The 144,179-nt window shown below is 40.8% G+C and overlaps 1 protein-coding gene and 1 long non-coding RNA gene across 6 annotated transcripts; both read right to left on the bottom strand.

Moving 5' to 3' along the window:
* Window positions 1-64,283: 64,283 nt before the first annotated feature.
* LOC133389469 (uncharacterized) lies at window positions 64,284-82,759 on the bottom strand. Of its 3 annotated transcripts, none has more exons than XR_009764118.1 (3): window positions 82,653-82,759; window positions 81,631-81,791; window positions 64,284-64,568 (listed from the first exon to the last, which is right to left on the bottom strand). It is a non-coding gene; the product is annotated as an uncharacterized LOC133389469 (long non-coding RNA). The 3 variants fall into 3 exon arrangements; XR_009764117.1 differs by lacking the exon at window positions 64,284-64,568 and adding an exon at window positions 71,047-73,257; XR_009764116.1 differs by lacking the exon at window positions 64,284-64,568 and adding an exon at window positions 74,774-74,987.
* A 156-nt stretch (window positions 82,760-82,915) lies between these two features.
* Window positions 82,916-118,242, bottom strand: MFSD1 (major facilitator superfamily domain containing 1). Of its 3 annotated transcripts, XM_061637176.1 has the most exons (17): window positions 118,031-118,242; window positions 116,925-116,977; window positions 115,183-115,295; window positions 114,668-114,710; window positions 113,675-113,742; window positions 113,277-113,385; window positions 108,447-108,549; window positions 106,770-106,868; window positions 105,731-105,842; window positions 96,549-96,605; window positions 92,562-92,718; window positions 91,960-92,057; window positions 91,077-91,189; window positions 89,624-89,671; window positions 88,149-88,209; window positions 87,304-87,342; window positions 82,916-83,716 (listed from the first exon to the last, which is right to left on the bottom strand). In XM_061637176.1, the coding sequence occupies exons 1-16, from the start codon at window positions 118,188-118,190 to the stop codon at window positions 87,327-87,329; spliced, it is 1,410 nt and encodes a 469-aa protein (XP_061493160.1). In that variant the 5' UTR covers window positions 118,191-118,242; the 3' UTR covers window positions 82,916-83,716; window positions 87,304-87,326. The 3 variants fall into 3 exon arrangements, with proteins under 3 accessions (XP_061493160.1, XP_061493161.1, XP_061493162.1); XM_061637177.1 differs by lacking the exon at window positions 87,304-87,342 and having other exon boundaries at window positions 118,031-118,241; XM_061637178.1 differs by lacking the exons at window positions 82,916-83,716; window positions 87,304-87,342 and having other exon boundaries at window positions 88,145-88,209.
* Window positions 118,243-144,179: the final 25,937 nt, after the last annotated feature.

The raw sequence follows: 144,179 nt of genomic DNA, 5'->3' as shown, positions 1-144,179 counted from the left end.
ACTAAGGGGGAAGAAAATAAAAATAGCCTATCTTTTTTTTATTGCAGAAAGCTGTCATGGAAAATAGCATTATAAAGATTACAACGGATGAGGGTTTTCTTTTTGATTTATAAGACTTTTGGGTAACATATGTCCGGGACTATTTTTTCTGATCTATTTTTTTTTTTTTACGAATCTGCTCATTCTTTCTGTTATTAGCTATTTGGACGCTGAGAACTAAGGTTGTTTTTGTACTTCTGGGCATATAAGAGATAAGAGCTGTCTAGAGTGTGACGCTAGCTGGTTTGAAAGATTAACTCCTTTGTAACTGGATAAAGAAATAAACTGTTCTTTGCTTGGGACATTGAAGGAGTTTTGTTCCTTTGGCTTTGGGAATGACAATTAAGAACATCATGGATGTACAAGAAGGGACTTTATCTATAGACATGTTTCAGAAAATAATGAATGGGATTAATTCAATAAAACAAGAACTGAGAAATAATAGTCAAGCGTTGAGAATTGAACTTGACGAAATGAGACAGGAGCTGAAAGAAATTCAGGATTCTATGAGAAAGGAGAATAAAGATAGATCTGGAAAACCACAAAAGGATGAAAGAGAAATTAAAGGCAAGGTTCAAACTATGGAGATTGGATTAAATATGGACATGGAAAAAGATTTGGATTTTCTGGCGGTGATGGATCCTGGAGACAAATATTACGGTTTGGAACTCAGCGCTGTCCCTGAAGGAATTGAAGAGATTGGAGATAAAGATATTATCGGTTCAAAAAAATTCCTGGACTGGAAGGTCTTGATGGAACTTGAAATGGAGAAAGCTAACAGAATTAATCCCTGTTTTGTGTCAATGGAAAAATCTTTAAGAGATGTGCTAGTGTATCATGTAAAAAAGAGGAACAGAGATGCGGCTTTGCAACAATATTTCAGTGATACGTTTGGAACTGATGGCAAGAAAATATCTGTGAAAAAGGAAATTCCTATCAGACTCTTATTATATGACTATGACAGCAAGACTATTGAGCGCGTAAAGATGGAAGATGGAACCAATACGGATAATGGAAGAAGAGCGATTTGAAATTACTGGATCTAGTAGACTTGATGAGTTGGACTAATTGACATGTTTATCTAGAAAAAAAAATTGATGGACATATGTCTCAAGGATTGGAAACTTCTCTTTGACTTTTTGTGGAAGAATAAAATGATATGATGTTAATGAGATTTGTAACCAATTAAGATAATTGCTGGAGGAAGGTGATTTTATAAGCTATTAAGATACAGGCTTGTTATATATTATAGACTTATAGTTGAACTATGACAAATTAGTAGTTAATTTTATATATATATATATATATATATATATATATATATTTCTTTTTATTGTATTAGTTATGGATTTGTGTTTTTTCTTTTTGTATTGTTTTGGTTTTGAAAATTTGAATATGGATAAATTGACATGTTTACTAAGAGAAAAATTGATAGACACATTTCTTAAGGAATGGAAGCTTCTTTTAGATTTTTTGTTGAAAGATCAAAATAAAATGATGATATTGGGATTTGACGATTAATTAAGATAGCCTATGGAGAAAAGTGATCCTGTATGTATATATTAAGGGACAGGTTTGATATATATTATATACTTATAGCTGATCTGCGAAAAATCGGAAGTCAACTATTTTACTTTATTTTTTTCTTTATTTGTTTGTTGTTGTATTTTGTTTTGTTTGTTTTTTTGAAAAATTTGAATAAAAATTATTAAAAAAAGAAAAAGAAAGTTTGGGCTAAAACCCAGAATGGATACCACTGCCCCGCTGACATGGAACTACCAGCCAGCATTGACACCATGCACAGCTAACTAATGGAATTTGCTACCACAAAAATGTGGTGACAGCCACTCACTTAAATGGCTTTAAAAGGAGGGTTAGGCAAATTCAGTTATTATTAGCCATGGTGGTTATATACTAGAGCCTGGGGAATAAAAGCAGAAGGGGCTATTACTCTTGTGGGCTTGTGGGCTTTCCATTTCTGCTTGTGGGCTTCCCAGAGGCATCTGTGAATCAGATAGTGGGAAACAGGAAGATGTATTAGGTGGGCCTTTGGCCTGGTCCATCAGAACTCTTGTTATAGTTTTATTTGGCCCATAGCTTTCTGACAGAAGGAGTTAGACAGAAATAAAGTGCTAATTTTAGGTTATTTATTTATTACATTTATATATTGCCCCATAGCCAAAGCTCTCTGGGCGGTTTACAGCAATTAAAACATTAAAAACATATATATATAAATTTAATTTTTTAAAAAACAATTAAAAATTTTTTAAAACAATTTAAAAACAATTTAAAAACACGTGCCAAAATGCCTGGGAGAAGAGGAAAGTCTTGACCTGGTGCCGAAAATATAACAGTGTTATTTTAGGTTATGAGCTACTGCAACAGAGCAAACACCGGTAAAGGATCAATATCAAGATATAACTATATCAAGGGGCACCACAGTTTTGCAGTGCTTCCCCAGCGTTACTGCATTATTGCCATCTGGAGGGCATTCTTACGCTATTACATGACAGAAGTGGGACAACAAAACCTAGAACATTTGTGGCATGAAAAGTGACAGGATTTTAGCTGGAAGCTATGGGGCATGCACTGATTGGAAACAAAGCAGCATGTCTGCTTCCAAACTGTTGCAGGTGCAAACAGTATTGAAAGAGGGATCACATATAACTACCTTGATACCATCATGAGCACAATCACGAATGCACAATGAAAAAAGGCATCTGGAGGGGCATGCAGATAAAGAATACTATCACAGAATACTGTGGAAGTCCTCTTTGGGGTTTGCTTTTAGCTTTCTACCACTACCTTTTGTACATTATATGAACCTGATTATGATTACCATCATGCAGACTCTGTGTTAGTTTAAGACAACCACACTGTGTATCTTATTTTAAAAATTAGGATTGTACCCTAAGTTAGGTATAGACAAAGCCATTAAAGATTTAACTATTATAGGTTAAAGCCGGCATTGTGAAATATGCCCAGACTGGTATAATGCCATGACCTGAATGATTGTTGCAATGTCAGAGCAACTAAAAAATAATGATAGTGGAGATATAGGTATTTCTTAAGATAAGAGGAATTCTGTAACCTTAGAGCAGAGATGTGGCCCTCAAGATGTTGTCAAACTACAACTCCCATGATTTATTTTATTTTAACCATTAACTTTTTTATTGTGTCTTCAGATATTTTTGTTACACAGTGCATAGTTGCAGACATAGCTGCAAGGTTCTATGTAGAACTGCAATAAAAAATAACAAAACAACAACCACCTCATTGTGCTGCATATCCAAACAGAGCTCAGCTCTAAGAAAGAGGGTATACATGACATGTTACCACAATGTCCAACGTCAATTTGAAATAGGGTTAAGACCGCAAATAGTTTGGAAACAAGTCATGCCAGAATTATTTATGTGTCTCTGGAATCTTCACTAGTCCACTCTGTCTAGAAACAAAAGTGATGAGAAAATACCATACAATTGCAAATTTGTCTTTATTTATTTATTTATTAAATTTCTTAGTCGCCCATCTGGCTGGCTGTCCAGCCACTCTGGGCAACATACAAAGTCGCATTAAAACATTAAAAATTAAAACATTAAAAACATTAAAAATCTCATCAATAATAATAAAACCTAACCATCCCAAAAGCCTGCCTGAAGATCCAGGTCTTCAAGGCCCGGTAGAAGCTCATCATAGAGGGGGCATGGCAGAGATCATTTGGGAGGGAATTCCACAAAGTGGGGGCCACAATTGAAAAAGCCCTCTCCCTAGTTCTCACCAGTCTAGCTGTTTTAACTGGTGGGATAGAGAGAAGGCCTTTTGAGGCTGTTCTTGTTGAGCGGCATCCCTGATGATATTGGAGGCGCTCCTTCAGATAGACTGGGCTGAAACCGTATAAGGTTTTAAAGGTCAGAACCAACACCTTGAATTGGGCCCGGAAAACAACCGGTAACCAGTGCAACTCCTTCAGCACTGGAGTGATGTGATCTCGCCGGCGGCTGCCTTTAATCAGGTGAGCTGCCGCATTCTGTACCAGTTGCAGCTTCCGGACTGTTTTCAAGGGTAACCCCACGTAGAGTGCATTACAGTAGTCTAGGCGAGAGGAGAACAGGGCATGTACCACAGATGGGAGCAGATGGTTGGGAAGGTAGGGGTGCAGCCTCCGTATCAGATGGAGTTGAGTTTAGATTTTGTTCCCCTACACATGATTACCAGTGGTGGCTAGCACGGATGGGAGTTGGAGTCCAACAACATCTGGAGGGCTGCAGGTTATCCATCCCTTCCTTAGCGCATTCCCAGAAGACTTGACTTGTTTTTGGTCTCTAGGACCCTCAAAGCCTAGCGATACACGAGACATGCAGTCAATTGCGTCTGATGTTGCTGCTTTGAGCAGATCTGCTGGGAGCAAGTAATAGATCCTTTGTCACTCCAGATGGCTGTAAGATTCATCTTGGTGAAACAGGACGTTTCTGCCAACAGTGCCCTGACATTCAACTTGCTCTTGCAAATTATGTTTATTATCTGCAATCACATATGCAGATTGGCTACAATCCCCAGGCTTATGACACATTTCCAGAGTGCCCACTCATATATAGAATATTTTAGCTGGCCTTGACTTAGGCATAGAAAATATATATATTCTATCAATGTCCTCTTCTCAAGCTTATTAATGGGTAATAACTAAGATTGCTAGCCAGTCTGTCAAGAGATTCATGTGTTCCCCACAAAAATGATGTGGATTGGCATGCGCTTCAGAACAATCAATCATGACCAAGAAGCATCTTGCCAGGTAATCAGCCTGGCATGGATCGTGACATGGAACTGCGACGATTCTTGTCACCCTTGCCAGACCACCAACCCAACTGCGCGCCCCTGACTGCAGCTGCCTCTTTCTGAGCTTGGAACTGAATTTATTAGGGCTGAAAAGAAAAATGCCACAAGACAGGAAAATGAACAGAGGAAGATGGGTGGCACAGAAGAAGAATATTGTAACACCTTCTTGATAGATAGCATTATTATCTTCCCTGTCTCTTTGGCAGAATTTGATAATGAATACCATTTGGGGATGCTTTTTTTTACAAAAAAAATTACCACGGGAAGTATGCCTTTTCTTCTTTCTAATCATCATGTAACACTGTTATATTTCCAGAAGAAACATCTCTGACAAGGGAAACATACCTATTATACTGACAACATTTGGGCAGAATTCCAGGAGCTATTTGAAATCAAAGTTATTGTATCCATGTGTTCACCTCCCTTCCCATTCCCTTCTTTTTCTTTTTTTCGTGCTCTGCATGCCAATTGGTAGTTTGGTTGAACTTTTATTGGATGTGGAGGAGGGATGGTGGGGGGTGGGGAAGGGCATAGTTGAGAACCTTGTTAAAATGTTATCTCTAAGATGTCTTATTAAAATTAAAATTTAATCATCATATGAGCTAAGTTTGACTTTCATACATCCAAGGGCTAAACTGAGAGTCTTTCAAAAGAACCTTCCCCCCCCCCAAAAAAAAGGGCAAAACCCTGCTGGCACTAAATCAGTATTCTCAATATGGGCTAGTAGCACTATGTTAGGATCTCTAAATTGGATATCAGTGGGAGCAGTCTCACTACACACATGGTCATTGTACTCTTTCCTGGAAGCATTCAAGAGGCAGCTGGACAGCCATCTGTTGGGAATGCTTTGATTTGGATTCCTGCATTGGGCAGGGGGTTGGACTTGATGGCCTTATAGGCCCCTTCCAACTCTACTATTCTATGATTCCTTCCTCCCACACCATTTAAAAAACTAACACTTGTCTGTGCAGACACAGACACTCCAGTGAAGAAGGGGAGGAGAGTGCAGACTAGAGATGCCATGGGCATTAAGTGATAGGTGCCCATGATGCTCTTGCAACCCTGATACCTATAGCCAATACAGAAGCAATGGAAGTGTTTGTTGGTGGGAATAATCACCCTTGACCCAGTAACTTCAATCTGTCATGTGAGCAAAATAAAAATGTGCTTTCCTGCAATCAATATACTACCGGAGGGGAAATAGGGACCTGCAGGACTATCAGACTGTCACTTTGAATGGGAACTTTCAGGACCATCATAGCTAAAATACCGGGGACATTCTTTGACCAAAGACTGGGAAAAGTTCCTAGGCAAATGTGAACTTTCCAGTATTTAGCAGGAATGTGCAACAACAGACACTTTATTTAAAAATGTCATTCTTCGTGTTTAGCTATGCTGGGTGGACTCAGAATATTTATAGGGTATGAAGTGTTTCATTAGGAAGTTAAAACATCTCGCTATATATCACCTAGACATTTATGGAAGGAGGTTCATAGCTGAGCAGAAATGGAATTTCAGCCCAGGTCAGCCTAAGTGCAGCCACACTGCACACATTTCGCCTTATGGCTTGATATTTAAACTCCATTTTGCCACTAACTCGTATCAGTCTGTTTCAACAATATTACCTACTCAGATGGCGTTAATGTTCAGTTGTTCAAGCAATCTTAAGGGGTGGAGGAAAAAGTGCCTAGGAAAAAATTACCATTGAACGATGAATAGATAAACCTCTCCCGAACAAATTCCTTTTTAAAGGAGCAAGGATATGTTGAGGGGAGGGGAGGATGCAATTTCTGAGCACCAAACCAAAACAGATAAATACAATAGTTTATCTTGGCAAAGAATATAGAGCCTAAATGTGTGCAGCAGTAAACAAAAATCCATTTCATTTTAGCTGTAATATGCAAAGGCACTGATATTTGAATCTGAAAATCAATTTATAATGATGCCTGCTGGATTGTTCTAATTGATGGTTTTCCTTAAAATTGAACACAAAGAGACAGTGGTGGGTCAATACCAAATTAAAAGCAGCAACACAGCCGGCTGACCTTGAACTTAACAACATCAGTATTCAGATGGTAAGCATGGCTAGCCGTATTTTCAAGGGGGTTGCTCTTGCTGACTAAAGAAGGGCAGCAATGGTGCCTAAGTACAGTGAGAAACATAAGGAGAGCTCTCCTAGATCAGACCAGAGGCCCATCAAGTCCAGCATTCTGTTTCCCAACATGACCACTGGAAGCCTGCAAGCAGGATATGAGGATAACAGCATTCTCCCGCTCATGTTTTCGAGCATACATACTACCTCTGACCCTGGAGGCAGTATGTAGGCATTGTAAGCCTTATCCCACATGGGTGTTTCTAATCTCCTTTTAAAGCAGAGGTGGGAAATGCCAGGCCCAGGGGCCAAATGCGGCCCTCCAGGCCTCTCTTCCTTGCCCTCAGAACTCTCCCCACCCCTCACTGGCCCTGCTTAATACCCTGAATGTTTTTGCCTGGCTGGAATGTGTCCTTGAACTCCACCTCCTTCCCTACAGACCCTCTCAGGTGTTGAGATCACCAGAGGGGGCCTTTTGGTACTTACCACCACCCTCAGAAGCTCTGGGGATGGCCTGGGAGAGGGCACTCTCTGTGGCAGCCGCTAAGCTGTGGAACTCCCTCCACACTGAGGCGTGTCTGGCAACTTCATTGTACAACCTTTGGCGAATGCTGAAGATGCACCTCTTTATTCTGCCCATCAACATCTGAGATGTATATCCTTTTTTCCTGTGATGTTGATTAGGTTGTTTTTAACTGTTTTTAATTATGTTTTTAAATTGTTGTAACCCACCCTGGGACCTTTGGGTGAAGGGCAGGTACTAAATTATGATGATGATGATGATGATGATGATGCCTCTTCCTTGCCTGGATGGAGGACAGAGAGGAGTGTGTGTAGAAACTAGCCTACTGTACACAGTAAAATGTACATTTGTTTTTCTGCCCATTTTTACCTCTGGCTCCACCCATCACCGGCATGTGGCTTCTGGGATATTGGTCAGAAGGGAAAGCAGTCCTTTGGCTGAAAAAGGTACCCCATCCCTATTTTAAAGCCATCCAAACCATCACTACGTATTGTGGTAATAGTTTAACTATGTGCTGTATGAAGAAGTGCTTTCTTTTTTTGGTCTTGCATCTCATATCATTCAGCTTCAATGGATGACTCCTAGTATTATGAGACAGCCTCTCCCATGGGGATCCTGACTGGCGTAATGAAATAGATCTCTTGTTGGCCCAGAGACCTTTAAAAACTTTGTGGGCAACAGTGTCAAAAGCAATTACATAGCTGCCTAATTTAGTGGGAGTCTTGTCCAAGGCCTGTTATTCAGTTTGTGGATCTTTCAGTCCTGGTTATGACACGATGAACCTTTCATGAAGACGTGGGGGTTATATGTCCACTTGTACAAAGATACCATATTCCTTAAAAAAGCAACATCAGAGGGCAAGGGAGTTAACTCATCTTTTACTTTTTTAATATTTATTTTCTTACGTTTATGTCCCACTTTCTTCAAGAAACTGAAGGTGGCATACATGTGGTTCCCAGGCATTGATCAGAACCAGACCTACTTAGCTTCAGCAAGGTGGTGGCCTCATGTGCCTTCAGACCATACCCTGGGGCCTTAACAGTTTCATCTACAACAGCGGCGTCACTAGCCGGGTGCGGGGAGTGCAGACCGCACCAGGGTGACACCATGAGAGGGGGGTGTCACCCAGAGTAGGGTTGCCATATTGCCCGGTTAGCCGGGTTTTACCCGGATTCTTTCCATGCCACCCAGTGCCCATTTAGCCCCTTAGGTGGCCCGGATTCTCAGCTTTAATTTAAAAAAAAATAAGTTTCTAGGTGGTCCGGTTCTCGAGATATACATAAAAACGTCAGCCCCCCCGTTAAATCTTTTTTAAACTACTCTATAGCACTTTGTAGCTTTAACCCCGCCCATTCAGGACTGCAGCCAATCAGGGAAGTGTTTGGTTGACCTGTGGCAGTGTCTACTAAACCTCATTGCAAGGCCAGAAAATGGTGGTTTCCCCCCCTGTTTATCTGAAAATCTCATAAATTGGGTAAGTATATACATTTCAGTTTTTTCCCCTTTTGTGTGTAGGAGTCAGATCCTGGGCAGTGTTTTGAAAACCTTCCCAATACTTGCTTTTGTGGGGGTAAAAGCATTGCTAATCCCATATGTCCAGGTAAATCCCATTGAATTCAATAGGATTTACTTTTGAGTAGACATGGTTATGAATGTGCTGAAAATCAATGGGACTTTGGAGTGAATGTAACAAAGAATTGTGTTTGTGTTCTCTTTCTGTCCCCCCCCCCTCCAGTCCTATTTTAAAGCAAGTAGGCAAGGCTTAGTTAGGTATTACAGTTTTTATTCTGTAGGAAACTAATACTGATTTTTCTACAATGACCAACTTGTTTGACAATAAACTATTATATGGGCTGTATGTATTTATACATCTGCAGTGTGTGTGTGTGTGTATAGTCTTTCCAACAACCCTGTAAGGCAGCTCACAACAAGAAATAAAGCCATTTAAAATCCAATAACCATAAAAACAAGTATAAACAGTTGCAAAACAGCATAAAGTGGCATGATTCAGAATTTTGGGTTGTGTGAATGAAGTTGCTCATCACTTGAGGTTGCAGTTCTGTCCCTGTTTGAGTAAGTTCCACTGAATACACTGGGACTTGCTTCTGAATAAATAAACCTAGGATTGCACTATAAATATCTTTACAGTTTGTGTAAATAATAAATATATTTGATAGTCATGTTTATATAAATATTTCTTCATTTATCATATTTTTGGTTTTTGGTTAGGAATCCTAACTGGTTGTGAGATGCTTAGTTTTCTGCCTTACTCATAGGAATCTTGTTGTGGTTGGTATGGTATTACATTTAGGAAAGTGTTACTGCCTTCTGTGTTTTTTTTTCCTATTTGCATTTCACTTATCTTTAACCTCACTCTGTTACAGCCATAGAAGCAACAGCAGCATATGCAAGATAATTAACTCCCATTAGTGATAAGAGCAAGAACTTATAATTACTATTTTAATTAAAACAAGAGGCTTATCAGTACTTTGAAGAGGACCAGATATTTATTTTCTTTCTGAGCCCAGGACTGGGTCTTTCATGATGCCCGGGGGGGGGGAGGAGAGTAGTCGATAAGACAGACATCCTGGCATTGGTAATCTAATTAGCAAGGTATGTGTGGGGTTGTTGCACATTTCCAGGCCCAGTTTCATTTTGAGTATGGAGGTGGAACCTGTGTAGATGTGGTTGATCAAAGGGAGAAGAAATTTTGAGTTAAGCAAAGCTCTGCTTTTATAAAACCTAAGAAACATACAGATACTTTGAATGTCTGAGTGCCTGCACCAGTGGAATACTGGAGGAACTTGTAAAACTTGCTGCAACAGTATTTAGAACTGAGCATGTGGCGGGAAAGACTCCTTTTCCTAACATTTTGGCTTGTTTTTCTCCACCCACCACATCTCTGAAATATATCGTATATGTAATGGTTAACCGTACTGCTGCCCTGACTTACTTTATGTTTGTTGCTATTTTGTGTTTTTATTATGTTTTTATATTGATTGTGCATTTTTATTGTTTGTATTATATTTGTAAGCTGTCCTGAGCTCTGTTTTTAACAGCAGAAGGGCAGGATATAAATCCTCTTAATCAATCAATCAACATTCCATAGTGTTGAAAACTAGAGTCTCAGCATTTAAGGCTGAAAATGTTAAGTTTTTAAAAAAAAAGATTTCTCACATCTTTCCCCAGTTTTTGGTGGTAATTCCTAGGCACAAAAACAAAACAAATGGGCAATCCAACTATAAATATGCAAATAATATGCAAATAATTTGCATAATATGCAAATTAGCCTGCCCAGATTTGTGGAACTGGAATATGGCAACCCTAACCCAGAGCCGCCCCACCCCTAGCCACCCTAGGTCTGGTATGGGAGGAGGTCCATGGGGGTGACACCATGAGTTACCGCACCAGGTGACACCAACCCTAGTGACACCACTGATCTACAATTTGTATCAATGAGTGACAACCAAGCTTAGAAGCTAAAATAAATACCAAAAACAGGACCAATTTTAATATTTATGTGAGGTGGATAGGTACATTTAATGCTGGCTCTCCTATTTAGTCTTTAAAACAGATCCATGTTCAGGGTAGATTCTGGGCTGTAAAGCATATACCCTATAAACTGGAGAACCCAAAACAAGTTAATTTGTTCCAGATGATTTACTGTTATTCGTTTATACTTAACAGTACCGTAGAATACTGTGTAACATTTTATCACTTATGGCAAGACATGAGACATGCTGATATCAGCTGAAGATTATGATATAATGGTCTGCAGGTTTATCAGAAAGAGAATGGGATCTAGAAATCTTGATTAGCAATTCCTGCTACCTTGTAATGAGTTTCCAGATCAGCAGGGGTGAAATTACATGCCAAAATAACATATAAATTATTCCCTGCTTAAGCAGAGGGCTCGTCTGTGCTGTTACCTATCTGCAGGATCATGAAATTTCAACTTCCAAAATATATTACTGGCAAAAGCTTGCATTTACTTTGTATAAATGAACATGGCTATGAAGTCTTAGCTGAGGAACTGCTGATCAGCCACATAGACGAATGGAGAAAATTCATCATTGCCAGCTATCATATTCACTTGTTGTTTTGTCAGTTCAGTTCAATGTACTGTCCAAACAAAAAGACCTTTAATTATTTACAATAGCAAGGCACAAGAACAGCATGCCAATATGAGATGACCATAAAATATAATACAGATCATCAAACTGATCATCGGCACTTGATCAATCTCCTGTTTTTAAATATGTTTTTAAATATATTTTTAAAAAGATGTTTCCAAAATGTTTTGTTTTTAAGATGTTTTTAATGTTTATCATTTGTTTGCTGCCCTCTGTTCCCCCAGGCTCTATGGTATTTGAGAAATCCTGGAGAATGGGTGAGGTGTCAGAGGACAAATGTCTTAATCTTCAAAAAGGACAAAAAAGCATCTGGGAAACTACAGACTATTAAGTCTGACTTTGATATCAGCAAAGACATGGTGTCAGATTATAAAGGAGTGAATTTGTAAGCATCTTGATACAGTGATTAATAGAACTCGGCATGGATTTGGTGATGGCTACCAACTTGTATGGCTTTAAAAGAAGATTAGACAAATTGATGAGGGACGCAGCTGTCAGTGGCTACTAGCAATGGTCAGGGTCTCATCTGTTAACTATTCCTTCTCATGTAAGCTCTTCTGCCTTAGGTTGCAATCATATGCATACTTTCTTATCTATAAGCCCCATTGAACAGAATGGGACTTACTTCCAAGTAAACATACAAAGAATTTACACTGTTTGTATGAATTACACTGTAAGTATGAATGGTTTTTAATATTGGAATTAGTTTAATTTTATTTTAATCTAGACTCTGTATGTTTTAATTATATGTGTTTTTTATCTGGAAGCCGCCACAAGTTCCAGTTTTGGAAATATGGCGGGGTATAAATAAAGACAATAATAATAACAATTTGTTATTGCTATAGCCAGCAGGCAGAAAATTTTATACTGCTTGAAGAACCCCAAAACCTTTCCATCTGAGCTGGTTTCTAGAGAGTTAGAAGGAAGCTTTTATTGTTCCTCCACCATCTGTTCGGTGACTTTTGCAAATTTATGGGGATGTAAATACTGCACTGTGTATTATTTCAAGCCATTATGGAAAAAACTAGATTCATTGTTCTCTCAAGTATGTGTTTTTACTGCTTAGCTGATGCCTTACGTGACATGCGGCAAAAGAGGAAGGTGAACTTTTCGCTGCTGTTTACGCAGCCTCATCAATCGTATGAAGAGCGCTCAAAAATTGATAGAATTGCCTCATTCTTAAACTGATCTACGTTCACTTTCTAAATCTATTACCAATAACTGTCACAGTGAAAAAAGCAAGAATTTTTCTTTAATCTAGTTTGTTATGATCCATACATATAGATCCATACATATAGTTTCTATAGGGAAAATTCTGAAACCCACATGAAATGCATCCTATGTGACAACACTCACACAATTATGTCCCCAGTCTGTAGAATGCCTTCCTCTCTGAGGTACATTTGGCCTCATCATGGTATATGCTTCGAATTCAGGGTAAGACAGCCTTTCCAAACTAGTGGGCCACCAGATGTTGTTGGACCACAACTCCCATCAGCCTCAGCCAGCATTGCCAATGGTCAGGAAAGATGGGAATTGTGGTCCAACAACATCTGGTGTCCCACTAGTTGGGAAAGGCTGGGGTAAGACAACCTTTTTGCACAGGCATTTGGGGGTGGAAGATGTTACAGGGTTTAATTGAGCTGTATATGCCCTGGCACTGCATGGTGAAGGGTAGGGTATGTCTATAAATAAATAAATCTATTGTACTGCATCAACATGCAGTGTGTTATCATGCAGGTATCATGCTTCTTTCCTACACAGAATTACTTTCTGTGCAAGCAAAGCAACATATGAAGTTGTGAGCTCTTTGAAGAGCTATCATTAATTGTTTGATTGCAGTCCAGTGTCACTCTGATATAAAACTGTTAAGAGTGCCTACACTGGGTTGGCATTGGGCAGAGACATCCAGCAGGTAAATATGTAAGGAAGCAAAAAAAATGCACTCACTTATTCATAATTATTCAGCACCTGCTAACATGCAATTTTTTCTTATTGTATTTTTGTATGTGTCATGCACATGAAAGCTTCTGCACAGGTGCTAAAGTGTTCATAGGTAGCATAATGCTTACAGGTGAGGAGGACAAGGAGAGGCAAACCTTGGCTGTGATGGCACTGTGAGGAGGAGGAGGTGATGATGATGACGACAGAGGTGGGGGGGGCTAGCCCACCACAGCGGACCTAGCCGGGACCTAGTGGGCAGTTAGCGAATGAGTGAGCACCAACAGAAAGGCTATAAAGTAAGTAGGGAGTGGGGGTTAGGGGGAAGGTCAGGGAACCCGTAGAAAGGGAGGGGGATGGGAAGGCTTGGAGACCTTTGGAGGGGGAGGGGGAGGTTTGGAGACACTTGGAGGAGGAGGTTGGAGACCCATGGGGGGTAGTTTTGGAGACCCTTGGAGGGGGAGGTTTGGAGATCTGTGGAGGGGCAGGGGAAAGCTTTGGCAACCAGTGTGGATGTGGATGGGGCTCTGGTGACCTGTGTGTGGTGGGACAGCTAGAGGCACGTGGCAGAGGTGGTGAGGGAGTGGTAGCGGGCAGCATGGCAGAGGGGATAGAAAGATGGCAAGGAGGCGCCTAGCAGAGGGGGTGGGGAGAAGACTTGGGGGTGCTGTAGGGTGGGGTGTAGGCAGGGTTGGTGAGCAAAGCAAACATAGGTGGGAGCTTCTAGTATTACATATATTTCTTTTAAAACTGCTGATTTTATTTATATTTTGATAATTTTATATCTACTTGTTTTTAACATTTGAATTTCTTGTTATTTTAGTACAAATATTTTATATTGCTTTATGTAAACTGCTTAGAGGTTTTGTGGATTACGGGGTACATATAAGTCTTGTTAAATTAGAAAAAAGTACTTCAGCCAAGCCAAAAAGTCACTCACCTGTTTGTTCCAAGGGATATCATTTTCATCTATCAGAGTGAAACAACAAATGTTTGCAAAAGTTATATGGTCTGAACACATACAACCTTTTGAGCATCCTTAAAAAGGCAAGCTTGGAGTGCTTTCATATGGTTTACTAAAACTATCTGGTTCCAGCCTCTAACAGAAAACCTTGGAGGTATGTGTACACATGTGTGCAAGGTAGAGATCGGGGAGAAATTCAATTCCATTCAAATTTAAAGCCAAACATATCAAATTCGCACTTTCCAAAAAAATATGCAAACAGAAACACAGCCATCCTTCGAAATCCACTTTCCCAAATTTTGCAGTGTAGTTCTCCAGCCAAGCAATGTGTACAAAAAGGCATTACTGTTTGTTTGTTTCCTGCCCTTCACCAGGAAACAAGGTCCCAGGACAGCTTACAACCATTTAAAATTCAATATTAAAAACAGTTGAAACCAATTACTGTCTTTGGAATACAATGAAGTGTGCATATAAGTCCATATATTCGTGAAAACCATGTACAAAAATGCATTATAAGAGAAAATTGCTGGCAAAATGTGTGCATTTGTAAAAACTATACAAAAATGTGCTGATTGGAAGAAATTCAAACTAAAATGCTGAAAGAATTTTCATGAGGATTTTTTTAAAAATCCACAAAGTGCTGCACAAAGGTAGAGAACTGAATTTAAGACTGGAAAAATGAGAAACTGAAATTGACAGATTCATCCATCCCTAGTGTGTGTGTGGAGGGATTCAGTGGGGGGAGATCCAGCACAATGTTCAAACATGTCATGTTTATGAAGAATCCATTCTATGATCTTTGTAGGTGTCAGTGACATGCTGGCAGGCCTCTTCCTCAGAGCTACAGTAGAGCCTAAAGCAAAATCTATATAAACAGTGTCCATAAACCTATCTGACAGACTCTGCAGACAAATAAGTCTGTTCGACAAACTCCAGCTCTTCAGGAAAAGCAAATCAGTCAGACAGAAAGGTCAGCAAAGAGGTGGAGAGCCCAAAGAGGGAACAGCCTATATCAATAGCCTCCATATCTCAAACGAGGTAGATATCTGATGCAAGGCTACCTGAAGATGCTTGCTAAGGAGTCCCAATTGCAAGATGTGGCTGAGGCACTACAATAAATAGGTCCATGTAGGCCCAGCTTCAGAATTTCATCCTGACTGCAAATGTCCAAGAATGCCTGGGGTGGGGGGACTGTCTCAGGCTAGTTTATTACAGGTTTTGATGCACTGAATGAAAATCCAGAAGCTGCATTAGGGAGAAGAATGAGTAGGTGGTTTGGATGCTTTTTTAAATGAATATGCAATAAATAAACATTAAAAGTTTGGCAACTGTGGTTCACTGAGCACACAATTCACTGTCTCATATCTGTTTTATTTATTATAGGGATTTATATCTCATCCTTTTCATCAAATTTCCGGGGCAGTTATTTCCAAGGTTTTTAGCATCAAGATGCAAAAGACCCAGCAGCCTATCCACTGCAATTGTCCCAGCTGACCTGGATGTGAAGGTGAACCTGAGGGATCTGTGTATGATAGATGCTCAACCTGCATCTCAAATGAGGCAATATTGCAGAGGAAAAGTAGTACATGGAAACAAAATTTATTTATTGCATATTAATTCAGCTTGCCTTTCAAGGAAATGACATGTCTGAATTCATAGTTCAATTGCTTAATCATGGCACTACACCAGCTCTAAATCTGCAGTAACTGAGTTAATTAAATAATCAAACTGCAGGGGTTACAAAAAAAGCATTTTAAAAACATTTTTAATCAGAATTCACATAGCTGAAGTCAAAAACTGGAACTCTTGCAGTAACTATACTTGCCTCTTGAAAAGTCACTAGCCTGTTATATAAAGTCTTCATTGCCTCTGGTTACAACTAAAATGAATGTCAGTGCCACTCCATTTACTTATGCCAAAATAAAAAATGTATCATAAATACCGCATTTAATCATATGCAAATTGTCCACATATTGCATGTCTCAGATCCATGGAGCCCAGGAAGCTGTAAAGCAATACTCAACACTCTAAATATAAACTTTTGCCCTTTTTTATTTGAAATGTGATGGATTCAGCTCAGGAGAATAATGTTTGTTTTAAAAAATGTACTGTCTGATCATAAACATTTCACCACTTCACATTTTACAGTAAATCATCTCTCCAAGCAGAACTCATTTGTTAAGGCGAGAACTGCAATTGCTATCTCTCATTAGGGTTCCCAGTTTCAGGTTCAAGGCTAGACTCAGTCCATCGGAAGCGTGAAGCACTTGCTCCATGTCTGGGGCTTGTAGACAGCAGCTGGGAAATGGGAGGGGGGGAGGAAGAAATTACGACAGATGGATTAATCACTATGCTAAGTAAGCTACAGAGAAACTACAGTTGAGGCAGTTACACAGATATGCAGTTGAGAGTTCCCTCAGTACGAAGAGCATGGCTATCTTTCTTCTGCCAAAGGACTCTTGTAATTTCCACTGCAGCTCTGAAAACGGCCTGCATAAAGAACAGGATGCAGTATGCATTTCCAAAGATCTGCTCTCAGGGGCATACTACACAGTTATATGACAACATATAACAAAGTCTTGGTACCTTTTGCTTTTTAATGCAAAATAGCTTTGGGAGGTTCAGTACTAAGCAGAGAAGCAGTCTGGCAGAGAAGAACCTAATCCTTTTACCTTCTTTTTTCTCTCTCCAAAATCACCCTTTTTTCCCCTTTGTGGAGTCCCAGACACATACACACATTTACTCTCACAAACACAGGGAGGGGAAGAAGCAGCTTGATGGTTATTTGGAACAGAAAAGGGGCTATTAGAGTAAGGGTCATAGAATCATAGAATAGTAGAGTTGGAAGGGACTTATGAGGCCATTGAGTCCAACCCCCTATGATTAAGCACCCCGCCTCCCCAGCGTTTCTCTACTAAATATCACAACTGCCTATAGCTATTTTATTTTAATTTATTTTTAATAAAATTACATTCATTTGCCTGCAATGTGCTATTATTTAGTTAGTTAGTTACAATACTAATACCCCACCCATTTTTCAGAAGTAATTCAAAAGCAGATAACAATCAAAAGCAGTAGTTATAGAATATTTGAAAATCCACAATTCATTCAAATAATAACTACCGAGTTTTAGGCATATGTCCCTCATGACACTAGAAATCTGGGATTTGCAAAGAAAATGACCTCCAGTAGGTTCAGTGCAGACAAAACAAAGGACTTCTTCATACAGCACATGATCAACTTACCCATATGTGTCACAAGTGTCACAATGACCATTAACTTTGTTGGGTTTTCAGGAGAAGACCAGGAATGGACAGAATGTCAACCACAGCCTGATTTCAAGTTAACTATTCTGCCTGTCCCAGGGTGCTCAGAATGATGCTCCACCATGGTTCATTTATGAGCACCATTTTAGTGCTTGCTGTGATAGCACCTCTCCTCTACCTTATTTTTTTTGTAAGTTGCTTGTTTTGCAGGTTCATGCATTAACCTGGAGGCTTGAGCATGTGGCCCTGGCCCTCCTATGCAAGATTTGGCATTAGACAAGTGATGGCAGAGTGGAGGGAGATGCCCTATGCTGGCAACAGGATCCATGAATAGCAACAGGGGTGGCAGCAGCATCTCTCCATAGCAAGGGTTAACTCGCTAGCAGTCTCATTCCAGCTGCCTTACCTGTAATCAGTGAGGCACTGGCAGTGATGGCAGTAGTGCTGGCTTCCCACCACCTGTCACTTCCAGCTTCCCTGGGTTGGTTTGTTCCATCTCACCTACAGTTAGGATATCAGAGGTGGCAGAATTGTGAGCCTGGTAAGAGCATCTCCAAAAGCAGGAGACCAGCCTCAGTCAGTAGCGCTTCTTCTAAGTTCTCTGCATTGGACTGCATGTGTGTGTTATGACTTCTATCTTTCCCTATTGTGGTCTTTGCTTCCTCTGTGTGCGTCTGGCTCTAGATAGCTTTTTGAGTTGGTTTTTCATGGGTTATGGATTCACTGGGTCACTTGGATAAGTATTCGACATCAAGAAAGTTGAAAATATATCATTCTGTTCCAAATGCTGCTCTATGTGTGGATTGAAGTCACTGGCCTGCGTGCACTTTTGGTTCGTGATTTGAGCTTATGGCACATGGACTGTTTGGTAGGCAGAACTTGTGAATTAGCTGTACGCTGAAACGTGTGTGTGTTTCTGCACTCTTTCCCTTGATTCACCTAAAAGCTACAACCATTCTTTGATAGCCCTTGGACTGAACTGCTTTTCAAACAAAGAGAATTGTCCTCTGACAGCCCTTCAGACTGAGAACTGTCTCTATACAGCAGGACATATGGCTAGTGTACACACTGGCATTTAGACTGTGAATTTATTTATATGGCACAAGAAAGCTAAACCTTCTAGAGCCTTTGAAATGAAACAAAGCAACACGAAGCAAACTTTTCAATGGAAGTCTTTTCTTTCTAAAGTGAAGATTGTGTCTAAAGGGGGATGCTAGTGTCACAGTCAATGCAGTCTACACACAGTAGGCCTAACAAAGAGCACAGCAAATTTCTCTTCTATGGCACTGGAATGAGATTTTATTCTTACAGCTGTGAATTGAACATTATTCATTCCAAGGACAAGCTCTGAAAGTTCAAGTAAGTAGAAAAGTGGAAGCCCTCTCTGATATATCAATATAGACAGGTGAATGGCCAGGGAGATTTATAGTCCTCGTGCACATTGGCAGGCTGGGATTGCAGCAAACTACTATGGATTTACAGTTGCTTATTTGGGGGGGGGACTACAAGAGGACTAGAGAAGAAAATGTATATGTATCTTAGCATGGTCATAGCACTCCCAAAATGCACAGTGTGGCATTTTTGACAAAGCAATTGATTCATCCAGTGCTTTAAAAGATGTTTTTAAGTGGTTTTTTGAAAGATGTTTGAAGATGTTTTGTTTTCATCTGTTTCTAAAGAAGTTTTGTTTTAATATGTTTTAAAGTCTTTTGTTATTAAAATGTTTTAAAGTGCTTTTAGTGTTTTGTTTGCCACCCTGGGCTCCTTCTGGGAGGAAGGGTGGGATATAAATTTAATAAATAAATAAAATAATAAATAAATAAGTTTAGATTGGGGAAAAAAGAGAAACTGATGTTGACAGATTCACCCATCCTTACCCTCATTGTTGCAGAAATTTTAAGGGGGGTGTTGTAAAACATACACTCAGGCCACATAAGGCTATGCCATTTGTATGCCAATTATTTGACCTTGCTGTTGCCTTAGAAATGTTTTCCTTTTCTGCACATTGCAAGGGAAGACAGGTTGTGGTGGTCACGCTATCCTCCAGGAACATTTGTCTAGGACATGGGTTCCCAGACTGTCGTTCATGGGCCACCAGTGGTCCCCAAGCTGAATTAAGCTGGTTTGTGGTGTGTCTGTAAAAATACAAATAAAAATCATACAGCATCTACCATTGCACATTACAATTGCAAAACAATAGGCAGAAAAATCATTAAGTGGTCCGTCAAGACCCTCAGCAATTTTCAAGTGGTCTTTGGTAAAAAGGTTTGGGAACCACTGGTCTGCCATTATTGATCTTCTTAATGATGAACCCATGATAAGATTTTAAGGAACCTTGGAAATTTGATTTGACAAGCACTTCGTGTGAAATTGGAACATACATAAGGTTTTTTATGCATGGTTTGTTATTCATGTGTTTGTTTCCATTTTCCCCCATTGACATAGGAGTATATTCCATTCCCCATTGGCATAGTTTTGCAAATTTAACTGGAGAGGAAAACATCTGCTGGTAGAATGTCTGCTATGTCAGAATCAGTGGACTGCCATGCAAAACCACCCTGCTCACTGCCCTCATCAACCTAGCAGGCTCTGACAAAAATATAGGTTAGAGCAGGGCTTTCAGACTAGTGTAAGGTTTGGCTCAGGGATTCCCAAACTGTAGTCTGTGGACCACTAGTGGTCCACAAGCTTGATTCGGGTGGTCCATTGCATGTCCATAGTAAATATTCATACTGATTTTTTTATCATATTTTTATTGTTTCTTTTATTTCTTGTCTTGTATTCTATAGATCTTCCATCCAGGCAAGCAAGAAGCATGATCAGAGTTCTAGGATACATGCCAGGCTAGAACACTCAAGGAGGGTGTGAAGCAGGTCTGATGATTGAGGGGTGAGGGATGCGCACTGGAAACAAGGGATGTGGCGGGGGAAGGACAGAGACGAAATACACATTTGGCTCACCACCTCTGCTCTAGTTCTTCAGGCTCTGGATCATTATCATACAGTCTCCACTATACTACTTCTTTGGACATGGTGATCACAAAGATGGTGGCAACACACTTCCTAAAACTTCTGGGTAAGAAGACCTATAATCTTAAGAGGAATAAACAGCATCAAACTCAGTGGGAATTCATCCTGAGTAAATGTGTAGGATTGCATAAAAACTCCCTGAGTGGTTCCCATTCAAAAATGGTTACTGCATTGTCTACTCGTTGAATACATTCTAGGGGTCTGTTAGGGAGAAGGGCAGCCAGGTGAGTGAGAGGCCGGTGCATCAGGGTCAAGCTCAGGTGCCCACTGCCATTAGGCTTGCTTAACATGTCTGAAGAATTCAACACAAAGTCTGAGACTACCTCCAACACTTTGGCCAGGGAGTGTGCTTGGTAGAGAGTAGTCACACTAGCAGCATCCCAGGACAGTACTCAGAGGTGCCATACTATATCCACAAAAGTTGTGCATGAACCTGCTGTTATGAAAAAAGCATGAGAACGGCTTGTGTGGGTGGGGATAAGCCTCCGTCAGTGCCTTTTTAAATTCTCTAGGCAGAACCAACTGCAGCTGCTTAAATTCTTATTCATAATCCACCATATTTTTTTCTGGTATTTGGATGGCCTCTTGTAGATGTTTAGTTCAAACTATATGACTGTATTTCATTGCTTTTTCCCTGGGAGAGATAAGTCAGTGATTCAGCAGGCTGAATCCCACTGAGAACAACTCAATCACAGCCATTTGATTCAAGTACTCACTTGGCACTTTCACAGGCAGTAAATCCTCAGATTCCTCCATACTAGAGAAAGTGGTAAGACTGCTGTTATGCTGTGCAGGAAAAGCTGTGATTTCAGACCATGTGCCTTTAACTCAGGGTTAAGGCCACTGTGTTGCATTATTTTAATACTTAGGATCACAGTATGCAGCAGAGAGCTGGCTTCTATTGATTTTCTTTTATATCAGACAGAAACACACTGTTATTAATGTCAACTCTCCAGAGAGGGAGAGCATCCAGAAAATGAGAAAGGAAATGAATTTGCAACTGACAATTCCCATGACCATCTGGGGATGAGACAGCCACTTGAAATCCCTGCATGTCTTCACTCCCTGCCTGTGGTGAATTGGTTGTGTGCAACTAGCACCAAATGCAGCATTCCACATGGCAAAGTCACATTATGAGCAATCACTAACTACAGTTGCACATGACTGGCTCACAATGGACAAAGTGACAGCATGCATTCATTTTTCCACTGGTTTTCAGAAAGACTCAATGGGCCTGTGAATCAACCCTGAGTTCAGAAAAGGCCTAAGCTTAACTCTTTTAATTTCTACACTTTAACTCTTTTTAATCTGATTTATAAGATTCATTAAATGTTCTAAAGGCTTTTTACACAAGTTGGAAATGGTGAATAATTCTTCCGGCTTTAAAGGAAGAAGATAACTATTTCCCTTTCATTGAAGCTCCTTTTAAAAACCATATATCTATCAGTCTCTGCTGACCTTCTTTCTGAGAAAACCAAACCCTGGATAAGCACTAGAACCCCTGGAAGTCTCGCACTGCTCAGAGACTAGGGTGTCTTATAGAATATATAGTTTTTATTTACACATATTTACAACCTGAGCGTAAGATGGAGAGGTACTCTGCATTAACAGTCCATCATATCTTGCTCCCCATTGCGCATTTGTGCGTTCAGACACAGAAGACAGGCTTCTCTCTGTGTCTTTCCAGATTTAACCCAAGATGAGACTAAAAAACACAAGCCTCTCCTTAGCTCCAGGACTGGGAGGAGGAGGACCTCCCTCCTCAGAAGAGTTCCAATAACAACAGGATCTTTCTTGGCCATATCCCTTGGATAGGAAGAGTGACCACTCAATAAGCCCATTAACTCACAGGCTGATTTAGTTAAACTATTAGATTAACAAAGGAAACTAGTCTGATCAGTGAAGCAGGTTTCTTCCTTTGCAGATTGTATTTCTTACAGGCACACAATTATAAGCTAGAAGGGGTCTCACAGATATCCAAACCCACCCCCAATTTTCAAAATGTCACAGAAACTCCATCATCAGCATATATGATAAAAAAAAATCTTCAGTTAAAAACCAGGGAAAGCAAATGATTTTTTAAAAATTTCTTAACCTTCACAAAAGCCCCTCAAAGTGGCTTGCAACATATAATAATAATAATAATAATAATAATAATAATAATAATAATAATAATAATTAATAATAATTTTGTTTACAATGTAAATTTTTAAAAGCTAATTTTTAAGTAAGCAACCACTGAACAAGAATAAACTCTTCTCCTTCCCCCAAAATGAACTGGCATTTTATCTGCCTCCCATAGACCCCTACAGAAATACTAGCCTTACCACAAATGCCACACACAGCAATAGGTCATATTTGCTAATGTTTTTCTAGCTCATTAAAATTCAACATGCAAGGTGGTTTTTATGGTCAGTAAGAATTCAATTTAGAGTGAATCATTAGCTTACATGGCCATGAAACCATGGAAGTCTGTGGACAGAAGGCTAAAAGCTCAGTAATCCATCTGGTTGTTTGCTCCCCTTGTAAAGCTTAAGGAGAATGAAAAGCATCCAAAGCCATCTAAGGTATACTTTAGTTGCTCCAGGTGAGCTCTGATATCCAATGAACAGATGCATAAATACTTCAAAACATAAGCTATGCAAAAAAATGTGGATGTCTTTTGTACCAATAAAGTGTTTTTGTAAGTTGCTCATGTACTCTCTCAATGAACGGTTTTGAACCGTCAGATACTATCAATACATGGCATTCAGACTATGTCATATGGATCCATCCCCTCTCTTTTGGTTCTCATTCAAGGATTGTTCTTTGAAACCTAGGAAGACAGCCAGAGTTTGCTTCTTGTGTATTCTCTCTCCTTCGTGCTTTTCTCACCCAGGGTTGCCAATATTTTGGTACTTTGGGTGGTCAAGGGGCAGGGCATCTTCTTAACTTGCTTTTTCTTCCTTCTTTCTTTTTACCACCCCCAGTAGTCTCCACTCCCCCCCCCACTTCCAGAAAACTCCTTGGAATGAAGCTATAGGTATAGCTACATGTTCACATGTTACATTTGACAAATGTACAATCTGTGTACCTGTGTACACAAATAGTTGAGGTGTACACTCATCCAGTTATTCACATGTAACATTCAACCAGTGTACAAACTGTGTACCTGGATACACAATAGCTGAGCTGTTCAAATCAAAAGGTGTACATTCTTTCACACAAACATTAATACATGAGTAAAGGCAGCTTTTACCCATCTTCAGTGTGATGTGTGGACAGGCCTCATGGCATGGCATAATTCCAGGGACATTTTGAGGGGTAAAATGGTGGCTGCTATGAAGTACCCAGGGAGAGGAGTTCCACCAAGTAAAAGCAAGCTCAGAAGGTACTGCCAGAGTCACTAATACTAAGCACTCCCTGAAACTTTCAAGAACTTCCCCTCCCTGCCTACGCAAAATCACTCAGGGGACTGGAAACAAAGTCCTATGAGGAGAGACTGAAAGAACTGGGCTTGTTTAGCCTTGAGAAGAGAAGACTGAGGGGAGATATGATAGCACTCTTCAAGTACATGAAAGGTTGTCACACAGAGGAGGGCTGGGATCTCTTCTCGATCGTCCCAGAGTGCAGGACACGGAATAATGGGCTCAAGTTAAAGGAAGCCAGATTTCGACTTGACATCAGGAAAAACTTCCTGACTGCTAGAGCCATACAACAATGGAACCAATTACCTAGAGAGGTAGTGGGCTCTCCGACACTGGAGGCATTCAAGAGGCAGCTGGACAGCCATCTGCCGGGAATGCTTTGATTTGGATTCCTGCATTAAGCAAGGGGTTGGACTTGATGGCCTTATAGGCCCCTTCCAACTCTACTATTCTATGATTCTATGATTTTGTGACTCCAATTCTCTCTCCCCAAATCTGATACCTGCAAATAAAATGGTAAATGGGAAAGAGATTTTCGCTTAGCACTGAACACATACACCCTGCAGTATCTCAGCCAGCAACATGTGAACTGATATGCTGGTGCTGAGCTTGACAACAGGGCTTCTTAGTTCACAAGTGTGTGTTGCAGTTCATGCACCAGCAAATGAAAATGACATGGCAGGCTTTTATTCAAAAATTCCAGCAACAAGCCCAGCATTCTGTTTTTATTTTCTAGTTGGTGGACAAACCTGCTCTCACTCAACCAAGTATTTTCATGGCAACTAACCGTACAAGTTTGCTTTGCAATCTGTATCTATTATGTTGCTTTCTGATGTCATGCGAACTCAAGGAATTTCTCCTTGTACTAGCAACATGCTCTCCAAATAGGGATGGGGGAGAAATTTGATTCAGTTCTCATTTAAAGCCAAATTTATCAAATCCACAGTTTCCAAAACAATATAACAAAAACCCAGCTATCCTTTGACAGCACTGAAGTTTGTAGTTATCCAGATTTTGTGATGCAGATCTCCCGCCAAGCAATGTTTACAAAAATGCATTCTATTAGGAGACATTGCTTGCAAAAATGTGTATATCAGTCAAAACTGCATATAAAAATGTTTATTAGGAGAAATTCATAATAAAATGCTGAAAAAATCATGAGGATTTTTTTTTAAAAAAAACCCTCAAATTCCTGCAGAAATCTGGAGAATCAAATTCAAGATTGGAAAAATGAGAAACTGAAAGAACCAAAATATCTCCAAATGATGGGGATTGTGGGAATCTGTAGCAGGGCTTAATTTGCTTTGAATTTTCAAACATTTTAAAAAAGAGGAGAAGCTGAGGGACAGGACTGGTTAACTGGTACCTATCTATTTTCTACTGTATGTACACTGTGTGTTGGGAAACTGTATGTGTTGAGTGGGGAAATGACCTGATGGAAAAGAGTTAGCTAACTCACCAGCCATCCAACTCTTGCTGATCTTTTGCTTGAGGTTACATCCTTTTCTGTACTCTTCTTGGTTTTAAAAAATGTGGGAGAAAGATGTAACTGCAGATCACATGTAAGTTCTGTTCACACGGTGACTTACTGTGAGACTGATGCTACTTGCATCCCCATTTAAGTCACATGGTACACATGACATTGCATGCAAAGAGAAGCTAGGATGCAGTTTTTCCCTTTAAGTCCGCATTAAACCAATATCCGCTTCACAGCGTTACTCCATCTAGGTGCTTTGCTTCAATGCTTTTTGCTGGGTAGGTGGATCCTCACTTTCAGATACTCCCCTTTCTCCACCCACTAAACTCTCCATGAATTTCATTTTGTTCCCAGTGGCTTAACCAGCCACTTCTGCCTCCCTCTCCTACATCGGAATTTGCTATAGCCTTCCTCCCCCCCCCAATCAGTTTCATGTCAATTGCACCATGAGGCTCTGGGCTTCAGCCAGACAAGAAGCAACTGACAAGAAGAAACAATGAAACTAATGAAGACAACTATCTCCTCCCTCCAATCAGTATCTTAGCAATTGCACTCCCATGCTCTGGGCTTTAGCTGGGAGAGGTGTGCAATTTGAAAGAAGAAACAATGAAACTGACAAAGAAAACCATATCTCCCCCTAATCAATATTGTGTCAATTGCACCCCGAAGCTGTGAGACTTCAGCAGGGAGAGGTGTGCAATTGACAAGAAACATTGATCAAAAAACCCTTCCCCGTCTCTGTTAGCAATAACAATACACCAGAGGGAGTAAACATGTAAATTTGGGGGTGGGGGCACAAAACAGCAACACCAATCCTTCCCAGAGGAACGCCAACTAGTGTGAATGGAAAACAGCAGATTTGAAGGTAGGAAATGTGAGCCTTGCAAATCTATCGCGATGGCAAAAGCTGTATCTTTACTACGTCTTTCAGCTCCTGTGTGAACCAGCCCATCATTTCATGCCCCATGCAGATTTTGAAGTGCTGGTAACTAAAGATTGCTTTATACAGTTTGTTTATTTATTTATTGCATGCATATAGCACATTTCTGCCAAAGCCCCCAAGACTTTTTTTACAATTTTTTTAAAAATTAAACCAAATAAATGAAACAAAATGTTAAGTTGGCCCCAACTGCCTGTGTCCCTTGCTTCCTTTTTTGTTCCCACAGGGCAGTTGGTGTCCATTGGCTGTGTGGTGGAAAGGAGACAGTCTGACTGGAGCAGGCCCTAATGTTGTCCTTTCCAGTTAATTGCTGTGGAGTTTAAATTGTTCCCCAAAATGGAAGGCAAGATGACAACACTGAAGCTTGGAGTTATCAACACTCTCCAAGTTCCCCTTGGAGCACAGACGGAATTGTGGATAGTCTGCTGCCAAACCAACCTGCTGGGCGCCAAAATATCTTTCACACAATAATCAGATGCTTTACTTACTGCGCTGAAGCAGTTTATTTGTTCTTTCTGACATGTTCACCACATCAATATAAATATAATTCCACAAGTCTGCAAGTAGGCTGGCCTCAGGAAGATGAGGAATTACTTCCCTTCTAGTCCTCTCTGCCCTTCATTTCAATTCTTCCTCCTCTGCCAGACTCATTTTTCTAGTTCTTAGACAGATGTCTTTTGCCAGTGTCATTCATTCCATTTTCTGAGGTAACATCTGTGTGCTGGGATTCAGCATGAGAAAAGGATCCCCCCCTTCTTTTCCATATATAGCAAAGTACAATGAGACATTTCTGCTTGTAAAAGATCTTGAAGAAATCTCCCTCGGGTTAAATAAACTGATAGCTTTCAAACTCCCCCGACTACAGTATCAGCAAATCTCAACCACACAAAATTGCTTCCAGGTTAAAGAGCGACCAAAATTTTAAAGAAAGCCAAAGGCCTTCAGTAGCCTATTTCGAAATGCCAATTGAAACAAAAAGTATGTGGGAGGGATTTTTCCTGTATGACCCCTCCTAAGAATTAAAAGCAGTGATGAAGCCTTAATCCAGGGGGTGAGAACACTTTTTTTTTAAGTGCTGGTGGCCTTCAAAGCTTTTGTGATGCTGATTTATTTTTATTTTTATTTCACGTACTTAACACCTTATCCTAATAGTTTTTATTGTTTCATTGCTGATATTGGGTGGTAGTCAGTGTTAGTCATAATCAGAGTAAACCCACTGGAGTTAATAAACATGACTAACTTAGGTTCATTAATTTCAATGGATCTACTCTGAGTAGGACTGAACTAAATACAACCCATATTTTTAATTTTTATTGTATGCTGCTTTAGAAACAGCAACATTGGTCACTTTCAGATAACCTGTTTACTGAGCATTCGTTCTGATTTGTTTGTGAGGATATTAGATGGCAGCAACTATTTTTTTGAGCATTCATTCTCATTTGTTTACAAGATTAGACAACATTGTGCTGAGCAAATACTGTCCCACAGTTTCCAGTATATTTTCCCATCAATTTCCTTATCACAATATATCCGATTTTGAGGAATGGAGGGCAGAAAAGGATTTGTTGCACAAGACCTCCAAATCAGCTTTAACTGTGCAATCTGAATTTGCCGACTTGAATCCCACCCAAAAGTAGCAACAGTCTGGAAGTGTCCCTTGAAAAGTGACCTACAGGTTGAAAGGATTAATAAACAAAATGGTCTCCACTGAGCCACGCTCACTCGCGGTAACTAAAATAACTAAAATATGTAACTTGTCCCTCAGGTCCTCCTCCATGCCTGAGGACTGGAAAATGGCAAATGTAACGCCAATCTTCAAAAAGGGATCCAGGGGGGATCCCGGAAATTACAGTCCAGTTAGCTTAACTTCTGTCCCTGGAAAACTGGTAGAAAGTATGATTAAAGCTAGATTAACTAAGCACATAGAAGAACAAGCCTTGCTGAAGCAGAGCCAGCATGGCTTCTGCAAGGGAAAGTCCTGTCTCAGTAACCTATTAGAATTCTTTGAGAGTGTCAACAAGCATATAGACAGAGGTGATCCAGTGGACATAGTGTACTTAGACTTTCAAAAAGCGTTTGACAAGGTACCTCACCAAAGGAGGAAGCTTAGCAGTCATGGAATAAGAGGAGAGGTCCTCTTGTGGATAAGTAATTGGTTAAGAAGCAGAAAGCAGAGAGTAGGAATAAACGGACAGTTCTCCCAATGGAGGGCTGTAGAAAGTGGAGTCCCTCAAGGATCGGTATTGGGACCTGTACTTTTCAACTTGTTCATTAATGACCTAGAATTAGGAGTGAGCAGTGAAGTGGCAAAGTTTGCTGACGATACTAAATTGTTCAGGGTTGTTAAAACAAAAAGGGATTGCGAAGAGCTCCAAAAAGACCTCCCCAAACTGAGTGAATGGGCGGGATAATGGCAAATGCAATTCAATATAAACAAGTGTAAAATTATGCATATTGGAGCAAAAAATCTGAATTTCACATATACGCTCATGAGGTCTGAAATGGCGGTGACCGACCAGGAGAGAGACCTCGGGGTTGTAGTGGACAGCACAATGAAAATGTCGACCCAGTGTGCGGCAGCTATGAAAAAGGCAAATTCCATGCTAGCGATAATTAGGAAAGGTATTGAAAATAAAACAGCCAATATCATAATGCCATTGTATAAATCTATGGTGCGGCCGCATTTGGAATACTGTGTACAGTTCTGGTCACCTCATCTCAAAAAGGATATTATAGAGTTGGAAAAGGTTCAGAAGAGGGCAACCAGAATGATCAAGGGGATGGCGACTCCCTTATGAGGAAAGGTTGCAGCATTTGGGGCTTTTTAGTTTAGAGAAAAGGCGGGTCAGAGGAGACATGATAGAAGTGTATAAAATTATGCATGGCATTGAGAAAGTGGAGAGAGAAAAGTTTTTCTCCCTCTCTCATAATACTAGAACTCGTGGACGTTCAAAGAAGCTGAATGCTGGAAGATTCAGGACAGATTCAGGACAGATGAAAGGAAGTATTTCTTTACTCAGCGCATAGTTAAACTATGGAATTTGCTCCCACAAGATGCAGTAATGGCCACCAGCTTGGATGGCTTTAAAAGAAGATTAGACAAATTCATGGAGGACAGGGCTATCAATGGCTACTAGCCATGATGGCTGTGCTGTGCCACCCTAGTCAGAGGCAGCATGCTTCTGAAAACCAGTTGCCGGAAGCCTCAGGAGGGGAGAGTGTTCTTGCACTCGGGTCCTGCTTGCGGGCTTCCCCCAGGCACCTGGTTGGCCACTGTGAGAACAGGATGCTGGACTAGATGGGCCACTGGCCTGATCCAGCAGGCTCTTCTTATGTTCTTAATATTTTGCCACTCAGAATGAAGTATAATCTTTTTTATCCAGTGAGAGTACTAATGTATGTAAAGTACTATAAACCAATGCAGACTCTAGTTTTACAGATGCTCACTTCGTTCACTGTATACAACAGTTGATATAGTATGTAAATTGCCAATATGGCACAAGTCTGCAGACTTTCCCAGCCAGATCTCATTACACTCTAACACATATACACTAGATCTAACAAGGATTGGAAGCCAGCAATTCCTTGATCCTTATAGCAAAGAACTGCTCCTACTGAGGGTGAGTATACAGTGGTAGGAAGAGCTTTCTCTCCACTAGAACTACAGAGGAAAAGGGAGAGACAAGTGAATACTTCGGCCCCATCTTCACTAAACCAGAGTGGTTTAACAATAAATCCTTCTTCCCAGGGAACTCTGGGAATTGTAGCTCTGTAAGGGCAATAGGGGTCTCCTAACAACACTTAGCACTCTTAACAAATTAGAGTTCCCAGGATTCTTTGGGGGAAGCCATGACTACTTGAAGTGGCATGATACTGCTTTAAATGTATAGTACCAATGGGGCCTAAGTCAGGAATGGAGAACCTGTAGCCCTCCAGATGTTGTTTGGGCTCCTACTTCCATCATCACCAGCCAGTGTAGCCAATGATCAGGATTGAAGGGAGCTGGTGGCCAACAGCATCTAGAGGTCCAAAGGTTCCCCAGCCTTGCTTTAAGTGCTTTAAGAGATAGCTAATGGGAGGGTGCTTGTTTCCTTTTCAAATTTCCAGACAGACAAAGGGAGGCTGGCCTAACTCAGGACCCCTAATTCAGAATGTAATGTGTGAACTAGAGTCTGACAACTGGCTGTAATGTATGTAGGGCCACAAACATCTCAGGTTTGTTTACTATTAGTAATTCATGCAATGTATTCATTTGTGTATCTAGGCACAGAAATTATTTGTGTGTCTATGAAAATATTTTGTTCCCGACTTTTGCATTCCAATCCCCCATGGTTATCAGCACATCTTGTTTTGGTGTGTGATCAATTTCTTCCTGTACTTCTGCATAAAATCTCTCCAATTCCTCTTCTTCTGCGTTTGCCTTTGGAGCATAGACTTGGATGATGGTTATGTTGATAGGTTTCCCGTTTAATCTCATTGGTATAACTCGTTCAGACCTTGCGTTGTAGCTCCTAATTGCTTTTGCTACATCACTTCTCACTATTAAAGCAACCCCTTTTCTTCTTAATTTCTCATTTCCTGCAGAAAATATTTTGTAGTTGCCTGGTTGAAAATGTTCCATTCCCATCCACTTTAGTTCGCTCACACCAAGTATTGTCATGTTGATGCATTCCATTTCTTGCTTGACAACTTCTAACTTTCCCTGGTTCATGCTTCTCACATTCCATGCTCCTATTGTGTGCATCGTACAACTCCGGACTCTCCTTTTGCATCTGTGCTTATCAGCCTCTGGGCTTCCTTTCGGCTTTGACCCAGCTGTGTCATTAGAAAAGATAATAATGCTGGGGAAAACAGAAGGGAGTAGAAAAAGAGGAAGGCCAAATAAGTGATGGATTGATTCCATAAAGGAAGCCACAGACCTGAACTTACAAGATCTGAACACGGTGGTTCATGACAGATGCTCTTGGAGGTCGCTGATTCATAGGGTCACCATAAGTCGCAGTCGACTTGGAGGCACATAACAACAACAACTATGAAAATATAACCATTGCACCCATAGTCTAGTTCAGCCTTCGCCAATCTGATACCCTTCAGAGGTTTTGGACTACAACTCCCATCAGCCCCAGCCAAAGTTGGTGAAGGCTGGTCAAGTTTGTTTCTCCCAGTATATAGTCTTCTATTACCTGCCAGCCTTGCCAACTCTATTCTTCTATTTGAAGCTAGATAATAAGTGCCCATTAGGTACCAGAAATAGATGCAATGGTTGGAATCAGGGATCTGTCCAGCAAGAGACACAGAAGTGTCCACTCCCAGGTTCTGGAGACAGGTAGTGCTGGGGAACAAGCCTGTACAGATCTGGATAATACGGATGTTCATTCAGCAACTTGATCAATTCTTTATGCTTGACTTCGAGAGGCCTACCTGACTATACCTCTTCCTGAAGATCTCTGTGGACTCTTCTAGAAATATTTAGCCTTCCTCCTTTCTAGAATTGTGCTTTTTGGGGATTTTCCAAGTGGCCATTGTGTGCACTAGAAGCCAAACCCTCCACCTTAGTTTTATCTAGTACTGAGGGGGAGAGTCTGGGGGTCCAGCTCCCAGGATCCAATTTCTAGTGTCAGCAGTACCTTGGTAATGCAGTGTGATCATGGAAAGAAGAGGCTACCTCATTGGTGGCTAGCAACATCTCATCTATTATACCTATTCATCCTACTGGACAAGGGCTCTGGGACAAATTAGCATCAAGATACACGTGATGTGAGAGGTTCTCTCAGATTAAAATCAGGCCCACAAGGCTGTTGGAGAACCAGATTTCTACTTACCAAGGAGATAAGCCTGTTGAAAAGGAGATTGCATAGCCCAGAAGGGGAAAACATCCCCTAACCCACATTCTAAAGCAGGGGTAACCCTCAAACAACCTCAGTTGCATTGACTTCTTATAGACATTTCAAGCATAAATTATTATGAAGACAAAAATTTAAACATTGTTATATCCCACCTTTCCCCCAAGGAACTTTAATGAATATCATTATACATCCCATCCAAGATAACACAATATTAATATCTCAAGTACATTTTATACTTCAGCACAGCAGCTTGTAACATTCTGAATGATGAAAAAAAGTATAGAGGATCATTTGGATGAACATGAATACAAATGCAAACTGATTGTGAACTAGGGAGGGTGAGAAATTCAATTCAGTTTGAATTCAAATCTATCAAATTTGCAGTTTCCAAAATAATATGCAAAGCAAAACACAGCCAACCTTTGAATTTGCACTTATTCAAATTTTGCAATGCAGTTCACCAACCGGTATTTACAAAAATGCATTTGTTAGGGGGAAGTGTGCATAAAAAAGAATATATGAGTGAAAATAACATGCAAAAATGCATTATATGATGTGAAGGTGCTTGCAAAAATGTGTTTATTGGGAGAAAATTGCACTGAAATGCTGGAGAATTTTCATGAGGATTTTTTTTAAAAAAATTGCAAATTGCTGCAGAAATGTGGAGAACTGAATTTAAGATTGAAAAAAAATGAGAAACTAAGAGACCCATCCCTAATGTGAACTGAACTGGTTCATTTTGTAAAAGGACGACCATGATCTGGAATTAGCTCCTTTTTGGACATGTTGAACTTGAACTAGTCCTTCTAAAAATGAATTTTGCAAGCTCTGTTCACTACTGATTGAAACATTGTCATAGGTCTGAATGACTACTTTCTTCTCTGCACTCTTTCATGGTGAAGTTCCCATCATGCCTCTGTCAAATTGTTCTTGATTTTTTGCTCCTGGTGTAGCCAAACCACCATATCCCATTGGAAAACTTAGAATGGCATCTATCCCTGGAACTTGTACTAGCTCACTTCTTTTTATATTCTACTTCATATATGATTTGTAGAGGAGCTTGTTTCTGTAAATTTGCAAAAAGCTGTTAATATATGTGCAAAATTTAAACAAATACAAGTCCCAAAGCATGACAGTGTTTATGACTTATTCATATTTAAAGGATATTAAATTAATTCCCTTTAAGTTGCTGCATGTCGCCAGGCACAATTATTATAATTCATTATAATAATTGCGGTAGTTTGTTTCCTTCTGATGTAATCTTGTACAAGGTACATTTTCCTTTTCATATCAGAGCAACTAAAAGGATTTGCAGTTTAGTTTCTGACAGAAAGAGCATAACAAAAAGTGTATAAGCCCAGTAGAGACAAAGTTGAAATACTGTGCCCTCCCCTTCTCTTCATGAAAACACCCTATACAAGGAGAAATCTGGAATTTTGAATTGTGGGCTGATGGGACTGAGGTGTCCCTCGGCAAGGTGCCATCTGAACTGCTATTGCAATTTAACCAAAAATATCTGTATCAATGCCTACAGGCTGTACTGGGCTGCTTAATTTGGGCCCAGGACAATTTTACTGTGCTTCCCCTGCATGGAGAACATATGGGTCAGATTACAGGTCTTGTCCTACCTTTTTAAAGAAATACCCATGTCTGTCCCCAAAAACTCCCACCTCCATTGTAGAGAAGCTGAAAGGACACACATACTCTACCTTATTTATTTTATTTATTATTTGATTTCTATCCCTCCCTTCCTCCCAGCAGGAGCCCAAGGAGGCAAACAAAAGCACTAAAAACACTTTAAAACATCATAAAAACTTTAAAATACATTAAAACAAAACATCTTTAAAAACATTTTTAAAAGCTTTCAAGACATCTTTTAAAAAAGTTTAAAAACATATTTTTTTAAAAAAAAAAGTTTAAAAACATATTAAAAAGCAATTCCAACACGGACACAGACTGGGATAAGGTCTCAACTTAAAGACTTGTTGAAATAGGTGCCGAAAATATAACAGAAATGGTTCCTGTCTAATATTTAAGCATACAGAATTTCACAGGGTAGCTGCCACCACAATAAACATCCATTTCCTATATTGTGCAGAATGAACTTCCTGATAAGATGGTATCTGCAGGAGGCCCTCACCTGCAGAGTGCAGTGATCAACTGGGTATATAAAGGATAAGACGGTATTTCAGGTATCCTGGTCCCAAGCTGTATAGGGCTCTGTAAACCAAGACTAGAACCTGGAACTTGGCCCAGTAGCAAATGGGCAGCCAGTGCAATTCTTTCAGCAGCAGAGTGACATGTTGGTGATACCCTGCCCCAGTGAGCAGTCTTGCCACCACATTTTGCATCAGCTGCAGCTTCCGGACCAACCTCAAGGGCAGCCCCACATAGAGTGCATTACACTAATAGAGCCTAGAGGTTACCAATGTGTGGACAACAGTGGTCAGGCTATTCTGGTCCAGAAATGGTTGCAGCTGTCTTACCAGCAGAAGTTGGTAAAAGGCACTCCTAGTCACAGAGGTCACCTGGGCCTCTAGCGACAAAGATGGATCCAGGAGCACCCCCAGACTACAGACCTGCTCTTTCAGAGGGAGTATGACGCCATCCAAAGCAGGCAACCACCAACCCACAGCGCCTCCACCTTGCTAGGATTCAGACTCAGTTTATTGGCCCTCATCCAACCCACCACAGAGTCCAGGCAGCTGTCCAGGGCTTGCACAGCCTCTCCCGATTCAGATATTACGGAGAAATACAGCTGGGTATCATCAGCATACTGCTGACACCTCACCCCAAATCTCCTGATGACCATTCCCAAGGGCTTCATATAGATGTTAAACAGCATGGGGGACAAGATGGCACCCTGCAGCACCCCACAGCATAACTGCCAGGGGCCCAAAAGTCAATCACCCAATGCTATTACTGTATCTGAAAATGACCTTGGAGATAGAATCAGAACCAGTCTAAAACAGTGCCTCCATCTCACCAAATCGGCCCAGAAGGATACATTGAGTAATAGGTTCGCACTCCCCCTGTCCTTCTCCCAAATAAGGTCATCCATCAGGGCGACCAAGGCCGATTCAGTCTCATAACCAGGCCTGAACCCAGACTGGGATGGGTCAAGATAATCTGTTTCATCCAAGAGTACTTGCAATTGCTGCACCACAACCCTCTCAATCACCTTCCCTAAGCAGGGGGTATTTGTGACCGGTTGGTAATTGTCACAGACTAATGGGTCCAGGGTGGGCTTTTTCAGGAGCGATCACCGCCTCTTTCAGCGTGGCTGGAACCACTCCCTCCCACAATGATGCTTTGACCACACCCTGGATCCACTCGGTCAAACCCCCTCGGCAAGCTTTAATAACCCAAGAAGGGCAAGGGTAGAGAGGACACGTTGCTGGCTGCATCAACTGAAACCGTTCCCAAGAATTTGTAGCAGATGTTGCACTGAACACCTCATTGGGGTCTACAGTAGATGTGGATGGGGCATCAAGACTGCTGTGGAGGCGAGCAACTTTACCCTCAAAGTGCCTTGCAAACAATTCACGGTGGGTCTCCGGTCTAAAACTCCATTTCCTGGACTTGATGTCACAGATCCATGATAATACGGAAAAGCTCCATCAGATGGCTACTTGAGGATGCAATGGAGGCAGAGAAGTGGGCCTTCTTCACCGCCCTCACTGCCATACAGTAGGCATGGTTATGATGTTTTACTTCTGCCCGATCAGCCACACATCACGGCTTTCACCACTTGCTCTCTGGCTGTCGTCCAGCCTGTTTCATTGCCTTTAACTCACTGGTGTACCAAGGTACAAACTGGGCTCCACAATGCCAGAGAGGGCGCTCCGGGGCAACCGTGTCAAGAGCCCAACGTGCCTTGCTGTTCCATAGCTTGACAAGAGCTTCAACAGGGTCACCTGCTCTATCTACTGGGAACTCCCCCAGGGCATTCAGGAATCCAGTGGATTCCATTAGTCTCCGGGGGCAGACCATCTTAATCTGTCCACCACCTTGCCTGAACATCCACAGGAAGAGCATTTAGCTTGGTCTAGTGACAGCAGAAAGAATAAATCTCTCCAAATTCATAATTCTCTTTTCCCAAGCTTCCTCCCTTTGCACATGTTAAGCACCCATTATCTGCCTACATAAGTTTGACACTGCCACAGCCCTCCTGAATCCTGAATGGTGAAATTCTCACAACCTGCCAGTCTTTTCCTCTCCTAGTCACACTGGATAAAAGGCATTTACAGTGTGACAGCAGGTTTAAATAGGCTTGGCCACATCGGTGCTTTAGCATGCTGTGCCAACATCCAAAATGGCAGCAGGGGTACACTGATGTGGCAACATAGTAACATGGAAAGTGGTGCAGCCAGCCTGCGCCAGGTTGGAGGGTAGCTGGGAGGTGGCTCCCACTCTGTAATCCACTCCAGCATCGGCTTGCACAGAGCATGCTAGTGCAGATCGCAGAGCAGGAATTACACCCACCCAGCTGCAGGGGCCCCTGTCAGCTGCAGGAGCCCTCAGCCAATGCCCAACCTGACCACCTGTTGGTGCATGGTCTGATTGCTACTGTATAGGCCTGTTTTGGCTAGGAATTCTTTCAAACTGTTTGTTTGTTTGTTATTTGATTTATATCCCGCCCTTTCTCCCAGCAGGAGCCCAGGGCAGGATATAAATTGCTTTCTTTTGGCCACTTCTTATGTCTCCCAGTCTCTGAATTGCTTTTAAAAAAAGGTTTTTAATTTGTTTCGACAGAACCTTTTGTCTCATCCATATGCTGGCTGGTTCACACTCCAGTCTTAAAAGAAAAGGTAAGAAATAACAGATTGAGTTCTTGCTGGCAAAGCTGAAAGGCTTGCTAAGAGTGTTGCCCTGTCAGGTAAACAAAATCCACATGCCATGGATTTCTTCCTCCCCTAGACCTAGATGTCTTCAAAGGAAGTGGTAGCAGCTATTTATGAGTAAATTAACAGAGTGCACTTAGCCTGGTCTGCATCACAAGACAGGATAGGTGGAACAGCCTTTGTGACACCTCAGTTCCAGTGACTGGAGAAAGGAACAACTTAATATAAGCTTATCATGATACATCAGAGAAGTGTCCTTGGGTGATTATTGCTGCTCTTTTATTCACTGATTAAAATATGCATATAAACGTGTAAGACTGAAAAGCTTATCTAGCAAAACACCCTACATTGAGCCAAGATTCACTGCACCCAAACCATCCCCAATTTCTTATACCTGGTCAGTCATGATGATTACAAATGAAGCTAACCATGTACTCTAGACCACTGGCTATAATCAACACTGCAAACATCATTCTGGAATGAAAGAACTGTGAGCAAAATAAAGAAATACTACATACCATACATCATGGGTCCAGGGAATGGTCAATGCCTCACTATGGGAGGGAGTTATGCCCATTACCTTGAAATAGGTGGTGGTGTGACTCCTCTTGAAAGAGGTCCTCCCTGGATCCAGAGGTGTTAGAACACAACTATCCTGTTTCTTCCTTGGCAAGGTGACTGAGAGGGTGATGTCCAGCCAGCTGCAGGCATGTCTGGAGGAAGCAGATTATCTATTCCAGTCTGACTTCCAGTCCAGTTTTGGCACAGAAACAGCATTGGTGGTGCTGGTTGATTACCTTTATCGGGAGAGAGACAGCAGCAATGCAATCCTGTTGGTTCTCCTTGATCTCAGTGGCTTTTGCCGCCACCACCCATGGTGCCCTTGGTGACTGAAGGGGGTGGGAACTGGAGGTACTGTATTGCAGTGGTTCTGCTCCTACCTGCAGGACAGCTACCAGAAAGAAATTGTTGCTCAGCTCCATAGCTTTTGGGCTGTAGGGTCCCACAAGGGTCCATTCTGCCTCCTGTGCTATTTAATATTAATATGAAACCATTGGGAGCTGTCATCCGGGGATTGCTGAGTTATCAGGCAAATCTTTCTTGGAAATCACAATTTGATGCTGTTAAACTGAAGGCCTCCCTCTCCGCGCATTCCCTTTTACGCTTCTATAATACCAAAGGGGGAGGTCTGGTCTTTCCAACTGTCGAGGTCTTTAGGAGAAAAATAGTCCCTCAGCTTCTTTATGGAGCTGAGATTTGGGGACATGCTAACTTTTCTTCCTTAGAGTCAGTCCAGAATTCCTTTTTAAGATCCATGCTGGCTGTCCCTCAAGGCACTCCAGCAGCTCAACTGCGGATAGAAACTGGACTCCACACATTGGAATCTGCGGTTCACGTGGCCCTTGCCCTTTATTGGCTCAAGTTGGCCCGCATTCCCGACTCACAACTCCCTAAGAAATGTTTAGTCGAACAGATACAAAACCCATCCACATTTACGTGGTTTAAACGGACCAAGACAATACTTTCTGTCTATGGAATAAGTATTGATTCTTTCCCCTCAAATACATCAAAGAGAGCGAAGCATCTCTTAAGGGAAAGAATCTACCTTTATTCCAGAAGATGGGATTTGTATTCTATAAATCATTCGAACTTCTCCCCGTGGTATTCATTGTTTAAAACAAGTTCCAGTATGGAACAATATTTCACCTTTTTAACTTTCGTCTCGAGAAAATCGTTTACATCATTGCGCTTTCAAACTATGCACACAGTCCTTCTCGAAGGGAGATATGCAAAAGTTCCTATTGACCAATGAGTCTGTTCCTGTCTCTCTGGGGCCATAGAAGATGTTGCACATTACCTCCTTAATTGCACCCTGTATAATGCTCCAAGACTCAATTTTCTCTCCTCTATTCTTATATCACTGTCAAATGGATCTATCCTGGAGCAAATCTGTATACTTCTTGCCGGGGTTGATATTTATCTAACCACTCAAGTAGCAAAATTTGCCCGGGCAGCAGGCAAAACCAGAGCTAGATTGCATAAAAATCCATCTTAAATTTTACCTACGTAGTTTTTAAATGATTTAATATTTATGGTTCTAATTTCTAGTTTGTTTTAACTCCATTTGTCCAGTCTAATGTTATATATTAAGTACATCACTATTTTTGATATTGAATTTTGTTTATACGTAATTTTTCTATGTATATTGTGACGGCCAATGGCTATGAAGAATAAAAGTACTACTACTATATTCGGGGATTTGGAGCACAGTGTCATCAGTATGCTAATGACACACAGCTCTATTTCTCCATTCCATCTGAATCAGGAGAGGCTGTGAAGGCATTGGACAGGTGTCTGGAGGCAGTGATGGGCTGGATCCTGATAATAATAATAATAATTATCTTTATTTATACCCCGCCATTTTTCCAAAACTGGAACTCATGGCGGCTTCCAGATAAGACAGAATGGGTAGGTAGTTCCCATATCCAGATATTAGGTGAACAATCTGTTCTGGAGGAGTTGTAATCCTCTGAAGGAACAGGTTCATAGTCTAGGAGTTCTTTTAGATTCAAACTTGTCATAGAGTCCCAACAGGCTTCTATGGCTAGGAATGCTTATGCCCAGCTGAGGCTGATTCATCAGCTATGGCCATTCCTGGATCAGGATAGCCTGGCCTCAGTTGTCCGTGCTGTATTGACTTCCTGTCTGGACTACTGCAATGTGCTGGTCTGGAGGCTACAGCTAATGAAGACTGTGGCTGCTCGACTGATAAGTGGGGCAACCCAACGGGACCGTGCGTCACTGGTCCTGAAAGTGCTGCACTGGCTCCCAGTGAGCTACCTGGCTCAATTGGTCTCAGGCTATGATCTGAAGGCACGTAAGGCCAGCTCCCTGCTGAAGCTAAGCAGGACCAGGTCTGGTCAGTGCCTCAATGGGAGACAGCCTGGGAACCATATGTAAGCTGCCTTGGGTTTCTATCATGAAAAGAAAGGCAGGGTATATATGTAATAAATAATTTCATGGTGTTAGTATTAACATATAAAGCGTGAAATGGTTTGGGACCCAAATATCTAAAAGGGTGTCTTCAACCATCTTGGACCCTACAACTGGCAAGCAAAGCCATGTTGGTGGTGCCATCACCAAGCACTGCCCAGTTGGCACTGACATATGACAGGGCCTTTTCATTGGTGGGTTCCTGTTTGCGGAATGCCCTCCCCAGTAAGGTGCATCTGTTTCCATCACTATTGACTGTCAGGAGGAATTTGAAAACATTCCTGTTTTCCCCAGGCATTTGATGGCTGTTTCTGGCAACCTTAAGATCAATGTTTTTGAGCTGTTTTAGAATATTTTTAACTGTTTTAGAATGTTTTTAATTGTAATTGTTTTGGAATGTTTTTAACTCTTTTTGGCATAGTTTTCTGCTTAAATTATTTTATGTTTGCTGCCCTGTGCTCCTTTGGGAGGAAAGGCGGGATATAAATGCAATAAATAAATAATACAACCACTATCAAAACTACTCCCAGCCTCCCTGTCATACTTTATGAAAGCTGAAACCTTTTTACCATCTCTTCCCATTTGTGTGCGTCTTTGAAAGTGTTGTGTAGCAATGCAGAATCAGCAACTGTAGGCTGTATATTGCATAAGAATCAGTGAAGGCTGCTGAGAAAGAAACTCACTGGGCTTCCATACTAGAATGGTGCAGTTTGTTTATGCACTGTGTATATATTATAAAATATTGATAGCAAAGCCAGACATGGAAAAATTATATATATATATATATATATATATATATATATATATATATATATATACAGAGAGAGAGAGAGAGCTCAAAGTCCGGTTTTACCATGTTGTATATGGAGCCCCTACTTTGACTTTTCAGCTATATGTATTGTATCTACACAGAAACCACAGTTCTCTTAACACTCAAGTTTTATATTTTTGTTGTTTTGTTTTTGAATGTTTGGCCAAGGAAATCAAGAATGTATCTGAATTTTATAAAAGCTGACGCAGTGTTACTTTAAAACGCTGTTTCGATAAGCTTCAAAAAGTTGATATATCATAGAGACTTGAAAATATATGATCTCATTAAAAACAACAACTCTGGCACTTGGAAAGATCTCCAGTCGCCAATCGCAACTTCGGGGGAGGGGCTGTAATTTATAACTTTTTTCCCCAGAGCTAAGCCATTTAATCTGATAATCTGCATCAATCAAGGAATTTTATTGCCATGTTTTGCAGTCAGAGCAGAAAACCTCTCTCTTGGGGACAAATTAGGCACCCCAATGTGACACTTGAAAATAAATATTGTTCACCATAACATTCGGTGCTATGATTCAGTTGGATCGATTTACTATAGAAATGCTTTTGAAGCAAGAAAGAAGTATATAATTACATAAAAAATACTCAAGAAAGACACATGTGGTGCAATGGCATTTTGGTAGAATAGAAGGCCAGATTCCCTAGCAGCTTAACAACAACATGCACTTTTGTTTATGCTTCTTTACTTGTCAGTTGAAAGTTATTGTGCCCAAATATGCTTCATGGTTGTCCATAACTCACCACTGACGCAAAATCCTATTATGCTGGCATACAGACCCTTTCATTGGCTCAAAGTACTAAAGTTTAGTGTTCAATATTAGAGGTGGGGAGAGCCTCATTATGTGTCAAAACACATTGTGACAAGCTCCTTATTAACGAAAACAAAACCAATACATCAGATGGATTAAGGTAATACGCAATGCTGCCCAATTTTCTGTTAATTTAGAAGCTCTTTCTAAACCGAAGCAACTACTGGAAAGTAACTAATGTAATCATTTTCCCATTCACAAATCAAGGATTTTGTTAAGCCTAAAGAGGATCTCTTTATGGGATGTACAAAGCAACGTTATAGAAATTGCAAAACTCAGTTCTTATAGATATCCTTCTTTTATTCTGGAAATTATGTGTGCCTTCATAGACTGAAAGATTAGATAACTAATCCAATTTCTATGCAAAATTAATGTTTGTGAGCCGCCCAGACAACATGTATTAGGCACCCATACAAATACAGTGAGTAAATGATAAATAATGCAAAATATTTTTATCTGCTCTGTCTCAAGCTGTGAGGCCCATTGCTCATGGATTACTAAAGATGGCATTCCAATGGTTTCTTCTGACCTTGAAGGCAGAACAGCAGCATTTATTTTAGGGTCTCACATGACCTCCTCATTATTCTTGGTGTTTTTCTAGAAGAGAAAAACACACACACACAAAGGGCAATAACTTGTTCCATCAGCACAAGGACTTCTGCTTACGCAGCAGAACTTCTCCCCCTTCACCCTCTCATGTACTCCCTAAATCTGTTCTGGGGGTTCCTCCAATCCTCCAGAGCAGATTGGGGTGTGTGTGGCATGTTTGGGGACAGGAGAAAGGGAGAATATCCTTGTGCTAACAGAATAAGTTAGTTGGATACCACTCAAAGCAAACCATGGAGCAGGAAAGTTTTCCACACATTACTTTTTTCTAGTTCATTGCTCTATGGTGCCTGCTGAGTCTCTCAAGGTACCCAAGGATGAGTCTGCTATCAGTCTCATCCTCCATTTTGTTTGAATTAGCCCTCTTTTAACCTACACTCTGGCCTCAGTCTATATGCCTTTATAATTGCCTCAACTGATACACATCTTCATAACCTAATACCCTATTCCTTCTCCCCACTGCCGATATTTACTGCTGCAGTTTCGCCATCAGGCACACACCCATCAGCAGCTGCCACCATTTTATATGTCTGAGACCATTTTCCAGTGTTCCATAGACTCATTCTTTGGGCAGTTCTTTCCACATTGACTTACTGTCAACATCAAACTATATAGATACATTTTCTTTTTATACTGAAAAGAGGGGTAGCCAATCATGCTTTGGGATGGGAGCAGGCAGGAAGGGGAGGGGAGGAGAAGGGCAGATTTGATCATTTGCATGTTTATTGAGTTCAGTGGGATTTACTCCCGTGCAATCATGCTTAGGATAGGTAAAACTGACCCGGGGGGGAGGGAGGGAGGGCTGGAGTGGGCAGGGGAGGAGGAAGGAGGGAGAGGGGAGGGAGGAGGGAGGGAAAGGGGAGGGGAAGGAGGGAAAAGGCAGGTCTGATCATTTGCATGCTTATTGAGTTCAATGGGATTTACTCATATGCAATCATGGTTAGGATAGGCAAAACTGACCATGGAGGAAAGGAGGGGGAGGGGGAAGGGGAAGGAGAGGATTGGAAGGGGATGGGGAGGGAGGGGTAAAGGAAGGGGAGGGGAGGGGAAAGAGAGAGGGGATAGGAGGAAGGAGAAGGGAGGATGGGTTTGATCATTTGCATACTTTTTGAGTTCAATGGGATTCATTTCTGTGCAATCATGTTTGAAAATGGAAATGGACTGCCTTCAAGTCAATCCCGACTTATGGCAACCCTATGAATAGGGTTTTCATGGTAAACGGTATTCAGAAGTGGTTTTACCATTGCCTTCCTCTGAGGCTGAGAGGCAGTGACTGGCCCAAGGTCACCCAATGAGCTTCATGGCTGTGTGGGGATTCGAACCCTGGTCTCCCAGGTTGTAGTCCAACACTGATGCAGGGGAGGGGCAGGGAGGGTAGGAGGGGGGAGGATAGGAGATTGGATATGTGGACACTGGGCAGAGGGGAAGCCCTTTTCCTTTCCAAAAGGAAAACATTGTGAACAGTATCATTCCTTTTCAGCGTATCCCCCACCTTTTTATTCTATGGCAGGCACATGTAGTCTCCTACCCAAATTTAAACCAAAGCTGTCCCTGGCCACATCCACACCATGCCTTTATTTCACTTTGGACAGTCATGGCTTCTCTCAAAGAATCCTGGGAAGTGTAGTTAGTGAAGGGTGCTGAGAGTAGCTAGGAGAGGCCCTGTTCCCCTCACAGACCTTCAGTCAGAGTGTCTGACTGTTAAACCACTCTGGCCAGTGGAGCTCTATCAGGGGTATAAGAGTCTCCTCTCAGCACCCTTCACAAACTACACTTCCCAGGATTCTTTGGGGGAAGCCATGACTGTCTAAAATGCAATAAAGGTCTGGTGTGGGTGTAGCCCCCTGATTAGCTGTGAGTCTGGCTTTTAGAACACTGACGGTTGGTTCTTACTGAGCATGCCTGACACTATCATTCAGTTCAATGCAAAATTTATTAAATTAATTAAAAATCAGCCAGGCATTTTTTTTAACTTTTAAACTGTAGTAGATGAAGGTCAGAGTATGGCGCAAGGTCAGTAATAGGATTACAGGTACTCTAATGAGATCTAAGATCTCATCCCATAGCCATTCAACCCCTTCCCCTTTAGCATCTGACATAGATATATATTTTTAGTTGTATAGACACAGGGGTGTGTGGGGGAAATGCTACTGCTACCAGTGCCTATGCTGGAATACTGGTACAATTTTCATCAGGCAAGAAAAAGAGCGCACCTAAAGGGTGGGAACGCACTGGATGCTGGGATGTCTGTCACATGAGCAACTGCAGCTAATGAAAAACTCCTGTGATTTTCTGGGTTCCCAAGCTTGCAAATGGATTATTTCTAGTATTATTTATCTCAAAAATTAGTGCTAAACTTGTACTATATTCCACTAGAATTCCAAACTAGCTTGTACGTTGTGTGAAATATCAAATATAATGCACAAATTACCAGGTAAGAAATTGTCAGACTAACGGAATAAAGTGCAGTGTGAAAGCAGCCACAGTCTATATACATAAGGGGCAAAAGTATGAATTTGTCCCAAGTGTTTTTTGCCTTTCACATGCTATCAATGAGAAAAATACATTCATTCTTTTAAGCCAATTGCATTCTTACAAGCCATAGTAACTTGTACAGGGTATATCTTTTGAAATCTATCACCTGAGTATTGCCTAATAAAGTTTGTAAATGGCTTCCAAATGAGCAAAAATTACTTTTTCTAGCTCAGTAACAAATGTGCTCTCTTTCCAAGAGGAGATTGGTTTTAGATCCTCCATTCATTCCTTTAATGATCAGTTAATTTGAATCTTAGTCCCAAGAGTGCCATTGTTTCGGTTCAGAGTAATGCAACATTTACCGTGTTTTATTGACATGAGAGCCATAAAAGTGCTGCTTCACATGTACATTATATAAGAGTCAGCATATTTTGGTGGATTAATAAAGTTATCTGTTAACTATTGGTCATGCAGACTTTTTTTTAATTCCAGACATCAACTTTCTGTACACAGGAAGCCACTCATACATATATACAGTCTTTCCTACAGTAGTGCAGCTTTATGAAGATCCTGAACTCTGCTTTAAAGGTAAGTGTGCTGGACTTAGGCCAAGGAAAGCCAAGTTCAAATCCCCACTCAGCTATGGGCCAGTCACCTGACCTGTGAAAATCTTACTTTATTTTGCTACATTTATATTTCACCTTTCTTTCATCAAGTAACTCAAGGTGGCATACATTGGGTTCCCAGGTGGTCTCCCATCTAAGCACTGACAAGACCCAGACCTGCTTAGCTTCAGCAAGGTGGAGGCCTCATTTGCCTTCAGACCATACCTTCAAACCATACAATATTATATTCAATTGTATATGTTTTGTTTTATTAATTTATATCCTTCCCTTCCTCCCAAAGGAGCCCAGGGCAGTGAACAAGTGAAATAAAAATAAATATATCAGATCGTTAAAACAATTCCAATACAGAGGGAGATTGGGAAAGATCTCTACTTAACAAGACTTGTTGGAAGAGGAAGGTCTTCAGTAGGCACCAAAAAGACAACAAAGACAGCCCGTCTAATATTTAAGAGGAGGTAATTCCAAAGGGCAGGTGCCGCAACACTTACGGTCCAACTCCTATATTGTATGGAACAAATTTCCTGATAAGATGGTATCTGTACAAGTCCCTTACCTATACAGCACAGTGATTGATAAGGTGTGAGATGATATTTCAGGTATTCTGGTCCCAATCTGTGTAGGACTTATGTCATGTGTACAAGTGGCTGTAAGAATTAAGCCCTATTCAGATGTTATGCCTGAATTGGAAATGTAAGCACAAGTAGGGAGCAGAGGAAATCACATGCACGATGGCCCCTACCATCATTCCTAGATGCACCGTTCTTCAGGCACTCCACTTCCAGTCTTCCCATGTTGAAGACCAGAAGGGAGCATCTAAGTGTGTTTAGGTGAATATGCTTAGAAGCCTTCCTTTGCTGAGGAACTCTGATAAGGAACCTCCTGTTTATGTGGAGGCTTCTAACATACTTAGAAGCCCCTTCAGACCTTTCAACTCAATGCAGAAAGATCCAGGGTGGAGCAGCACAAGTTCCCCAGGCCCCTCTGCTGTGTCTTCTTCCGCCTTGGCCAGTGGAAGCGACAAAATTTACCTAAGGCAATTAACTCTGTAAATAAAATGTAAGTTTGTTATTGTTTTGTTTCCTTGATTTGTGAGCCTCTCAGAGCCTTTTTGGCTGAAGAGCAGAGTAAAAATACTCATTAAGATCACAGGGACCAGTGTGTGCAGGAGCATTGGGGGGGGCAAAGTACAATGCCCATGTGCCCTACTTATGTTTACATTTTCTGTTCAAGTATAAGGCTTGACATTGTGCACTTTCATACCTTTAAATATATACAGTACATATGGAGGAGCCTTAATCAAACAAGGGTGGAAATTGTGTGCTTTCTTGAATGCAAGTACAGTCATATGATTAACTATTTGGAGAAAATCCATTTGTCTCCCCAGCATAGATTACTGATCATTAGCATTTTGTAGCATTTCCTACATGCCTGCATTTCTTACAGCACCCCGACTGTGATACCGACTGGGAGCTTGCTTGCATCAGCAAGGTGACTGAACATGCCAATAAAGTGTGTGTGTGAATGCATGCACTCTCTCACACACACACCAGTCACATCACAGAACATATGCATAAACAAACATACAAACATGAACTCTGAATATACATTTTAAGATAATATCTGAATGAGGTTATCTCTCTTTGGCTGAACTGCAGGTTACAGCAGAGGGTGTTGCAACGAGGAAATTTAAAGTGCAAGAGACAAAGCAAATGAGAAACAATTATAATCTAATAAATAGTTCCTGACTGCATTTAAATATATTCATAAGTGGAAATTGTTCCAAATTAGACACAAAATTGCATCTCCTAGCATTCACTGGTAGAAGAATTTTGACTGGTGCTGAAGAGGGGTTTGTTTAACTATTCTCTTTAACTATTCTCTCTGTGCCATTTGCCTTGATCAAAATCATGCACCACATGCACATATCCTGAAGCAACTTATTAGCCCCCCTAGGGAATAAAGATAGGCACAATATATTGGGTACCAGTATTTTTTCCACAATACGTTGTGTACCAACAGAACTAAGAGCTGTTTTGGGGGAAGTAATTTCATAGGGAATAGCGCAGGGAAAAGATTACACACTGGCCCCATAGTGATTGTAGTAATTTAGAGACATTTCCTTACAAGAAACATTGGGATGCGAGTTTAGAGATGATCCCTGAAGAATGGGGTGAGGGGATGGAGCCTGTCTGACTGGAGGAGCTTGAGGAGAAAACACGGTGTTGTTGTAACTACTACTTAATAAAACTACCTTGTTAACTGTTGGCTCTATATATCGAACCCAAATATATTACACGGTGTCACAAGTGGAGGCTACAGGGCTTCTGAAGCAGTGTGTACCTTTCTTCTGTCTTGGGGCAGCTGAGTGCTGTAGGAAAGAAGGACCCCACCCTGAGGCCTGGTCTAAATTTGACAGCAGAAGAACTATTAGATCTTTTACAACCTCCATTAGGCCCAAAAATGTCTGGAAATATTGCAGAAAACTGGAGAAAATTTAAGCAAAGATTTGGACTCTGGCAGCCACAGGGGCTGAAGGGAAACCTGATATAGTAAAATCACCAATACTGTTACATGTGGTAGGGGAGGGAGCATTGGAGATTTACAATAACGTCCAGTTTGCAGAGGAAGAAAACATGTTCAGTACAGTAATGGCAAATTTTGAGGAGTACTGTATACCCAGAAAGAATGGAACCTTTGAAAGGCATAGATTCTTTATGTGCATACAGAAAATGGATAAAAGTATAGAGCAATATGCTACAGAGCTAAAAACCCTTAGCAAGACCTGTGCTTTTGGGACTCTTAACAGACTCTCTGATAAGAGACAGGAATATTTGTGGCATTAGGGAGAATGCAATAAGGGAAAGGCTGTTGCATGCATATCTCACACTAGAAAAAAACCTCTCAAAATATGTAGATGCACCACAGCAGGAAGCATGGACTATCTTGAAAAAGGAATTTAGCAGAGCCCCTGTGTTAAAAGTTTTATGAGCCTGGTAAGTCACTCAAGATTTCTTTGGATACCTCACAGCCTGGGCTGGGTGCAGTGATTATGCAGAACCATGGCGGTAACTAGCAACCAGTGGCGTATGCATCTAAGGCACTGACTGAGGCAGAAACCAGGTACGCACAAATTGAAAAAGAGCTGCTAGGTATCCTGTTTGCTTGCCAGAGATTCCACCAGTTTATCTACGGACAAAAAGTGCAAGTAGAAAGTGACCATAAACCGCATCATTTGAAAAAGCTATTAAATGATTGTACTTTTGAGAATCCAAATGTTGATGCTCAAATTACAAAAATATTATGTGATAGTGACCTATACACCAGGCAAATTGATGTTTACAGCAGATGCACTGTCCAGGGCAACACAACCTTCATTGTACCCAAAGCGTATTTCAGATATGGAAGTGCAGGCATATGCAGACCTGATAGTACAGTCACTCCCAAAAGCTGATAGGAAGTTACTGCAAATTTTAGCAGAAACAGAGAATGATGATGCCATGTGCCTCCTGAAAAAACATATACTTGAAGGTTGGCCACAGGACCACAGCAGCTATGGACCAATCCTGTGGGAGTACTGGAATTGCAGGTGTGACTTCTCAGTGATAGGTGGACTGAATTTCAAAGGCAGCAAGGCAGTGATTCCAAGGACCCTCCAGCATGAAATGCTCAAAAAGATCCATGAAGGTCATATTGGAATTGAAAAATGTAAGAAGAGGGCACATGAGATAATGTATTGGCCAAGGATCAATCAGGATATTGCTAACACAGTAGCAAACAGTTTCACTTGTTTAAAGTTCCAGCCGTCCCAGCAGGCGGAACCTCTGCATACGCACCCTGTTCCACAGCGAGCATATGAGAAGTTAGGCACTGATCTCTTTATTTGGAATTCATGAGCATACTTGTTACTGATTATTACTCCCTGTATCCAGAGATCTGCAGTCTGAATGATACGAGCAGTGCATCAGCAATAGCCAGCCTGAAGGCAGTGTTTGCAAGGCATGGAATCCCATGTGAACATTTAAGTGACAATGCACCTCAGTTTTCCAGTTCAGAGTTTAAGCAGTTTGCAAAGGATTGGGACTTCTGTCACAGTACATCCAGTCCGCATTACCACCAATCCAGGGGCCTTGTGGAAAAGTCCATCCAAACAGTTAAAAACCTGATGAAAAAGGCAGCTGACAGTACAGGAGATTTATATAAGGCATTATTGGCTCACCACAGTACACCATTGGACTATGGCTGGTCTCCAGCACAGTTACTCAGGAGAAGGAGGATACGCTCTACACTACCCATAACTGAAGAATTACTTATGGAGGAACATAACCATATAGAAGTTCAAAAGAATAAACAAGCTCTGAAACAACCCCCCTCTCCCCCCCAGTATTTTGACAAAAGAGCAAAGGAGCTCCCAGGACTGAAACCAGGTGACAAAGTGTGTTTGAGAAATTACAGCTCCAATCTCGGATCATAGGGCACAGTCCAACAGCTAGCGCACCAATGTTCATAATTAGTTCAGACAGCTCAAGGAGAGACTTATCGACATAGTTGTCGGGATCTCCGAGCACTCCCAAAGAGTGATCTAGATGTTCCATCAGGTGGAAATGGTACAGACTCTACATCAACACCTCTTGTATGTTCACAGGGGCAGAAAGAAAAAGTTGTTCCCCAGAATGACATTATGGAAGATAAGGTGAAGGAATTTGAGATGCCTTGGCAGTCACAAAGGAAGGTGAAAGCTCCACAGAGACTTATAGAAACTTGCTGAGAAGCCTGGGATAAAGCAGGGGAGTGGTAAAGACTCACTCTAGAGTGATATGCTAGTAACCTCTCCTCTACAGAATTTAGTTCTTGTTTGACTGTTGGTGTTTGTTACTTTGGTTGAGAAAAGGGGAGATGTAGTGATTGTAGTAATTTAGAGACATTTCCTTACAAGAAACATTGGGATGTGAGTTTAGAGATCATGTCTGTGTTGATGTTTGGCGGTTCTTGCGTGAAACAACACGTTACGTTGGATGTAAGATGGTAAAGAAGCATCACAGAGGCTTGAGAAAGTTTTAAGAGTCTTTACTAAGACATTATGGCCGAAGGCATTTAAAGTAGATACATGTAGAGATTCACCCCCCCTTCAAGATAGAACTAGGTAGAACTGCTTGCTTCAAAGACACACACAGAAGAAGGAAGAACTAACAGCATGCTGTCACAACTTTCCCAGCTGTTATCTCCCGTTACCATGACAACCTGTCTGGCCTTGAATGTCTGCTCTCTCAGGCCAGCATAGCTGATAACACAGAACCATTCCCATACATCTTGAAACATTTCAGACTTGAGGAAAAAACACATTGGTAGTACGGCCTAGTAAGCCAACATTTCCCCCTTTCATCATGTCTGTAAATCCATTACAACAATAACAACAACAGTAATACATTTCAATACAATACATTGCATCATACAGATTCAGTTTACATTTCAGTACAGCTCAGAACATCTCTGTACATTTAGCTAGAACTTTATTCAATCAAACTTTGGCTGAACACAAGTTAGATACAATGTCTCAGGATCCATTTCAACCTTCTTATGCATTCCAGGACTGGTTATTAATCCTACCGTGAATCTATCAGGCGGTTTGCCAATGTTAGATCTCTGAGAACGTCTTAAAGGCACTAGAGCTTCTGCTCTCTCAGCCCCCCCATTTGAGCTGGTGCCTGGTACAGTCTGCGTAGGACATTCCATTTCCTCAGCCTTGCGTTTCTTTGATCTTCGTTTCCCACAAATGAGTTCATTTAATGCATCCCTAAGAGGAATTTGTGTGCCTTCCACTTTTATGTCAAGGTTTGGTTTAAATGTTTGTGCTTGTGTTTGTGCTTGTGTGTCAGCTGACCCTGTAAGAATGACTGTTTGCTTTTGATCCCAAGGCTTTTCTGCAACTTTAATGCTTCTGCTCAGAATTAATTGCTGTGTTTCTGGAATCCAAACTCTGAAATATGCATTCTGAAATCCCAGAACATATCCCTGTTGTGCTCTGGGTGCAAGTTTGCCCCTTCTTTTTCCCTGTGGAATGTGGATCCAGCATCTAGCTCCAAATTTCTGAATGTGTTGCACTTTTGGCTTTCTCCCAGTGAGTTTCTCATAAGGTGACATTCCAAGTGCACTGTGTAACACCCTGTTGTGAATGTAATTCACATACATAATTGCCTCTGCCCAGAAAGAATTCCCTAAACTGGAATCCATTAACATGGCTCTCATTGCTTCCTGAAGCACCCTATTTTTTCTCTCAGCAGTTCCGATAGAACATTTAAGTGCTATTTTCTTACTTGCCAGCACTTCATGCAATGCTTTACTCATGAATTCCTCCCCCTGGTCTGAGCGTATAGCCCCCACCGTGGTGCCATGTTGAGTTTTGATTCTCTTAATGAACAGTTTCAGCTTCTGCTCAGCTTCACATTTATGCTTGAGCAAATAAAGATGAGTGTATCTCGAATAATCATCTACCACTACCATAAAAAATCTCGCACCTCCTCGTGAAGTGTTTATTGGCCCTGATAAATCAACATGAACTAGCTGGTAGGGAGCTGATGTGGTTCTTTCAGCCTCCCGGTTTATGGGTGCAATTGTCATTTTCGCTTTATGGCAAGCATCACAATCCATCATTAACTGTCCACAGTCTTTCAAACGCATGTTTTCACTATGCATTGGGGTTTTCTTTATCGTGTCAAAGTTTGCATGCCCCAGCCTCTGATGCCATTCATGGACGCAGCCTTGATGTGTCTGTGCCTCAGCGTTTAACACAGCACACCCTGCTTGACTGCTCTTTATTACAAACTGGGAATCATTCAGGCTTCCCTGCAAGCACACTTGATCTCCCCTCATTACATAACATTCGTCTCTGTCAAACAACACTGAAAACCCACAAGTGGTCAGTTTTCTCACAGACAACATGTTATGAGACAGTTCTGGTACAAACAAACAATCTGACAGTATTCCAAGCTTATCAAATCTCACCAGTCCTCGAGCCTCCACATTTTTCCGCGATCCATCCGCTAGTTGAACAAAGTCCTGCTCATCTGTAGACGTGTAAAACAAACTCCTGTCTGTAATTAATATATGGCTCGCACCACTGTCAAGAATCCAGTCAACAGGTCCTAAATCTTGAGACTTCTGTTTACAAACAAAGTTCACACTGCCGCTATGCGTCTTCCAGCCTCCGTCCCTGGAGTTTCGCTTGACTGCACAGTCTTTCTGGAGATGCCCACGAGCCCCGCAAACATAACAAGCCTTTAGCCGCTGCTGCTCCTGCTTGTAATCCTGCTTGCTTCCGACAGCCTCCCTCGGCACGGCACTTTTCTTCTCCTCTTGTCTCCGCTGCCATTCCTGGCTCAGCTTTTCCTCAATAAACGCAACATTGAGCCCCCCATCGGGCATGGCTTCAATTCCCATAACAAAATTATTCCAACTCCCATCGAGTGAAGCCAGGATCAAATAGGTCTTCTGAAGTTCACTGTGTTCGACGCCTCGGTCCGTCAGCTCTGCAAACAAGCGTCTGAATTCCGTGAGATGCTCACTCATTTCGCACTCACCCGTGAAGCGCATCTGGTACAGCTTCCTTGCCAAACACAACTTAGATCCCGTGGTCTGTTGCACATGAAGGGCCTCCAACACGTCCCACATCTGTTTGGCGTTAGTAACATCTCTCACGTGTATCAGTTGAGAGTCTGATAGAGCCAGAGTAATAAAAGCTTGCGCCCTCTCATCGTTCCGTGTCCAGGCCACTGTGAGGGGTGCAGGGGGTGTACCTTCAATAGCTTCCCATAAATCCTCTTTTATTAGGAAAGCACGCATCCTTGGCTTCCAACTGCCATAATTCTTTTCATTAAGTCATTCCATCGGCAAGCCTCCAGACAAGTTTACAGCCATGTTCGCTCACCTCTGTCTGGCACAATCAATCACGCTGCCCTCTGGATTTCCGTCTGCCGTTCAGACCAGCCACTTACTCCTGTGTAACACGCTGTGGATCTGGGCCCATAACCCTGTTGATGTTTGGCGGTTCTTGCGTGAAACAACACGTTACGTTGGATGTAAGATGGTAAAGAAGCATCACAGAGGCTTGAGAAAGTTTTAAGAGTCTTTACTAAGACATTATGGCCGAAGGCATTTAAAGTAGATACATGTAGAGATTCACCCCCCCTTCAAGATAGAACTAGGTAGAACTGCTTGCTTCAAAGACACACACAGAAGAAGGAAGAACTAACAGCATGCTGTCACAACTTTCCCAGCTGTTATCTCCCGTTACCATGACAACCTGTCTGGCCTTGAATGTCTGCTCTCTCAGGCCAGCATAGCTGATAACACAGAACCATTCCCATACATCTTGAAACATTTCAGACTTGATGAAAAACACATTGGTAGTACGGCCTAGTAAGCCAACAGTCTGAAGAATGGGGTGGAGCCTGTCTGACTGGAGGAACTTGAGGAAAAAACACAGTGTTGTTGTAACTACTACTTAATAAAACTACATTGTTAACTGTTGGCTCTATATATCGAACCCAAACATATTACAGGCCCCAGCATGCCACAGTTCCAATCAAAGTTGGGGCACTTAAAAAAAATCATGACAGCAAATCATAGTCCAGATCTTCCATGTCAGATCCATTTTGGCCCTAGATTTCACAGGTACAGAAGGCTGCTTTCAACGCGAGTTCTAATCCAGTAGTTCCAGTGCACAAAGTAGTTGAAAGATTTAGGGTTGTATCCAGTGTTGGTTCTACTTAGAGTAGACACACTGGGCAGTATTCAACTAAATCATTGCACTAGCAGAATTACTTCAACTAGTGCAAGGAGATTCCCCCCTCTGCTTCCTCCCCGTGCCCCACATCATTCCCAAATCTGCTCTGGAGGGTTGGGGGAACCCCAGAACACATTTAGAGGGCAGATGGGGGGAAGAGTGGGGGAAAATGTTCTGGAAAAATCCTTGCACTGATGGAACATTCGACATTCTGCAACATTGAATACAACTCATTGAAATTAATGGATATGAGTAACTTAGGTCCATTAATTTCAATGGCTGTCCTCTGAGTAGAAATTAGTTGAATACAGCCCTTAAAATGAACATCTTAAAACATCAGTATAATGCAAAAGAAAATAAAGTCATGGTGAACAAATGAAAAATAAAAAGATATCCACATACAAGCAATGACAATGACTTGCATTGTAAACAATTGGCTACCTTGATTTTTTAAAATCTTTTTCCTACTTTCTTTGACCTAAATAAGCTAATGCCAAGTGAATATAGTACCCCCAATGAATTAGTCTACTAATGAGACGGTTTTCTCTTTGCATGTTTGATTTATTACTTTCACCAGTAACTGAGTTAACCTCTTCTCTTTTTCAAGTTAACATATAAAGGGCATATCCATAAAAAGTTATTCCGACTTTCAATAGTCCAAGATTTACCTGGACATCTTGTCTCTCCAAACAGATTTTTATTCATCAACCTGTCAGTACCTTCAGTTTTCAACAGCCCAAAGCACATTCTGGAAATAATTTCACTTGATTCTCCTCCAACTAACTGTTCAAATGGAAAGAGATGTCATTTGCAAGACTAAAGCAACCTGAGTCTTCCTTGAAAGCATTCTGGCTCTCTTTTTCTCCTCCTCTTAGATGGTCTGCTTGTGGGCTCCCCAGAGGCAACCAGTTGACCACTGGGGAAAAAGTACTAGACTGATATAAGTTCAATCTGATCCAACAGAGCTCTTATGTTCTCAGGTTTTCCACGTGCTCTTTTAATTTTGTAAGGTGCTTTGAGGGCTCTTCAAAGCCACCTGCCAGGAGAGAAGTCTACTATGTATTTTTTTTAAAAAATAACTCTGCATGCTCTGGGCTTACCTCTTTCCAAACAGGAGACACTCAAAATCAAGCAGAAATTCAGGCACTGGGTTTCTCTGAGGATAGATAACCTTCACTTTTATACACATTTGGGCTGTAAGTGTGGTATGCTTCCAATTTTAATTCGGGGGGAACACCTGCCAATGTAGTGTACATCAGCATGGAGAATTTTGGGAAACATTGAATGAGACTGTCTGAAAACATTGACCGCATGATAGCCTCTTCAACCCTTAGCAACCCTTTTTGAATAAGGAATTTCCATATCAACTCAAGTTGTACACAGAATAAAAAGGAATACAGACTCTGGAACCTCACAGATGCAGAGTATACAAGAAACAGAAACATCTACAGTGCTCCATAATGGGCAGATAAATCCCTGGGGTGTGGAGTTAAAAGGTACTGATTTGTATTTAATATGAGCATGAAATCCATAAAGACGTTGTGTGTTTGTCTGTGTGTACACAAACACACCCACCCCTCTACCCCTACAAAGCAGAAAAATGAACTTTTGACAGAATGGAGTTGAGGTAACAAGGGTCCCCTTGCCTCCAGATCATCATTTTATCAGATTTGAAATATGGCCTGATATTCAAGTTTTGCTAGCTACAGAATTCTAAGAAAGTTTTTCACTTGTAAATTATTTCCAACAAAGAGAGAATGTGTGTGTGTACTTTGCTTGCGTCTGATGAGCTCCTTTAAATTCTTTATTGAATGTAAAAAATGTTTCACATACAACCAACAGAAGGTCATGGCAGGGGTTATGCAGTGTTGTTATACAAACCTTTAGAAAAATTTTCACACTGAGCAGAAAGAAAAAGAATTCAGGCTGTATTTTCAATGGTTTTCAAAATGTTTGCCTCCTCGCATAAAACATAGCATTTATATATCAGCAGCAACAATGAGGTTTTCTTCTTGAGTCAGCTTAAAAATAATGTTGATGTTGTGATCGATACATTATGAATTGCCATATTTATGTCAGAACTTATTGGCACAAGAATACACCAATAATATAAAATATTTAAGGACAAGTCTTACGCTTAAATTAAACCTTACAATTCCATCTCCCTTGTTCATATTTCTGTTCTGCTTTCAAATGTATCTTTGACGGATTCCACAGATCATGATTTTAACACCTTTTAACTAAAACTACTATTTTTAAATATGTTTTTCCTGAGGAAAACTGGCAGTCAGTTCGTTGCTAGTGGATTCTACACATTTGTGATAAATGCCTATATAGTACCTTTGCATGTGACAGTTTGCAGCTAAAGGGTTGTAGTCTTTGCCTGATCAGAAAACAATTCTGCTTACGTAAGCCATGGCACCAATATCTTTGCAATATATACATGCACACCTATACATACATCCAGAGCTTGGAAAAGTTACTTTTTTGAACTACAACTCCCATCAGCCCAATCCAGTGGCCATGCTGGGTGGGGCTGATGGGAGCTGTAGTTTAAAAAAGTAACTTTTCCAAGCTCTGCATACATCCCAAAAGTGCTTCAAAGGGCTGGGGGACCTCCCAGAATTGTATGGAATATGTTATAGAGAACTGCAGAAAATTGGAAAGGATCGGCAAAAACTGTGCATAAGGAAAAGTGCTTTCTACGAAGGCAAAGCTACCTATTGGAGGCAACCCACTGGTTGCCTAGTGTGGGGGAAGAACCAAAACCTGAAGTTTTAAGGATTTGCAGTGTGGTATGGAAAAGCATGGCATTAAGGTTGACATTCCCAGTTTGGCCCCAGGATCTAATATGCAGCATTGCTGCCTCTGACTGATCATGCACTTTGAAAGATTTAACTTTCAGGAAGTCATCTAATCCTTCTTATGTCATCAGTCCAACAGGCATACTCCTGTTAATACCTGCTGACATACATGGTCTACTTATGCCTAAACTACCCATGTTAATAAATATGTGTAAGAGTATAGTTCCTCTTCTGCAAACAGGAAAATCACAACTCGAAACTAATGATGCTGTGCAAGTTTGGCCACTTTACCCTGACCACTTGCATGATCAGCCAGGGATTATCCATCTGCAGCAATGTCTACACAGGCTATAAAATAGTAACCAGGCTATCTCTTGTGATAGTAAATTCTAAGTTATTTATGCATTGTGTGAAAATAATTTCCTTTTGTCTGTCTTCCAATCGGTTACACTGGCCAACCTAAAGTTTAGTAGTATGAGAGTGGAAGGGGGTCAGAATATATCCACTTCATTTGTAATTGTATAGTTCTTCATCACATACTCTCCAACCTTAGTAATCTTTTCTCTAAACTAAAAGCTTCAGCTCCTTTTCTTATGTCTCATAGGGAAGGTAATTCAGCCCCTGATCACTTTCCTGTCCTCTTATTTATTTATTTATTCTTTTGGCTATAGAATATCCTTTCAGGAGAGGGAACAATTCAAATTGTACAAAGCAATCCAAATATGGCTGCAAATATTTAACGATGGCTTGGTTTATTTAATAACTTCTTGGTTCTGGCACAACACTCCCTGGTCAATAAGCTATGGTTCATCAGCCTGAAACAAGCCATAGACCTGCATGCTCCCTCTTCGCCTCTCCTCATGTGCCCACTTTGGTGCTTCTATCTTGGCACAGAACTATGAATTCAGAATGAGGAAACTATTGTTTGATAGATGTTGCATACGAATAGACCATATCCTGGTTTGTAAGCAGTGATTAAATCAGATTCCCAGTTCAGATGTCACTCACATATGAGTGAGGAAGGAACTTGAATATAGTTTGTTCTCAGGCCCATAAACCATGGTTTATCATCCTGAGATCATTATCACTGGTCTGAGGCAGTGACTGTCACTCCCTTCCTAACAATTCTTAGCATTGTTTTTGCCCTTTTTTCAACAAACTGATGTTCTCAATGAGCTGTCCATTATACCTCAAAGGTCTGTTCCTTGCACAAAAACAGGAAATTGACAGCCTATCAGCATATATGCATAGTTTTTTTTATGTAGTCTGTTCCCTTCCTGATGGTGTTTTGGAGACTTCTGAAAACCATCTTGTCCCTGAGAGCCTTTGGGAAGGACTGAAGGTGTACCCAAAACTGATTTTTCCTTTTTGCCTCTCTTTCTAGTGTTACCTCTTCAGTCCCCTTTTAATATTTGCCACCCTGGGCTCCTACTGGGAGGAAGGGTGGGATATAAATCTAATAAATAAATAAATATCACTCCCCTTGAATCGTTAACTGTATTCTATGTACTTTTGTCTATTTTAATGTTTTATTGTGCTTTTATTTACTGTGTACAATTGCATTATGAGCTGCCCCTGGGTAGAAGGGCAGGATAGAAATATTTTAAATAAATAAAAATAAAGCATACCTAGGAAATGTCTCAAAGCCATCACCAGTAGCCATCACTACAAAACACACAGTGCTCCAGCTTACTTAGAAAACCACTTCATACTTTTACTGAAGTGGGCTTTTATCCTTATAAGTGTAGGCCACAATATCCTTGTTAGCCTTTAAGGACTCCTTGTTGGTTTTCCTATAACCAACTATACAGAATCAATTCCTAGCTTCACTGTCGTTACCAAGGCCTTTAGAAGAACATGGTCAGGAATTGGGAACCAAATAGTTGTGATAGTTATGTACATGCTTTTAATTTTGAAAAACTTTTTATAAAGCATCCGCATCTTTTCAGAGGCAGCTGTGAATTCATTTTTTGGTTCCCAATTCCTTATTTTTCTAAATTCCAGCTGTTGGGACATACTTTTGGTTTGTTTTGGTTTGTTACCAAGGCCTTTCCCATTGTACAGTCTTATCTCACAATATTACATCCAGTCTACCTGTTTATTGGTTACATCCATCAGCTATATTATTTGGGCAATCAGTAAGCCCTTTGAGGAATGGAACATCTTTGTGTCACATGTTTGGGCAGTGTCAGTACCTAAGACAAATCCTGATCTAATTGACTGCAGTTCTGGGACAATCTGACAATAATGAGTAGATCAGCAGCCTCATTGATTTCCCTGACATAACTCATGCTGGTAACATTATGTGCTCAGGATATCTTTACAGAATTGGGTCAATATAGCAAGGGTCCCTTGTTTGTCAGAAATGCTTCAATCTGAAGTGCCCAAACAGGGCAAATGCAAAATAGTAGCTAAATGGCTTCCCCACTGCTGACATTAACAGCTGCATAATAGCTCCATGAGCAAGCTTTGCAAACATGTAAACAGCACAATTAATTGCCGTGATTATGCTCTTGGAAAAATAGAGCATTTCAGTAATTTGGAGCACATAATAGCTTCATGTTTACAGAACTTCAGGCACATCAGAAAATTAAATATATTTAATTTAGGCTGCAATTGTCTCTTAAAAAAAAAACTTAAGATGGCAAAATCCTACACACAATGAATTCAATAAACACTGCTAGTCACACTATAGACAGAATTTCCTGCAGCGTTCTTCCCTGGAAGGGAACATAAGAACATAAGGCCTGCTGGATCAAGCCAGTGGCCCATCTAGTCCAGCATCCTGTTCTCACAGTGGCCAACCAGGTGCCTGGGGGAAGCCCGCAAGCAGGACCTGAGTGCAAGAACACAAGATGTTTTAAACCTCAAACCCTTAAAAAGATCAGTCAGTGCTTTACATGCAGCATGACGACAGATCACTTTTGCACATCAGATGTTCACAGTAACATATCATATGCTGGATCTGCAACTAGGATGGCTATATGTCCTGCTTTAGAGTTCTGTTTGAAGGGCCATCCAGTCCAAGTCTTGTTTAAAGATAAACAAGCACAGGGATAGTTAGCACTTGAAATGCACTGAGCAGGCACACAGGTCACCTGGCCACAGCTTTCCCGACTATAGTGAGATGTATTGCATTTCTATTTAAATTACAGCAATTATTTCCAAATGTGTTATCTATACATATAAACTAGCATGTGTGCAAATTGTATGGAAATCCTTTGTCCTTGTTTGTGGTTGTATATTTTCTCTTTTTTGATCATGTGCAAGTCCAGTCTAAGCCCCACCAGTTTTATCCCTCTCCTTGCGTACCAGATGAGTTGCTCATCTGGATTTTCTTTTTTCTGAAAAGAGACACATACATATGTAAACAAATATATGCATTGACCCTTGGCCTTCATAAAGAAGAAAGCCAAATATTTAACAAAGTTGTAAAACTCCTCTGGGGATTGAAGGGTGACACCAGAAATACCAGCCAACAGGTGTCCTCCACAGGTTCTTACCTATTCAGTTTCCATCATGCTGGATATTTGCAGAAGAACTACAATTTTTTTGTATAATGCTTCTTTTAGAATTCACTTCAGCAGGACATTTGTAGACACCCCAGGAAATCAAACATGTAACACAAAAGGTGGCTTGCACTATTGTTCTCGCCTGTCAAACCTTAATGAAATCATTATTAATAAAATTATTATTGATCTTTAATAAAATCATTCAGGACCCATTCTTTTCCAGTGACTAATTTGTTTTAACTGTTTTCAATATTGAATTGTAAATTGTTATAACTCACAATGTGACCTGCTGGTAATGGGTGGATAATAAATACATTTAATAATTATTATAATTTCAGGATTCATTTTAAGAAAGAAAGCTAGCTCTAATAGCCATTGTAGGAAAAGATGAACACAGGGTCACTCTTGCAGTTTACCTACAGTTGTCATCTTTTTGGCAGAGCTGCTACCTGAAATACACGATGGAACTTTAACAGAAGGTTGTCTGTCACGTGACACACAGCACCCAGGTCAAAAGAAAAATCACACCTGTATGTTCTCAAACGGCTAGCAGCCAGAACAAGGATGGCCATGCTTTTGAAGAGGCTCTAATACACATTGCACTAACATACATTGGCTAATCAGTAAATCAGTATTTTATTATTGTATTTTACAAATTTAGAGGCATTTTCCAGAAGTCCTGCTTGCGGTACCTTAAATGTGAGCTATGCTCAGCTTTAGTAAGTTTACTTTTTAATCTGGAAAGTAGCTAAGGCCTTATAAAGAGCTCTGCTTTGGTTCAGAAGTGAGCATGTGGACAAAAGCAGCTAGGAAAATGCTGTGTTAACTGGTCCTTACTTTTTTTCTTTTAATATAAGTTGATAAATATTACATGAATATGCAAATATTAAAATATCTACCATGGTATTTCTGATTTACTTCACTCCCAGATCACTGGGAGAAATCATGAAGTTTCAGGTCAGAAGGAGGAGTCTAAAGAGAACACTTAATAGAACAATTAATGGTTAACAAGTGAGACCTGCAAGAAAATATTGTAGTGTGTAGATTAAATCTGTTTACTGTTCAGTAAGTTATGCCCTCCTCCATGATACTCCATTCCGTTCCCACCTCCCATATTCCATTATCCTCCTATTATCAGTCAGCATGCTCACTCTTCAGTGGACTATTTTACACTTAAAGCTTTCTCCACCATTAAAAAAAAAAAAACTTCTGTGAATATTGTGCTTTCCCCAAGCCTGCTCATACCAATCCCCTTGGGCATGGATGGTGCCATTTTGGCTATAAAAGCTCTAGCACTCATCTCGGAACATTTGAAATAAAAGGGATAAGAGGAACCCTGCTACAAAACGACATCTGTGTATATCTGGGAGTGTTCAAAGCTCTTCCTACATCCTCTTTTTCCATCCACTCCATTCCATTCCCCCTCCCACCAAGTTTTCAAGGGGTGGGGCTCCTTTTCTACAGTCAGCATTCTGTAGGCACTGGGCATGCCCCCCCCCAGTCCTCACTAGGGTGTGTATGTGTGGGTCCCCCATTAGGTTTTTTTTTTAAAGTGTTGTATCCAGTGCTGCCATTTCACGCATACAATGAAATTTCCCACTTTCCTCCTCTGTAGCCCTCCCTGTGCATTCTCAAAATCTGCTCCAGAGCACATTTTGGGGGGCGCACAGGGAGAGGAAGGGGAGGTCTCATCACAAAAATGGAAACTCTCGCATAATTGGATGCAACCCAAAGACTTTTGAATTTCTTCAAATTTTGTATTACCTCAGGTCTGTCGCTACCTCCCTCTTGCACAGAGCTATTGCTATAAGGAACAGCAACTGGAGAACCGAGTTAGAATTTAAAGTTAGGTGTATTTAAGTTGATCAGAAATGGGTGGATCAATTTGAGACTTTAGTCCTGTGAGAATTTGTTCCATGCTTAGTTGCAAGACTTAATTACTAAAGTACTTAATTGAAGGGGACTTATTTCGTAGACAGATTTTACTTTGCTGAAGAGGAGGCTGATTTAAGCCCCACTTTTTGAAAACTGGTCTTACTCCCTCTGGAAAAAGATGTTGCCAAATTTGGCTTGAGCTTTGGAGCCAACTCTGATAAGGTGAAAATTAAATGATACTCTGAAGTGAGCCCCAGGAGATGTGCTCCACTTCAGTGATTACATCTTCAAGAATTGTCATTATTTATACAGACTGTCACTTTTCTGTTGAAAAAAAGGGGGGGGCTTACTTGGTGTGTGTTAATGGGGCACTGGTGACATCTAGTGGTTGGTTAATAGTATAGAGCCAGTATAAGATACGCTCTAGTTTCTCCTCTATGATGTGACATTTTAAGTAATATAACATCATAATTCTCCCCATGTAGGCCTATTAAAACCTGATCTAGCGAGTCCTACAGCAAAGGCTTTGTCCCAAGTTTACAGAACAGATTTTGTAACCAAAATTGAGTATCTAGACTATACTCCAAATTACACCGGAAGGAAAATGTATAATGGGGATGGGTGGCTGAGAATATAGGCCATACTCTTAAGAAGCCCTCCTGTCAGGCAGAACTTGATAGTTTTGGAGGCATACAGCCATTCAAATGCTAAAGCAGAAGTTTAGCTAAGCCTTCCATCATCTCTGACCATTGGTCATGCTGGCAAGGGCTGATGGGAGTTGAAGCCCAACAATATCTGGAGAGGTACTGGTTTCCTAAGGTAAAGGTGTCCCCACACTTGTAGTGTGAGTCGTTTCCAACTCTTAGGGTGACGTCTTGCAACGTTTACTAGGCAGACCGTATATATGGGGTGGGATTGCCAGTTCCATGCCCGGCCTTTCTTTACCCCCCAGCATATGCTGGGTACTCATTTTACCAACCATGGATGGATGGAAGGCTGAGTGGACCTCGACCCCTTTTACCGGAGATTCGACTTCCTCCTTCCGTTGGAATCGAACTCCAGCAGAACTTTGGCTGCATTACCACTGCTTACCACTCTGCGCCAGTGTCTTAAACAGTGGTTTAAGATCGTGGCCCATTCCAAAGCAGGTAACCATAGTTTCCCAGTTTCAACAAAACAGGGAAGTATGGTTAAAGACTTCTTGGTTTGATTGCTGTGCACTGCAATGGGAGGAGTGAGAAGGGGCTGCATGAATAGGCAAAGGGCTTGCACATAGCTTAGCTTAATATGATCATCTGAATTGGATGATTGCTCTATCATCCAGTGTTTTATGATTGCTCTGATCTGTTTTATCTGTTATTTTAATTGTTCTGGGGGGTAGTTTTTACACAAATTGCTCTGGGAATTTTGACTGAAAGACAATATAGTTTTATATTTTATATATAAGTAAATAAATAATACATTTAACTGGTACTGTACAGTACTTAAGATGACATGTGACGTGAAAGCAGTTACTTTCCAACACACCCACACAAAAGAAATATACAATTGGATAGGAACAAGTTGTGTGTTTCTTCAGATATACTTTTTAATGAATTGCAAGATCCCAACAATTACCTAACTGAAGTAAATGTACCCCCCCCACACACATATATATGTAGCGACATGTGCTGAACAACACAGCTATGGAAATGGATGCAATCAGCAACATCCTTGCCATTGTGGTATTCATATACATACCACACAGCCTCATGCAATATCAGCATGTGGGAATGGTTCCCACACAGCTGTGCGTATGAACAAAGGGGCTATAACAGTATGTAGTACTACTTCAAAAATGGAAATGGACGGCCTTCAAGTCGATCTCAATTTTTGTCGACCCTAAAGACTTCTGAAATCTGGTAGCGTACGAAGAGAATTCTTAATCTGCAAATAAAAACATCCTTCACGTTATATGCAGCCCTAACAACTGGTTTTGTGCATCAACAGAAATGCTGGCAAGGGAATCTTGTGATTTTCCAGAAAGTATTTCATGATGATTCAGACTCTTAGAAGTGACCACTGGAAAACATTGATCCAGAGGATGACAGATGAGGCAGTGCACTCACTTTTGATCTCTGAAATTACTGAAACAAGTTTGAGAGGACTTTCATGAGGGTGTCAGAAGTGGAGTATGCAATATTGATTTCCATTACAGTTTTTATTGTGCAACCGTCTATTTAGTAGGGTATTAAGCAGCCGGTATAGTAACAATGGTGTTCTTTGAGAAGTAAGTGCTAGAACATTCTTTATTGCCCTTCATCTGGTATACAGAGAGGATATTTTTATAGGGTTCCCCCACTGATTTGCTGGGAGGGTTACTCTATTTTTAACTGCTAGGCAATAAGCAGAAATTTAGCTGAAAAAAGATTTGCAGTTGCAATAATGAGGAATGTTTCACCTGTTGGATTCTTCTCCTGCCATGCACCTGTTAAAGGCACAGTAGCTGGGAAGGGTGGGAGGAGTAGACAATTCTGGTTAGATGTTGGTGTTATAGCAAATGTTGCAACTCCTGTCTATGGCTGCTCTAACACTGCACTTTATTCGGTTAGTCTAACAATTTCTTACCTGGTAATTTGCGCATTATGTTTGACCTTTCACACGACATACAAGCTAGTTCCAGAATTCTAGTGGAATATAGTGCACATTTAGCATTACTTTCCAGGATAAATAATACCAGAAACAATCTCCAAGGCTGGGAACCCAGAAGATTGCAGGAGTTTTGCACTAGCTGAAACTGCTCACATCACAGGAATCTCAGCATGCAGTGCGTTCCCGTCGTTTAGGCACACACTTTTTTTGCTTGATGAAAATTGTACCAGTATTCCTGTGTAGACATAGGTAACAGCATTCCCTCCCTTCTTTTCCCATACACACCCATGTCCAGACACTACCTCAAGCAGTGAATTATGAGGGAACTACAGTGAGCATATGTTTTAACCGGTGAGGGACGAAAACAAGACTTTTTTCGTTGCAGCCATGTGAAAGACAGCTGCACGAAATGCCAGTATATTGACTGAAAAAGCTACTGTTCCTTAATGCAACAGGCACTGCTGTGTGAAAGCAATGTTAGAAATCGGGACAGAAGCACTACCTGTTTAATCCATTAAACTAATGCAGTCATCCCCAGGTGTGAAAGCAGCCTATGACTGCTTTATGCAATTCCTTAAACACTGGGCATGCTAAAAAGCATGCCAAATTTTTTGGCCTCATTATCAGCAGCACGCAGGTACAATCAGGATTGGATGGAAGTGCCAAAAGCACTTCATTGTTAACCTTGGTGATTCCCAGCAATCCAAATGCTATGCACACAGGTAACACGGTTGATTTAATGGACTATGTAAACAGGGAAACTTGCAACCACTGAGGAGAACTCGGTTAGAAGGGCAACAGACCAGGTTTCAGCGTTTATCAGTTCAAAAGCAGGCTTGCTTCAGCACTGTGTGAGGTCTTCCCTCATCCCCACTCCTGGACTTTTCTCACACAACTACTTTGTCTAATAACAGTCCCAGGGCTTCCTTTCTTTCCAAACTGCTAGCATGAATCTTCTTTTCCAACCCTGGGTCCTTGCTGGCTCTTTACCAGACCTATTCCAAGGCTGCAGCCCCTTTTTAGTCTCCCTCTCTCCTTTTGCCAGCAAGACAACCCTCCTCCCAAGGTAAGAGATACAAGTGTCACAGAAGTGGTTGTTGGGAAATGTAGTCCCCAGGTCTACATTACATAACACAAGGGCTAATTTCACTCCCTCTGTCTGCAAAAGCCTACCCAGTGAAATGGGTTGACTTAACAGTGCATTATGCTTGTGATTCCCATTCCCATCCCCGTCTGATCCCCACCATCCCCTTCCCTCTCCTCCCCCTCCCCTTCCTCATCCTCCCTCTCTGCTTCCTCATCCCCATGGTCAGTTTTACCTATCTTAAGCATGATTGCATGGGAGTAAATACCTTGAACTCTATAAGCATGCAAATGATCAGACTTGCCCTCCCCTCCCCCTTCCTTTGCCCCCCTCCATTCCGCTCCTTCCCCCTCCCTCTCCTCCTCTTCCATGGTCAGTTTTACCTATCCTAACCATGATTGCATAGGAGAAAATCCCACTCCACTCAAAAAGCATGCAAATGATGATCTGCCTTTCTCCTCCTTCCCCTCTCCCTTCCTCCTCCCATCCCCGCTTCCTTCTTCCCTACTGTCAGGATGCAGGATTGGGGCCCTGAAGTTTCAGACAATGAGGAGAGGGAGGGGGTCATTTGGACAGAGTCGTGTGAAGGAGCAGAAGAAGAGGGGGAGGGAATCTCAGAGATAGAACTGTCTGGGAGCGAGGACCTTGAATGTCCAACAGACACAGATTCTTACCGTGAGCTTCCCATGCCTCCTCCCCCTCCGAGCTTGGAGGAGTTGAAGAAGGAGGGAGGGCAAGGAGGAATCCAATCCCCTCCTGATCCAGGAAAAAACAAGGAGAAACAGCCAGATGGTTTAAGCATTGCCCCCCCCGCTTTCCCCCATACCTGAGTCAGATTTCTCAGAAGGGGAGGGGGCGGTGGCACCCCCTTCACCACGTACAAGGAGACAGCAAAAGAGGCGGCTAAAGAAGGGGGAGAGGCGGGGTGTGGATGAGGGCACTTTGAGACGGAGTGAGAGAATTCGCGCCCATTTGCCCCCTTCTTAAGGGACAGGGGGAGTAGTGGTTCCTTGTTCTGTCAACTCTCTTCTATGTCGCAGGTTATGTTTAGTAGTTAAAGTTCATGAGACGGCGTAGTCTTTGTCTGGATATTACTTTAATAAAAACTGATTTGCTTTCATCAACTGGTCTGGTTCCTGAGCCTCATCCTGGACATGACACCTACCCACTCCAGCCCTCCCTCCCTCCCCGAGTCAGTTTTACCTATCCTAAGCATGATTGCACGGGAGTAAATCCCACTGAACTTAATAAACATGCAAATGATCAAAACCTCCTCCCCTCCCCCTCCTGCCTGCTCAGATCCCCCTCCCCCCCTCTGCCCTTCCTCCCCTCCCTCCTCCTCCTCCTCCCATCCCCTGTGGTGTTTCATCTACCCTAAGCTTGATTGCAGGAGAGTAAATCCCACTGAACTCAATAAGCATGCAAGTGATAATTCCATTCTCAGCAAACTTGCACAGGATCCCATTTCTTACCTCCCGGATTAAAAAGCACTAACAGGGAAAAAACCTTACAGTTTCAGAATGTACCTATAGCCCACAGATATTTCTATCAAACTTTAAAAAGCAGGGAAATTGGGCAGCTATAGTGAATGCACCAGGGGAGCAGGACACGTGACCTGACCTCCTCTCTGAGATATTGTACTGCCCTACAAATCTGTCAAAATACAAACACAGTTTGGGTTGGTCTTTCACAGTCCAATCCACTTCCTCTGTAGCTTGGAAGAATTTGGTAACATGTGCCTCTGAGCACACAAAGGAAGAACACACTGGAAACAGGAAGAGGTTTCTAAGTAAATAACACACTGATATAGCAGTTCTACCATTTGACACACTGACAGCCTTTCCCAGCCTTTGGGTTCCCAGATGTGACTAGACTACAATTCCCAGCATTGCTGACCATTGGCCATGCTCAGTGGGGCTGATGGGAGTTGTAGTCCAACAACATTTGGGGGACCAACAGGTTGGGAAGGCTGCAATGACATACCTGCTGGATTGACCTATATACAGGTGCCTCCCATATTGCAAAATTCAAATCCCCATATCACAAATGCAGGCTAGCAATATCTTACCCATAATGCACTAATGTGGTAGCCCACATTATTTAATTAAAGCAGACGGGGCTGGGCAGGGGGGAAGGGTCTAGCAGCAAATGCAGCAACGGCAATTTCAACACTGGATCAGGAGAAGGGAACACCAGGAATAAAAGGCACTTCCCTGACAGTCATTGAAAGTCATTCAAAAAAGTGAGGTTGGCCAGCAGAAGCAACTAATGTTAGTAGCTTCTTTAGCAAGAAACAGCGGTTACAAATTTGTTGGCAACTGATGATCTTTCAATTCTTCTACTTCCTAAACTGGGAAAAGCTCAGCCATTCAGTCATATATACTATTAGCATTTTCCTTGTTCTTTGCCAAGTCACAATACAATCCTGGATGCTCACACACACACACAACCAACAAGTTTAGTTCCAACAGTAACTCCCCATCCTTTTGACAGAATCACATCTACAGATGGCCCAGAAGAATTGACCCCAAGAATCATCCAAAAAAGCAGGGGACCTTTAAGAAACACAAATAGGCCCTCAGTTATTGCACAAATTTGGCTTGCAAAAGTGAAGAGGTGGGACAGTGCAAATTAAGCATACAGGATGCCCCAGGCAGAAGGTACCCTGACCTTTGTGGACTACCACAGAGTCAAGGAACAAGTGAAGCCTACAACAGGGTAAGTCACTCTTACCTGTCGCTAGACAGCAAGATCCAGCAGAGCTAATCTTGCAAATAGCAGGTAGCCACGACTACCTCTGTCTCCAGGGATTCACAAAGTTTAGATGACTTGTGGTTCAGCAGTGCTTGTGGTTTGTAACTGTTTCCTTGAACTTAAGCTGATGCTTTCCTCCACAATTCATTCTATGCTGCAAGTTTGTTTTTTTAAAAAAAATTGAAGTGTGAGGTGCAAATTTAACATCTTTTATTTCCTAGATGATTAGAATTCTTACTCCCTGTGGTATTACACAAGGAACTAGGGTGTTAAATATCAAAAACCTGTTTCATGATTTTCCCTAATTAGATGTGTATATGGTACATAAGATGTGTGGAAAGGAAGCTGGAAAGCAGATATATGCAAGGTGCTCCCTGTGCTGAACATGAGGCCCAATATCTCAATCTCCTTAGGCTGCAACAAACATCTACCTCTCAGCCACAATAAAACCATTCACACCGCACAGCAATCTAAACCTATTTATAGACAGAGAAGCATCTCAACCCAGGCTTATCAAATCAACTCTTTGTTCTTTTTTACCAAAGCAGCAGCTTGAGTTACATTGCGTATTCACTCTCCTGTTTCAGAATAAGCCAAAAATAAAACACATCATGAACATCAAGAAAGGTTTTGTCCAAATATTGATCATCTTGGCCTCCCATACCAATGACTAGTAACTTAATAGACTGATGGAAGACACATATTTGACTATAACACAAACACCCTCTCTCAGTTTCTTCCATTTTACACCAGTTTATTTGCTAGTATATATTTTTTTGTAAACCATTTTGAGAAGCATTTTGTTTGCAGTGATACCAGTTTGAGCATTGAGAATTCTGGGAACTGTAGTTTTTAAGGGTGCTGAGACTTGTTAGGAGACCCCCTGTTCCCCTTACAGAGCTATCTGAGAAGACGGACATATTGCTAAACTACTCTGACAATGGTACCTGTGAGGAGAATAGGGATCTCCTAACAAGTCTCAATGCCCTCAAAAAGCTACAGTTCCCAGGATTCTCTGGGGGAAGCTATGTCTGTTAAAGTGATATCATAGTACTTTGAAGACATAGCATGGATGTGGCCAAGGATTTCAGTGTATAGCTGGCTCCCTCTTCAGACCCTCTGAAACCCCAGAGACAGCCCGGTAGCCAGCCTTCTGGGGGGCAGCCACATTTCTAGGTGGGGCATTTGAGGAAGAGAGATGCACATTGCCAGCCAAACCACCCCCGAACTGGTGGAGAGAACTTAAGGGCCATGTCACAGGAAAGGAAAGGCAGTGACCTTCCCTTCACTCCTCTTATCCAGAGAGTGTGCTAACTTACATGAATGAAGTTTAATCTGTTGAATTGTCTCACCCCTTTTTGAGAAAACCGGACTCAAAAGCTTGACTTTGCTAATAGCTGCAGCTCTCTTTCCCCTGTGGTCTGTTGTGATTCCTCATGAACTGAACTTATTTGGTAATGACAGTGAGCTCCTGAGCTTGGCTCTGTTACTGCATTAGGTATCTCGGTTTTAGATTCCACCCAAAAAAACAAACTCGTCCATACTGCAAGTTCAGGTAAGGGCAGAGAAAACAAATATTTTAGGGGGCATTAACTTCTCCTCGAAAGTCCTTCCTTCTAGTCTTGTTCCTGACCTTTAGATTTTTCTTCCTGTTGCACAATCAATGGAAAACTTTTTAAGTGGCTGCTACATAAAGGACTAGCTAAGCAATTGGAAACTAATTGTGGAAAGCAATTGAATTTTTTTTTTTACTGGTTGCTGGATTTTCTGTACAGAAACCTGAAAAGGCCTCACAGTGAGCTGCACATACTGGGAAAATCAGAAATTAGGCCCGAGATACAGCATAGGTGGCCAGCCAGCTAGCTAACAGTACTGTACACAGCAATATTTCTATTCTTCTAGGGCTGTTTTCATCCTATGCCATCAAGTAATCAAGGATAAGAAGAAAAAAGCCATTATGACTGTGAGTACAGTGAGTGCTTTAAAAAAGTAAAGGGTAACTTAGGGTAGCCATTTCTTCAGATCACTTTAAGTTATCTCTGTATTTCACCCTTTAGGAATAAGCACCCAATCCTGCTCTAATCAATATAGTAACATGCTTCTTTATTGCTGGCTGTACACAGAACACAACTGAAAAGCAGAGCAAAGGAAAATCCACTCTAGCCCATAATACAAAGTGCTAATATTTAACTCTTCAAGGGTCATACAGGCTGGTTTTTCCAGGATCACTCCAGTGATAGGGTGATTGTGATAATGAAAAATCCACCCTTTAGTCAGGGAAAGTTTTGAGTGATCAGACTTTGGGAGCTCTTCCAGGTGGGGGTGTTCTTTAAATGGAGGTTGTCATTGTCTGTCATGTCACAAATCAAAGAGACAACCCCTCCAAAAAAAATCCTAGTAGGGCAAAGTACAGTTCTAGTTGGACAGTGCCTCCATTTGCCGCTTCCCGGCTACAGACCAGCCTGGAGAGCCACTGCCAGTCAGCATAGACAATACTGAGCTAAATGGACCAATGAGGTGGCTTGATAAAGGCAACTTCTATGTTCCTGTGGGTCCAAGGATTAAAAGCTGCACAGTTGTTCTTCTTACTGAATACACCATTTTTATTAGGAATTGTTTGATTAGCCACAGTATATGTCTATAGTTTAATGTTCTCTTTCTTCCATTGTATATATAGTTACTCTATCTGTAACTATTTATTCTGTATTGTTCAGCTTGTAATATTCATTCCCCTCCCCCTCTTTTCTCCTTTATTGTGTAATGGTTGTTAAAATAAATACAAAAAAAACCCCTTTTTTCCTGGGACTAAGATAAACACTTTTCTCCTTTGTATTCAGAACCCTTTAAGGCAGGAGTGGAGAACATGTGGTCCTCCAGATGTCGTTGGAGTGCAGCTCCCCATCATCCCTGAGTACTGGCCATGCCGGCTGGGGCTGAAGGGGTTAGGGTTCAGCAGCATAGATAGGTAAATAAATAAGTTAAAAGGGGATTTACAGAAGCAAGCATAACATTTTACACTGTTTTCATCTTAACCTCTTCATAATTAGATCAGGATCTACTGGTAGATCTCTGGATGACTTTGCAATAGATCAGCAAGTGTTTCTGACTCCCAAATGTCCAACAGCAGCAATAACTAGAAAGCTTTTTCACCTACACCACAAATTTGGTTGCTGAAAAAGAACTGGGGGGGTGGGAGAGACACATCAGCAGTAGATTTTTGTGTTAAGATTTGCGAGCTTGATCTAAGTACTGATCACAAATTCCTTGACCTTCTCAAAGGCACTCTCTTCCTTTTGTTATGTGCCTTCAAGTCGATTACAACTTATGGGAACCCTATGAATCTGTGACCTCCAATAGCATCTGTCATGAACCACCCTGTTCAGATCCTGTAAGTTCAGGTCCATGGCTTCCTTTATGAAATCAATCCATCTCTTGTTTGGCCTTCCTCTTTTTCTACTCCCTGCTGTTTTTCCCACCATTATAGCGGTTTCTAGTGTATCATGTCTTCTCATTATGTGTCCAAAGTATGATAACCTCAGTTTCATCTTTTTCGCTTCTAGTACTAGTTCTGGTTTAATTTGTTCTAACACCCAATTATTTCTTTTCTGCAGTCCGTGGTATCCGCAGAGCTCTCCTCCAACAACACATTTCAAATGAGTTGATTTTTCTCTTATCCGCTTTTTTCTCTGTCTAACTTTCACATCCATACATAGAGATCGGGAATACCATGGTCTGAATGATCCTGACTTTAGCGTTCAGTGATACATCTTTGCATTTGATGACCTTTTCTAGTTCTCTCATAGCTGCCGTCCTCAGTCCTAGCCTTCTTCTGATTTCGTGACTATTGTCTCCATTTTGGCTAATGACTGTGCTGAGGTATTGATAATCCTTGACAAGTTCAATGTCCTCATTGTCAACTTTAAAGTTACATAAATCTTCTGTTGTCATTACTTTAGTCTTCTTGACATTCGGCTGTAGTCCTGCTTTTGTGCTTTCCTCTAACTTTCATCAGCATTCGTTTCAAATCATTTCTGGTTTCTGCTAGTAGTATGGTATTGTCTGCATACCTTAAATTATTGATATTTCTCCCTCCAATTTTCACACCTCCTTCATCTTGGTCCAATCCCGCTTTCCATATGATATGTTCTGCGTATAGATTAAACAAATAATTCTTAGCAAATGTCTGCTGGCTGAGTCACTATTTTGCACTTGGCTCAGATTGATAGATTTGGGGATTCTAGTAAAAAACAAAAACAAGGTAGATCCCACAAGCCCAAAGTCTACCCACCCTGATTTAGATTTCCCCAGTTAGTTTCAAGTTTTTAACTAGGCTGAGTTTTGAACCAACTGCCTCATTTTTAAAACCTCTGGGCCAGAAAACAGATTTGTTACCCAAGGACAAAATAATCGCCTTGCTAGTTCAAACCAAGAACCCATCCATTCCAGCACTCTAATTTATGACAGGGTTAGCTATGGGACTTGGGAACTTCACAGAAAGGGCACAGTGTCCTTGTGTTTGGAATGCCAAGAGGCTGGCTTTCATCTTTCATTACGTGACATGTGAGCGGATCTTCAAAATAGGTTGGGGTGCACAAGCTAGGGTTGGCCAGCTAGAGCAGTGTTTCTCAGTGAGCCTTGGGCCACATTCAGTGCCACATCCTGCCCAGTGCCTCTTCACTTGCCTGGCCCTCTAGCCATACCATAATCTCTAGGTTTGACCAATCCAACAGCAGCAGCAACTACTTGCATTACAAGTGCCCAGAAGACCAAGAAGATCAGGGAGGTTTAGGGAGGAAGGTCTCCCTCCTCTGAGGGAGAAAGTCAGAGGTGGTGTTGAGGGTAATTAGAAAGTAAGAAAGTGAAGGTTATTGTTATTGGGATTATTATTATTAATCTAACAATAGAAAGGGATGAGAGAAAAGCTATTAATAGGATGAAGTGCATGTAGAGATATGAAAGGAAATGACTTTTGGGGTGCAAGATACAAGCTGAGTGTGAAAGAAGAAATTGCAGGAGATGGGTAAAAATACTTTTGAGAGACATGTGGGGTTGGGAAAAGAAAAGTCTTCTCCACTTAGAGCCTCTAGAGAAGGCAGAATCATGATACCTCCTGAGCAAGTGCCTGTACTTAGCTTGAAGAAAGCTGAACTATGAAACTCCTTGCCAAAAGGAAAACACTGTGCCAACGAATTTATCAATTAACATAAGAACAGCTTGCTGGATCAGGCCAGTGACCCATCATAGTTCAGCATCCTGTTCTCACAGTGCCCAAACAACTATGGAAAGATTGCAAGCAGGACCTCAGCACAAGAGCATTTTCCCCTCCTGTGGGTTCCAGCAACTTGTATTCTGAAGCATACTGCCTCCGACCATGGTTTAGACCATTCCAAAGATGGTGTAAATATCAGTAGAAAATGATGCCAGTAATTGCCAGCTCATTATGCCTCCATTCTTCTGCCATTTTGTGACTCACTCTGCCCCTGTGCCACTGTTTTGTGACTGGCAGTCCTTAGAAATTTTCTGCTGTCTCAAATGGGCCCAGGGATAGAAAGTTTGAGAACTGTGGAGCTAGAGGAATCTGATCATCAGGACCTTAGAATTCTAAACTTCTACATTCTAAGGCCAGAAGCACAAAGTTTTTCAGTTGGAATGACCATGTGTTAGCTGGCAAGCAATATATGGATTATCAGCCCTTAATAACTACCTCTGAATACAAGGGTGGTCTATTGCCATCATGTCCCGTTTGTTAGCTTTCCAGAACTATCTGCTTACTAGTTTTGGAAATTAGATGATGGATGATCTTTGGTCCAATCCAACGGAACTGCTCTTTTGTTATGACTGTGTCTTCATCCCTGCTCTTGTCAAAGGCTGCAAAGCTGTTTGTTGAGAAAACAAAGGGCACCATGGCTCAACAAAACAGCTCTATGCAACATACGGAAGCCATTTCAGATACATACCTTTCCAGTCAAGCCAGTCACCAAAGACAACTTGGAACAATGGAACAATACAATTCATACTGAGTAATTTGTGTTGAGTTTGATGTTTTCCTCATTTGCTTCTGGCAGCATTCAGTAGCAAAGCCTGAATAACCAGCACCATGATGGTGCAAGTTTCTAAACAGCAGGAATTTATAGGCATGGGAGAGGAGCAGGTGGGGATTGTTGTCCCAAGACCAAAAGCCATCAAAACAGCACTCACTCTCCCTCCCCTGCACCCCATCATCTCCAGGCTGCTGTAACTGATCCTGCATTCATAAAGGGACTAACAACTCATACATTCTCTGGAAACCAAGTACTAGAACCCAAATATGTCCAATGAAGCCAAACAATGGGAGATTCAGGATGGACAAAAGGGCGCAGATTCTTCACACAGAATATGTTAGACTGGAATTGTTTATTATACAGCCAGCATGGATTTTTCGCATTCTGCAATGTTAAATTGAAAATACCCCACATGCCATTCTGATGCTTCCCAGAAGCTCATTTCAAAACAAAACCTTACAAAACTTATAGTCCTGAACTCAGAAACACTTGCTTAACAACCCTCTAAATTTTCATGGTGATACACAAAACAGTCAGAGAGAATCGAGAGTTCAAACTGTAAAGAGAGAGAAACCAGACCACTTTTGGACTTTTTTCTGTCAGAGCTCATAATCTGTTGAAATTCATTAAAAATCAGTGATGATCAGAGTACCTGTAATCCTATTATTGACCTTGCCCCATACTCTGACCTTCATGTTCTGCAGTCTAAAAGTTTTTAAAAGCCTAGCTAATTTTTAATTAATTTAAGAAATTTAATATTAAACTCAATCATAAGCCCGGGCATGCTCCATAAGAACCAACTGTCAGTGTTCTAAAAGCCAGACTCACAGCTGCTTGGCTTGCCTAATCAGGTGGCCACACCCACACCAGACCTTTATTGCATTTTAGACAGTCATGGCTTTTCCCAAAGAATCCTGGGAAGTATAGTTTGTGAAGGGTGCTGAGAGGAGACTCCTATTCCCCTGACAGAGCTCCAGTGGCCAGAGTGGTTTAACAGTCAGCTGCTCTGACTGAAGCTCTGTGAGGGGAACAGGGCATCTCCTAGCAACTCTCAGCACCCTTCACTAACTACACTTCTACGATTCTTTGGGGGAAGCCATGTCGGTCTAAAGTGAAAAGTCTGGTGTGGATGTGACCAGGGACAGCTTTGGTTTAAATTTGGGTGGGAGGTATATGTGCCTGCTGTAGAATAAAAAGGTGGGGAAAATGCTGAAAATGATGCTGTTCATGATGTTTTCCTTTTGGAAAGGAAATAGGTTTACCCTCTGCCCAGTGCCTACCCACCCAATTTCCTCCCCTCCCTCCTTCCCCTTTCTGCTGTCCTCCCTGCCCCTCCCCCAGGTCAGTTTTACCTATCCTAAGCATGATTACACAGGAATAAATCCCACTGAACACATAAAGCATGCAAATGAAAAAATCTGCCCTCCCCTCCTCTCTCCTATCCCCTTCCTCTTGTCCCCTCCTTCCCCCTCCCCCTCCCCTTCCAATCCCCTCCTTCTCCCTGCCCCTCCACCAGGTCAGTTTCACCTATCCTAAGCGTGATTGCATGGGGGTAAATCCCACTGAACTCAATAAGCATGAAAATGATCCGTCCATTCTCAGCAAACCTGCACGGATCCCATTTCTTACCTCCCAGATTAAAAAGCAGAGAAATTCACTAATAGGCAAAAAAACATGCGGTTTAAGAACGTACCTATAGCCCACAGATATCAAACTTTAAAAAACAGGGAAATTGGGCAGCTATAGTGAATGCACCAAGGGAGCAGGAGACCTGAACTCCTCTCTGAGATATTGTACTGCCCTACAAATTTGTCAAAATGCAAACACAATTTGGCTTGGTCTTTCACAGTCCAATCCACTTCCTGTGTAGCTTGGAAGAATTTGGTAACATGTGCCTCTGAGCACATGGTGAGTGGTGGCAACACTTGCCATGTCCAAAGATGGAGAATTACATTTTTGTATGTTTGTTGGTGTTCTTCTTACTTTGCTTCTTTCCTGTGTTACTACTGTTTCTACTGGGAATCTAACCTAGAAAATTACATTTTTCTCATTATTCATCCTAGAAATCTACCCCCACAAGGGTTTTTGCTTATCAGTGAATATTTTAATATGGTTTTAAATTGGTTTAAATGTTGTAAATTCTCATGGGAAAATATTTTGTATTTTGAACAGCAACTAATTTTTTCAAAATAAATCAATTTGCTTCAGGATGCAGTGATTGCCACCAAACTGGGTGACTTTAAAAGGGGATTAGCTAAATTCATGGAGGATACGGTTATCAATGGCTACTAATTATGATAGCCATATAATCACCTCTAGTATATAAAACAGTATTTCTCCAAACGTGAGTGGGAGGATGCTATTGCACTAATGTCCTGCTTGTCCCACGAGCATTTAGTCAGCCACTCTGGAAAGAGAATGCTGGACTAGATAGGCCTCTGGTCTCATCCGGCATGGCTCTTCTTAACAAGTGTGATACACACTTTGGGAAACTCTGGGCCTTGATTGTTTACAGTCCCATTATTAATAAGGGGGAAATCCACTCTGAGAAGCTCTGCTCCAATATGCATAATGTAAATAGGGGATAGCCACTGTGGTCCATGGAGATGCAATGTTCTAGGTCAAAAAACAGTATGGGCAAGCTTATAATCAACCTATTTGCAACAACTATGGCAACATCTCAGGAAAAGAATGAATAGGGCTGTGCACCCAAGTTGACCAAGGCCCAAGACAAATCAGGCTTATTCGGAGATACTTGGGCATTGGATGAGTTGGGTGCAGAAAGCCACAGATAGCTATGGGTTGGGTTGGATAACGCACAGCAATCTGTGGCTGCCAAGGTGAGGGTATCGGGCAACAAGGCAAGCCAGGCAGGGTGAGAAAACCCCACAAAAACGCCAAGACTTACTTTAGATCACCGGCTGTGTCTTCTGGGAAATGGTAGGCCCAGCTACTTGCTTGCTGCCTCTCCACCCCCAGAATCAATCCCTTTGTGATTCTGCAGGATGTGGGTGATGCTCTGACAGTGGCTTTCCTAAAGGAAAGTTGCTTGCTGAGCATCACCCACACAGAATCGAGGGGTTGATTCTGTATGGTGCACATGATGCAGCCCACGTTCAACCCTAAGAGGTTTTGTGTTTGGCTAAAATCCCCCCATCTGTCACTTTTAAAAAATCTGTCTTCTAAAATTGACTGCTCTCATAACCCTCCCCCATTTGGTCTTTAAAATGAAATTAGCCACACCCATTTTATACTTCAGCCATGCCTCTTTTACATTTTGGTTCCCAGAGGGTTCAGTATGAGTCAGTACGGCGTGAAAAAAGTTAACCACCCCTGCTTTAATGAATGTTTCCAATGACAAAACCTAATGAAGGGTTTGGAAAGTGAGAATCAACATTTCAAGTAGGAAGAATATAAAGGATTATAGTCGGACCATTTGAAGTATTTCTTGCATACATTGTCATGAGAACACAGATAATTTGACATTGTATCAAGCTTAATCAGCCGCCAATGGAAATGGATATTTACACTACAGAAACTTCAAAACTGTGAGAAAATATATCTAGGCAAAATACATATTAAAATCTACAATCTTTATATAGAAGTATATCTATTTCCTACCGAACTACCAACGCCAAATTTAATTTCTCCAAACACGAAATTAGCCCTAACTTGATAACACTTCATATAATACTCACATGACAAGCTTCACATATACTGGCTTGCAAAACTACCCACTCCATAAGTTTGTTATAAAATAAAGGATGAATAGAATACTACTGAGCTTATTTGGCTTTATTAGCAAGAAGGGAAAGAATTACATTAATAAACAAACCATCAATTTAGAATTTACATTTCCCCCCAACATACATCTTTTTGTTTTATTTCTTTTATGAAATTCTTACTAATAAAAAAAGCATCGAAACAATTTCGATCCTGGGAACTGCATTTTGTTTACTTAACTATTGGAGAGATAAGGCTGTCTGCTCTGTTTATACTGTGATGTCACCAAGTTTGGAGTATTAACCCAATTGTTGCTGAAATAAGAAGTGGTTTTTCTATATTTTTCTTTTAAAATGGCAATTAAGAAAGTGGCTGAAAATCTGGAAATAACTATGTTTCAGAAAATAATGGATGAGATTGAGATAATGAAAATTGAATTGAGTAAAATGAAGCAGGAGATTAAAGATATAAGGGTCCCTGTGAGAGAGGTGACCCTGGAAGGGGTCCCTGTGAGAGAGGAGACCCCGGAGATTGGAACAGGGGTCCCTGTGAGAGAGGTGACCCTGGAGACTGGAATAGGGGTCCCTGTGAGAGAGGAGATCCCGGAGATTGGAACCAACGTGGAACAGGAACAAGATTTGGAGTTTATGGACTTTAGAAATAAAATCTATTGTTTGGAACTCAATGTTATCTCTGAAGAAATGAATGAAGATTCTAGAGATAAAGTTATCAATGGCATGGATAATCTTCTGGACTGGAATGATGTGATGGAGCCCAATATAGAGAAAATCTATGGAATTAACTGCAGCCATGTGACAATGGAAAAACTTTTAAGAGATGACCCAGTGTATTTTGAAAAAAAGAACAGAGATATGATTTTACAGCAGTATTTCAGCAACTTATTCAGAATGGATGGCAAGAAAATATTTGGGATAGAGGTAATCCCCATCAGACTCTTACTATATGACTATGGCTTTGACAGCAAGATTATTATGGAATACTGATAATGGAAGATTGGATATTGAAATTACTGGACTTAACAAGACTACTGAAGATGGAAGATGGAAAATGGAACTAATAGAGATAATAGAACAATGGCTACTGAAATTATTGAACCTAACAGATTCTGATGTGATGGATTAATTGAAATGTTTATTTTGACTATGGTTATGACAATAAGATTATCATAATTAGTAATGATATGGATTAATCGATATGCTTATCTGGAAAAAAAAATTGATAGATATATTTCTTAAAGAATTGAAACCTCTCTTTGACTTTTTGTGGAAAGAATAAAGTAATGTTTATGAGATTTGATGATTAAGTAAGATAACTACTGGAGGAAAGTGATTTTATAATATGACTTAAGAGACAGGATTGTTATATATTATAGACTTATAACTGATTTGATCTTTGACAAATGGGAAGTCAATATTTTACTCTTTATTTTTTATTTTTGTTTTTTTTTTTCTTTTTTTCTTTTTGTTTAACTATTTTTGATTTTGTTTTTTGTCTTTGAATGTTTTATGATTTTGTCTTGTATGTTTTATGAAAATCTGAATAAAAATTATTGAAAAAAAAAAATAATAAAAAAAGCATCAAACTTGTTTGAGAGTATGTAGCTTTGTTTAGGTCACCAACTTTTGTGCAAGTACACAGAATACTAAAAAAAGTATCTTTATATTTGCGTCAGAAGAACTGTGTTCCATAGCCTTCAATAGCATTGCCAAGTTTGAGGCAGTGTAGATACTACTGGTTATTTAAAGTTTAGGCAGCATTAAACTCTTCTGAGGTAACGGAAGATGAACAGTGCAATCCTATGCAAATCTACTTAAAGAAATCTCCACTGAATTCAATGGGAGTTGCTTCCAGCTAAGTATATAAAGAGATCCCCCACAATACATCTGCGTAACAACTCGGGCTCAACATACTATTCAAGTTAAAAGGTACACCAGCTCATATAAACCATCAGCAACAGTCAATGTTAATAGAATAAAGATTACCATGTTAGTAATGTAATATTATTCAGCTAGTACCAGATACGTTTCAAAGTTTCTGCTGCAGGAGAACCCTGAAGCAGACCCCCGATGTCCTTTGTGCCAAAGAATTTAAAGCCATTTCATTTATGGCCACAAAAAGCAGTCTTTTTTTTATCGCAATGAACTGTAACAGTGATTTTTACCATTTTATGGCTACAATTGTCTTAATAAGAGGGGGAAATATTCATATTGAGCTATTTCCATAGGAAATGTCAACCTTCTGCCTTTCATCAACATAAATATGAAAATACCTTGTTAGTTTCAAGAAGCTACATTTAAGTAACAGTGTGTTTAAAAGTTCCAGTTGCTTCTATTAAAAAGCTAAAATTTCACAGAAATTAATAGTCTAATGAATTAAGGCTCCATTGCTTCCGTTTTAAAGCAAAATAAATCTAGAATATGAATAAAGAAATCAAGTATATAAAGAGTATGTAGTTATACTGATGCTTGGATCCCAGATTCATATTGTTTTATGTAATTCTATTCAATATTCAGGCTGCTCCTTAGGCTTAATATAACAAACTGGAAAACCTCAACCAGACAGATTCTGAGCAAAGCAGAAGGCTGCCAAAAGCAGCTTACAAGCTGTAAATCCATGGTGACTTTGGGGAAATCATTCCAACCCACCCACTTTGGCACAGAATTCAATACAGCATCTTAAAATCTTCCAAGAGATCGGCTAATTGTTTGTTAACAGACAATTATTTAATATTTACTCTGTTTTTCATGCTGTATGTGCAGCTCTCTGCTACGGAAGAGTGAGGTCCTGTGTTGCATAAAATTTCACACTGCATTTCCATATCTTGACAAAATTGTGCTATTTCAACACACTTCTGTGTGCCAGTGCAGATAAGTGGCAAACATAGTTGTCTGGCAGCTGCAAAAGTAAGAAAGAGCAAAGCATCTCATCAGCAAGTATTCCTAGCTTATCAGCTAATTTTTAAGCATGGAAAGGCAGGTTCACACATGTATATTCATCACCAGCAAGTACAGCATAAACCCATGACTTGCATGTACACAGACCAATATGAATGCACATTCACAAGAGATGCATGTTTTAAACCTCTTCAAATGTGATGCTTTTCAGTAGTCTATTCCCCTTTGGGTGCCACTCATTGGCACAGAGCACGGATGGGAACCTGTGGCCTTCCACACCCATGGATGGTGGGGAATTGTTCTTCAGCAACGTCTGGAGGACCACAGGTCCTCTACAACATTCATTTCACAGAAATTAATAGTCTAGTGAATAGAGAAATCAAGTGATGCACATAAATGTGTGAAAACAGCCCTTAGTTTATCTCAGTTTGATTTTGTCTTGAGTTCCTACTGCAATGTTTGGCAAGAAGGCAGCATAATATTTTGTCTCTTACAGGGAGCCCATCAGTTGCATGTGATGTTGTCATGGTTCTTGACTATTTCTCATAAAGGGATGCAAATCTGAGATAGTCATTTTAATTTGGGTTGATGCCCACATTTCACTAAGTTGAGCATACAAACTTTTTCTGTATGATCTACTCTGAGTGGCAGAATCCAAAGTGTTTCCCCGGCCTTTGCTACCAGAAGTCCTTATAACCAAGTCTTTCTGCATGCAAAACATGTGCTCTGTCGCTAGCTATACCTTTGCTGACTTGCTCTATTGTGCTAGTGTTTTAAGCAACAGGTGGTTGGACAAGAATATCCTTTTCTAAAGCAATACATACTGCAATCTTTTAAAAATAGATATTTTGCTTATCAGTACCTGAGCACCTAATCTGGAGAGATACCTATTCCTCAAACTAAAGTCATTCTTTGGTTGCAATTTGGCTAAGTCATCTTCATTCTGACGTCTGATTTTTTCCTGTCTTTTTTCTCTGTAAAAAAAAAAAAGGAATACTATTAACACACGTGCTAAATGTTCTGTTGCATCTTATCAATTGATTAGGGTTATGGTTGTGTGCAGTTGCCAGCTAAAGAAAGGAGAGTAAGTCATACAAGTTTGATAGACAGTAAAGACCAGCACTCTCTTCTTCATTATTTATTTATAAAGGTGAACATTTCAATGCAAAGAGCAAGTTTTAACCTTGTCAGTCAAGGTTTAAGCTTTGCCTTTAACAAAAAATGTATGCTTTAAGACAGAATACAGTTCCAGCTGGCAAAACAGGAGACAAATTCCCCTACCCAAGATAGACTGCTTAGCAGCCTGTTAGAGAAGTCATCTGTTCTCTCAGAGGACATCGTATTTACTTCTACATTGTATTTGTCCAAATCAGTCTATCAGCACACTTTGATTACCAAGATCTCATTTAAAGTTTGAAGTGATCCTCCAAGGCATTACCACGCTTTTATTACGAAACCACCATTTGCAATAAGAACTTAAAGAAAGATTAATTTTGTAAGGCAACCATCAGAATACAAATTATAGTAAAAATTGAATTACAACATGCCATTATTAGTAGGCAAACCATCACTGCTCCACAATACAAAGATTTAAAGTGCAGCCCATGTACCAAAAGATCTGCTCCGACAAGGTGAAGACAACTTCAGTTCAACAATAAGTCTCTTCAGTGATGTGTAGATACAAATACAAGAGTTTAGATTCAACTGCAGTCCAAGTGCCTTGACAAAGAGGCAAATTTGATAGTTCATACAAGTCCAGGCCTAACAAGGTCAAGGCATGTTATTAAGTTTTCCAAATCAGCAATTTTGTCCAAGCTCTGTGCATCAAGTTGTTCACACACATACATCAAAACACTCTTCAACTGGACATGCTGCTGATCAACTGCTCCTGGCTTCTGGAAGATATTTCCCATTCAGATTTCTTTTCTGCAAAAAATAGTGTAGCAAAAGGTTATTGTAACAGTTTGCTTATAGGCTCTTCTGTGCTTGTCAGGAGTGTTGTGGTGCTATTCTGAACTTTTAAATTTCAACTGAGAATGCTCCAACAGCCATCGCAGACTGGTCGGTGCTTCTGAAAGAAAGCAGCATCCTTCAGACACAAACAAGCAACTGCTTTCATACTGGGATGTCTGTTCTGGATAATGCACTACAAAAGTCTCCAAAACATGATTCACTTCAATGAATGGGAAGCATGCAGGAGGAACAGTGGGCCATCATACACCTATCATTCATTTCAGTGAAGTTGGTGAAAGAGATGCGGTTTGTGGATTTAATTTTATTTATCTTTTTATTATCTATCCAGGATTTCTTGACCGCCCTTCACCATAAAATCCCAGGTCAGGTTGCAACAATATAATCATACAGTTATATAAAAACAAGTATGGTTCCAGCCAAACCAGAACAGTATAGAAGCAGTGGGGAGAGTGGCACATATTGCAGATTCCTTAATTTTTTGCAATTATTTTGCTAAATTGGGGCTGTAACAGAACCTCTGCTGTGGTCAATACATTAGGCTACTGCACAGCTTGGAGCTTGAAGGATACATTACATTCCCAGCGCATTTTTAATCACATCTAACAATTTCCAAAATATTCACAAGGAAGATAAAAAACAAAACAACCAGAGTCTTCAATAGGGGTTCATTTAAGAAATGATAGCTTGTAAGTCAACCACTGAGGAAGTGACCAATATGAATTTGGTGGTATAATAAAATATTTTAAAGACTTGAACAAACACAAAGGACTGGATTCCTATCATTCAAGTGCTGAATGTAAGAGGGTCCCTCCCCGTCACACTTTTCAGATCTTTAAACTGATTCCAACCGACAAATGACAACTACTCCTGTGATAAGACTTGCTCTTATGAAGAGCAATCGTTTTATTTACTACATTTATATCCCATCTTCCATCCAAGAGGCTCAAGGAGGCTCCTCTCCCTTCCCCCAGCTATTTCATGCTCAAAATCACCCTTTGTGAAACACTTTCCACAGGGATACATTTAAACAAATGAATTATTGTCTGTAACAGGGGTGGGGAACCTCCAGCCTGTGGGGAGATTTGGCCCATAAGGTCATTTTCTCCAAACCACACCCACGTAACATTGTATGTGGCATCAGGTGTGGAGCAGGTAGAGGTGCAGTGCCAATGCACAATTAGGAGCCTTGAAGTGTGCTCCCGAATGTGCACAGGCAGGGAAAAGCAGGTTTTGGCTCTACTACCCGTCAGCTGATGAATGCTAAAGCCAAAGGCTCAGGTGCTTGCATGACCTGCATCATGCTTTGAAGTTCTGACTTTGGGCACTTTGAAGTCCCAGTCACCTGATGATTGGCAGGTGGCCAGACTCACTCACCTGTCAAGCTCAGCCAGTGAGGCTAGTATCTAACAAAGATCTGACCTGTGGAGCAAAAAAAAGTTTCCCACCTTTGATCTAGAACATTCCTCAGAATACTTTGCAATGGTCTTTGGTGGGAAAGTTATGGAAAGGCTTCCCTGAATGACCCTGAAAGCCACTGCTCTTAAGATTACACAGCAGCAATGCATGACATGCAATTATGTCTGACTGCTTGCAAAACAGCAATTCACTTCCACGATAAGACTTCTGATTTCTCTTCTCCCCTCCAGCTTCTCATGTACCTCCAAAATTTACTCCTGAGGGTTGAGGGACTCTCTGGAGCAGACTTTGGAGGACATAGGGGGCTGCAGGAAGGGACAAAAGAAAGAAGTCCTGTTGTCCAAATGGATGCTCACACACACTACGCTGCATTTCGCCCTATGTTGTTGACTTGCATTGCCACTCTAAGAAATTGAAAATGGCCATGATGTGTCTCAGATGAAAAAACCCTGAAGTTTGTCTTTATAGTGCCCAAATGTCACTCAATTCAATTATGTCCTAGGCATCATTTTAAGGAGATAACACAGATTCATGTGTGTACCCCTTTTAATAAAGTATCCCATGTATTTAGGAAACATTCAAGGGCTATACAGGTTTTAAAGAAATAGTTTGTCCTGCAGAATGAGAGAGCTCACAGCACTAAGCTATAGAGTACAGTCACAATATCTGAATGGCAGATAAATGTAGAAGACTTTTCAGATGCAATGTATCTCTCAATAGTATCACCTGGAACACAGATAATTATGAAAGAGAGAGCGAGAGAGAGGAAAAGCACTCACAACTGAATCACAGGTATACTTGCCACTGGAAAGAACCTAAAGCAGAGATCCTAAATCCATACTGAGTGTCTTGCAAAAGATTAGAATGCACCAACAATAATACTGACTGAGAAATGGAGTTTGGAACTCCAAGTTAAGGTAACAGTCAACTATATGCTTTAATTTAATTTAAAATTAATTGAAGTGTTTCATCCTTTATTCAACAATACATGGTTTATTAATGGTTGACTTACAGATGTTTTCTTTGTGATTTATTATTTAGAATAATATTTATTAACATGAATACAGGCATACCCCGCTTAAAGTAGCTTCGCTTAAAGTAGCTTCACTTAAAGTAGCCTCGCTATAAAGTACATGCTCCATACTCCACCATACCCCGCTTAAAGTACGCGTGCTTCGCAATAACGGACACTTTACTGGCATGACGCCGCTGCCATCTAGTGGTGATTGCATGCAGTACAAGTGAAGATAATTGCTTCACTTTAAGTACATTTTCACTTAAAGTACACTCTCCGGTCCCATTGCATACGTTAAAGAGGGGTATGCCTGTACACACATACACACAAAGTGAGTATATATCAATATACTGAGTAACAATGTATATACCAGAAATATTTTCTAAATGTACCTTGGAAAAAGTTACCCACAGCTAATAAAATGCTCGGTTTCTCAAGCCAAGAAGGGCCTTGGGTTTGTAACTTGAGAGGGGGTCAGTTCACAGCATACTTTTTACCCACAAAGCATTTTCTACATGGTGTGTACACCGGACGTTTTGCACTATAGCAAGTAGTCATCTGATTACAGCAACAGATTCATTTGGACAAAAAAACCCAAACATTTTGTGCTCCCAGTCCTTAGCTCCCCTTGATTAAAATGCCAAAGTTCATAACATATTTGCTTTGTGACTTGCTAAAGTTTCAAGAGATAAAAATATGTTTTTATTTTAAGAACTGTGAAGATGATGAACAAGTGGTTTTAAAAGTGCATTTTCTGAGCCACATATACTGTTTGCATATTTATTTATTTATTTTATTAATTTATTAAATTTATATCCCATCTTTCTTCCCAGAAGGAGCCCAGGGCAACAACAAAAACACTAAAAGCACTTTAAAACATCTTAAAAACAAACGACGTATACAGGCATACCCCGCTTAATGTCACTTCACTTAACGTCGCCTCACTATAACATACATGCTCCATACGCCACCATACCCTACTTAACGTATGCGTGCTTCGCAATTATGGACATTTAATGGCATGACGCCACTGCCATCTAGTGGCGATTGCAGTGCAGTACATGCATAGATAATTGCTTCACTTTAAGTACGTTTTCATTTTACATACACGCTCCGGTCCCATTGCGTACGTTAAAGCGGGGTATGCCTGTAAAACATATTAAAACAAAACATATGTAAACACATGGTTAAAAACAACTTAAAAAGCAATTCCAACATAGACGCAGACTGGGATATGGTCTCAACGTAAAAAGCTTGTTGAAAGAGGAAGGTCTTCAATAGGTGCCAAAAAAAGAACAGAGATGCACCTGTCTAATACTGAAGGGGAGGGAATTCCACAGGAAAGGTGCCGCCACACTAAAGGTCCATTTCCTATGTTGTACAGAATGGACCTCCTGATAAGATGGTATCTGCAGGAGGCCCTCACCTGCAGGTATTGACTGGGTATATAAGGGGTAAGACGATATTTCAGGTATCCTCATCCCAAGCTGCATAGCGCTTTGTACACCAAAACTAGAACCTTTAACTTGGCCTGGTAGCTAATGTCTTACACCAACCAGGGTGACTACAGGCAATTTTTAACACCACGTAAAATGGCAACCATTCATCATCTTACAATTACTAATTTACCCTCTGCATGTTTCTCAAACCAAAGGTAATTTGTTTACAACGCGTTACCCCATATACACAAGTGAATCATTACATCACTTTTTCCGACCTGCTTTAAGCTACCTCCAACAGGACATGAATGCTTAAACACATGCTATAGTGATTGCTCCCACTGTGGATGAAGAATACTTTGACCTCATTCACTGAAGGTATTTTACCATCATATTAATTCCTAGATTTTCTGCATATAGTATTTTGTGTTTCCAAACCTGTTTTCATCTGCAGTCCAATTGTTTTGAAATATACCACACATGCTCTAGGTTAGAGCCACCATTACATACTTACTCAGTCACAGCTAGCTTCTGCAGTTTTTCCCTTTTCTTTGCAGACCAGTTAAGGTCACCTCCTATGGCAGAAAAGATACTCATGCCTTTAACAGATCATGTGCAAGTTTTACAGAGAGTCCCAATTCATATTGTGACACAACCCCATGTGGGCCATTTAAGTAATTACAACTTGGGCAAAAATAATTCAATTCACCTGGGAGAGAGATCATTCACTACATGAAAAATCTATAGGGTTTAAAGAATATAAGACATTTAACTAAATGTATGGCTGACACGAGCAGTTCCTAGACATAAGGAACTCACTCCTAAATTGTCATACTGGTACAGCAGATTACTGAACATCCGTGTCATATTTTACTCGCCCTTTCTTCCGTGTACCAGATAGCCGTGAGGCCAATCCATCAGTAATGTACTTAGAGGCAAACTAATTCCTTCACACTGAAGTTTGCAGAACGTACACTTCAGCCATAAACTCTGATACATGGAAGTAAGTCACATTATTTCATTTCCCCTGTAATGTCATCTCAGGACATTTGTGACCATACATGTAATGATGTAATTTTTTCTGAAGAGGCCAAAATTAACTTTGTCGAAAAGCAATGATTAAACAATTCTCTTTTTAATTTTAATATTTTAATTTTATTGTTTTAATATGCAGTAAGAGGGTATCTCGCAAGAGTGATTATGTTTAATGTTTCTTTTAAGTATTGTTGTGCATTTGTGTATTTGTATATGTTCAGTTTGGTCTATGACCGTAAATAAAAAATCAAATCGTTTCATTTCCCCTGTAATGTCATCTCAGGACATTTGTGACCATATATGTAATGATGTAATTTTTGCTGAAGAGGCCAAAATTACCTTTCAATATATGAAGAATTCTAAGTCCTCAGTTTGAAAGATTAAAATGAAATCAGACCATTAAAAGGTTGCTTATGTGCAGGAAATAAATACTTTTCCCCTGTTGAGACATGCATTTGCTCAGCTTAGATTTCAAACTATGCTCTTCAATAGGCCAACAAATGATAGTCTTTGGTCAGATCAAAGAGATTGTGCCTATATCCTCTATTGCCTTTTCTACAACTCACAAAAGGAAAAAATCCTCTATTCATTTCAGAAGGTCAATCAGATAATTTCACAGTTAGACAGTTGCTTGTCAATGTAGGCAATAAAGGTAGCTTTATACTCACTAAAAGGAAGAAAGTTATGGGCTACTTTCTGAAAGTGGTTCATGGAAGATAGAAAGTTTATCTATAGTTCATGCACTGGACTAGACCACGATGTGGTAAACAAAGAGGATTTAAAATAAGGCTATTAAAAAGCACAATTACCACTGCAAAAATTCATTGTCAGTACCATTGTTGTGCCACTACATTGTGCAACATTTCTTAAATTTAAGATCATCATTTGAACAAGTTGCTCAGACTCAAACACACAAGCCTCAAGTGAAGAGAGTAACAAAAGGAAGATGCTTACCTCTGAGGAGGTTCACAAAGTACAGCATGACAACAGCAATGAGGGCCACTAAAAAGCAAAAATAAGTTATATCAACCTAAACAATATAAACAAGAACGAAGATGAGATTTCCCTTGCACAAAGAGTGTTCTCAGGTGAACAACAAAAGGGACTGTCCTGTGCAAAATATAAGACACCGTTTTGATTCCAAATATTTGCAGTCACATAATTTTTTCCACACAGGTACACCCATTTGCAATCCTGTCAGAGCCAATTATCATCAAGGAGACAAGGAGGAAGGGCTGCAGTTCCGTGGCAGAGCATCTGCTTTCCACACAGAAGGTCCCTCGTTCAATACCCAGTCACAGTAGGCAATACTGAACTAGATGAATCAACGGTTTGACTCAATATAAAGCAGTTTCATATGTCCCAAGAACGAGGTTCGGTGCTGTGAGGCAAAAGGAATGAAGAGACCAAAGCAGGTAGAGCAGAACCAGGACAGGGATTAAAGGGGACCAAGTCAAATAGCCAGGTTATATGAAGAACTGTTTGCACCCATATGAACCTGCCATGCCCTTAGAGCTCCTACTGAGAGAAAGGGCAGGAAATATTATTATTATCAATATTATCATGATCATGATCATTGCTAGTAATAGTAGCAGCAGCAGCAGTAATAATAATAATGATAATGATGGCCTTGTAAATTGGAGCCCATTTAAAAATAAAGACCTGACTGCTTATATCTGCCCTTAACTAATTTTAGGTTGGCCCAGGCTTTTAAAATTATGTTACTTGCTGCTATTTTATCATTTTACTGCTGCCTTTTTTAGATTGTTTGATATCCTTATGGCGACTTGTATTTTCTCTTTTAAATCTGATGCAAACTGCCTTGAGAGGTATGTGGTATACAAATATTTAAATACATACAAAACAAAAGTGGAAGAGAATCAAGACAGGTCTGCCACAAGGCCCTGAACAGCAGCAGCACTCCCGTTGTTGCTCAGATGTTCTTGTATTATGGGGTGGGGTCAGATAATTATAGGGACCAATGTGAATGCATAGGAAGCTCCTCAGAGGGTGTTCTCTCACAACACCAGGCATGCCCTGCTTTGGCCTACTGCTGTCCAAGAGGCTTCTTATCTTGCAGTTCCCCAGGCAGCACACAGGGTGAATCACCACTAACATCACCCAGGTTTCAAGAACCCCTGTGGGTTTTGAATACCCACACCTATGTAGGATTTGCCTCTATGCTAGAAAAGTGTTTGCATGAAATAGCCTAAAATTATGTTTTCCCTACAGTTCTATTCCAGCTAACATTATTTTAAAATCCAGCGAAACAGCCATTCAGAAGCTGGAAAGAAATCGCAGCTTGTGGACCTAGCTGAGAATCCACCAGGAACTTCAGCATTGTTCTTTTTGCAACTTCCTTTCATGCAAATGATTAGTTATCCCAACATGACAACTTCATACTTACAACACAAACAAGCACTGAAGAAGATTTCTAGGAACAGATAGCCTCGGGAATCCAGTATCATACCAGCTGCAATGGCAATGATGGCTAGACCCAAATTCTGGATGGACTGCATGCTGCAAAGCATTAAGACTATTAGCTTACAAAACCCAGTTTTTCAACTAATAAATAAGAAACCTATTTTAAAAGATTGCCCCACTTTTTTATAAAATACAAATGAGCTCACAGATGAGGAAATAAAAAGCCATACACATATATTAAACAATGACGTATAACTAGTTTTTAAAAAGGAGAGTTCCTATTTGCTTTCCCTAGCAATACCATTTTCAGGCAGTGTCACTAATTGTAACCCCACAACCTGTGTGTGCTTGCACGCGTGTATGGACTGACAGTAATATACTCTCTCAAGGAGGCCCACAAAAGATGCAGGCTTGAAAGTTGTTCAGGCTCTGACATACATGTGTTGCTCTGGTGCACATGTGCTGGTCCTGTCCCTTCCTTAGTCTGCTATTTTTCTATTCGTCCAAGCTGAGAGATACCCAGTCAGGCCTGTAAAGCAAGGCAACACAGGGACCTCAACACAAACTTTATATCAGGCCGAGAAAATCCTTTTAGCAGCCCTGATTTCAAGAACAATTTTCAGTTCCCAAGACTGAATCCAAGAAAATAAGCTTCCATATCTTTAGACATTTACATCAAGAGTAACTAGGTGAAGCATTAGATATTCTAAAGCATTCGCTAAAATTAATCAGCTGAATGAGTTGCACTCAAAGGATATACTATGTGACAGCAAATAAACCAAACAGTGGCAATGCTATTAATCACAAAGGTTAAAAAAGACAAATGCTCACCCCAAAGAATCGCAATCCAAATCTCTGTTACTTACAAGCCATAAGCAGTTCCAAGCTGGTGTTCAGGGACAACAAAAGCTACCATAGGCCACAAGGCACAGGCCAGCAGGGAATAAGCTACTCCCAGGAAACACTGTGGAAAACAGCATTAAAATAAAACATACATTAAGTATGATCTACCAACAGCTCCAGAAGGAGCAAATTATACAGGCTTAACAAATGGGATGTCCTATTTCTACTCAGTTGCCCAGTGATAAGGGGCTATTTACACTAGCGTATTCTGAAACAAAAACAGCATGTGGGTACGTAAAGTAGCTAGTCAATAGAGGTAATGCTTTATGTATGAGGAGTGCAACACCCAACAAATGGCATATAGCACAGCTGCCCAGCTGATAAGCAATACAACTCACACTGGCAACATTAATGCCCTGAAGCAGTTATAAAAAAAAGTCTAGCATCCGTGCTGTGTATTTGGGAGGAAGGAACTGGGATTACACACAAGTATCCTTTATTTTGCATTCCATCCACAGTCATTTATTTTTAAGAGTATAATACAAGAAATGCAGTTTATTGTGTGGGATGATTTAGGTATGCACTTTGCTGCATTAGAGAAGATAACATTGGAGGAAATACCTACCATGGCAATCCAAGGGTTCCAGAAAGTAAAAGCCAACATTATGTGAGCAGTTAGAGTAACCACTACAGCACATATAACCCAGGTGACGTTCCTTCCAACTCTGTCTACAAGGAATCCAAAGACTGGAGACATGGGTGCCGATATGATATACACAATGCTGTAACAAAGAGTTATTTTACTAGAACCAAGCAGTCAAGATACAAAATGTTATACAACTGCGCTAGCTTTTCTAACATGATGCAACTCCCTTCTTCCACCGCCCCAATAAATTCAGTTGCTGAATTATATTTTGACCTGAGATATTGTGATATGCCATCACACTAGTGAATAAATTTATGGTGGTGTAAGTGGGTTGGTCTCATAGAATTCACCTTTTATAAAAATGAATTATCACTGAAATAGTACTCTAATAGTCAAGGGGAAAATATGAAGAAAATTCATATTTGATTGCTAACTTGGAAGAGAATCCCAATTTTTCAGGTAGTTAAGGAAATGAAAGAACCCAGAAATGACTCAAGATTGAACCAGCAACCTGTCCCACACAGAAGGCCACACCAGAAATAATTGGACATTAGCCTGAAGGTAATAACCAATTTGAATGGTTTTATTAAATGAAGATATTGAAATCTGCATACCATTTTCCTGAATGCGAGTTATTAAACCAATGCCACCGTTTATAAAGGCATGTAAACAATTTCTATGCTAATTTCAATGTTGCTTATTCTTTTTTTTTAAAGAAATGTTTCTCAGCCCCTCAAAAGATTAGATGTCTTCAAAAGTACATTTGCAAGTGTCGTTTTGCTTTCTTCTTAAGGATGGGATCTAAAGGGTTTAGTGGGATTTTATCATTTTATTCCTTTGATGAGTAAAGTCCCATTCCAAATCCAATTGCTTTGGAAAGTTCAGTTCCCTGAATTTCAAAATGAAGTTCACTAGCCTGGTTTGCATATAACTCACACACAAATGGTTTGAGCACAAATCTCGAGTTGTCTCACAGATGAACAAACAAATTATGGACCGTTTCTCCAAGCTTGGTTTGTTTTCAAGATGCTCTTGTCTCAAGGATTTGAGGTTTGGTGGCCCAAGAAGCGTGGTTAAGGAAGGATGCTGGGCTCACATGCCAAGGTATCCTGAAAAACTGTCTTCCACATCATTACCCAGTAACAGCATTAAGATCAGCAAATGAAACCTGGTTAGTTTGGCCACAGCCTGATGATTATTGCTTGCAGTAGCACGGAGACAGGCTTTTTTACTGGTGTCACCAATGCTGTATTTCAGCAAGGAGTGCATTCCACAAGAACTCCCATCACCATTGGCATTTTGCCTGCTCTTGAAGACACACCCGTTCAGGCAAGCATTCCCCTGAACTCAAATTTCTGATCTTATTGTTTTAACTTTTTTTTTTAAACTGTTTTAATTGTCATGATCTTTAACTGGCTTGTTTTATTGCATATTTTAATTAAGGATATTTTAATGCTCTGATGGAATTTTTATTGTGTAATTTAATTATGTATAGATTTTATAATTGATTGTATAGTTGTAAACGGCTTAAAAGCCATTTTGGTATATAAGTGGTACTTGCATTTTATTTCTTCATTTGATTTATATCCTGTCCTTCCTTCCAGTAGGAGCCCAGGGTGGTAAACAAAAGCACTAAAAATACTCCGAAACATCTTTAAAAACATCTTTATCAATCAATAAATACAGTTAAAACAAACCAAGGTGTGTAAGCCAGTGGTTCCCAAATGTTTTTATCCCATGGACCACTTGAAAATTGCTGGGGGTCTTGGTGGACCATCTAATGCCCCTCAAGCCATTTTAATTGAATTTTAATTATCATCATCAGTTATCCACCCTTCACTCAAAGGTCCCAGGGCGGATTACAACCAATTTAAAATAAGAAATTAAAAACAATTTAAAAACAAACTAAAATCCCAAAATAGGGTGATTCCTAAAAATGCATGTCTTTACCCCGGCCTTTGACACCTGAGACATGCATTTTTAGGAACCACCCTATTTTGGGATTTTAGTTTGTTTTTAAATTGTTTTTAATTTCTTATTTTAAATTGGTTGTAATCCGCCCTGGGACCTTTGGGTGAAGGGCGGATAACTGATGCGTCTTCAGCATTCACCTAAAACAGTACAGCGAAGTTGCCAGACACAACTCAGTGGGGAGTTCCACAACTTAGGGGCCACCACAGAGAATGCACTCTCCTACCCCCTGAGCTTCCAAGGGTGGAACAACCAAAAGGCCCCCCTCTGCTGATCTCAGCACCCAAAAGGGTCTGGTCTTTCAAATATTTGGGACCTAAGGCATTCAAGACTTTAAACACTAGTGTGAGCATGTTAAATTAGGCCCAGAAACAAGCTCACAACCAATGCAGCTGGGGTTATATGAGATCTAAAAGGAACCCCAGCCAGTAATCTGGCTGCTGCATTTTGGACCAGTTGAAATTTGCAAGCCATCTTCAAGGGCAGCCCCAGGTAGAATGCATGCAATAATCCCACCTGGAAGTTACCAGAGCATCGAGTACTGGGCCAAGTCAGCTCTATCCAAAAGGAGCCGAAGCTGGCAAAAGGCAGTCCTAGCCACTGAGGCCACTTGAATCTCCAAAGATCATGCTGGAGACAGGCCATCTCCCCACCTCCTGGACATGAGAACTCTGGACATGTAACACCCCTGTCTTTTCAGGTTTCAGCCTCAATTTATTGGCCCACATCCAGCCCATCACTGCCTCCAAGCACCAGTCCAGCACCTCAGCTACCGCTCCCAGTTCAGATGGAACAGAGATATAATTGATTCTTTTATTTCTTATATACTATATTTTAATTGTATTTTTATCGCTCCATAGAATTCAAATTGTAATACAACGCAGTATATAATAAAAGCTGCAAGAAAAATACAATTAAAAATCAGTATGACTATTCTATGCAATGGATGTGTCATCCTCTCCTTTCTTCAACCACAAATCCAAGACATTCTGCAGACCACCTCTATGAAGCTCACAGACCAGATTGGGAACCCCTGTTGTAAGCCAAACAAGCAAACCATGGATTCAGACAGTGACTTGCTGGCAGTAAACAAACCACAGGTAAGCTACTGGGCAGGGTTCAGACTACCAAACAAATCATAATTTAATAAACCATGGCTGAGTTTCTTGTGCAATGCAAGCCAATGTGGTACAGATGGGCTGCTATTCAATAAACAAGCCCAATCACCGGTTTGACACGTAGAACAACTGTGCGGTTCTTTGGAGCACAGCCTAGTAGTCTACTGTTTTATACACACTTTTCTGTAATCACAAGAGCTATAGATGTACTTTCCTAAGCAAGAAATCTGAAGATGAAAGAAAAAAAGTTGCTGGTTTGTAACTGTATACTGCATATGTATGTCTCAAAGCAAGTTTTCAATTTACTTTAGCAATCTTGCTTCTTATCAAGTGTGTGCCTCAGGAACACTGCTCAAAGGGAGGTACTGATGTATATCAAGCTCCTTGAGCAGAGATAATGCACACAATCATGACTGGGCCCTTGGGCACCAGCCTGCCCTGGGCCCACAGCACCCACCCACACATCCCACCTACCTCTTTTGTCCTTGTGAATGCTATGCACGCTGCGCATGCATGCTTACCATCAACCAAGAGGGCAACAGGGATGTCAGCCCCTTAAGGAAGCCCTCATCACCATCTTGGTTGATGGCAGGCATGCGCATGCAATGCACATGATATTGACAGCAACGGAAGAGGTAGGTGGGGCATGTGTGCAGGCTTATTGAAACCCACACTGTATGGGGGGTGCCTAGGAGCTCCCTCTCCTCAATTCGTGGCAGGGTCGAGTGGCACCGCTGCTGCAGATCATGGAACAGGAGCGTTACCCTCCCACCCTAAGGAGGGGCCGTTGGCCAGAGCCTGACCTGGCCGCCCTCTTGTGCCAGCCCTGCACGCAATGTAATTTATTCATTTTTTAAGGGAAATGTGCAACATTTACCTGTTGATTGCGCTTGCCTCTTGAGGAGAAAACCTGAATTTCTCGATGAAGAAAACCCTGTGAAAATTCATATTAAAAAGTTTCATGTTCTCACATCTGCTTAGATAACTATGAAAAACAGTCTACAATTTTAACAGTACTAGCTTGTAGCTAGCCCACAATAAGGTCAAAGCCAAAGTTCTATTAGAAGAGAACTGCTGATAAAATAATGAGGAAGAAATCATTTTTGTATTGTATACAATCAATATCTGCTAATACTCTCCAGAAACAGAAGCAGCATGAAAGCAGATTGGGCATGACCTTATTCACAGAGCTGTGCTTGTAAGAGACACTATGGCTAACGCCAAAGCACAAGAGTAACAAAAATGGAAATTCTGGCAAGACAGAACATTAGAGATTAAGAGATTAATCCCAGAGCATCCATAAGGATCCAGGGGAAAATCTGGGTTTTAAGAGCAACAATAGATGTTCATACCAAAGAAGAACCAAATTATTTAGAGAGAATACATCCTCAAAGCAAGACTTTGCAAACTGGCATGGACTCCTCCTTAAGCCTTGCCTCAAAAGATTTTGTGACAACATGTAGTAAGTTATAGAAATGCCATATGCCCTGATCTGCTTGCATGTTGCAACTAAGCAATCACACTGTGCAAACCCAGAATTTGAAATTCAGCAACATTATTTATTATTTGATTTATATCCTGCCCTTCCTCCCAGCAGGAGCCCAGGGAGGCAAACAAAAGCACTAAAGACACTTTAAAACATCATAAAAACAGACTTTAAAAGACATCAAAACAAAACATCTTAAAAAACATTTTTTTAAAAAAAGCTTTCAAGACATCTTTTAAAAAAGGTTAAAACATATTGTTTGGAGGGAAAAGGTTTAAAAAACATATTAAAAAGCAATTCCAACACAGACGCAGACTTAAAGACTTGTTGAAATAGTTGCCGAAAATATAACAGAGATGGCGCCTGACTAATATTTATGCATAGGGAATTCCACAGGGTAGGTGCCGCCACACTAAAGATCCATTTCCTATGTTGTGCGGAACGGTCCTCCTGATAAAATGGTATCGGCAGGAGGCCCTCATCTGCAGAGTGCAGTGATCGACTGGGTATATAAGGGGTAAGACAGTCTTTCAGGTATCCTGGTCCCAAGCTGTATAGGGCTTTGTACACCAAAACTAGAACCTTGAACTTGGCCCGGTAGCAAATGGGCAGCCAGTGCAATTCTTTCAGCAGTGGGGTGACATGGTGGCGATACCCTGCCCCAGTGAGCAGTCTCACTGCTGCATTTTACACCAGCTGCAGCTTCCGGACCAACCTCAAGGGCAGCCCCACATACATTACAGTAATCCAGCACGGAGGTTACCAGTGCATGGACAACAGTGGTCAGGCTATTCCGGTCCAGAAACAGCCACAGCTGTCTTACTAGCCGAAGTTCGTAAAAGGCACTCCTAGCCACAGAGGTCACCTGGACCTCTAGCGACAAAGATAGATCCAGGAGCACCCACAGACTACGGGGGTGCTCCTTCAGAGGAGCTCTTTCAGAGAGAGTATGACCCCATCCAAAGCAGGTAACTGACCAATTATCTGAACTTGGGAACAACCAACCCACAGCGCCTCCATTTTGCTAGGATTCAGACTCAGTTTATTGTCCCTCATCCAGCCCACCACCGAGTACAGGCAGCGGTCCAGGGCTTGCACAGTCTCTCCCGATTCAGATGTTACAGAGAAATAGAGCTGGGTATCATCAGCATACTGCTGACACCTCACCCCAAATCTCCTGATGACCATTCCCAAGGGCTTCATATAGATGTTAAACAGCATGGGGGACAAGATGGCACCCTGTGGCACCCCACAGCAAAACTGCCAAGGGGTCAAAAGACAATCACCCAATGCTATTCTCTGAAAACGACCTTGGAGATAGGATCGGAACCACTGTAAAACAGTGCCTCCAATACTCATCTCACCAAGTCGGCCCAGAAGGATACCATGGTTAATGGTATCAAAATCTGCTGAGAGATCAAGTAAGAGTAACAGGGTCGCACTCCCTCTGTCCTTCTCCCGATAAAGGTCATCCATCAGGGCAACCAAGGCCAATTCAGTCCCATAACCAGGCCTGAACCCAGACTGGAAAGGGTCAAGATAATCTGTTTCATCCAAGAGTACTTGCAATTGCTGCGCCACAACCCTCTCAATCACCTTCCCTAGGAAGGGGGAATGTCAGAGAGGGTGCTTGGGGGCAACCGAGTCAGGAGCCCAATGCGCCTCACTGTTCCACAGCATAACAAGGGCTTCAACAGGGTCGTGAAGAAGGGGTGGATGGCATCCAAAGTAGCAAAGTGAGGGAGGGGGAAACCCTAAAATGCCAAAAAAAGAAAACGTGGGCATAGAAATTCCAAATGGATTTATTGAAGATTTAGAAGAAATATGCCCAACGCGTTTCAGCTGTACAAATCCAAGCCTTCATCAGGGGCAAGTGTAGAAATTGTATAAAATCATCCAATAGTCAAAAGGCAAGTAATAGCAAATAAACTGTGTCTTTGCACAAAGAAGTAAATCACATGATGATTACTTGCCTTTTGACTATTGGATGATTTTATACCATTTCTACACTTGCCCCTGATGAAGGCTTGGATTTGTACAGCCAAAACGCGTTGGGCATATTTCTTCTAAATCTTCAATAAATCCATTTGGAATTTCTATACCCACGTTTTCTTTTTTTGGCATCTTGGGGTTTCTCCCTCCCTCCCACACTTCAACAGGGTCACCTGCTCTATCTACCAGGAACTCCCCCAGGGCATTCAGGAATCCAGTGGATTCCATTAGTCTCTGGGGGTGGAGCATCTTAATCTGTCCACCACCCCTGCAGGGGAGGATCAGAACCATAAATCTAAACTTCACCAGGAAGTGGTCTGACCATGACAGCAGGGTGACATCCACAAATGTCAACACTCTTTTATGCAAGGCAAGTTTGTAGCTCATAAGGATGAGAAGCCAGACTTAAAATGCAGCTTGCAGTGCCATGAACGAGGCAGGAAAAAAGCGGGTAGAGGAGAAGATGCTGAAAAAGTTTCAAGTGTTATGGAACTTCCCAGAAGGATTGCTCCGCCTGTGGTTGCCTCTGAGACGAGCTCCGCCTCAGAAGAAGCTTTTTTCAGTTTAAAACCAGTCTAGAGGGTTCTTCAACTGGTAAAAATTTTCTCCTAGGCAAGGGAGAAACGAAGAGATTATCCACAGAGGCTTCGTGGTGTTGTTGTTGGTTGGAATTCTTGTGAAAGAAGGTGTAATCAACAGCTGCGGACGAAGATAGGACTTCAAGCAAACTCAACTGATTAAGCGAGACGTTTTGTTTTTAAACGGACTTAACAGGCGAGCATCCTTCTGTCTAATCTTATTATGTGGTTTAAAATATCAAAGTAAAAGAGATTTGTTTAAGAATCAGTAATAAAGGACCCTGGGTGAGTCATACCTTTCTCTTTTATACAAGGATGTAAGGAGGAGAAGGAACTTAAATAATTTACTTTATTTTTTCTTATTGCAAAGAGCCGTTTTGAATTTGGACATAATAAAGATATAAACGGATGAGGGATAACCTATCTGAAGAGAAGAAGCTGATCTAGATGATTATTTGAAAAGATATATGTTTGGGACTATTTTTCCTGGATTACTTTTTTTTTAGATGAATATGTCTTCTGCGCATGTTACCAATCGCTCTGAGGCTGTGAGTCAGGAGATAACACTAGAGCTGGTTAGATGTTAGGCCTGGAATATTAACTCTTTTGTTGCTGGAAAAAGATTGCTTTCTTTGCTGTGGAATAGTGGTTATTATTAGAAATTTAAGGCCCTTCTTAAGAATGGCAACCAGGAAAATGGCTAAGGCTTTGGAGCGAAGAGGTTCAACTGATATACAGGAAGGGGCTCCTTCCCTAGAAATGTTTCAGAAAATAATGGATGAGATTAAGACAATGAGTAATGATTTGAGACAAGAAATGAAACAAGATAGACAAGAGATGAAAGTTGAGTTTGGTAAAATGAAACAGGACTTGGAAGATATAAAGGATTATATGAGAAAAGAGATGGATGAGATTAAAGATACAATTGGGCAAGTAATGGAGGACGTAGAAAAAATTAAAGGAAAGGTGCAAACCTTAGAGAATAGAACAGATATATTAAATGTGGAACTGGAAAAAGATTTGGATTACATGGCTGTGATGGAACTCAGAGACAAAGAATATTGTTTGAGATTCCGAGCAATCCCTGAGGAAATAGATGAAGATATCAGAGATAAAGTTGTAAATGTCTTGGCAAAATTCTTGGATTGGAAGATTTGATGGAATTTGAAATAGGCAAAGTTTATAGAATTAATTCTAGATATGCAACAATGAAAAAAGTTCCAAGAGATGTTCTTGTTCATTTTGTAAAAAAGAGGACCAGAGATATGGTTCTACAACAACATTTTAGTATGGCCCTCAAAATGGATGGTAAAGAAATTTGTGATGAAAGAAATTCCTATTAGACTCCTACGTAAGAGAAAAGAATATGCTTTTTTTTACAGAAAAACTTAAACAATGTAAAATCCAATTTAGATGGGATATACCAGAAGGAGTGATTTTCATATTTAGACAACAGAGGTATCGTTTGAATACAGTTCAGAAAGCAAGAGATTTTATGAGGAAAGCTTTAAAAGATATGGAGGAAGATAAAAATAAAGGTATGGAAATAACTCATGTGAAGCAGAGTCAAACGGAGTATGCAGAGAAAGAAAAAGATGATGGTTTATTGGGAGCAAAAGGCACAGACTTTTCTAAATTACATGCTTAAAGATGGATTATAAATATTTAACCTGGAATATAAATGGAGCCAATACTCCTCAGAAGAGAAAAAAAGGTGTTTCATTATTTGAAAAATTTAAAATTGGATATAATTTGTCTACAAGAAACTCATATTAAGAAGAAAGACTCTAAATATTTGATTTGTAAAAATTTAGGCGAGGAATTCATTTCGGCTGGATTGAAAAAAGTAAATGGTGTTGTTCTCTATATTAATCCACAATTATCTCCTAAATTGGTCCTATCGGACGATAGTGGTAGATTTGTGGGGGTTGAAATTATCTTACAGGGTATAAAGACGTTGATAGTGGGTATTTATGCACCAAATGAAGGCAAAACAAAGTTCTATAGGGGACTTATGGAAAAATTATTAGATTTCTCATATGATAACTGGTGTGTTATGGGGGATTGGAATGGGGTAATTTTACCACAAATTGACAGACTTTCTGAGAAAAATATCAGAGAGACACAGGGTAAACTTCCGAAGATTTGTTTTGAATTGATAGATAATTTAGAATTGGTAGATACTTGGAGATACATAAATGATAATGCAAAGGAATTTACATATTTTTCAGAAAGACATAAAACCTTCGAGGATCGATATGATTTGGATGTCTAAAAACTTAGTGAAGAATATTTCTAGGATGGACATATTACCAAAAACTTTCTCTGATCATAACCCTGTGATATTAATTTCCAAAAAGAAAAACCTTGGGTTTAGATGGAGATTAAATGAATTCTTATTACAGAATGACAAAGTAGTACAAGATTGTAAGAAGAAATTAAAAGAGTTTTTTGAACACAATTTATATAAAGGAACAGATGACATTATCGTTTGGGATACAAGTAAAGCATTTATGAGGGGATATTTTATTCAATATAACTCCGAACTAAAAAAGAAGAAACAACAGAAAATGCAATTAATCTTGGAGGAAATAAAACAAAAAGAGAAAAAGTTGAAAAAGTACCCAACTAAAGTTTCTATTGTAAACCAAATTAAAATGTTACAGAAGCAAGTATCAATGTTAACAGTGGGAGAAATTGAAAGAAAAATAACTTTTGCCAAACAAAGGAACTTTGAATTTGCAAATAAAGCAGGGAAATGGTTGGCGTATAAATTAAGAAAAGAACGACAAAAAAATGTTATTCTAAAGATACATGAAGGTTTCTATTGTAAACCAAATTAAAATGTTACAGAAGCAAGTATCAATGTTAACAGTGGGAGAAATTGAAAGAAAAATAACTTTTGCCAAACAAAGGAACTTTGAATTTGCAAATAAAGCAGGGAAATGGTTGGCGTATAAATTAAGAAAAGAACGACAAAAAAATGTTATTCTAAAGATACATGAAGGAGATGAGATCTTGACAGATAATGTAAAAATTCAAAAGGTTTTTTATCAGTATTATTCAACTTTGTATAAATGTCAAGAAATTCCCGTTGAAAGGATAGAAGAGTATTTATCTAAACAGAGCTTGCCTAAAATTACAGATCTCCAGAAACAAGCTATTAATGGTCCTATCACGTTAAGAGAGTTATCTGAAGCTATAAGTAAAGCTAAACTAGGTAAAACACCAGGGCCTGATGGATTACCAGCAGCATATTATAAATGTTTAGAGGAGGAGCTTTTATTACCTTTACAGTATACCATGAATTCTATTCTGAAAGAGGGAAAAATCCCTGATAGCTGGAAAAAGGCTAATATAACATTAATACCTAAAGAGGAACAGGATTTAACTATAATAAAAAATTATAGACCAATATCCTTATTGAATAATGATTATAAATTATTTACAATGATCCTGGCAGAAAGAATGAAAATAATATTGCAGCAATTTATCCAGGAAGATCAATCAGGATTTCTACCCAAAAGACAACTACGTGATAATATTAGGAATGTTTTGAATACATTAGAATACTTGGAACAACGAAATGATAAACAAGCAGCTTTGATCTTTTTAGATGCTGAGAAAGCGTTTGATCATTTGAATTGGAAATTTATGTTTAAGGTTCTGGAACAAATGGACTTTGGAGATAATTTTATTAGATGGATAAGGTCGATTTATACAGATCAGAAGGCACAGATAATTGTCAATGGGGATTTAACGGAATCATGTGAAATACAAAAGGGTACAAGACAGGGATGTCCGTTATCCCCCCTTTTGTTTATCTTGGTCTTAGAAGTGCTGCTTAGAGATATAGGGCAAGATGAAAGGATCTCGGGACTAAAGATAAAAAAAGAAGTATACAAAGTGAGAGCGTTTGCTGATGATTTGATGATTGTATTAGAAAATCCTCTGGAAGGAATTAATGTACTGATGGATAAACTAAAAGAATTTGGACCATTAGCGGGTTTTAAAATTAACAATCAAAAAACAAAGATGTTGGTGAAAAATCTATCTGTACAAGAACAAAAAGAGTTAATTGATAAAACAGATTTTACAATAGAGAAAAAGGTGAAATATTTAGGTATTATTTTGACAAATAAAAATTCAAATTTGTTTCATAATAATTATGAAAAATTATGGACAGAGGTTAAGAAAGATATGTCAAGATGGGGTAAATTACAACTGTCATTAATGGGTAGAATATCAGTAATAAAAATGAATGTATTACCGAAAATGATGTTTTTGTTTCAAACGATACCTGTAATATTTTCTGATTTACCATTTAAACAATGGCAAAAGGACATCTCTAAATTTGTATGGCAGGGGGAAAAACCAAGAATTAAATTTAAATTATTACAAGATTCTAAAGAAAGAGGAGGATTGGGACTACCGAATTTAAGACTTTATTTTGCTGCTTGTTGTTTAGTTTGGTTAAAGGAATGGATTTTACTGAGAAACAAAAGACTACTGGATTTGGAAGGCTATAATTTGAAGTGGGGATGGCATGGATATTTATGGTATGACAAAGTAAAAGTTAATGTGGACTTTAATAACCATTTTATAAGACATCCTTTGTTGAAAATATGGAATAGATATAAAATAAGGTTTTGCTCTAAAATACCGTTATGTGTCTCAAGTCAAGAAGCATTTTATAGAAGGGAAATGCCAGGAAAAGATAAATGGTTAACTTATCAAGAATTATTAGAGAATGTTCATGGAGAAAGTACAATGAAACAGAGAGAACAACTAATAAAAGAAGGATATAGTTTTCAATGGTTTGCATACTTACAACTGTTGGAAAGATATAAAATGGATAAGAAAATGTATGGTTTTGAAATAAATAAATCTGAATTTGAAATATGTCTATGTATAAATGATGAACGTATAATTGCAAAAATGTACAAACTTTTGTTAAAAATGGAAATTGAGGAAGAACAAGTAAAAGAATGCATGGTACAATCGGCTAAAAATTTTGGTTATAATATACAAATGGAACAATGGGAAAATATGTGGAAAAATGGATTGAAATTTACATTATGTTACAACCTTAAAGAAATTTTTTATAAAATGATGTATCGTTGGTACATGACCCCAGATAAGTTATCAAAAATGTATAATGTTTCTAGTATTTGTTGGAAATGTAAATACCTAGAAGGATCATTTTATCATATGTGGTGGGGGTGTAACCAGGCGAAAGTATTCTGGGCACAGATAGGTGGGATGATACAAAAAATTTTAAAGATAAATATTCAATCAAAGCCAGAATTTTTCTTATTGGGCTTTATGGATAAACAGCTAGAAAAGAAGCATGGAAGAATAACGCTATACATGATTACGGCAGCAAGACTATTGTATGCGCAAAAGTGGAAGATGGAACTAATACCAACAATGGAAGAATGGCTATTGAAATTAATGGACTTAGTAGAGATGGACAAACTGACATGTTTACTTAGAGATAAATCGATAGATATATTTCTCAAGGAGCGGAAACCTCTCTTGGACTTTTTGCGGAAAGATCAAAATGAAATGATAATGGGATTTGATGATTATTTAAGATAGCTTATGGAGGAAAGTGACTTTGTAATGTATCAAGGGACAGGTTGGATATATATTATATACTTATAACTGACCGGCGACAAATCGGAAGTCAATAAAAAATAAACTTGAAAAAAAAAAGTTTCAAGTGTTTGACTGCTTTCTATTGCTCAGTGCCTCCTATAGCACTTTGGCCCTCTCTAAATTTCTTGCAGATTTACTACTACTTAAATTTGTATGCTGCTTTTCTACATAGATGTGCCCAAAGCAGCCTACACCCGAAGAACAGCAACCCATCTGAGAGGACGCTCTAAATCAAAATGATGGAAAACACAGAACAGTTTTTTAAAAAAGATGAGATATATCAAATATTTGTAAAAAGTAACAAAGTGGCAAGTCTAGAATCTTGTTAAAATTTTCACTTACTTTCCAAGTCCAATGAAAGGGAAGACGGCCACATAGTAACAAACACAGATAATAAATATCAGCCATAAGGACAACGAAAAGTCTTTCACATCGGTTAATTTAATCACTTCACCTTGAGAAAAGAGAAACATCCACATCAACTCAACTAAACCGCATTTCTAAAAGACCGATTCAAAGAAGTTGAACTTTATGCTGAGGTTTCTTTTTGAAAAGGTTTATTTATCCACACAGTTAGAATATTCACTCACTGAACACCTACCACAAGCCACAGTACATTAGATTTACATTACTTGTTTATAGGACTCCTTCCTACTGCTGAAATTTAGGTTGTAAGCGCAATTCATTCTCCAGTCTGAAGGAGGAAAGAACATGCTCTGCCACTGAGCTAGGGTCCTTCCCTCTGAAAGGAATAGTTGAGCTCAAATCATTTGTGACTTTCAAACAGGTCCTGCCACCGCACCATCAGTTTAGATTTGAACAGGTGGGTAATCACCTCAGGAGATCGTGGCATGCCTAATAGCAAGATGGGACTGCCATCCAGGGCAGTCTTTATCAACTGCTTAACTACTCTATTTGGGCTTCAACATTTGGAAAAAGTGCTCTGTTGGAGGCCAGAGATAAATACTAATGGCTGGTGTTTGTAGAGGGCAAACACTAAATATCTACACTAAGGTCAACTAAAATCAGTCCTCCCACTTCTTGCAATTGACTCCGTCTTGCAGTATCTCATTGATGGAGAGCAGCAGCTGCAGTTTCTCAACAGCTCTAGAATCATGAGAGAGGCAAAATTAGGACATTTCAAAATGAGTAGAAGGGATGGGAAACCTTCACATGCATTCTGGGAAGTGAGTGGGGAAAACAAGTTCAAAGCATTTGCCTCTACCTTCGCCAGTACACACACTTTTAGAAACTAAAACTGCAATCTTAACTCCACTTTCCTGGGAGGAAGCCCCACCGAATTCAATAGGACTTACCTCTGAGTAGATATGGTTGGGACTGCAGCTTAAGATACTATTACTGAAAACTGACACCCACTTACCAGTTTTCCCCTGCTCTTTGCAAAGAATTTTCTCTGCTCTTTTATCCAGATAAGCAAGAATGAGAGCACAGACTAGAGAAAAGATGCATGACACACCACCTGCAATTGGGAGACAGTTACATTGTTAACAGCAGAAGTTCCTCATAAATGGTAACAAGTGAAACTGCCAATTCCATCCAAGTTTTTACCCAGTCACTGCATAATTAAGCAATGACTTACATGTGTGAAGCAGCCACCATGAGGTACCACTACCTTTATCACCAGTTACTACATTTGTATACCACCATTCATTCAAGGGGGATTTCCAGGTGCTTTACAAAAAATACAGGCAGTTCACAAATTGAGCTGTGACATCATTGAGTTATACTCATGCATGCCTGACTCAGTCCTTCACTAACAGGGCTAATCATCCTCTTTGAATGCCAATGTAACTTTGCATGGCATGGCAAGGCAATTATAATGAAGCACAGAGACAATTAGAATAGAATCAACTAATCCCAGAATGAATTATGCCGTCACACAAGGCTATCTTATAAATGGGTTATTAACTGTTATCCGATGAGCTTTTAATTTGTATTTTAATTGCTGTAAGCTGCCTTAATATTTCTAACTATAAGCAGCATATAAATGGTTAAATAAAAATAAATACAAATTTATAAATGTAATATTATTTATATTGTAATATTTATGAACACAAATATATAAATACATACAGGAAGTCTTTTGCCAAATTAAAAGGCAAAGAGTTCCAGTTCCTACTAAAATGTTATGCAGTTCAGCTTTAGATTTACTGTATTTACTAGTTGTCCAAAAGTGACAGCAGTAGTGGGTTACTGGGTAAGAAACTAGAGACAGGCTAGACCCCATGTAATGTATGCAGTGCTGAGAACACCACAGTTGATGATAATGACAATAACAGCATTATCATTATGATAAATAATATTAAATTTATATCCCACCCTTCCTCCAAGAAGGAGCCCAGGATGGCAAACAAAACACTAAAAACACTCTAAAACGTCTTAAAAACAGACTTTAAAATATATTAAAACAAAATATATTTAAAAACATCTTAAAAGCATAGATGAGTATATTAAGCACATATAGTTCACTGTTTAATACAGATGTTTAATTCAGTATGGTTGTTCCAGTTCAAATTCCATCTTGAAAACAGACTTGCATAGGCTACATACATGCTGCAGCCTTCTAGCTGACTTGTTTTTATTGTGTCAGCTTGCATATGGTGCCAGCCTCTCTCTCTCCCCCCTCCCCCCTGTCTCTCTCCTCCCCCCTCTCTCCCTCTCCCTCTCTGATCTAGGGTTCAGATAATTCCAAGGTAGCATCTTCTCTGATGTCAAGATCAGAAGTTCATCATGGCTCACAGCAAATAGGTGATGCCATCATGTAACCTCAACCTGAAGCTAATAAGAACCTGTAGTTTACAATAAAAAGTGAGTTTATAGCATTTGTAGAGCTGAATATCAAGCCTCAGTGGTGTATCTAACTGAACTATACTCAGAGAAGACCCACTGAAATCGATGGACATTATGTCTGTGATTACAAAGATAAGGCCACTAGTTTAAATGGGTCTACTCCAAGTAACAACCCATAATCTTCCAGTTCATCACAATGGATATCAAGTTATTCATACCAAAGTTAATATTGATATTATTTACTAACCTATCAAGAGTGCTACACCAAGAGTGGTGTGACCTGTAGAACCAAGCAGATCTTGCGCTTTGGAGTACACCCATCCCATAATATTCATATTGACAGTGCTCCCCTGGAAGAGAGATGATCTACAACTGTAGAGCATATTTTCAACTGCTTTTAAAACAGGCCCACAATAACCCTTCAAATAAGATTCAGATTTGAATATTCAATTTGCACACAGCATGCCCCCAAATTCAAATATTTAATCAGCACTCAGAAGTCCAGACATTATGAACAACTTAAATATATTTTCCAGGTCAGATATTTTCTAGGAAATGACCTGTACTTTATATTTTGTACATTAGTGAGCAATACCAAATCATAGACTTTATTCAAGTTTTGAGTTACTCCTAATTAAATTTATTGGGTTGGGGTTTTTTTAATGCAGTGGAACTATACTGTATAGAAAGCATTAGAGACTGAAGAAAAGACACAGGAGCTAGATTTGCAGCCATCAGCTAAAACAGATTAAAATGTCTTAGTTTTGAGGCACTGAGTTATATGTAGCCATCACAGTCAACAGTAGACCCATTGAAACCACTGGACTTAAAGTCAGTCATATTCATTTTTTTTTTATTTATACCTCTTAATGCCAAAATAGCCTTCTAAGTGGCTTACGAAGTACAAAAACATTCATAATCAAAACAAACAATAAACGTGCCCCATTAAAACACAAATTATTGATTTCAATGGGTCTGTTCCAATTATGTCTTAGCTGGATACAACTCACTGCTGTGATCATCAACAGAGAAAGGCCATCATCATGCCCTAAGCAAAGAGTCTTCCACAGAATCTGACTGGACATAATGCTGAAAGAGGTTATAGTTATGCTGCTCATGCTCTTAATATTGCTTCAGTTATATGAAGTGAGAATTTTTACTATCAAATATATGCAAAGACTTGGAGTGAATGAATTAAAGTGGACAGGAATGGCACATTTTCAATCAGGCAACTACAAAATATGTTCTGCAGAAAATGAGAAATTAAGAAGAAACGGGGTTGCTTTAATAGCAAGCAGTGATATAGCAAAAGCAAATAGGAGCTACAACGCAAGGTCTGAGCGAGTGATATCAATGAGATTAAATGGGAAACTTATTAACATAACCATCATCCAAGTCTATGCTCCAAGGGCAAATGCGGAAGAAGAGGAATTGGAGAGATTTTACATGGAAGTACAGGAGGAAATTGATCGCACACCAAAATAAGATGTGATGATAAACATGGGGGACTGGAACGGAAAAGTAGGGAACAGAGAAGAACGAGGAATTGTGGGGAAATGGGGCTTAGGAGACAGAAATGAAGCAAGAGAAAGACTTATTGAATTCTGTGAAGCCAATAATTTGTTTCTCGCCAACACAATTTTTGAGCAACCAAAAAGACGACTGTACATGTGGACATCACCAAACGGTCAATATAGGAATCAAATTGATTATATAATTGGCAGCAGAAGATGGAGAAGTTCCATACTTTCTGCGAAAAAAAAGACCAGGAGCAGACTGCGGGACAGATCATGAACTGGTAGTATCGAAAATCAGAGTAAAGCTAAAAAAGAAGAACAAAGCAATCATAATGCCAAAATACAATTTAAATAACATCCCAGAAGAATATAAAGATCAAATAAGGAACAGATTTGAGGCTTTAAACTTAGTTGACAGAGAACCAGAAGAAGTATGCAGTGAAGTGAGAGACATTATCAGGGAAGAATGCAAAAAGACAATACCTCTAGTTAAAAAGAGAGAAAGACCTCAATGGATGACTGAAGAAACTCTTAAAATATTTAAAGAGAGAAGGAAAGCAAAAGCAAAAGGAGACAGAAACACAGTCAGAACCCTAAATGCAACTATACAGTGACTAGTAAGTAGGGACAAAGAGAACTATTACAATAGTTACTGTACAGAAATAGAAGAGGACAACAAAAAGGGAAGAACAAGAGCCCTTTTCCAAAAGATTAGAGAAATGAAAGAGAAATTTAAACCAAGAGTAGGGATGTTGAATAATCAACAGGGGAACACACTGACTGACCAAGATGAAATAAAAGGAAGATGGAAACAATACACTAAAGAACTCTATAAAAGAGATGCAATGATGACAGATTCATTCATGGAGGAACCGTATGATGAAGAACCAGAAATTTTAGAATGTGAGCTGAAAGCTGCTCTTAAAATACTTGGAAGAAACAAATCACCAGGAACAGATGGCATACCAACAGAGTTGCTCCAAGCTACTGAGACTGAATCTGTCCAAATTTTGACAAAAAATTGTCAAGAAATATGGAAAACTAAACAATGGCCCACAGACTGGAAGCGTTCAACATATATCCCTTCCAAAGAAAGGGGATCCCAGGGAATGCAGTAATTATCGAACTATTGCCTTAATATCCCATGCAAGTAAAGTCATGCTCAAGATTCTACAACAAAGGCTCTTACCATCTATGGAGCGAGAAATGCCAGACATCCAAGCTGGATTTAGAAAGGGAAGAGGCACCAGAGATCATATTGCAAACATACATTGGATAATGTAATGGACCAAGGAATTTCAGAAGAAAATCACCCTGTGCTTTCTAGATTACAGCAAAGCATTTGACTGTGTAGATCAGCCTTGTCCAACCTTTGGGCCACAGATGTTGCTGGACTACAATTCCCATAATTCCTGACCATTGGCCATGCTGGCTGGGCCTGATGGGAGTTGCAGTCTAGCAACATCTGGGAACCCAAAGGTTGGACAAGGCTGGTGTAGATCATGAAAAACTATGGAATGCTTTAAAAGAAATGGAGGTGCCACAGCATCTGATTGTCCTGATGTGCAACCTATTCTCTGGACAAGAGGCTACTGTAAGGACAGAATATGGAGAAACTGATTGGTTCCCCATCGGAAAAGGCATGAGACAGGGGTGTGTTTTATCACCCTATTTGTTTAATTTAGACGCAGAACATATACAGAAAGTGGGACTGGACCAAGATGAAGGAGGTGTGAAAACCAGGGCTGTGGAGTTGGAGTCATGGAGTCGGGAGCAATTTTGGGTGGAGTCGGAGTTGGTAGAAATGAACCTACTCCGACTCCTTCATAAATGGCAAATGTATATTAACTAGTAATAACAAATTTATTGTAGTAAAATGGTAGCACAAGGCATATCATCACCACCACATGAATCCAGAGCTTGGAAAAGTTATTTTTTTAAACTACAACTCACATCAGCCCCAGGGATTGGGCTCATGGGAGTTGTAGTTCAAAAAAGTAACTTTTCCAAGCTCTGGATTCATGTGGTGGTGATAAAATGCCTTGTGCTACCATTTTACTACAGTAAATTTGTTATTACTAGTTAATATACATTTGCCATTTATGAAGGAGTCGGAGTTGGACAGTAGAAAAATAGAGGAGTCGGGAGTCGAAAGTCTGGTGCCGACTCCACAGCCCTGGTGAAAACTGGAGGAGAAATATAAATAATTTAAGATAAGCAAACAATACCATACTACTAGCAGAAACCAGTAATGATTTGAAATGAATGCTGATGAAAGTTAAAGAGGAAAGCACAAAAGCAGGACTACAGCTGAATGTCAAAAAGACTAAAGTAACGACAAGATTTATGCAACTTTACAGTTGACAATGAGGACACTGAACTCACCAAGGATTATCAATATCTTGGCATAGTCATTAACCAAAATGGAGAGAATAGTCAAGAAATCAGAAGAAAGCAAAAGGTCCTCAAATGCAAAGATGTATCACTGAACACTAAAGTCAGGATCATTAAGACCATAGTATTACCGATCTCTATGTATGGATGTGAAAGTTGGACAGTGAAAAAAGCGGGTAAGAGAAAAATAAACTCATTTGAAATGTGGTGTTGGAGGAGAGCTTTGTGCATACTATGGACTGCAAAAAAGACAAATAATTGGGTGTTAGAACAAATTAAACCAGAACTGTCACTAGAAGCTAAAATGATGAAACTGAGGTTATTACACTTTGGACACATAATGAGAAGACATGATTTACTAGAAAAGACAATAATGCTGGGAAAAACAGAAGGGAGTAGAAAAAGAGGAAGGCCAAACAAGAGATAGATTGATTCCATAAAGGAAGCCACAGACCTGAACTTACAAGATCTGAACAGGGTGGTTCATGACAGATGCTCTTGGAGGTCACTGATTCATAGTGTCACCATAAATCGTAATCAACTTGAAGGCACATAACAACAATATGAAAAGACAACATTTTGTACTAACCAGGCAGGAGGATATACTTTTTAACCCAAAGTCTACCACATATCAGTCAAAGATTTCTAGGTATCATTTGAGGCCACTATAAATCTGCAGTTACTTTCTTCAAAGCATTTGGCCTACAAGGGAAGGGGGAAGCCAATGTGGTGCCTCCCTCAAATGCTGTGGACTACAACTCCTGTTCTCCCTGAAGGCTGGGGTAGATGGGAACTGTTGCCCTCCAGATGCTGTTGGACTCTGTGTTTGCTATCCCTGAACTAGGCAGATGAACAGATTTGTTGGATGGCCTTTGCACACAAAAATTGCTATACTCTGAATCAGCTTGCCACTTTTTGCCACTTAGTTGAACTATCAACAGGACTTCCCATTCTTCTCCCCCCACCCCAGGCACACACACACTTGCTCGGGGGGGGGGGGTCTCCCAACCCTCTGAAGTAGATCTGGGAGGCACGGGGGTGAGGGAGAAGGGGGGGAAATCCTACTGCACAAGCATAAGTTGTTCCATAGTCAGGCTGACACTGCTGAATATCATAGGTTTGTGGTAGTAATGACTGAGAAGAAACAAATTGAGTTTTAGACTTACAATTCTAGCCATACTGAGTTGTAGTCCAAACACAAGGTTTAATTCTTTTCCTTTAAACCAACTGACAGCATAGGTATTTTGTGCCACTGCTAAGGACTCTCCACCAATCCTAAATGAAGCAAGGAAATTCATGAATATAGGCATTTGAAGCAACATACACGAAATACTGGCCTTCTCAACAGAGCAATGTATCCATGTTGGTATGCAAGTTTTACTTTCAGAAAAGGTCTATCTGGAAAATCAAAAGGCAAAAAATCCAATTCTTCAGTTTCAAGACTGAAGTGTTAACCACTTTTCAGGGTATTTTTCAATATAAGGTTTCATATGGGCTGTCTGTTTTTGAAAAACAGAGAGGGGTATGTAGCAAATGTTGATGTACAATTGATATAGGAACTCACCCAAATACAAATCTGCCAGTTTCCATCAGCCAAAAAGCATTACATATTGCTCCCATAGCAAAAATAACCTGTAAAAAAGGAATATGCAACATATTTCAATAAGATACTGGAGCCATGTCATAGACAAGTATTTTATGTTGCAACCCTATACACACTTTCTTGGGAGTAAGTACTACAGAACTCAGTGGTTCTTACTTACAGATATATATACACTTGAATTGTTAGCTAGTCACTTGCTGAAAAAGCAGATTAAGCAGTTTTAGAATTCTTTGGGACCTATGCATACTGAAAAGTACACTGTGATGCCCCTGTAGTGTTTGTATAATATTTATGCTATGTGCCGGTTTTGTAGATTAAATATGGTAAGCAGAGTGAGTTGGGAGGGGGGAGTACACATGATGGAATGTTGAGGAATGCTGTGTTGTGATTGGCTGAGCATCTGGGTGGTTGAATGTATATATGGGAGAATGACCGGGGTTCGGTTCTGGTTTTGGGTTGAAGAGGGTGAGGGGTGGATGTGTATTTAGATGGGTCGTGAGGCAGGTTTAGGACTAAAGTATATGAAGTAAGAGAAACTATAATATCTTGAAGATCATTTATATGTAACCACACACATGACAACTGAAATCAAAGTAATCTTGTTTATTCCCAGTGTTATTTAATAAATCTGTTTGGTTTAACAACACGCCTGATCCTTGGCTAGGTTCATACAGAGAAGAAGGGTGGGCAGAGCAAAAACCAAAGCTGGAACCAGTATCTATGGTGGTAGAGGTGAATGGTTAGTGTATCAGCAGCAGGTATCTAAAGACTGTAGTCTTTAAAGGGGTTGTGGCCTGAAAGTGTATCTAGACACTTAATAGCAATCTGTTAAAGGAGGAGACTAAGGCAAAATCTCAGGGCAGCATTGCTTTTCATGTGTCAGGAAGTGATTCCTAGTGGTGGGATCGGGGCCAGCACAAGAGAGGAGGTCTGACATACACAAATATTACTTACCTGTCCAACACAGACAAAAGAGCTAAATATTATTGTGCCCCACCTGCAAGAAAATGAAGACTTAAAATTTAAATATTTATAAGCCACACTTACATAGGAAATATAACAAGGCAGTGTAAAACACATTACAATACTATGATAATAACAGTAAAAACATCAACGTCAATAACCAATAAAAATTAGTTGTTAACAATTCATGTTCTAATGGCCTGTCTGAACAATAAAGAGACTCTTGAAAGAAAGCCTGCCAAATTTCTATTGACAAGGAGTTTCACATGGTTCAAATTATTAGATAGAATTGCCAATATACAAAAACCCTCATTATTATTGACTAACACTGAAATAAAATTCTCCTGGTCATCTCTGAACACTAGACTGCAAAACTCCAGTGTATTTTGAAGAGACAACTAAGTGAACATTAACATGCATTTATCCTGCTAAATATATCTCATAATTGTTTAACCATAAAGAAACCATGTGAATCAATTTATGTTTTTTCCAGATTAGACAATTACCTTATTCCAAAGACTCTGTCTATCATAAAGCCTCCAAAGAAACAGAGAACCACATTGGGCCAAGAATACCAGGCATAGAGTGCCATGAATGCAGCCGTGTTCACTTTCATATCCTAAATGGAAGAGTACACATAAGAATTACTATCTTTTGGCACCACTTTAGTTGTACGACATTCATAAAGAAACATCCATCCAATGAAATGCTTTTCATTACAACTCCATGCAGATTTCCATGAGAGCTGGTCATCTGCCCCCTTCCCTATACAAAGATAAGTAGAGTTCCTGGACACTGACTAGAAGAAAAGAACTTTGGAAAAGAACTTTTGGATCCATCACGGCTGATGGAAGGCGGGGAACATGAGCCTCAGCACTCATGGGGGAGATCTGCGTATGGAAATAATGTACAGTAGGGCCCCGCTTATACGGCGGGTTCCGTTCTGGACCCCTGCAGTAAAGCAGAAAACGCCGTAAAGCGGAACCCCATTGACTTTAATGGGGCGCGTCACGTGAAAATGATGCGAAAATGGCGCACAAGCGGCTTTAAAATTGAAAACGAAAGCCGCCGCATTAGCAGAACGCCGGGAAGCGGAACATCGGGAAGCGGGGCCCTACTGTATTCATATAAGGATTTTCTTCCCTTTGCTACAATAGAGCCTCTGTGCTTCTATTGGCAATACTATTTATTTAAGTGCATTATACTTACATCCCACCCATCTTCCAAAGCAGTCAAAGCAACATTTATTGTCACAACTATCATTCAAAGAAGACCTGCAAATAATTTGTTGCTGTTCCATTCCCTTTTCCTTCCACTGCCTGCACCTTTCCCCATCCTCTACCTGCTTGTACTATTGCAGTGGCTGAAACAGCACTTCAAGGTGGCTGTGCGTGCTTTTTCCAGATATTGGAGAGTCAGAAAATTCTTTCTTCTGGCATTTTAAAGTCAGAAGACAGAGCAATTGAGTACGTCTTTGCTTTCCTGGATAGAAACAGTAGTCTTGGGATATGCTGGCTGATGTGAAGACTTGTGGAAATGGACTGTCTTCAAGTCGATTCCAATTTTTGGTGACCCTAAGACATGTAGTTACTTCCAAAAATGTCTTAAGAGGCAACTGTGTATTGAAAGAAACAGGGGACACTCATTTAGAATATGGATGATGCTAGACTACGATCATCCCTGCCATTGGGCTTGCTGGCTGGGGCTGATGGGATCTGGAATCCAAGAACATCTGAAGGGCCACAGATTTGCCACTCCATCAGAAGCTGGATAATTGGTAAATCTAATCCAGCTAGCGTTCTACAGCAGAGTTCTGATTTGTACAATCCTGTTCATATTAACTTGAAGTAAACGCCACTGTTCTACGGGGATTATTCCCTACTAGGCGTCTTCAGGACTGCAACCTACTTATATTACAACTATTTGTATTAGAGTAGTGAAAATTACATGGTATCATTGATAAACTCTGAAGGAAGTGCACATATCTTGGGCAGTACTAGTTTTTCCTTGGATTCATCTTCAGATAATCAAACCTAGGACTTCAATCACATCATACTTAGCCATATTATCTGTGTTGTCAAGGCCTGAACCAGCAATCAGGTTATAGGCCTTTTTTTAAAAAACAAGATCAACACAATATTGATTTTTCTTCGAAGTTACTGACTACATTAGTAGTACTAAAAGGTAATCACTTTGGTGGGAAAGGGGTAGAATTCAACATGTTACAGATATTTTGCTTTCCACTCACCTTTTGAACTTGTGTCTGCAAAGCTGCTGGGTTGTCATAGCAAAAGTAGCTGCCTATACAGGAGAATTAAAAAGAACAAAAAAACTGAGATTTCTTTTTTAAAAATAATAATAATCCTGAGAAGCTTTATAATGGCAATAATGATAAACAATTTGGATCCACAAAAACACCACAATGGAAAGAGGCAGGAGAAAATATACCTCCGTTCTCTGATCGCTCAGGAGCACGGAGTCTGCGGGACAGGAGAATCTATGTCTCTGCTTTCCCCTTTTCTTCTCAGGACTCAGCAGCCTTGCAGCATATAGTTAATGTTTCTCATGGGGAAGGATCATAGCCAAGGGTCCAGGTTCATTCCCTAGCATTTCTAGGCAAGGCAGGGGGAAATGCCTGTCTGAAATTCGAGGGCAGCTTGGCAAGATTGTAGACCAGCCATACCCAACCTGGTGTCCTGTACCTCCACTCAGCCTCATACCACATGACCATGCTGGCTGGGACTGATGGGAGTTGTAGCCCCAAACATGTAACATCAGGTTGAGGATGGCTGGCACAATCAGTACCGAACTAGATAGACTGACCAAATATCTGCCTCAGCATAAGACAGCTTCCTATGTCCCACTGATATGCTTTAAAGCACTGCTTCTTTTTAGAGTATGGTACAAACCCTAATGTAGGGAAGAAGGGGAGGATAGTTAAACACTGAAACTCCAAGTCACTATCCACCGCTTTACTTCCCTGTTTATTTAGGAGTCCCTCCCCCCCGCATATTGATGCTTCCCCATTCTGCTGCTTGCACAACAATTTACATAGCGTTTCACCATGTAAAATGAAGACCATCAACCCCGAGTCTAGCGTCGCCCTGAATGAGATGGAGAAAACATATAGATAGAATACTTCCTGGCATGTTCCCGAGATCACTCACCGCATGTCATCTGTTTCTTAAAACATGCTTGCATCGCCCTTCTGATCACACAATCAAGAAGCTATCAGGGACTTAAAGTTTCGCCGCTCCTTCCAACGCATACCCCCCACCCCCAGGAGCCTGCTTAACTATAGGAGCTTATCACAGATCAGAAACCGTCCAACTTCCTCCTTCTCTCCTCACTCACCGAAGCCCAGAAAGCACATGAGTGACAGGACCAACATCCGATGAGCCAGCCGGTGCGGGTCGCACAATGCCGACATCGGCTTCCGCGCAGAACAGACATTCTCCTCGGGCAATGAGTCCCCGTCAAGCAGCGCTTGCACCTCTTCCTCGAGCGCCGCCATCTTGACGGGGCGAGCTTAGCTCAGCTGGCTACGGGAACTATACAGAGGAAGCGGTCACGTGAGAGCCGGGTCACATGACACGCGCACTGCCCAGCAAGCCCGTAAGCGCCTTATAGGAAATTGCAAAGTATGATAGAAAGAAAAAATCTTATATATTATAGGGTGACATCCCAGAGATAAGAAATAGTGGGAAGAATAGCTGTGCCAGTTAGTTGTAGCAAAACCGACGAGTCTTAATGGTATTAGTGTTGTTACAATGAAACATTAAAAAATGAAATCCCCACAAAAAAATAAGACCTAGAAAAAGTAGGAATGTCTGTTTTTGTTGCTATCTTTTATTGGTGGACCTGCTGCTGCCTTCTCAGAGTTACACTAAAATCTTGAATTTCTCCATTGATTTCTCTGAACATTTCACACTTCTGACATGGGATGTGGCGGCGGCGAGGTTAACAGTGCGATCCTGCACAGATCTACTAGTTAGCCCCCCTCTATTGAATTCAATAGGGCTTGCAATAGGTTAAGTGGGTGGGTGTGTTTATATAGCAGCCTGAACTTTCAGGGAGGAAACTGAAAGCCGCTATTTTAATTTTAATTATTTAACAACATATATATGCTGCTTGATCGTAATAAAACTAAGGAGTTTACAAAAAAAATGATTATCTGGCCAAGAGTGCTGCTGCTATGTCTCCGGCATTTCTATAATGAAAAACCTAAAAAAATAAAAAACTGTGTGGGAAGTTGGTGGACCAGAAGTTTTAGTAAGGCCTATTTCTATACTTTTCTTTTGCTGCTCTGTATTCCCATGCTCGGCGGCCGCATAAATTTTTCAGTCAAGCAGCTATCTCATCGACCTTCTGCTTGGTTTCCATAACTGCAGGCAGCCAGAGGAGAAAAGGACATTCAGGGATCTAGACGGGTACTTTCCAAGAATCATATTTGTTTTGTTTTATGGCTTCTGAAAGTTTTGAATAAGTCTGGGGTTTCCCCCCCCCATCATTGTTGTGGGTGGTGATACCATGCCCCAGGAGGGATTTAATGTCTGGGAACGATCTATCGTCCCCCTGATCAAAATGCTCAGGGAGACCTGGAGATGAGATATCAAGTTGAGGAAGCATCCAAACTAGGAAATGTGGTAGTAATGGGTGACTTCAACTACCCAGACATAGACTGGCCGCATATGTGTTCCAGTCACGACAAAGAAGCAAAATTTCTAGATATTCTAAATGACTATGCCCTAGACCAGTTGGTCATGGAACCGACCAGAGGGACGGCAACCCTGGACTTAATCCTCAGTGGGGACCGGGACCTGGTGCAAGATGTAAGTGTTGTTGAACCGATTGGGAGCAGTGACCATAGTGCTATTAAATTAAACATACATGTAAATGGCCAATTGCCAAGAAAATCCAACACGGTCACATTTGACTTCAAAAGAGGAAACTTTACAAAAATGAGGGGATTGGTAAAAAGAAAGCTGAAAAACAAAGTCCAGAGGGTCACATCACTCAAAAATGCTTGGAAGTTGTTTAAAAACACTATATTAGAAGCTCAACTGGAGTGCATACCGCAGATCAGAAAAGGTACCACCAGGGCCAAGAAGATGCCAGCATGGTTAACGAGCAAAGTCAAGGAAGCTCTTAGAGGCAAAAAGTCTTCCTTCAGAAAAAGGAAGTCTTGTCTGAATGAGGAAAATAAAAAGGAACACAAACTCTGGCAAAAGAAATGCAAGAAGACAATAAGGGATGCTAAAAAAGAATTTGAGGAGCACATTGCTAAGAACATAAAAACCAACAACAAAAAATTCTATAAATACATTCAAAGCAGGAGACCATCTAGGGAGGTGATTGGACCCTTGGATGATAAGGGAGTCAAAGCTGTACTAAAGAATGATAAGGAGATTGCAGAGAAGCTAAATGAATTTTTTGCATCTGGCTTCACAATGGAAGATATAGGGCAGATCCCTGAACCTGAACTAACATTTGCAGGAAGGGATTCTGAGGAACTGAGACAAATAGTGGTAACGAGAGAGGAAGTTCTAGGCTTGATCGACAATATAAAAACTGACAAATCATCAGGCTCAGATGGCATCCATCCAAGAGTTCTCAAAGAACTCAAATGTGAAATTGCTGATCTGCTAACTAAAATATGTAACTTGTCCCTCAGGTCTTCCTCCATGCCTGAGGACTGGAAAGTGGCAAATGTAATGCCAATCTTCAAAAAGGGATCCAGGGGGGATCCCGGAAATTACAGGCCAGTTAGCTTAACCTCTGTCCCTGGAAAACTGGTAGAAAGTATTATTAAAGCTAGATTAACTAAGCACATAGAAGAACAAGCCTTGCTGAAGCAGAGCCAGCATGGCTTCTGCAAGGGAAAGTCCTGTCTCAGTAACCTATTAGAATTCTTTGAGAGTGTCAACAAGCATATAGACAGAGGTGATCCAGTGGACATAGTGTACTTAGACTTTCAAAAAGGTTTTGACAAGGTACCTCACCAAAGACTTCTGAGGAAGCTTAGCAGTCATGGAATAAGAGGAGAGGTCCTCTTGTGGATAAGGAATTGGTTAAGAAGCAGAAAGCAGAGCGTAGGAATAAATGGACAGTTCTCCCAATGGAGGGCTGTAGAAAGTGGAGTCCCTCAGTATTGGGACCTGTGCTTTTCAACTTGTTCATTAATGACCTAGAGTTAGCAGTGAACAGTGAAGTGGCCAAGTTTGCTGATGATACTAAATTGTTCAGGGTTGTTAAAACAAAAAGGGATTGCGAAGAGCTCCAAAAAGACCTCTCCAAACTGAGTGAATGGGCGGGAAAATGGCAAATGCAATTCAATATAAACAAGTGTAAAATTATGCATATTGGAGCAAAAAATCTTCATTTCACATACACTCTCATGGGGTCTGAACTGGCGGTGACCGACCAGGAGAGAGACCTCAGGGTTGTAGTGGACAGCACGATGAAATGTCGACCCAGTGTGCGGCAGCTGTGAAAAAGGCAAATTCCATGCAAGGGATAATTAGGAAAGGAATTGAAAATAAAACAGCCGATATCATAATGCCATTGTATAAATCTATGGTGCGGCCGCATTTGGAATACTGTGTACAGTTCTGGTCACCTCATCTCAAAAAGGATATTATAGAGTTGGAAAAGGTTCAGAAGAGGGCAACCAGAATGATCAAGGGGATGGAGCGACTCCCTTATGAGAAAAGGTTGCAGCATTTGGGGCTTTTTAGTTTAGAGAAAAGGCGGGTCAGAGGAGACATGATAGAAGTGTATAAAATTATGCATGGCATTGAGAAAGTGGATAGAGAAAAGTTTTTCTCCCTCTCTCATAATACTAGAACTCGTGGGCATTCAAAGAAGCTGAATGTTGGAAGATTCAGGACAGACAAAAGGAAGTACTTCTTTACTCAGCGCATAGTTAAACTATGGAATTTGCTCCCACAAGACGCAGTAATGGCCACCAGCTTGGATGGCTTTGAAAGAAGATTAGACAAATTCATGGAGGACAGGGCTATCAATGGCTACTAGCCATGCTGGCTGTGCTCTGCCACCCTAGTCAGAGGCAGCATGCTTCTGAAAACCAGTTGCCGGAAGCCTCAGGAGGGGAGAGTGTTCTTGCACTCGGGTCCTGCTTGCGGGCTTCCCCCAGGCACCTGGTTGGCCACTGTGAGAACAGGATGCTGGACTAGATGGGCCACTGGCCTGATCCAGCAGGCTCTTCTTATGTTCTTATGTTCATGCAGGAGGCATTAGCTGATCAGCCATTTGGAACTAGCAGGAATCTAGTCAGTACTGGGCCGGCCTGACTTGAGTATATCATTTATTTTTAAGAAGCTCATACTGGTCTTTTAACACATGGTGTCACTTTAGAGCTGCAGACCTGTGGACTGGTTGAAGAAAAATACAGGCCAAGTGTTCTATATTTCCTTTGTATGATTAACATGAGTAAACCTTTATATTACTAAGGGTGAAATATTTATTTATTATTTATTAGATTTATATCCTGCCCTTCCTCCCAGTAGGATCCCAGGGCGGCTGCTCTAAGAATCATAGAATCATAGATTCTATCCTGCCCTTCCTCCCAGTAGGAGCCCAGGGCGGCTGTTCTAAGAATGATTATATGTCTTATGAGGAATAAAAACTAGCAGCCTTATTACAGTAGGGCCACACTCATATGGCAGGTTAAGTTCCAGACCCCCGCCGAAAAGCGAAAACCACCGAAAAGCGGATCAGCTGTAGCGCAGGGGTCTGGAACCTACCCTACTGATTGTGCCGGAGGAGGGGAAGATCAGCTGTGAGCGTGGGAGTCTGATTGTGCCAGATGAGGAGGAGATCAGCTGTAGCACTCTACAGCTGATCTTCCCCTCCTCCGGTGAGATCAGCTGGAGAGTGGAGAGCTCCAGTTCCCCCTCCAGCTGATCGTCCCACTGCTGCCGTATTAGCGAAATGCCAAAAAGGGTGCCGAGAAGCAGGGCCCTACTGTATACAGCCAGGAGAGTTGGGTATATACCTAAGCCAGCATGGATTTTTTGCATTCCGCAATGTTAAATTGAAAATACCCCCATGCCATTCTGATGCTTCCCATAAGCTCATTTCAAAACAAACCCTTCAAAACAAAGCTTTATTTATTTATTTATTAAATTTATTAGTCGCCCATCTGGCTGGCTGTCCAGCCACTCTGGGTGATGTACAAAATAAAAACATACAAATACATTAAAATATTAAAAATCTCAACAATAATAATAAAACCTAACCCACCCCAAAAGCCTGCCTGAAGAGCCAGGTCTTCAAGGCCTGGCGGAAGCTCATCATAGAGGGGGCATGGCGGAGATCATTTGGGAGGGAATTCCACAAAGTGGGGGCCTCAATTGAAAAAGCCCTCTCCCTAGTGCTCACCAGTCTAGCTGCTTTAACTGGTGGGATAGAGAGAAGGCCTTTTGAGGCTGATCTTGTTGTGCGGCATCCCTGATGATGTTGGAGGCGCTGCTTCAGATAGACTGGGCCGAAACCATATAGGGTTTTAAAGGTCAGAACCAACACCTTGAACTGAGCCCGGAAAACAACCGGTAACCAGTGCAACTCCTTCAGCACTGGAGTGATGTGATCTTGCCGGTGAACTCAGAAACGCTTCTTTAACAACCCTCTCAATTTTCATGGCGATACACAAAATAGGCAGAGAGAATTGAGAGTTCAAAGTGTAAAAAGAGAAAAAAACCCTCAGACCTCTGTTGGACTTCTTTCTGTCAGAGTTCTCATAATCTGTTGAAATTCATTAGAAATCAGCCATGTTCACAGAGTACCTGTAATCCTATTACTGACCTTGCCCCATACTCTTACCTTCATCTTCTGCAGTTTAAAAGTTGAAAAAATGCCTGGCTGATTTTAATTAATTTAAGAAATTTAAAATTGAAGTCAATGATAAGGCCGGGCATGCTCAATAAGAACTGTCTGTGCTCAAAAAGCCAGAGTCACAGCTGCTTCGCTTGCCTAATCGGGGCCACACCCACGCCAGACCTTTATTTCACTTTAGACAGTCATGGCTTCCCCCAAATAATCCTGGGAAGAGTAGTTTGGGAAGGGTGCTGAGAGGAGACTCCTATTCCCCTGACAGAGCTCCAGTGGCCAGAGTGGTTTAAAAGTCAGCTGCTTTGATTGAAGCTTTGTGAGGGGAACAGGGCATCTCCCAGCAATTCTCAGCACCCTTCACTAACTACACTTCCCAGGATTCTTTGCGAGAAATCACGACTGTCTAAAGTGAAATAAAGGCCTGGTGTGGATGCGGTTTGGTTTAAATTTGGGTGGGAGACTACATGTGCCTGCTGCAGAATAAAAAGGTGGGGAAAACACTGAAAAGCAATGATACTATTCACCATGTTTTCCTTTTGGAAAGAAAAGGGGCTTCCGCTCTGCCCAGTGCCCACTCACCCAATCTCCTCCCCTCCCCTCCCCTCCCTGCCTTCCTCCTTCCCACCCTGCCCCTCCTCCAGGACAGTTTCACCTATCCTAAGCATGATTGCACAGGAGTAAATCCCACTGAACTCAAAAAGCATGCAAATGATCAAACCTTCCCTCCCCTCGTCTTTCTCCTCCTTCCTATCCCCTCCCCTTCCCCTTCCTTTGTCCCGCCCTTCCACTTCCCCATCTCCTTATTTATTTATTTATTACATTTTTTCCCTGCCTTTCTTAAATGATAGTAACCCAAGGCAGCATATATGTGGTTCCCAGGCGGTCTCCCATCCAGACACTGACCAGACCTGGACCTGCTTAGCTTCAGCAGGTGTTGGTCTCATGTTCCTTCAGACCATAGCCTGGGACCTTCCAATCCCCTCCCTCCCCCTCCCTCCCCTCTTCCCCCCTCTCCTCTCCCCTTTCCCCTCTCCCATGGTCAGTGTTACCTATCAAGCATGGTTGCATGGGAGTCTGAACTCAATAAACATGCAAATGATCAAACCTGCCCTCCCTTCCTCCTCCCTTCCATCACCTCCCTTATGCCCCCTTTCCCTCCCCTTCCTTTGCCCCTCCCCCTCCAATCCCTTCTTTCCCCTCCTCCTCCTCCTTCTGCTCCCCTCTCCTCTCCCTCCTTCCCATTTCTTTTTCCCTCCCCTCCCCCCTCCTCCTCCCTCATGGTCAGTTTCACCTATCCTAACCATGATTTCATGGGATTAAATCCCATTGAACTCAATAAGCATAGTCAGACCTTGCTTTTCCCTCCTTCCCCTCTCCCTTCGTCTTCCCTTCTTTCTCCTCTCTCCTCTTTCTTCTTCCTCCTCCCCTGCCCACTCCCTCCGTCCCTCCCTCCCTCCTCCTCCTCCCCCCCTGTGGTTAGTTTCACCTATCCTAAGCATGATTGCAGGAGAGTAAATCCCACTGAACTCAATAAGCATGAAAATGATCTATCCATTCTCAGCAAACTTGCACAGGATCCCATTTCTTACCTCCTGAATTAAAAAGCAGAGAAATTCACTAATAGACAAAAAGCCTTGCGGTTTAAGAATGTACCTATAGCCCACAGATATTTCTATCAAATTTTAAAAAGCAGGGAGACTGGGCAGCTATAGTGAATGCACCAGAGGAGCAGGAGACCTGACCTCCTCTCAGTGGTATTATACTGCCCTACAAATTTGTCAAAATGCAAACACAATTTGGCTTGGTCTTTCAGAGTCCAATCCACTTGCTGTGTAGCTTGGAAGAATTTGGTAACGTGCCTCTGAGCATATGGTGAGTCAATAGCATGTTGAAGCAGAAGAGGAGACTGTTGTGGAGAGCAACAACAAAGTGGAGGAAACTCCGTGGAAAAGGGTGACAGAAGCAGAAGAGCTAGAAGACACCCTTCATCGGTGGAACTACGGAACCGCTTCCAGGTACTTGAGGATGAGACTGGAGGACTGCAGGGAAAGAATTACAGGAGACCCCACATGACAACAAGCGAGAGGCTGAAGCTCAGTCAAGCAGAGGCAATGAAACCACTTCCCATGACAAGAAGAAGAGAAGAGTAGTAGTAGTGGGAGACTCCCTACTGCTTGGGATTGAAACCCAAGTATGCCGAGAAGATCCATGGACTCTCCAGGTATACTGCCTCCCTGGAGGATAGATTAGAGATGTGACAGAAGGGTTGCTATTGTTCATAAATCCCACCGACAGGTATCCCTTTCTTCTCATCCATGTGGGAACAAATGATAATGCCAAGCAGAGCTATGAAGAAATCACATCATACTTTGAAGCTCTGGGAAGGAAACTCAAGGTCTTTGGAGCCCAGCTAGTTTTCTCGTCCATCCCTCCTGTACTTAGAACAGGAACGGAAAGGGAAAGAAAAATATTATGGGTGAATGACTGGCTACAAAGGTGGTGCTGACACAAGAGATTTGGATTCTAGGACCATGGGCTATGCTTCCTGGAAGATGGACTGTCGGCATTTGATGGGCTGCACCTCACAAGGACTGGGAAGAATGTGTTTGGCCACAGCATGCAGAAGTTCATCAGGAGAGCTTTAAACTGAATTGTAAGGGGGAGGGAGATGTAAATTTGGCAGTAACAAATAACAAAGACTTGTGCACACTAAGAGGAACTGAGGGAACAGCTCTAATGGGGCCCAGGAATAGTCTCCATAAAAATATAGGAAGGAAGCCAGGCTGTAAATCACATGGTCTTCGATGTCTGTATACTAATGCCCAGAGTATGGGAAACAAACAGGACGAACTTGAACTCTTAATACAGGAGAGTGAATATGACTTGATAAGTTTAACTGAAATTGGTGGGATGACTCCCATGACTGGAATACAGCGACTGAAGGATGTAACTTGTTCAAAAAGAACAGAAGGAATTGAAAGGGAGGCAGAGTCACGCTATATGTTAAAAAATATATATCCCTGCACAGAAATACAGGAGGATGAGCTTGGTAGTTCCACCGAGAGTATCTGGATTAAAATTAATGGGGCAAGGAATAAAAGGAACATGGTGGTTGAAGTCTACTACTGACCACCCAATCAAGGAGAAGACGAGGGTGAAACTTTTGCAAAGCAGATTGCCAATGTTTCGAGGAGGCATGATGTAGTAGTAATGGGGGACTTCAATTACCCCGATATCTGTTGGGAGACAAATTCTGCCAAACATGAAATTCCTGGCTTGTGTTTAAGATAACTTTCTCCTATAGAAAGTGGAGGAAGCAACTAGAGGATCAGCTATCTTTGGCTTGACTCTAACCAACAGAGATGACTTGGTGGATGAAGTGGCAGATCATCCACCAAGAACTTTTGGGGGACGTGACAACGCTATACTAGATTTCTTGATTTTAAAAGAAGCAAAAGCTGAGAGTAGCCATATACGTACCATGGACTTCAGGAAAGCCAATTTTAATAAACTCAGAACAATGGTAAGTAAGGTTCTGTGATAAGTGACTCTAATAAGAAAAGGAGTCCAAGATGAGTGGGAGTTTCTAACAAAGGAAATTCTAAAGGCACAATGGCAAACAATTCTGTCAAGGAAAAAAGGGGGAAGACAGCAGAAGAAGCCAATGTGGCTTCACAGATGACCTGAAAACAAAAAAGGGCACATACAGGAAGTGGAAAGAAGGCCAGGCCGCAAAGGAAGAGTACAAACAGGTAGCACTGAATTGCAGGGACAGCTTCAGGAAGGATAAAGCTGAGAATGAGCTGAGGTTAGCAAGAGATGCCAAAAGTGAGAAAAAAGCTTTTTTCAGATACATTCATACTAAAAGACAGAGAAAAGAAATGGTGGTACAGTTACTCAATGAGGATGGCAAAATAACAGGTGACAGAGAAAAGGCAGAAGTGCTCAATATCTATTTTAGTTCAGTCTTCTCCCAAAAGAGAGTCTATGACCCTCCTAGGGCAGGACTGCAGCTTGAGATTGATAGACAAATGGTCAAGGAATACCTAAGCACTTTGAACGAGTTCAGATCTCCAGGGCCTGATGAACTGCATCCTAGAGTATTGAAGGAACTGGCTGAAGAACTCTCAGAACCGCAGTCTAATTATCTTTGTGAAATAGTGGAGGATGGATGAAGTGCCAGATGACTGGAGGAGGGCTAATATTGCCCATATCTTCAGAAAGGGCAAAAATAAGACGTGCAAAAACAAACTTCTGCACGCACATCCTTTGCAGGATCAGGAATCAGAGGGATAAACTGGATACAAGACACAAGACTTCAGTTCTTGAATAATGTGGGTGAAGAATTGAACAGGTGCAAAACCAGGTGAAGGATGAATGCCAAATATATTGCAGGGATTCTTAGCAGTTTTTTCCCATGGTGAGGATGGGAGTTGGAGGTCAACAACATCCAGAGAGCACCATGTTGGTTATCCCTGCTGTGGCTTGCCTTTTCCTTTGCCATCGCTGCAAGGAAGAAGCCCTTGTTGGCTCTCTGCTTCATTTCCCTATCACTGCAGCTGTTGCTCCCAGGTAGCCCAGTTCCAACTCAGAACAAGCCTCTTGCTGCTTACTTCCTTCTGCCATGACAACAACCCTGCTGGGCAGAAAGGAGGAATCTGGAAACTACAGACCAGTCAGCCTGACATCACTCCCTGGGAAGGATCTAGAGCAGATTTTAAATCGGCCAGTCTGTAAGCACCTTGAAAACAATGCAGTGATTACTAGAAGCCAACATGGATTTGTCAAGAACAAGTCCTGCCAGACTAATCTTATCTCATTTTTGATTGGGTAACCTCCCTCGTAGACTGTGTGAATGCTGTGGACATAACATATCTCGACTTCAGCAAAGCTTTTGACAAAGTGTCCCATTATATTCTGACTAGCAAACTAGCTAAATGTGGGCTGGATGGAACAACTATCAGATGGATCCACAGATGGATACAGAATCTTACTCAAAGAGTGCTTATCAATGGTTCCTTCTCAAACTGGGGGGAGGTAATGAGTGGGGTATCACAGGACTTGGTCCTAGGCCCAGTGCTCTTCAACATTTTTATTAATGACCTGGATGAGGAGGTGCAGGGAATGCTTATCAAATCTGCAGATGATACAAAATTGGGAGGGATAGCTAATGCCCTAGAAGACAGAAACAAAATTCAAAGTGATCTTGATAGGCTGGAGCATTAGGCTGAAAATATCAGAATGAAATTTACAAGGGATAACTGCAAAGTTCTACACCTAGGAAAAAGAAACCAAATGCACAGTTATAAGATGGGGGACAGTTAACTCAGCAATACGACATGCGAGAAGGATCTTGGGATTGTTGTTGATCACAAGTTGAATATGAGGGAACGGTGTGATGGGGCTGCAAAAAAGGCAAATGCTATTTTAGGTTGCATTAACAGAAATGTCCTAGAGAGGTGGTGAGCTCTCCAACACTGGAGGTATTCCAATGGCAGCCGGATAGCCACCTGTTGGGTATGCTTTAATTTGGATTCCTGCATTGAGCAGGGGGTTGGACTTGATGGCCTTAGAGGCCCCTTCCAATTCTATGATTCTATGATTCTAGGTTATGCTGAGAGACAGTGACTGGGCCAAGGTCACCCAGCGACCTTTGATGGCTGAGTGGTGACTTGAATCCTGGTGTCCCAGGTCCCAGTCTGACACTCTAACCACACCATCTGAAGACTACATCATGGGTACTAATTTTCTGTGTACATCATGTGTATATGCCCAGTGTGTGCAATTTTGTCACCTCCCCATTTTGGGACAGTAAAGACCTTAACCTTGCATTGAGCCTGACTGTTTTGTCAATTGTGCGCATAGGACTAAAGCAGGACTGAAGAACCTGTGGATGTTGTTGGACTCCAACTTCCACCATCCCTGCCCATAGCCTGTGCTGGTGGCTTGATGGGAGTTGGAATCCATCAATATCTGGAGGGTCACAGGGGCTCTGTCCCCTGGCCTAATAATTTGGATTGTGCAATCCCTCTTTAAAAAGCAGTTCCAGGGCCCAAAGCTCTTAATAGCCTATCTGTACTACAAACAACCTCATTTAACTGTCATGGCTTTCCCTGAAAGAATCCTGGATATTGTAATTTTGTAAGGACACTCCCCCTCCAACCCAAACCTCAATTCCGGGTATTTCCAAGAGCAAGGAAATGACAATTAACTAGTTTTAACCCTATAATGTAGATAAGCCCATAATGTATGTTGAAGTCTTGCTCAATATAGAAAACAAATAATGTAACTATGTTCACTTTAAAGTCATCTGTGTTCTTCTTTTCACATAATTAAAGGTGGTTTTCAGATACAGTTAATTTGCACTGGAAATACACTCTTAGGTTAAATACTAAATCAAGTATAATAGCTTCCAGTATAGCTTTTCAATTCAGTTCGATAAAGAACATCTCTCAGGAGAAATAATATACTTTCCCCCCATCAGTTTAAATTCAAAACAGTTACCATTTTATCCTTGCCTGATTTTCCATCACAGCTGCCTTTACCTTGGAGATGACCTTGTTGTATCTGAAGTTTAATATCTTTAATGTACAGTATGAGTTAAATCTAAGACGATTCTCAGATGCGTTGCAGGTAAGGGTTTATGTTACAAATAATACAGTAGACTACTCTTAAGTCTACAGTTCAGAATGTTTATTACTGAAGCAACAGCTGTCTTTACATAAATCAAAGCACTCAAAGTGCCATATGATACCAAATGTTTCGTTTAACCGCATAAAACTGAGCAAAAGCTGTATACAGCACTTTATAGGGGCTATAAAATTTGTGGACCTGTAGTCTCACATTTTTGCATCACCCTGATCAATCAAAGTTTGCTCAGCATTCCAGATAATAAATACTCAGATGAAACAACTATTAGCTTTCAGAGTTACTCTTCTAAAAAAATAATTATGGTCTCTAGCAAAGATGTTGCAAAATTTAACAAAACATCAATAAAGCAGTAGCTTTTTTTGAGGTTAACCAATACCATTTTGCTGCTGAAACCTATGCATTTTTATTTGTTTCATTGAGTTCACTGGACCTCACTCCTAACTAACAGGGTGTGCAGCCTAAAGCTACACAACTATGCCCATTTACATGAGAGTCAGTCCCATTGCACTTATTAACTTTTTCTTCTAAGCAAACATGCATATTGGTCTTTCTGTCGCAGAACTAACTAAACTTTACACAGCAGCCACACATACAAATCTCGAATATACCTTCTCCCCTTGCAAAGTGGTGAAGGAAACATGCATAGGTGGAGAGCAATAGGTGCTTAAACCTTCTCACGCCAGTACCCTGAAACTCTATCCACCTCGAGCTTTTATTCTCCCCTATGTTCCTCCAAGCCTATGTTTACATGGCAAAGGGCTCATCCAGACGACTGTAAAATGTGTGACATAATCGCTTTGTGTTTTCATTATTTTTCGGTCGTCCATATGACGCCACGCGCTTTTGTGCATTTTCGCGCGGTTAAATCCACTCCTGCAATACTGCAAATCATGCGATTTGCTTTTTTAAACTGGGAATCATCCGCTGTACCTTCATGCGCTCGGATGCAATACCGTGGACTTTACAGCTGTGGGCGTTTGATGTCCAGTTCTTGGGCAGTTCCCGATATCCCTTCCCCCATTCTCAGCCAATCATGTATTTCCACTGTTGCGCATGTGCGCGAATGTCCGGGGAAAGCCCGGGGAAAAAGGAACCTATCAGAGCAATGGTGTGGTGTTGGGGGCCCCCTCGCAACTTCTACTGCACAGATGCAAAAAAGCGCATTTGCACAGAAGCAGCAACAGCGGTTAATTTTTAGCCAGCCTGCAAACTGGGCAGCTGTTCAGGGTGAGATCTGCAATTGTGGTTGTTTGTAAACTTTTTCAAGGGAGAAAATATTTCTCTTTGCCTAACCTCCACCTCCCACCCCTCACCCCACGCATCAAATGCCCTTCTTGAACTATTGGTCTTTGCTTCCAGGCATCCAGAGTCGAGGGAGAGGGGGGGAGAAGAGAAATAGAGACTTTCCTCTTGGATTACAGACACTCACACACCCTTAGTCAATTTCGCTTTCCTTCCTGCAAGGCTACTCTCTTTGAGTCTTGTCAATTTCAACCACAGCCTGCAGGTTCTCCACAGCCCAGCTGAGCTGAAAAGCATACAGTGGCTTTTGCTAAATATGGCAAATACAAGCAAAAATCCCACAGGAATTATTGGCATATAAATGGTTTGCTAGAGAGTCTCAGCCACCTGCAACCACAGAGACCGGTGATCTACCTTCCTAGACATGACACATAGTTACTTGCTGTTCTGGAGAAATAAGTGGAATTGCAATCAAGAAACCTTAATATGCGTAAAGGTAGAAAAGCATACAGTCGGTTTTGTGAAATATCGCAAATACAAACAAACAAAAATACAGGAATTATAGGCATATAAGTGGTTTGCATGTTTCTTTTATCAGTGGGAACACCACAAAGCCTGTGCTGGTCGCTTCAGTGCAGATTGACACAGCAGCACGCGGAGCTGTTTGCCCGCATTCCCTGCCTGAGCCAAGAGCGGCCACCCGTGGGGGGCGGGCTGTTTGCTTCCCTCAGGGGCAGCATTCCTGCCGCCGAGCCGCATAATGGTCTGGGGCTGAACCCTGCAGTGAATGAGCCCAAGGGTTATGGGGGGATTTGCCCAGCGATTACAAGCGCTGATCCCTTGCACTGCCCACAATCCCCCTGGATGGTCAGGGGCACCTGGAGACACCCCCCCCGGCCGGTGCTGCTCCAGAGTGGTGAGCGACAAGGAACTCCATTACAGCCACTACTACCAAACCATCAGGAAGTCAAACTTTTGCGCTCGTATGTTCAAGCGCATGCGCCTTGTGCTTTGTTGCAAAGGGGGAAAGGAGCATACGTCATATTTTTGTGGACCAATTGGCTGATAGGGGGAAGTGTTATGGGCAGAGCTGGGAAAAAGCGAGAAGAAGTACAGGTCCTCTTGCTGCGTGTGTGGGCGCAAAAAAAGCATTTTTGTTATTGGGAAAGAGCGAACAAGCAGGCAAAGTGAGGACTGTCAGATGACGAACCGGATATGGAAAACGTGGATTATCCTGCTCCGTTTGGATGAGCCCAAATACAAGTTTGGAACTCAGTGGAGGTTAAATCAGTTGCAGCATAAAATTTTGGCAAAAAGTGACTGGTAGGGAAAGGGTAAGGCACTTCCTTCATCCTCCTTTCCCTGGCAGGGAAAGGGTAAAACATTCTCTTTGTCCTGTCCTCACTCACCTGTGTCAGATTTACAGGTGGCTACAGTTTAGTGTGTCATTTGATTTATAGATATTGTAATCTGATCCTTTCAGCAAAGTCCAATTTGTAATCCAGAAAAAACAAACCCAGTTTGACCTTTCAGCTCTATTATCCTGAACCATCAACTGTTGGGTTAACACACAGCCCAGTTCAAGTACATAACATTTTCCAGTTGTCCTTTTTTATTTCAGTTTTTGCTTAATCACTTGCTACTTTAGAAGTGTAGAACTCACATTGCATCCAGACAGGGCCAGCTCCAAAGGACAGCCAGGTGGGGCCCCTGAGGGGCCCCTCTGCTCTCCTTCCTCAATTCACGGCAGGATTACTGCAGCGGATCGCAGAGCAGGAGCTTCAGAGTCCCCGCCATTCCCTCGTTCAGCCTACCTTTCTCGGCTGTGTTTGGAGGCTGCGAGTGCAGGGCTGCCCTTAACCAAGATGGCGGCCAAGGTTTCCCTAAGGGGCCTCTGCCGCCATCTTGGTTGATGGCACGCATGCGTGCGATCCTGCCGCGAATCATGGAAAGGGAGCAGAGGGGCCCGGGTCAGGGTGGTGCCCAAGAGCCCCGGCATGCCTGGGGCCGGCCCTGCATCCAGAGTTTTGTGCTTTAGCTGGTGACTCAGTAGATGAGAGGGTAAGTTAGGAAGCATTCCATGCATATATCCCCTGAATCATGAAGGGGCATTTTTGACATATGAGGTTTTATTATGTTAGCATTTGGGAGCCAGCTGTTATCCAGATGAAAGCAAATAAGCACCCTGGCCAGTTAAGGTTTTATACTCTCGTTCCAGGTCTGACATGATCAAGGGCTACTTTAAATCTCATGTAAATCAAGATGTATTAATCAACCAACATAACAAAACCTCATGTGTCAAAAATGCCTCTTCATAATTCATTCTCACTGAGGCTGCATTTCTGCATACTAGGGCATAAAGCCCATTGAACTTCCTTCTGAATAAACATGCTTAGACTTACATAGTAACAGCACAATCCTACGCATGTTTACTCAGGAGGAAGTCCCACTGTGTTCAATTCCCTAGTAAGTATCTCAGCATTTCAACTGACCTGTCTTTAGGCAAGCTGGCATTTATGTCATCCTCAGCATTCCATCAGTAATTCTGAGAACAGCAGTACTGTCTTGCTGTACAAGGTTGTTGTTAGACTCACTGAGGGCCTAAGTAGCCCAGTCATTTTATTTATTTATTTATTTATTTATGCTAATAGCAATTACAGGGATGATGGTGGCAAAATTAATGAGCACTGTGAGAAGGGGATTAGCACTTTGCTGTACACCATTCACTCAATGAAAATACCCCCCGGTTCTATTTGTCCCCTTAGAGCAAATTTACATGTACAACTTGTGTATGCATACATCTCTCATAGTGGGGCAAACAGCAGCTCTCTCACACACACAGTCTACTATTTGTTAAAAATTAAATAAATAGGAAATCCAGTCATGGCTGTCCATCATCTCATCTACTTAGGCCGGAGCAAATATATCTGATGTGCTCCTACTTGAAATATGCTATAAAATGCTAAGTATTCATTAGTTAGGCCAATAAAATATATTGTCTTTGCTAATAGAGATCTTCTTACATATTCTTTTGAATTTTCATGGATATATATTTATTTATTATTACATTTATATCCCACCTTTCCTCCAAGGAGCTCAAAGTGGAGTACAAACATGGTTCTCCTCCTCCTGATTTTATCCTTACAACAACCCTGTGAGGTAAGTTAGGCTGAGAAGCAGTGACTGGTGCAGGGTCACCCTGTGAGCTTCATAGCCAAGCGGGGATTTGAACCTGGGCCTCCCTGGTCCTAGTCTGACACTCTATTACACCACATACCAGTCGTACATGCTCTGGTAACCTCAAGACTGGATTACTGCAATGCGCTTTACGTAGGGCTGCCTTTGAAGATGGTTCGGAAGCTACAGCTTGTGCAAAACGCGGCGGCAAGATTGATAACGAGGACCAAGCGGTCCGAACATATAACACCTGTTCTGGCTCGTCTGCACTGGCTTCCAATTTGCTTCTGGGCCAGATTCAAAGTGCTGGTTTTGACCTATAAAGCCTTATACAGCGCAGGACCACAATATCTGTTGGAACGCCTCTCCCGATACGAACTGGCCCGTACATTGCGTTCTACATCGAAGGCCCTCCTCCGAGTTCCGACTCATAGAGAAGCTCGGAGGGTGGTAACAAGAACTAGGGCCTTCTCAGTGGTGGCCCCCGAACTGTGGAACAGTCTCCCCGATGAGGTGCGCTTGGCGCCGACATTGTTATCCTTTCGGCGCCAAGTTAAAACCTTCCTCTTTTCTGAGGCTTTTAATCTAACTTAATTCAGTTTTAAAATGTGTTGAAATTGTTTTTAGCTTTTTGTATTTTTTGTATTTTTGTTGTATGTTATTATTGGATTTTAATAGTGGTATAAAAATGTAATAAATAAATAAATAAATATGTAATAAACACCACCTGCCTTGTCTATCCACACAAGTGTACACAGCACAGCTGCATAAACCATCTGGAAAACAGGCTTGTCTGGTACACAATAACAGTTTGTGCCAGATGTGATCTATACAGGTTGCAGGGAAAGGCACAAGGATAGATCAGTTCAGCTAACATAATACAATGTAACCAACATGACCGAATATTAGGTTCCTGACTCTGCTCGTTTTTGACCCAGTTACGGTATTAATAGGAACATTAATATCTCTTCAAAGTGATATAGTTTGAAATGTGCAAACGCAAACTTCCGTAGGGCCTCGTTGATTAAATGAGGTTAGGTAAAAATCCGTTTCAGCACTGACTTGTGATGCAATGCAGAAGACAAGCCCTATGAGTCTACAGAAATGCAGGAAATTCACACCCTTCCTGTCACTTCGATTGTTTTGCTTATACTGAGCTTCAGCCAAAATGAAAAGCAGCTCACTGACTCCCCTTTGAATCCAAGAAAAACATTTTTGTTCATAGGGTTGCCATAAGTCGGGATTGAATTGAAGGCAGTCCATTTCCATTCTTCAAAATGCCAAAAAGGAACTGTGTGTATCTTCCAGTTGGTCATACACCACACGTCTCTATTTAGTTGCTAATTTAGTCTGAAAATTTATGCCACACTTACTGAGAGTAAGCCCTATTGAACATCATGTGACATACTTCCAAATTAACATTTGTAAGTTTGTACCATAAAGTTATGAAATTCACATTCATTACATTTTCAGAATTGCTGCCAGCTTAATTTGTGCTCTGCATTAAAATGTCATCCTTAAATGTAAGCCAACTCCTCCTGGCTTCTTGTTGTTATGTGCCTTCAAATTGATTTTGACTTATGGCGACCCTATGAATCAGTGACCTCCAATACTATCTGTTATAAACCACCCTGTTCAGATCTTGTAAGTTCACGTCTGTGGCTTCCTTTATGGATCAATCCATCTCTTGTTTGGTCTTCCTCTTTTTCTACTCTGTTCTGCTTTTCCCAGCATTATTGTCTTTTCTAGTGAATCATGTCTTCTCATTATGTGTCCAAAGTATAACCTCAGTTTCATCATTTTAGCTTCTAGTGATAGTTGTGGTTTAATTTGTTCTAACACCCAATTATTTGTCTTTTTCGCAGTCCATGATATCCGCAGAGCTCTCCCCCAACACCACATTTCAAATGAGTTGATTTTTCTCTTATCCACTTTTTTCACTGTCCAACTTTCACATCTATACATAGGAATACCATGGTCTGAATGATCCTGACTTTAGTGTTCAGTGATACATCTTTGCATTTGAGGACCTTTTCTAGTTCTCTAATAACTGCCCTCCCCAGTCCTAGCCTTCTTCTGATTTCTTAACTATTGTCTCCATTTTGGTTCATGACTATGCCGAGGTATTGATAATCCTTGACAAGTTCAGTGTCCTCATTGTCAACTTTAAAGTTACATAAATCTTCTGTTGTCATTACTTTAGTCTTCTTGATGTTTAGCTGTAGTCCTGCTTTTGTGCTTTCCTCTTTAACTTTCAACAGCATTTGTTTCAAGTCATTACTGGTTTCTACTTGTAGTATGTATATCTTAAATTATTGATATTTCTTCCTCCAATTTTCACACTTCATTCCTCTTGGTCCAATCCCACTTTCCATATGATATGTTCCACATATAGATTAAACAAATAGGGTGATAAAATACACCCCTGTCTCACGCCTTTTCCGATTGGGAATCAATCGGTTTCTCCATATTCTGTCCTTACAGTAGCCTCTTGTACAGAGTATAGGTTACACATCAGGACAATGAGATGCTGTGCTACCCCCGTTTCTTTTAAAGCATTCCATAGTTTTTCATGATCTACACTATCAAAGGCTTTACTGTAATCTGTAAAGCACAGGGTGATTTTCTTCTGAAATTCCTTGGTCCGTTCCATTATCCAACAAATGTTTGCGATATGATTGTTGGTATGTCTTCTTTTTCTAAATCCAGCTTTGACGTCTGGCACTTCTCGCTCCATATATGGTAAGAGCTTTTGTTGTAGAATCTTGAGCATGACTTTACTTGCATGGGATATTAAGGCAATAGTTCGATAATTACTGCATTCCCTGGGATCCCCTTTTTTTGGAATTGGGATATATATTGAACGCTTCCAGTCTGTGGGCCATTGTTTTCTTGTCCATATTTGTTGACAACTTTTTGTCAAAATTTGCACAGATTCAGTCTCAGTAACTTGTAGCAACTCTGTTGGTATGCCATCTGTTCATGGTGATTTGTTTCTTCCAAGTGTTTTAAGAGCAGCTTTCACCTCACATTCTAATATTTCTGGTTCTGCATCATACGGTTCCTCCATGAATGAATCTGTCATCCTGGCATCTCCTTTATAGAGTTCTTCAGTGTATTGCTTCCATCTTCCTTTTATTTCATCTCGGTCAGTCAGTGTGTTCCCCTGTTGATTATTCAACATCCGTACTCTTGGTTTAAATTTCCCTTTCATTTCTCTAATCTTTTGGAATAGGGCTCTTGTTCTACCTTTTTTGTTGTCCTCTTCTATTTCTATACAATAACTATTGTAATAGTTCTTTGTCCCTATGTACTAGTTGCTGTATTATTGCATTTAGGGTTCTGACTGTGTTTCTGTCTCCTTTTGCTTTTGCTTTCCTTCTCTCTTTAACCGTTTTAAGAGTTTTGGCAGTCATCCATTGAGGTCTTTCTCTCTTTTTAACTTTTCAAATTGCCTTTTTGCATTCTTCCCTGAGAATGTCTCTGACTACATTCCATAGTTCTTCTGGTTCTCTATCAACTAAGTTGAAAGCCTCAAATCTGTTCTTTATTTCATCTTTATATTCTTTTGGGATGTTATTTAAATTGTATTTTGGCATTATGATTGCTTTGTTCTTCTTCTTTAGCTTTACTCTGATTTTCGATATGACCAGCTCATGATCTGTACCACAGTCTGCTCCTGGTCTTGTTTTCACAGAAAGTATGGAACTTCTACATAAGAACATAAGAAGAGCCTGCTGGATCAGGCCAGTGGCCCATCTAGTCCAGCATCCTGTTCTCACAGTGGCCAACCAGGTGCCTGGGGGAAGCCCGCAAGCAGGACCCGAGTGCAAGAACACTCTCCCCTCCTGAGGCTTCCGGCAACTGGTTTTCAGAAGCATGCTGCCTCTGACTAGGATGGAACAGCACAGCCATCACGGCTAGTAGCCATTGATAGCCCTGTCCTCCATGAATTTGTCTAATCTTCTTTTAAAGCCGTCCAAGCTGGTGGCCATTACTGCATCTTGTGGGAGCAAATTCCATAGTTTAACTATGCGCTCAGTAAAGAAGTACTTCCTTTTGTCTGTCCTGAATCTTCCAACATTCAGCTTCTTTGAATGTCCACGAGTTCTAGTATTATGAGAGAGGGAGAAGAACTTTTCTCTATCCACTTTCTCAATGCCATGCATAATTTTATACACTTCTATCATGTCTCCTCTGACCCGCCTTTTCTCTAAACTCAAAAGCCCCAAATGCTGCAACCTTTCCTCGTAAGGGAGTCGCTCCATCCCCTTGATCATTCTGGTTGCCCTCTTCTGAACCTTTTCCAACTCTATAATATCCTTTTTGAGATGAGGCGACCAGAACTGTACACAGTATTCCAAATGCGGCCACACCATAGATTTATACAACGGCATTATGATATCGGCTGTTTTATTTTCAATACCTTTCCTAATTATCGCTAGCATGGAATTTGCCTTTTTCACAGCTGCCGCACACTGGGTCGACATTTTCATCGTGCTGTCCACTACAACCCCAAGGTCTCTCTCCTGGTCGGTCACCGCCAGTTCAGACCCCATGAGCGTATATGTGAAATTAAGATTTTTTGCTCCAATATGCATCAACTTGGCCACTTCACTGCTCACTCCTAATTCTAGGTCATTAATGAACAAGTTGAAAAGTACAGGTCCCAATACCGATCCTTGAGGGACTCCACTTTCTACAGCCCTCCATTGGGAGAACTGTCAGTTTATTCCTACTCTCTGCTTTCTGCTTCTTAACCAATTCCTTATCCACAAGAGGACCTCTCCTCTTATTCCATGACTGCTAAGCTTCCTCAGAAGTCTTTGGTGAGGTACCTTGTCAAACGCTTTTTGAAAGTCTAAGTACACTATGTCCACTGGATCACCTCTATCTATATGCTTGTTGACACTCTCAAAGAATTCTAATAGGTTACTGAGACAGGACTTTCCCTTGCAGAAGCCATGCTGGCTCTGCTTCAGCAAGGCTTGTTCTTCTATGTGCTTAGTTAATCTAGCTTTAATAATACTTTCTACCAGTTTTCCAGGGACTCAAGTTAAGCTAACTGGCCTGTAATTTCCGGGATCCCCTCTGGATCCCTTTTTGAAGATTGGCGTTACATTTGCCACTTTCCAGTCCTCAGGCACGGAGGAGGACCCGAGGGACAAGTTACATATTTTAGTTAGCAGATCAGCAATTTCACCTTTGAGTTCTTTGAGAACTCTCGGGTGGATGCCATCCGGGCCCGGTGATTTGTCAGTTTTTATATTGTCCATTAAGCCTAGAACTTCCTCTCTCATTACCACTATTTGTCTCAGTTCCTCAGAATCCCTTCCTGCAAATGTTAGTTCAGGTTCAGGGATCTGCCCTATATCTTCCACTGTGAAGACAGATGCAAAGAATTCATTTAGCTTCTCTGCAATCTCCTTATCGTTCTTTAGTACACCTTTGACTCCCTTATCATCCAAGGGTCCAATCGCCTCCCTAGATGGTCTCCTGCTTTGAATGTATTTATAGAATTTTTTGTTGTTGGTTTTTATGTTCTTAGCAATGTGCTCCTCAAATTCTTTTTTAGCATCCCTTATTGTCTTCTTGCATTTCTTTTGCCAGAGTTTGTGTTCTTTTTTAATTTCTTCATTCGGACAAGACTTCCATTTTCTGAAGGAAGACTTTTTGCCTCTAAGAGCTTCCTTGACTTTGCTCGTTAACCATGCTGGCATCTTCTTGGCCCTGGTGGTACCTTTTCTGATCTGCGGTATGCACTCCAGTTGAGCTTCTAATATAGTGTTTTTAAACAACTTCCAAGCATTTTCGAGTGATGTGACCCTCTGGACTTTGTTTTTCAGCTTTCTTTTTACCAATCCCCTCATTTTTGTGAAGTTTCCTCTTTTGAAGTCAAATGTGACCGTGTTGGATTTTCTTGGCAATTGGCCATTTACATGTATGTTTAATTTAATAGCACTGTGGTCACTGCTCCATCTTCTGCTTCCAATTATATAATCAATTTGATTCCTATATTGACCATCTGGTGATGTCCATGTGAACAGTCGTCTTTTTGGTTGCTCAGAAAATGTGTTTGCAAGAAACAAATCATTGGCTTCACAGAATTCAATAAGTTTTCCTCCTGCTCCATTTCTATCTCCTAAGCCCATTTCCCCACAATTTCTAGTTCTTCTTGTTCCCTCCTTTTCCATTCTAGCTCCCATGATTATCATTACATCTTGTTTTGGTATGTAATCAATTTCTTCCTGTACTTCTATGTAAAATCTCTCCAATTCCTCTTCTTATGTGTTTGCTGTTGGAGCATAGACTTGGATGATGGTTATGTGAATAGGTTTCCCGTTAAATCTCATATCACTTGCTCAGACCTTGTGTTATAGCTCCTAATTGCTTTTGCTACATCACTTCTCACTATTAAAACAACCCTGTTTCTTCTTAATTTCTCATTTCCTGCATAAAATATTTTATAGTTGCCTGATTGAAAATGTCCCACTCCCATCCATTTTAATTCACTCACGCCAAGTATTGTAATGTTGATGCATTCCATTTCTTTCTTGACAATTTCTAACTTTCCCTGGTTCATGCTTCTCACATTCCATGTTCCTGTTGTGTACATCATATAACTCTGGACTCTCCTTTCACATTTGTGTGCATCAGCCTCTGGGCTTCCATTCGGCTTTGACCCAGTGGCATCATTAGTCACAGTGCTACTCGTGCTTGTCCATTGTTCTTCCCCATTAACTCATTGAGTGCCATATGACCTGAGGGTCTCATATTCCAGCACTATCTTATGTTGCATTTTGGATACTCTGTTCATAGGGTTTTCATGGTAAGAGATACTCAGAGGTTGTTTACCATTGCCTTCCTCTGAGTCTGGATGCATCTTAGTCTGGTGTTTCAGCTTTGACCTGTCCACCTTGGGTGCCCCTGCTAGGAGTCTAGCCTCTTGGTCTAGACTCCTGACGGCATTGCTCTCACCTTCTTCAACACTCTCAACCCCCCTCACCACATTAAGCTGTGCATGCTGCAGGAGGTCCTCCTGGCTAAACTGCTATTTAGATGTTGTAGTTCTTCTTACCATCATTTTCTCAATTGTTTCTATGCATACAAAGGGGTGGGAGACCAATATCCTAAGCGCCTTTCCATTAAAAGAGAAATCAGATCATTTCCTTGCTGTATGTCAAGTCCAGACAATACTATAATTATTGTTATAACTGTCATTATTGACTGCCATGTTCAGCATACCAACTTACCCATTCTCCCAATAGCCCTATTAGTTAGACTGTTAATACAGGGAGGAACTTGGGTTGAAAGACTTTCACAAGCCCAGTCTGTGAACTTCTGACTTAGTGCTGATCTGCTACATCAGGGATAGCTAACGTGGCACCCTCCACAAGTTGTTAAGGCACCAACTCCTATCCATTCCACCAAGCATGGCCAAGGGTGATGGCAACTGGAGTCCAACATTTGGAGAGCACCACATTGACTATCCCTGTACTATACACTCAGCAAAATCATAATGCACCACTCTTGCTGGACCGTAGGAGGCTACCTAGGAACTGGGACAACAGAGGTCTTGCATGTTACATGAGCTCACACCACCATCTTGTACCATTACAGTCCTTGGGAATGAGCCATATGCCTGAGAGGCAGATGCCCCCTAGTGCAATACCAATTTCATGCTGTAGGTGGGGGCCCAAATGTTCAGATGTATCTCCCACGTAAGAGATTCCCTGAGCATAGAAAATGAGCATGTCAGGGGAGAACAATTCTAAATTCATGTGTTACATTTGGTACTTGGGAACCAATTCTTGAGTGAAAAACACATCTTCATGATGTCATTTAAAATGGCACTTTCATGTGCGTGAGCTAAGATTATCACTTCTGTGTATTTTGGAGGCAAAAGACACAATTCCCATGTGGGATGCGCATAGTACTATGCATGTGTATTTTATACTCAGAAAGTAGTTCCCAAGTGCAAAATATGAGGCACAAAGTGGCACTGAACAGAAATGTGAACCCAGGTGACCTAGCCATAAGCCCAGGAGCTTATGTTATTATATTTATTATTATTATTATTATTATTATTATTATTATTATTATTATTATTATTATTATTATTATTATTATTATTATTATTATTATTACCACCCTTCACCAAAAGGTCCCAGGGCTGGTCACAACAATATAAAAAAAAATTAAAAGTTTAAAACAGATTACATTCACAGCTAAAGAGGGTCCTAAAAATTAATCTCAAGTGTAAAAAGGCCAGAGTGAACATGCAACTGGCCTTTACTCCTTTACTAAACTGTATGCAAAAGAACCCAAGCCTCCCATCAACATTTTTTTAAACTAAACAAGCCACACAGGTCAGGCAGTTTCTCAAAAGACATTTCTGTTATTTTATATGTTGTTTTTAATGAAAATGCTGTGAACCGCTCTGAGCTCCAGGAGAACAGGCACAGGGCAGGTTATAAGCCCCCAATCAATCAAGTCGTTAATGCAAACATGTTAACCTGTATCTCAGAAAAGTTAAATGCTTAAAATTGCTAGACATGTAGTGTGGCCATTTGGAAAAGAAGAGGCAAGTATTTTTCTTAAGTGCCCAGTGCCATGAAAACCAGAAGTTATTACAAAGGAGGTTTATAAAAGCTGACCCAAAAGGTCTCAAGTTCAATCCCTGCCATTTCCAGTTAGGGCTGGAAGAGACCCCTGCCTTAAATCCTGCGCAGCCACTGCAAGTCAGTTTAGATAGACAATACTGAGCTAGAATATGGACCAATGGTCTGGCTCAGTCTAAGGCAGCTTCCTATGTTCCTATGGCAAAATAAATTACTTAATAAAGTTAAGAAAGCTACCATACTTCCACCGAGCAATCATGAAAAGCAGCAGGGGCTCACAATATATAGTTCTCAACCAATCCACAAACCAAGTTAAAGCCAAGTGCTTCCTTTGCCGCTCTGTGGAACAGACTTTCATATTTATTTTCTGCACGGGAAGAAAATGAAAAATATGCTAACGCAGCAACAAAATCATAGAATATTTTATTTCCCTTAAAGGCATCTGGCTCTGCAGCTGATTTAAAATTTTCATTCCGTAGAGATTATATTGCTTTGCAATTTTATATCTCCAAGTTCATCACCTACAGTTTAGAAGCCCCATATAACTTCATAAATATGAGTCATTACATTAGGAGAAACACAAATGTACAGCCAGTTTTTTATACTAAAGAACAATAAATAAAGTGAATTAAAGCAGGCCAAACAAATTAATAAGCAAATTGCTCTTGGAAAAAAAACGGTGCTCTTTGCCAGTATGGAATTAATTATATGAGACTGGAAGGTCATGTTTCTCTGGTCAAGTTTTTCAGAAATGCTCCTCATAGTATCTCCATGTAAACCATTATTAGAAAATGAACATGTTCAAAAAGTGACAGTGTGTACCTGATTGATTTTGCTTCTTTCTACGCAGGTACAGGAATGATGGAGGTCTTCCATGTTTCTCAAACTCGCCACCATCTTGCACCATTAGAATCCTTGGGAGTGAGCCATATGCCAGATGGGCATTGCACTATATACCT

This window comes from Rhineura floridana, chromosome 7 (assembly GCF_030035675.1).
Source record: "Rhineura floridana isolate rRhiFlo1 chromosome 7, rRhiFlo1.hap2, whole genome shotgun sequence".
NCBI lineage: Eukaryota > Metazoa > Chordata > Lepidosauria > Squamata > Rhineuridae > Rhineura > Rhineura floridana.
The sequence above is the reverse complement of the archived record's forward strand: the minus strand, read 5'-3'. Positions and strand labels throughout refer to the sequence as shown.

Bases quoted from the DNA above. Each gene is read 5' to 3' on its own strand.
- MFSD1 (XM_061637176.1), bottom strand. From the start codon at position 118,190: ATGGCGGCGCTCGAGGAAGAGGTGCAAGCGCTGCTTGACGGGGACTCA. The intron at 115,296-116,924 runs GTGAGTGGAAAG...TCTTCCATTTAG, and splicing joins TGCAGACACAAGTTCAAAAG to GATATGAAAGTGAACACGGC. The intron at 114,711-115,182 runs GTAATTGTCTAA...ATTTTCTTGCAG, and splicing joins GACAGAGTCTTTGGAATAAG to GTGGGGCACAATAATATTTA.